This window comes from Temnothorax curvispinosus, unplaced genomic scaffold (genome assembly GCF_003070985.1).
Source record: "Temnothorax curvispinosus isolate PA1 unplaced genomic scaffold, ASM307098v1 QBEX01011098.1, whole genome shotgun sequence".
In the NCBI taxonomy this organism is placed as follows: Eukaryota; Metazoa; Arthropoda; class Insecta; order Hymenoptera; family Formicidae; genus Temnothorax; species Temnothorax curvispinosus.
In genome coordinates, this window is record NW_020220878.1 from 146,386 (window position 1) to 274,125 (window position 127,740).

A 127,740-nucleotide genomic window follows, 5' to 3' on the forward strand; every position below is an offset into this window, starting at 1 on the left:
CGACATCTATAGAGAAAATAGATACACAAAAGTTGGATACATTCTGACAAATGGATATGTTCCTTTTCCAGAATTTACATTCAAGTATGAAGTTACATACATATAAGTGAGTTATAAAAAATAAAAATTTTACCAAATTTTTCTATTCAAACACACACAGTCAATATAAGTATTTATCAAATTATTTGCCTATTAATATGTATATTATTACGAGATATTTTCTTCATTTTATAAGTCTTATTTTATATTTTTTTGTAATTTTATTACATCATAAGTAAAAATTTTAATTAAAAATTCGAACAAACCGATGCTTAATTTAAACCTACGTGAAATTTTTCATTTTTTTTTTCAAGTTGGTTGTATCTAAATAAAAGAGCTATGCACGCATGTTGGAATTAATCGTCGGCCTCTCCGTGTAAACGGCCACTGTAAAATCGGGTCTACAGAGACTACTTCCACGTGCTTGAGACAGTGCGCTCTGGGACAAGGTCAAGAAGCAGAATATAGAACTGTCGCTGGCTGGTCGCGACTTCTCTCACTGCACCGGTAGCTGCGGTCGCTGCCACTTGAGGCAGAACATGTACCAAGGACGAGCAAGAAGACGCGCCGGATTGACCCAGTGATCGCGGATTTCAAATCGCGTTTATCGATCTTTTCATGACCACCAGATAGGAGAACTGTCGATAGCGGATGTACCCATTAGCTGCAATAAGCGTTCACCGCGTGTTAAAGGGGCCCTCCTTCACAGGAAAACGTGTGTGTGATTCGTGAATTAATATTTATAATAATCAAATCTCTGATTTGCGAGGCATTTTTGAGCCTGGATAAAGACATTTGAATAATGTTGTTCGAAATATACGTTGAGGCTATAAAATTATGCCGCTCGTAAAGCATGTTTCTCACTCCACCGTCAATGTGTCGCCGTTAATGAAACGCGAATATGAATATGAATAAGTCACGCGTGATTTACATAGCCGTATCTACGTTGTTTAATTAAAATATTTATAGAAATGTGAGACGAGAGCAAGTCCAACATACTCGATCGCTCGATTTTTATACACAAGTCATATATTTACTAACGTCGGATTTAAAGGCGAATCAGTCAAGTGCGGGTCCATTAGCATTCACGGTCGTGACGGGGTTTCGTAATGCCCCAGGATCTCTCCTCCGCTGACTTCCCAGTTCCCAGGCACGTGCCACGTGACGCGTGATATGTGTACTTGACTATTTGAAAGAGACGCCGTATTATACCCTATAAGTCTAACGTAACTCTTTATGCTCTTTACGGTCCTTATGCACATCGATATACATCGCGAAACGGATGATCTTGATTGGATTTTTTTTTGCACTTTTAATATTGCATTATAGGACTCACTATAATCGTCGCAAATTGATAATGCACAAATTACAGTGACTAGCAGTGATACAATGCAGCCATGTTACAAATACAACAAGAGCAACGATCGATAAGTGCAAGTTAACATCCATTAAATAATAATCGATAGATATGGGAGCAAGTTCCATATCTATAAATTGCAACGTAATGGTACATATGATGAACGAGGCCGAATGCAGTAAAAACGACACGAACCCTCGCGGTAAAAGACAAGAACGTGTTTATTGTTTAGGATTATTTCGCGTCTACGTGTTCCTCGAGAAAAGCATTCCGCGGCGATAGCCGCGTTCCCAACGCACGTCACCTACCAAAGAAATATTCCGTAACGACTAGCGGTCATCATAGTTACTCGTCTTCTCTCATTTCTGCTTAATCGTTCTCATCCGACAGCAAATGCATTTCAAGATTCTCACGTTCGTAACAAGTTCACGCGACCTATTCGCGTTCCGTTTGGCCGCATGTATTGCGTTAGAAACATGTCTAAACAGAACGCTTCATAGCGCTAGAAGAAGAGACTAGAGAATTAAACAGATCGATTTTGCAATTACGATTGAATTGTTCGCATCACTTTAACCGCTGCAATTAATTCGCCATTAACGTTGACTTGCTTCAATAAAAACGATTACGGAAACCAACCTTCTTGTAATGTAATATTAAAATGCAACTAGAAAAGCTAATGGAAATTGCCGATTTTGTTTAATGCTTTTATATTTTATGACAATTAAAAAAAAAAGATAAGAACTAGTAATTCAAAATCTTTTACTTTCACTCCTTCAATTTTAAAATTAAAATTTCATAAAATTTATACAACCAATGTGTATAGTTTATATATCAGATACGTATTATATCAGATAATCACGTTATACTAATTTCTTAGAAACTCGTTTCTCTCTTTGTTCCGAATTTATAAGAATCTCCTACAATTTTCTCTTGAAACGGTATCTGTTCGCTCTTGATATTAAGGCAGCCTTCTGTGCCAGTGGTGCGATATATACGTATCGCAGCTGTTTTATTTCAATGGTCGCGGGTGAATGATCATCAACGCGACAAAATAAAATCGCGGCAACGAGCGCGGCTAGCCGCGCTGATTCAGGAAAACATATCTCGCCGGCTTCTCAACAGCGCGGCGCGTACGCCCTCCACGCGAATTGGGTTCTCCACACGGTGCTTTAATCCTCGTGTAATTTAATTTACGTCTTTCCTGGTACGTTTGAGCGGCGATGGCAAGTTTAATGAGCGGGCGTAACAGTTCTCGCAGGAAATGGACGATGATTAGGGGGAGTAACATAACGCGGTGCGCGCGCTTTGCGGCTCCGCGCCGTAAGGATAATTCGGTCCTTGTTCCGGTGTTGCTATGGGAAAGATTTTACAAGTTTCGAGACGGCACTCGAGAGTCTCGAGCTTTTCGCGCGGGGCATCAATTATCTGCATCGATTACCCGCGCCTTGAGCAACCATCGATCTGCGCGCACGTCGCCCGGTGATCGGCGTTCGGCGTCGTAACGCATCGGCGTACCGATGTGTCGAGGAGCGATGATGGTGCGCGAATTAGAGCAAATCGGAACGACGAGAAACGTACGTGCGCGTCTCTCTTGCTCCACACGTTAGGGCAACAGACTCGAGACTCGAGCGGCGTGGCCGACAAACCGGCGCGGCGGCCGAGCGTCGAACGCCGATCATCAACCGAATGTTTTGCCTAACGATGTACGATGTAGAAACAAGTAGGTACGACATCGCGACACGCGTTAACGCTATAGAAGCGGAATGAGGTGTCGTCCTGTCGGCGATGCGCCACGTGGGACGTGGGTGGGACGCAGTCCGGCAGGATGCGCTTCCATAATCCAAGGTCTAGGCGTCCCGTTGCACGGAGGAAGCCGAGCGAGGAACGATGGAATGGGGAGCACCGCCAGTTTGATAAAAGCGCACGAGGAGGAGACGAACGGTCGTGCCGCTCCGCACCGCACCGCACCACGCTATATTGCCGGTACCGGTCCAAGTCCATGACGATGCCGGTTGGATTCGATCCGACTTTACGCGAAAATAAGGTAGAATCTTGCGGGATCGATATCGACCGATACCGATCGCCCCGGAAGCCTCCGGTTACTTCAGAATTCGGTGTAAGATTGGGTTGGAGAGATAGATCGAATTAATTCATGAATGATCCACTTTGGGATATGTTCGAATGTATTTAAAGTGAGCCAAGTAAATCCGCTTGATCTTAGGCGGCCGCCTCATTAAAGCCTTTGGAGATGAAGAGACTTTCGGTAAGCAATGCGGAAGGTATCTGTAAACAAGCTCTGTTTGCGCTAAGAGGTGAAACTCGGTGTCGTCGCGACGATCGTAACTCAGGCAACGAATGACGGACGCGCGGAGCAAGTATTCCGGAAGTGTGACAACGGTAATGGATAACTGGAAATCGCGCGCCATCGACACTATACGGACGACGTATATATACCTATAACACGCGGTCTCGCGTGGAGATAGCCGAGAATATCTCGGCTACCGTCCCATCCGAAGTCACGTTCGACATCGTGACGGTATTTGAACGACCACTAGATAGATCATAGCAGCTGCACATAGAGATCACAGCAACCGTTTACGCTTTAACGCCTCTCGACCGCGGCTGCCCGTAATACGACTTTCCGCGGCAGACTTGATATGGACACCGCGGGATAATGCCGCGAGTTTCGATCAATTTTGTAGAAACCCGATTGAAAATAATACCAAAAATCGTTTAATGTTACTGTAATTAAATGCCGTATTTAATGGTTCGCTAATATAATTTATTAGCGGTATGTGTAACTTTGCGATATCAAATTAATTGTAACAATCGTTATAGCTATTTTCAAGGTAGCATTTATGAAACGTGTCATTAGTATTAAGCTAATTATTTCACCCTGTTAGTTTAGTGGAGAACAATTATAAACAATTATAAATACGTACATATATAAGTACATATATAAGTAATTAGTTTAATGAAAATAATTATATTTAATCTAATCAAAAATGCTTTTTTAAACCGTAGCGATACCTGGATCGCTCTCGGACCGGACTGGTCCGCTGGATTTGGAAGTCCACGAGTCCTCTCGTAATCACTTCATCCGCGCTCACTTCGAATCAACGTATCTACGTGACTCATCTCGTACCCCGCACAACGACAACCACGAGTTTCCGACGGCATGGTCGCACGGGGAAACCACCATCGTGATTCACACACACCGTGATTCACGACGTGGATCAGCGTGGACGAATTCTTCGGCGGCGCGCGAGGACCAGGGCCCGACTCAGCTCGTCATCCTGGCATAGAACCGAGCACTTAAAAAATTTAATGGTCATCAAAGATGAAATCGTGCAGGTTCAAGCGATGGTCCGACGACGTCTCGGGAATGGGATTCGACTCTTGGGTCGGTTAGGTCGGTTAAGTGGACCTCGAGATGCTCGGTCATCAGCGTTGCATCGCAACGAACCGTCATCGATCGCCTGACCGCATCGTGTTAGATTGGAAACGCACGATTCAATCGTAAAAAAAAAAAGATTCTGCGGTAACACTGAACTCCTCTAACTCCGATATCCCGACGTGAACATCCGTTGCTTCATCAGGAAACCATCATTGTTCGCTATTTAATTCCGCTTAAGTGCATTATCTCACAGCTGACGTTTCTTCAAATTACTCTCAGCGCACTCGTTAATTTAATAAATGAGTAAATAAGTAAACAGTTTCATTTTCGGTTCTTCAAGTGACGTTGAATCGCGGTGGTCTGTTTAAAAATTCAGGTTTGATCGGGCGGGAAGTGAGACACGTGCGTGTGTGACAACGGATCGACGAGTACGAGCGAATAACAAGGACAGGAAATTCGATCGTGCGCGCGATACTAGAATAGAATAGCGAGGGCACCGTCGAAACCGAACGGTCGCGAGGTTTACTCGTGACGGACGCCGGGCTAGTACTGAACGGCTTAACCGGTATACACAACCACTGACCGTCATCATCGCAGCCATCACCGGTCTCTCCCTCTCGTTCTTTCTCTCTACTCCTGTTTTTCTTTCCCTCCTCGCTGTGTTCGCCGTCTCTTCTTCCCGCCGTGCCGTCCACCGCTAACTATTATCGCCACCGTCACTCGACCTTCTTCCAGCATGCGTATCTTTCACGGCGATATCGTCTTCGGGGCGACACCGTCTTCGTACTCAAGGTTACCGGTGAAAATCGACCGCGAACGCGCGTGAAAACGCAGGGAGGATTGGATTCGGACGATAATGAGAGGCTGGTGGAAAAGCACAGATTGCGAGATCGCGAAATGTGCCAAAACCCGATACTTGGAAGGAGGAAGGATAGTAAGAGCTTCTACGTTACTTTCAGCTTCCGCTTTGCTACCGTTATGCCACCGTTGAGGGGAAAGGGATTGTTTTCGCTATTATAATAGCTACGGCCTACAGCTCGATACACCATGTACCATAGCTAAGATAGCTCAGAACGGCATGTCGCGTGACACGTTTGACTTTTCGCGACTGTTCTCTTCGAGGAGATAATGTGTCGCTACGCTGTTGTACCGTTTCTTCTGCAATCTAATAATATTATAAAAAATAAAAGTTAGGAAATGTAATAACGAGGAACGCCAATAAGATATTCCATTATTATTATTCTCGCAATCAGTATATACATTGTATATTGGAAACGAGATTGAGAAATCGAATAAGGGCGATTACACGTGTGATTGTCAATAAAAATTGTACGACAATTCGATGTTAATATATTTATCTGTGTATTTTTATACATTAATTAATTTCAACGATTCACAAAAAGGCTTCTTGGTAGAAGGCTACACGTGCCGTAGGCGCGCGTGGAACATCGTCGGGTCGCGATGTAGGAAAATACGGGCCGATTTCGGAAACGCGGACGTACGAGACACCGTTTCTCTTCGTCCCGTACGGGGACCGTAGAAACCTAAGCTGTGGCGTGGCGAGAAACGAGAATGCGGCACGAGACGCGACGAACGGTCGCGGACGCGACGACCGATGCGGCGAGAACGGTCCGGAGGAGGATAGGAAACGGAATGATGAAGAAGAAATTGAGAAAGCAAGTAAGGGCGATTACACGCGTGACCGTCAATGAAGATTGTACGATAATTCGTCGTTAATCTGTCGCTTCGGACGTACGTGCGCGGTCACGTACGCCGGTAGCGTTATCCAAGCCGGGAGGAAAGAGAGGGAGGGAGAGAGAGAGAGAGAAAGAGAGCAATAAGACTCCCGTAGAATGGGATTCGAAAATTGCCCGGCAATTTTATCAATTGCATCTATGCACCTAAAGGATTTATCTCGACGAGACGGCCTGTACTTACACTTCGGTTCCTCGGTGCGATTGGCGCGAACAGCTGTTATTACGAATATATAATGTGCAAACAATTATTTTCGTGAATTGTTATACGGTACGTGGAAGTTTAAATTGCAGAGAAGATCGTTAATCACGACCGATCGAATATTAACAGTATTCATTTGAACGAATTGAAATGCATTTAAGCAGGTCGGAGCAATTTCGGATTCGAGATGATCGATCCATATTGCTATACGTAACATTACCAAAAAGGAGAATCGGACGGCATTGAGGTTGAGCTTCCGTCAAAAAGGAGAATTGTGAAAACTTTCAGTAGCTGTTAATCTTCGGGCAACGTTCAGTACCCTCGATTACCACGTCGATTACCGGCGTCGTGGCGTAGATGGCATACCAACGGAAATTCCTTCAACTAGTGCGAGATAGGAACTGTCGTTTTATCGGAACAATATCGCCGCGTATATTTATATCTGAAGGGTCAACGCTTAGTTTGCCTCTAAATGTAATTAGCATAATTCGAGTTTATCACCTTTACCGCCAAACGCTATATTCATATGAACCTTTAGAGTAAAATTTCTCAATTGTTTTAAGCAATAAAATTTTTGCATTGTGTTCTATCAAACGTAGTTTGACACGTGGTGTATTACGATTAAATTTTACAGGCCGCGAGTCGCTATTTTAGTTAGGTCCTGTTGACGGTCACCAACGGTGTCTCGCATGGCACAAACGGAAAGTTCAGGTCACCGATGCCCGCTGTGGCATGTGTGAACGTGTTAAACAAGTTTAACTCCCTCGTGCTCCTTTTTTGTAACATGTTTCGTAACGTGCTTTCGTACAAACGCGATATATGAGCTTCTTCCCTATATATTCAAAAACCTCCAACGAACGATAATCCTCTAATCTCGTAAATTAATCTTTTTTTTTTTTTAAATTGTAATGAACGAAATTATATGAAGCGTACAAAATGAGATATTGGCAAGTAGAGAAAACGTGCTTGCGGTCGGTTAATGAGCCAATCGTAATTGTTTGAATTTTTGGTCGGCCGATACCCGTTTGTAGGCTGATCCGCTCGTGTAAGCACAGAGACAACACCAGTCGAGCGTAAGTACAGATTAGCGGTAACTCTCTCGGACGCACGGCGCGCCGTGGCGCGGTGCAATAGCCGTGTCCCATTCAGGTAAAGGCCAGTTTACACGCGGTTTCCTCACTCCTATCTGCATTAAGCGCAGACGAGCCGGAATAAGGAGGAAGAGGAGTGGAACAAGTGGCCGCGGTACTCACATTTTCTTTCGGGACAGTAAGAAACGTTGATACTCACGCTAAATCATTTCTTGGCAGGAATAAATATTTTCACGCGCGCACGACCGATTCTGCACCGAAAAATTTATATCTCAGTTTAATTAATATGGAAGAAAAGCTAATAAATTGTTCTAAGAGAGAAGTTCCGACCTAGAACAAATTGTAATTCAGTAATTGCATTTGGTAACGAAGCAGAATTAAATTCGTCATTATATTTTATTATATATTCTATATATTTTGTATATTATATTATATTTATATTATATTTTATTTTATATTATATTTATTTTATATTATATTATATTAAGTATTATATAATTTATATAATATATAAAATATTATATTATCAATAAATTATATAAAATTCATATAGTTTTTGCTACTTCTTTGGTGAAACGAAAGATAAACTGTAATAAAGTTTTCCGATTACACATAACGTTTATTTCCAGACTTTTGATTGATCATGGCCAAGAAAAATATGTAAGCATGAGATATTGGTTAATGATGGCATTATTAAGCGTGGAGTAATTTCCGTAGTGAATCGATCCGCAGCTCAATGGGGCCTAAATGACTGTAGCGAACTGCCGCTATGCCCTAGAGAAACGTACGTCTTAGTCTCGATGCCAGTCATCAATGCCAAATGCATACGTCGCGATTGAGAGAATCGGAGAACGATTCCGGGGGAAAGATGCGAGCAGGACGGAGCGATAAGATGATTAATCCCTCTTCTATCGACTGACACGAACCCAACACTCTCTAATGACACGGCCAATGTACTTTTAGTTCATTTCCCATCCTCTTGCTCCTACCTTATACGAGTACCGTACAGCTCGTGATTAGTGACTGAACCCTTTTCGAATGTATTCAATCATACGTATTACGTATAACTACAGTAATCACGCGGGGATGACCGCTAAAGGAAACATCATATTCTCTTCGGGGCGCGGAGAGCATTCTAATCTCATGGTATTAATACAGATCTGTATGCTTTTACGAATAAACGTTGGAAAAAATTTCGCATTCACGCACGCAATTCCAACGCATGTCTACGCTCACCGACGTGATCAAAATAATAATATTTTTTAAAACAATTATTGGCAAATCGGTGAATTAAAATAGAATAATTGCGACGAAATCTCTCGGTTGACCGGGATCTTCCCGGAAATTCTTGACGTACACACGCAGTAAGTTTTTATAGTGGCGACTAGCGGGAGAGCTGCGAAGGGTGGGTAAGGTAATCGATCGAAATTTCAATGAGCGGGCAAAGGCGGCCTCGTCAACGTAAACCTGTCATTAATGCTGGGCATGGAAGGGGGACCGGTCCATGCATCAATGTGTCCAAGTGTGATTACGGTCCTGGTAGCGAAAGCTGGGCGCTATCGTGAATGAAATCTTATTCTTATTATTATGTGGGCAGGGTGCGGAGCACTCTCAGCGCATTCGATAGCCTCGTTGCCCTCGCTACTTATACGGTACGAATTTTTTCAAGGGTGTGCCGTCTAATCGATTCAAAGTGATATACATATAATGGGAACCGGTCGAAATCGTTTTTCCATTAATCTTTTGCATGGTCCGGCGAGGGGAGTATTGGCGTCGTGGTTAACAAGTAATGAGACGTTTTGTGATGCTATACTTCTCAGAAATATCGTCGGTTTTCTTTTCAATGTTATCCAAGAAAACGTGCCCGATGTGTATCACGATATATCTGGAAGTGTGAGAGATTCGAGAGAAAAAAGCAGCCTCGAGAGAGTGAAGGCTCGGGTATAAATAAAATTTGACGAATTTGACTGAAATGTGTGAAATATAGTGCTTAATATAGTGCTTAATATTCATTTAATCGATTGACGGTTGTCATAAAGAAAGTAGGATAATTATGCGCGTGTAACGTTTAGGTGGTACGAGAATTTATGTGGCCTGCGGGAGTAGGCGAGGATCGAGAATGACATACTATTTGTAATATAATAGAGAACTTAATTTTTTAACCTCGACCCATGTCTGAACAGTTTGATCGCCAACTCAATTTATGCTGACAGCATTCAACCGTGTATATTACAAATTATAACATTGTTAAATGTAAACTTTGAGATTTGAAACTAAAATCCAATCCAAATTTCTTTATTAGATTGATCAAAAAAGTGCCTAAATCTTTATATTTATAATTATGTGGCCTTCTATAAATAACTGTTTACGACTCGATATAAAATCTTTGTCTATTTTGATATATATAATTGTTATCGTCGTTATTAGAGGTAAATTATTATAAATGTGAATAATTAAATTGTGTCTTTCCGTCCACAACTATTTGCGATAATCTGTGTGCAATGTGTTTATATATAATATTGCCAACCCAGTTGACATTTCGAGTGGAACGCTTAAATTCTTAAACCCATCCCAATTGGCACTCGGAGGGCAAAGGGTTAATATACTGTTAATACCGCGATGCGCGACGCGGACGTGACACGTTGCGCCTTATCCACATCTCTATCGAATTACAGTTGGCGAGAAACTTTAATTATGGAATGGGCTGTCACTATTAGTACATATACACACACCTACATTACGATACACGTTACACCGAGTGGAACGCAAAATATATTAAGGTCTTTCTTGCAAATCCAGTGCATCGATATATTTCTTTCGGTGCGCCGTAAGATGTATCTCCCGCCAATCGCGGATAATTGTAATAATATAATCTCAGCAAGCAGAATACACATATATGCACGTACATTTGTGAATGTCGATGAACTTAAACGAGCATCGATTAAAATAGTTATAATGTATACAAGTGTATTTATGTAATGACTGGAATTTTCTATCTTAATAAATAAACTATGCATAATATTGACATATTAAGCGTAATAGCTCGATAAGAAGATTATATCTCGAAGTGGAGACAAAGCGATGAGCGATCGTGACAGTGGCTTTAAGGCTTAAAACGGCTTAAAAGCACGTATCGCCCTGCTATTACAACTGGACAACTCGAGTTGCGTCACTCTCCGTCACCTTGCTCTTGGCAAAGGCGCACAGGCGCGATTCCTTCCGTGTTCGATTTTAATTAATCGTGGCATTTAATCGGAATAATTAATTAGGCGCTTTCCACGCTCAACTGCAAAAGTCGATATTAGCTCGTAGTTAAGCCGCGCGCGCGCTCGCTGGTTCTGGTAAGCCTTGGTGGCAGGCAGCTGGCTCGGAAACTGTGCCTGCTATGCGCCAGGAATACGAGCGCGGTAAGTCGTTTACCGTTACCGTTAATCGATGTCTCCGAGCATTACGTTTTACTCTTACTAATCCTCAACGAAAGTCCACGAAGAGCCGGCGGTATGCAAGGCGATATAAACGCTCGACCGTGTCGGCAATTACGGGTCCGCGTCTTTTACCGCCGAGTCAGTATTTCACGTTTCAAGAACCGCCGCACACCGCACCGGTCGCACCAACGTGTGTTACAGAGAGATGCAGTTATTGCTCGCGGACGAGCAAGGATCTATGTCACATCGGGGCAGGCTTCGAGAAAAGAGACTTCGAGGTTTTGGGCGGCTGTAAATTACACCGGCACGGCGCGGCGCGGCGCGGCGACCTCGAAGCGGATAACACGGGTCCGCACTTCGCAGTTCGCGCGGCTGTCTTTTATAGCACGGCATAAAAGATATATTTCGCTATCGTGGCAAAAATATCCGAAAATATTATAGTATATTCCGTAGAAAATTCAATATGTAAGTCGAAAGCTTTGAGGCCTTGCTCGAAAATATATTTCGATTGTCGTCGTGGTAGAATGGAAAGAGCGTGATCGATATTATCCGCGGAAAATCTTAAACGAGACGCTTATTCTTTGATAATCTGATATAACGTTCACTAAAACAAGATATAAGATAGTGTGAATAGAGAAAAGTTATCTATCTAACTTTGATATAAATTAATCTTGTGTACATATTTATGTAATTCTAAAGTGATAAACAAATAAGTTTGAGTTGTCAAATCGTACCAGTACAATTAAAAAACCTCGTAATGGTATGATTTAAGAAACATGGATAAATAAAAAATATTAATTTAATTGTAACAATAATTGTAATACGTATATGAAATAATGAGTGTAAAATATTCTACAATAAATCTCTTATAAAAACATACTGCAGAATAAAACCGCATAGATGATTATAAGATATGTAGATTGATGAAAAATTAATCAATAAAAATTATTAATTGTACGTTAATTAAACAATCGTGTATATTTCTGTTAGATTTTTATTGTCTTTTGGCCCCTCCTCCCCCAATTCTACATCAAATGCACAGTATATATTACTTTTCGATTTGATATAAACTGACCGAAAGACAATAGAAATCTTGTAGAAATATTCATAATTGAACGGTCAACATAAAAAAAACTACGACGAGGTTGAAGATTACAAAGATATCGAGGAAAACTCGACAGCGACCGTGTGTATTGATACCAAATCGACGTCGATTCGACAAATTATAATTATTTCTGGCCGCGTACGACGCCTCGGCGCACAGTTGTGTTACGCGTGGTAATACCTTGCTATCATTCGCGCCGCGGCGAACTTACACTCAAGCGAAGAAGCACGCAGCGACGCGAGCCCGGATCCGCCCCGCGTATCCGTAACATTACCTCTCGCAACACGATCGCGACAAGTGTCGGGAGGAAACACGATAATTCTCCGCGGACACTCGGCGATTATAGGAGCGCGCGGTTAATTAACTCCCGCGATTAATGCCTCGCGAGCGTATCGGAGCGACGGGCGGTCGTTTATCGAGATAGTTTATTTTCCCAGGATTTAGTCGTTACAAATGGTAATCGAGGCGACAGACGCGATGACGGGAATTGCGAATTATCGTTCCATCGCGATATTTAACGACGCTTGCTCCGCGAACGTGCGTATCTTGAGATCTTTCCGTCGATTTTGGCGATAAAATTTATCCATTTTTCAATTCGAAGCGTAGGACGGCGCGCGCGCCTTTGGAGGTGATCAAATTAACATTTATTTTCGCTGAAATCGAAGTAATTTGAAGAACGGAAAGTCACGGCGTTTTGGCTGTTTAATATATTTCCTATATTTTGCGCAAAAATTAGTGCGGCGTGTATCGCGTAAACGGAATTTCAATCGCATATTTTCGGACGAGCCAATGCGTTTAATTTGACTCGCGTGGTATCAGCGTGACGTAGGCACTACCCCCCCATTCCCCCAAACTCGGCGATCAGCCGATCACTCACACTCACACTGACGACACGTCCGCGTCGCCGGTCCGGAGCGGATCGACTCCGAGTTGTGATGCGTTTAATTAGTAAGTGTTAATTACAGCAAGCCTCGCATCTTGACGTACAACCGCGTGGCGAAAGCTTGAGGCTCGTATATCGATGACATGACTTTGGATCGCGTGTTTCGCAAGAAATCCATCCGATAGAAATCCCGTCGAGCGCGAGCGCGAGCGCGAGCGCGAGCAATGGCCATTGGCCATTGGCCCTGTCGATCGCATTTTCGCAGATGTCGCGATCCGACGTTTTCGGATATCAAAAGTCTTGTATATTACTCACATATATGTTGGAATGCGGAGCCTCGTGGAGGTGATGCTCGCTCCTGAAACGCGATCGTGCGTCGTTTGATAGCCGACGGTCGCGGCCAACGGTTACGGCGTCGGCGGCGTCGCGGCAAGTGTCGCGTGAAGTTGGCGATCTTTCGCGTCGTTCTTCGGGACTCATCTGCCGCACTGACCTCGCCCGACTTCGTGGTTAACGCGGATCGTAGCTTTCGTACCGATGTGTTGTGATTGTCGTTCCTCAATCCTCGTTAACTTCCCGTCGTCGTAACGTAATAAGGTGCGCGTCGTGCACGGTCAACATCGGGAGTGCCGTATACTCAAGGTGCCGCGCGCGATCGTCGTACCGAGATGATTACCGCGACCGTAATTAGTCGTGTTTTCGCGAGTGAATGAGTGAGTGCGCGTCGTAAAAGAGCAGTAACGAGGGAGCGAGAGAGGAGGAGGTGGCCTGGGAGGCATCGGGCAACGGCGGAGCAACCACGGGGTAAGTAGTACGTTATATTAATAAATTAAATGTTAGAATTAAATAATATAATAAATAGTAATAACAATAAGCAATAAGTGATAATAAATTAATTAAATATTATTAAATGTTTTCCTCGTAAAATTTAGTTTATTCCCGATTTATTTGAATCGTTTATTTATACGAGAATTTGAGAAGACTTTTATTAGTGGAATTTTATAAAAGTCTACACTCGGGAGATAGAGATTTTTATATAATTGTTTCATTAATAATCTCTGTTTAAGAAAGACAAACAAGAACTCAATGCGTGTGTAGTTTAACTATTTTTTGAAACATTAATTATTGTGAACGCTGTTATAATTGTGGATTTTATTGTGTTTTACAGATCGACGTTAAAAGCTCCGCTGCTGCGCGTCGTGTGTCGGTGAGTGACAAATTATTTTTAATCTGAAGTAATGGATCTCTCTGTGAAAACAACATTATTGATATAGATCCATTGCTTTTTAAAATGGATGGGCTACGCTAACTTAATGTCAATATTTTTAATCCTGGAAAATACGTGCAGCCATCGATTTCTTGTGTATATAACGACAAATATACACTTATAAGGTACATAAAATAAAACTTGATATATTACTCTACCACACAGCACCGTTTATTGATATATTTTGGTGTATGGTTGGTATATGTTTCAGTCGTCTGTACAAAATAAATATGCAAACGCGTGTAAAAAACAATGATAGAAAGTCTTACGCTAATACGCTTTTAACCAAGCGCTTTATGTATCTGCAACAATTTCAGAAAATATCAAAACATCCGGGAAAATATAAAATATCAATAATGTTATCTGGGCAGTTTTTTATTAAGTACTGGTATTGTAACTTATTAAATTTGTATGGCTTGTAAATAGCGAAAATATAGTAAAATATAAAAAATAAACGTAAAGAAACTAAAGTAATGATAGTTTTAGAATAAATATAAATCTTTTATTCTTCTTCTTCATGATGTTTTTTGATTTCATAGACAATAAAGATCAGAAAAAGGTGTTTATGTTTATTATATGTAAAAAATAAATTAATATCTTTCGATCGCGGTAGGAAAATATTATTAATATGTCAGAGTGTTTTTTTTTATTTTCTCTTTTTTCCACTTGCCGAATAATTCCTAAATAAAATTTTAATTTAGATCTACACATTAGGCTGCCCTACATCTCTCTCCTTCCAGGATTAAATATTATACAAATTGAAAGAAAACAATCAGAGATTTTGTTTTAATCCATACGTTACTAGCTGGAAGAACTATAAAAATAAAAAACAATAAATAAAAGAGAAATATATTTCACAATTGTGTAGCATATTCCAACTCCTTTATGTAGTGAACCGATGCGTAAACGGGTGGGGACCGTATAATCAGACTTGTAATGTGTTAATTTTACTCCGAATTGTTTCGTAGCCTGTCCATCTGTGTTTATTGATGAATTGACTTGAAAGGTAAATGACTTATAAACGGTCCCACATAATCCTAGAGTCCTAGACGCTCTTAAGCGACTCTAGGCGTACAGGGACTGTTCTTTTAAGAGACACACGACCACACGTTTCGTGCGTCCAACTTTCGATTTCTTTCGCATCCTACAATAGTTTTGAAAGTAAAAGGAAAATCACGGACGCAACCCTATCTAATGCGAGCGTGGCGCGTGACGTTTTACCGCTAATTTGGAGAAAGTACACCAGACATAATAGTCGTCATTATCGACGCTGAATGGACACTCTGCCGGCGTATGTTCTTACATGCACCACGCGCGTCTTATACATTGCTTTATATTAATCGACTGCGGATTAACAGTTCGCGGGCTTCGGATCAAAGTACATTAGTTGTACTTAATCCCATAATCATTAATTCTCAAAAAATTTATATAAGCGAAATTATACATATATAAATTGTATTAATTATTCTAGAAGTGTCTCTTCATAAGAATTAATTAAGATTAATTGCAATTTTATTTATTTTCTGTTCCTGTTTTAAATGTTCCTGAAGGGTACATTTAAAAAATCAGAAAATTAGTAAAATTTTAGTATGTTTACAAGATTTACGATATTTACAAAAATTTATTTCTAATAGAGATACTTAAAAACACTACAAAATTTTTTTTATATTTGAATGACAAAGCAACATTCGTAAATTTTTCTTGCTCATATGAAATGTTAAACATATAATGAAATTTCAATCCTTTTATGTCAATTAGCCATTTAACTTGATGAAAGAATTTCTCACATATAAATTAAATACGAAATTCAAGTTGTGTATTCATATAACGCGATTAGTCTAATAGAAGGATGTACCCGACACGATGTCGGATATGAAGCAATGGAAAGGATATGTATATCGATGATACACATGCTTGTTGACTCCCGTTTCTTAGACGTAACGTTAATATGGAACTTCCTTCAGCCTTATACACATGCTCGGTGATTATGGCGGTAGTGAAAGTACCGGGGGAAAGATGAGGACGCACGATGCGACGATTCGTTAGTGCGTTAATAACTCGCGAGCATCGTGTAATTGGAATGCATTAATAAACGTGAATTCCAGTGAAAACGCCGGTGCATGGGGAAGCGTGCATCAATTTTTTGTACCCTCCTCGTTGCTACTACGGCATACTTTCAATCACGCGCGCGCGCGCGCGAAGCAGCGGTAAAACTTTATTGCGGAGACCTTGCCGTCTCGCATATTTGAAAATTTTGTCGAGTCGCCGAATGATTTTTTTCATCCGAGAGAAAGCACCTCGTATACTTGGTGAAACCTTTCGACCACGCGCGGAACGACACAACGTCGCAATTCTCCTTCATCCTTATTTTCACGTTTTGTGTGTCATATCACTGTCCGTTTCGTATGGCGGCGCGATTATTTAGTGACACAGAATCCGCGAATCTCATCATTGTGTCACGGCCCGCGATTGTCACCAAGTCCCCAAGTATTCCTAGTCCTTAGTTCCGATATGACTAATTGCAATTAAAAAGCGAAAGTTTCTACACAATTCGGCGAGCGAATTGTAGACAAAGTATAAATTTCAGAAATTTATTTTAGATTTCTTTATATATCTCTATGTATATACTTTTTTTTAGATAAATCAATCACGTCGAAGAGTATTCAAGATATAAAAAAATTATACGCTATTAATTAAATGATAATATTTTCTCATGGTAGAAAAAAAATGAAGTAATATATAAAACATTGCGCATTGCTTGTATAAAATCTGTTTTATGTCTCGTAGACGCATATTTCAAGTCGAAGAATTACGTCGTAAGAATGTCGCACATGCGTTTAAAGGGGGTCATCGTCGAAAAGCGTGTTATCTACGATCTGTGATCTATCTCGTGTCATCTACCTAGACCTCACATATTTTCTTGCGCGTTGACGTAGCCGCTCTTCCCGCATTTAGATACACGTCGTCGAGTGTATCGAGATCGAGGCCGATGGAAAAGTCGACGGATCTCTCTTAAGAAGGTCGATGGGTGAACGCCATGGACTTGGGAGTAAAGAAAGAACGAAAGAGAGGAATTAATCGCATATGAGAGTAACGAGAGCCACGAGCGCACCGGCGATATGCATCGCGTGTGTACCTATATTTCGTGTATAAAACGTGCGCGCGCGCGCGCGCTCACGGGCGCATGAATACGCGCACCTGTCTGTACAGTGCACCTGTCTACGGTGCGCCGGGAGACATCGACAGTTGATATGATGATCGGCAAGATTAGATCCTGAGGCGCGCGCGCGCGCGTGCGCGTGCGATCCGTCTGTTTTGTCACGATTTAGAAATCTCGCGTCGCCATTTAGAGCAGCTTGCCCGCGTGTCGTATCCGTAAAATTGATGGCACTACCGCGGTGACTACTGGAAAGGGCGTTTCCGACGACCGGTCTCGCATCCTAATAGCGATGAAAGCACCTGACCGTCTGTCCGTGTGTAGCTCGCTATTACGCCATGACTGCACGGCCCCCCGGCCGTGGTGTTGGCTCTCGCGGATTTCCTCGACTGTACCCAAAACATCGTGGCTCACGCCACGTCGTCCACGTCCCTCCGTCCACTCCCCGTGAGAGAATCTCGCTTTACGAGCGGGCTACTTGCGCAGACAAGCGTAATTTCATTATTCGCGCTCTGCTCATTAGTCGCGGAAATAGTCGGACGAGCGCGATTACATCGGCTCTCTAGATTCGTTCGAATTGCGGGCGCACGGCTACACGCTTCTGTTATAACATTATAACATTTACAACCGAGAAGAGGACAGAGGAGACCGGACGTTCAGAATCAGTATCTCGCGTAGGTGCGTGGGACGCGTCGTATGAAAAACGTACTGTTAAAACATTAAGAAAAAAAGAACCGCGCAGCTTTTCTGGAAGAAACGTCGAAACAATAGCGCATAATGATAGTGTAGATTTCCTGCGAAATACCAATGCGATCGTTCACTGTCCATGGGCCGATGGCAGCGGCCGATCCCAATCTCTGATCGTGATCGCTTGCTACAGGGGATAAAAGTGACCTACTTTAACACCTCGTGTGTGTATCGTCGCGAGTGGCCGCGGCAACGCCGACGGATATGATTTCTCGTGGCAATAGGGTGTCCCGTGTTATATCTTGAGGAAATTTTGTCTGGTTATATTTTGTTTTATTTTACAACGCATTGAGTTGTGCAAAATTTTTATGCGATTTATTCGTTCCACGATACATTCTTTCATTCCTTATAATTGCAGCAATTGGTTTATTATGTACAGCATACGTTTATAACATTTAGTGTTATGAGAATAATATTAGGTTAATTTATCACACATATTTTTATTTATATTAATACATAGATATATCCAATATCTTAATGAACACAATATGCTTGGAAAAGCATTAAAAATTTTTCTCATGCTTTACAATAGTAAATATATTATTTCAAAATTTTCAATACGTATAATATAATAATACGAAATAATAGTATAATTATATATAACGATAATTTTTTGTGTAAAATGCACAAAACGTTGCAATTATTTTGTTTCTAAATTCTCTTGATAATATAATTGAATTGAAAATTACAATTGTAAGAAATCTTTTCTACGATTAAATAAGAAATGTAGATCTGAGTTTAATGGCAGATAAATGCTACATTAAGGCTGCTGCAGGTAAAATTTTGCGGCAAAGGCGAGGCAAATATCGAACCACCTAGAAATCGACTTTCGATCGACACACATTTCTCCAGTGCTGCTTATATATTTCGGAGATTTTAATCAAGGGTACGCTAATTATTTTCCGCATTTCGAATCCCGCGCCTTGAAATCAGTAGAAAATTCTACCGGCACAACGTACGCGTTTCCCAGATAAAACGTTTTTGCCAGATATTCCCGTTATAAATATTTTCTGAGTTTGTTGACTCTTAATATGCGATATGTTACTAAATGATATTTCCAGAAACGTGAGTAACGTCAAATTAGGATCTCGCAAATAATCATTAAAATAACCAACCCAGGTTCTGGCGTTCCGATCTTTTAATTAGCCGCGTCGTGCCGTCGAAAGAACCGTCTATTAAAATTAATGAAATGCGCTGCTATTTCTCGGTGATCGCAGTGGTAAATGTTTCCGGCCACTAAATTTTATTGCGCTCGATTTTCGTCGGGACAGAGTGGACCACCTCGAAACCGCGTTAACGAGTCGAGTTGCGCGATTGACATACATTTGTACCTTCGCGAGCATTTTACTCACCAATTAAACAGCTCGTTCGTTATCTGTCGAAAAATTAATTATCTACAATGTATAATTACACGAAAAGAAAGCTGTATACATATAAATTATGTGAAATTTTATTACAAAATCGCAAAAATTCTTATAGGAAAGAATATCTTGATTTTAATAGCATTATATCATCAAATTAGCTCTTTTGTAAACAGAACTCATTAACTTTGCGTAATATATATATTTTTTTAATTTTGAAAATAATGCAGTCGTGAAACTTGAAGATAAAATATTTGGTGTAAAGTATATTTAATTTTCGCAAAAGTCTATTAGGATATTTCTGTTAAGAAACTTTTTCTTCAATATTATTAAAAATTAACACAGTATGTTATATATTGTTACTTTAAGAATTGAAAATTATTTTCTAATTTCTTATCTTCCTGTTTTGATCAAGTAAGTATCAGAATACTTACTTGTTGCATGCATGCGCGATTTAATTGATGCTTCGGTGAAGCTTCGCCCAATCATCAGGGAGAGGGATTAATGGAACTGAGCGTTTAGCTTCTTTTGTGGAATTAGCACGGTGTAAAGCATCGACCTTTATGCATCGTTGTGCATCGTTAATGAAGAGCTTTCACGGAAGTTCCTTCCTTCGGTAACGCGCGTTAATTCCAATTTATTTATAATTACAATCGTAAAAAATTATAACCGCCATAAAGGAAAGCTTTATAGCATCGTTACATATTACACGCGACGATGCAACTAACAACGTAATGCTAACGTGGCAAATATCTGTGATGGGGTTTCCCCTCTCGTTTTCCATTATCCGCAAGTTGCTTTACAATTGCTTAGCGCGGAGATTCGTGTACCTGTCATTAATTCGGCATGGGAGAAACGGTACGTGTGGAAAGAAAGGAACAGAGATAGTCGCAGACCTACTGCTATAATAGCTTAGTACGCTGTGAAGATATCTATTGACGCAACAATGACAGTAAACGCTGCATTGTATGTCACGTTCATGGGCTTTAGGTCAAGCACACGCTGTAGACGGGTAAGACCGCGAGATAAGTAAATATATTTCGATATCTCTCGTTCAACATCGGGCTTATCAGACCCCATTCTTTTCTCGATCGCGTTATACGCGAACACCATGGACAAGTCTAAAATAGGCCGTTCAATCTCACAGGCAGAAAAGCGAGGCAACTGTACAAAAGCAATCAAGTCATCATCACGATTACATATCGTGAATTAGCTTCATCTCGTGAAAACGATAGCAATAACGTTTCGTCATTAGCGAATAACAGCAGCAGAAAGATTTCTCATAATCTGCATTCTTTCATTCCGCAGTCCGAGTGTACGTTAACGGCTTGTTAATTGACAAGCTTTCGCGCTCGCGTTTCGAGAAAGCGCATACAAATGGCACATTGTGATGTCCCATTTCATTTCCGAGACTTTCCGAGACTTTCCGAGACGATTATGCGGTTATCCCTTGATTTTTGGGTCGGGCGATATAGAGGACAAATCTTTTATGGCCCAGGGACCGTGACGGCGAAACGCTCTAACGGACTCGCTGCGAGGAGAGAGACCCAAATCCATCGCGAACAAAAGCGGTTCTAATTTGTTCCGAACCGACACGCTTGTAGTTTGAAACTAGAGCGAAATAGCAATGCGCAAGTGAATGCTTCTGCGAACCAGTAATCATAGCGCGAAACAATTGATCAAGTTTCGTTTCTAATGACACTAATCCGTCCGTGACTTTCAACGAAAACGAAATCAGGATAGTCTATTTTTAGGATTAAAATCTCGACAGCTTACAAAACAGAAATTTAAGATAATCTTTTTAGCATAATATGAAGATTTGTAAGCCATTGCGTAAGCTACTTCTTCTGTATTCTAATGTAAATGAGTCCCACTGATAATAATTGAAGCACTATTACTTGCTGAGACTCTCTACGGTTTTGTGATTTTATTTATACATATATCGGTACAACAACGAAAATGACGGAAATCTTTATAATTTTTAAATCGATTATTTTAAAAGAATAATAATATAATGTAAGAATAATTGAAAATTCTAAAATAAGTAAATCTCTCTCTCTCTCTTTTCCTTCTGGAGTTTAACCGAAGCCGATACTTACGTCGGGATTTCAATCGGAAAATGAGAAGACTAGGACACCTACGACGTGTTGAGTCGACATAAGATGGAACGTGTGTTTAGGAGGCGCGCGACTAATCAGTGAAAGTGGCGCGTTCGATCACGGCAAGTGTGGTTACGGTTATTTTAAGAAGGAATCAGCTTGACCCAATTCACACGGGGGATTCCGCCGCGGAACACGGCGGACTAATCGCCGGCGAGCGTTCACCAGATTGACTAATGCAAGCCGCGAAAATCGCCAGTGCATTCATTACGGGTTCTTCTAAGTGGATTACGTTTCTTTCGCCTTCCTTTAGAGTGGCACACTTTGCGCCAATTGATAACTATTTTATTAAGAATCGCGAATCTGCAAAGAGGACGAGGCCAATTTATATTCTTCCCTCTGTCTCTTCTACTTTCCCTTACTATATCCCAGACAAGTATCTCAAAGACGTATCTTTCAGGAATATTCCAAAGATACCCAAACTACGTCGCAACTCTTTACACGGTTCTTTTAGACTTCTGTGTTATGTAAGATGACATTTGTGAAAAGTACAATGCAGAGTCCAATGAAAAAAGATTCATAAAAAGACCTAAGTTTGTGAAAAATAACACTACCTATTGTAGTACCAAAGTAATTTACCTATTTCTATTTATACTTCAGAGAAAATTAATAAGGAAATATATCGAGTTTCACTAATTAATAAATAATATATAAATATGTTTTTATTTAACTTAATCGATTTTTAAGACTAAAGAACTTGAAAATCACTTTTCAACGAGAGTGTTTCCTTTTTGGTCTATAAGAAAATTTTAACAAAACAGCTTCTGCAGGTAGAAAAAGAGACAAACGTAATGAGAGGTATTTACACCTGGCGAATATAGGGATATCTATATTCAAAACTGCTCGATCGCATGATATTGAGACTTTCTAATAACATTAACCTCCGGCTATTGATTATATTGTTTTCGATCTAGCGCGCTCGCCTACTTCTGGAAGCAGCGATAATTCTTGTATTAGCAGTCGTGTATCGATCGTTACGATCGATCATCCATTCCGGAGACTAATTTCATCCGCGAGGATGCAAGTGTATTAACGCTTAAAATTGCTTTCGCGTCAGGCGCGGTGAGACTTTCTATCGATACCGCGAAATTAAAACTTTCTAATGTTTTAACACGTTTCATCGGATCATCGAATCATTGCGTGATTCACTGCATATGATCGCGAGTTATTTTATGATAAAACTTTTACCTTATATCACAAACGAGCAATTTATCAGTCACTTCCGAGTGTCAAGGTAAAGAAATATGTAGTAATCTCCGTCAGTTCTAATATTTTATAATAATACGTTGCCTCCGCCTAGTTTATTGCTTCATCGTTTTAAAATAAAATAGTTATTTATTAGTCATCATTAAGTATAAATATGTGTATGTGCACACGCAATATATTTACTATAATATATTTACATACATATATACATATTTGTGTGTGTGTATGATAAATCTGCTCTAAAATCCGAATTGCTGTCACATTACCATACAAGTCATTCATTCGAATTTTAATCTGCTCCGACATCTGTCAGCTCCAAATTCCCAATGACGCTCACGAAGCACCGAATACATCTCGACTCTTTCTCTATACGCAACCGGATTTGGGATACCCAGTATCTCGATGAAAAAAAATCGACTCACCAATTTCGAAGCTAGTCGTTCCTCACAGTGCCCCACCGCATGTACCGTAAGACATTCAGTCGATCGTCATACCCGGCCCATCTCTCCCGTGGATCGTTGTTACGAATACGAGACCGCATTCACACATTCGAATCTGACGGTCTGGGAATCGAAGACGCGAGCGCGAGCGGTGCACATTGCACGATCTCGATCAAACGCGGACGCGATATCTGGCCGCGACCGTTAAACACATGGATCACGAAATGAAGAAGGCTTTAGCGTTTTAAGGGAGAGAGAAATCGAGCCGGTGACCGTCTCGCCGTGATGTCCAATGTCGTCCCGCTCGTTCCCCGGGAAGCAACAGCAACGCGATCAATCGTGGTATCCTCATTCACAGTCGTCGAATCTCTCACGTTTTCGTGATTGACACTTGACTTCACGTCATTCCTGATCCCTTCGTTTTTTTTTTGTTTTCGTACTTCTTTTCGAAACGCAACTCTCGATCGCGATCGCGCGGCGGAGGAGACGCGCGACGTTCGTGACCGAGGTCCTCGCGCACTTGGTGTTCCCCGTACTCGGCGTGCACGCGGTTCGACTACCGGTCGCGCTTTGAGGATCGCCTCATTGCGTCCAGCGTGGACGAGGAAGCCGAGAAAGAGGTAGTAGGGAGCCCAGCCTCGTGCCAACCGCCACTGCAACAACCACGTGTCGTCTCCCGCCAGGATCCCCGTGAGATGGATCCCCCGGCATGGCCGCGTCGGATGCGATTGGATACGACCGAGAATCGCGCGGTACCGTGGGGGAGAAACTATGCGTTTTTCATGCACTTTTCCGTAACGCTAACAAATTTTCCGTGACAGCCGTGGCGAGTGAAGTGTCTTCTGAAGACACCGTAGCGACGGAATTTTAAATCGTGCCTAACGTTAAGTACGAATTTTGACATTCGCGGAAACCGGTCGATCGCGCCGCGGTATCTTCATTCGTAACGGTATTGTCCGACTCGAATTGATCAGATAATGGTATAAATTCAAGTTTCGTAAGAATCGAGGATATTATTACCGTGTTACCGAAGAAAGTCTCCGCGCCGCGTTCAAGTACGACCAAATTAGGCCTATAATCATTGCGCGTGAAGGGGGAATAGACGATAGGATAATGCTAATCACTCACAACGACAAGTCTGAGCAAACAAACCACTTAGACGAAAAAAAGCTAGTTTTCTAAGATAGTGCGCCTCGACCGTTTTACGTAACGAGTGAAAATGAGCTTTCCCTCCGTTCTCGACACCGTTTGGCCACCGACTCTGTCATCTTCGTGCATTTTGCATCGCACGTGGAAAATTCACTTATCGGGACACTTCCATTTCTCTCCTCGAAACGAGGTTCCTGATCGGAAAAGAACGATCTCGACGGTGCTGGTGAAACTCATCCATTAGACATTTTTCTCGATTACCGGTCGGATGGGGATAATTAGCGGGAAAAATGGCTTACGCCTCTATGGCCGAATGTAAGAGCGCGAGATAATGGAATGCTGGGAAACCTTATTTTTTTTCTCTCTCTTGATTCCAGTCCAAGTCACCGGCGCGGCGTATAAAACGTCTGGATTCCTTTCGCTCGTATGTACGTGCGCACTCATCTCTCGTCTCGCAATCAGTTCAACCAGCAATGCGAGAGAAAAGTCAATGTGACGCGCGACGTAAGGAGAAATAATGAACATATTTATGTACATACGTTCTTGTAGGTGTATGTAATTGCCAAGCAGTACCACCGTCCCTCTCGCTTTTGGACGAAGTGGGTCGTCCTCCTGAAGAGAACAGTCTGCGAGGGGCCGATGGCCGAGAGAGAGAGAAAGAGATAGAGATAAGGAGAGAGCGAGAAAGAGAGACAGAAACCACTGCCTTTTCTCTCTTAGTATCTGTCGGCTGCCACTTTACTTCCGCGTCAATCGTTTTCCGCGAGTCTCGCTGCGGGCCGCGTGAATGATCCTCTTAATTTGGCGAGGAAGATACCGGTATGAAACCGCAAAATATTTTATTGATCAGATTGCGAGGTAAAACCATTAGGTCAAGTAACCATTAAATAACGATCGTCATTCAAGCCTCGCGCGTCCGAATATTCATATACAAAATTACACATGCACATAAATTACATCGCGTGCGATAAGGAGAGCTGATAAATTTTTTTCATCAAATTAACACAATTTTGTGATAACTATAATTTTGATACCGTTGTGTCAGTCTATTTTCAAGGCTCCACTGATGAGGAATCTGATTAGATGCTTCTCTCAGAGTCGCGTAATATTATGCATTATGCAGTAAATCTTAAGCTATTTAATATATTATGTAGATAAGAAAGCTATAGAGATAAATTTCGGCCGCTAAATATCTTTCCTTGTTACTTTTTAATTTTAGATACACCGTAGCCTAGCTCCAAAGTAAATTGTTTTTTTTTTTAATTTTTACTCTAATAAAAAAATTAATCGAGCAACAAATTAGATTCCAATCCATTCGAAAAAAAACCTCAAACGAAACCCGTATGTGCTGGTTTATATGTCTATGGGTTGTCCAGAAGCACGAGATAACTGTCCTTTTACGTTTATTGCCGACGAACTAACGAGAATGTTGTTTTTATTTTGCCTTAATAATAAACGTCGTACAATTAATCAAGCTGACTTATGACAAGATTCAAAACTGCTAACAGTGCTAACAGGATAACGTGCTAATCACATTCCTCACAAGTTGGCCACCTCAACTAAAAGATCATAAAGGATTCCGATTTTTTCTACAATAAAATTATGCACTAAAATATTCTAATGCAAAATCTATGTATAAAATCTAGATTAAAATACATACACACGTCGAAATATACATAAAAAAACTACTGCATATAAAGTTATAGGTAAATGGAATTCCATTCTAAAATTTAATGCAAAGTATAGATCTAAAGTAGGCTTTAATTATTGATTTGGTTATATTTATTGGACAAGTTAAGTACTTATTTTGTATGTGTATGCAACTGAATTCGCTTTCATCGGGAAATGAGATTCAGCTTCACCGTACTTCCACGATAAGGCGAAACGGGGTCATTGGAAAGGAGTATTACGGATCAGTGATTTGGACAGTCAAAGGTTTCGGGAACGGAAGGAAAACACGGGTTCTGACGAGTAATACGGAGGCTATATTAATCAGATCAATAGAAATAAACGTAACAATCGATCGTGTAAATAAGTAATTTTCGTACATCGTGCAATGTAGTACGTGTATGTACGTGTATACTACATTAACATAAAAAAATAAATACTCTTTCATTTTGTTATTATTGTAAAAAGAGAAATAATAGTTGATAAAATAATGAAAGAGAGAGAGAGTAATATATGTATAATAGTTCACAGAGGTTGAACGAAGCAGCTTACATTAGAGGATAATAAATATAGTATAAGAAAGAAGAAAGACGAATTCTTTTATTTACTTATGTTAAATATTGACAATTCTTACAAAATAATATTAAGCATAAAAATTAAATGTTATATTAATGCTTTTATTACTATTTTTCTTATAACTAGTTTATTTATTGTCGTCTGTGGAATAGATAGTATAAAATATCTTAATTCAAACTTGAAAATACATTTCAAATATTGTTGAAGAAATAAAACGTTTATTAATTCCAATAGCCGCATAAGTAGGACGAGTAAAAAAATTTGGTCAGTAATACACTATAGGAAATTAAGAGTAAAAAACTGTAGAATATAAGGATAAAATATGTATTCAAAATATTAATTTTGAATAACGTCGGAAGAATAAAAAGTTTTTTTTAATATCAATAATTACATAGGTCGAATAGGCCAAGAAATTCTGTCAATAATAGACGATGAGAAAAAATGACAAAGCGTAGAAAGTATGGAAGAGACATAGCTGTGTTATCGCGTTGCATTGTCCGCAGAGTCATCTTTCTCTCTTTTCTCTCTCTTCTTTCTCTCTCTCTCGTCGGAAGAAAAAATCTAACAATAGAAGTACACTAGGTGATTAGTAGCTCAACTTAAAACGAAGCGTGTTTAATCGTGAGTGAAATTTACGAACTTTTTATTTTAAAGTGCCTAGAGGCGTTTGTGCGCGCCATTAATTAGTCGACAATTGTAACCGAAGTAGCTTTAACAAACGCAACGTGGACTTCCTCTCCCTGCTCACCACTGACAGTAACTCCTCTATCCGTGAAAACGCCTGCGTTAATTAGCGTGCTCGCGTGCGTACGCGTGCGTCTTTGTGTTAAATACGTCGACTAATTGCGTACGAGGCGAGCTGTGGTGTATGTATTGTTGAGCTAGATCCCGGCAACTAGCGGGAAAGGCTCGCGTATATAAAATGCTTTGCGATTCAGACTGGAAATGCATATAAATGCTTGATGAAACTGAGATTTTTTTCAGAATGTAAACGGGTTATCGGGCTGCCGCCCCATAATTACGCGGCGACACGATTAATTAAGACGGACGGTCGAGATATTGTTAACGTGGCTGTCTAGAAACGAAACAAACTATCGCCTGACGAACTATCGTTTGTCCGGAACCGCGAGATCGCTACGCTCCGAAAACTTGTTGTAAATTAGTCCGATTGTGCGCGATGATATGCATAACGGAACATAAATCGTGAAATCCAATTTGAATTCGGAACCGCACCGGCATACAATTAACGCAATACATCCACCGTAGTCCCTCCTCCTGGGCAGAAGGGATCGCTCCTCATTTCGGATGCGTCCGTTGCCCCGGAGATGCATGCGCGCATCCCCGGATGATTAGCCCCGTAGCCTGAGCTTACTACGTCGATGACTTAGAAAGGTTCCCCACTTCCCCCTCTACCCTTTTCCCCGTCCCATGCTACGCACTGATAAATGCCCAAAATTACTGGTTAGACTGGTATCGGGCTCGTTAATTGCCGCTCGTTATAAGGGCAACGTGCGCAGAAGATATAAAAAAGAAGGATTTTTAACAACGCGGCGGAATCACAACACATACCGCTAACGATATACACACCCTTACCTACCTACAAGATTTCCTGCGCCCGGGATACTTTCGACACGGCGAACGAGTAATGGCGATCGTCGACTCTGCATAATAACACGCTGTATGGGACAATCGCGCGGTTCTTTATTTTCTCGTAAAGCCAACGACTATCGAAACGGGCTCCCGTGGTCGGTAGTAACGTTACCGCCGCGCCGCGCCGTCGAAAACAACGGCAAATGTTCAACGCGTTACGCTCCTTAATTATCCGCGCGGAATATCGATGTGTATAGCGGCGTGAGATTGCTGGTACTCTTACTGGCAACTTTATAGGCGATTTTGACGGCTAAAGACGAAGGTTTCGGGTGGCCGAAACCGAGCGTTTGTCAGTTCGAAACAATACTCGCGTTTCTGGGTTTATGGATGTTTTTAAAATGCTCATCAGTGAGCTTAATGACGGTTCTGAACGCGTTTCGTCTCAAAGTTTACTTTATCACGTTGGTTTCTCTCCCATTCTTTGTTCACTTCAGCTTCCTTCATCACTAAAAATATCAGAATGTCAATAACTGATCTTGAAACATTAGCTGCGATATGCGAGATGAAAATTATCGACGCATCTTACAATTAGCTGTTAGGAACGTAATCTTGTGTTGAATAAAATTATGTTTTTCTACATCGACACTGTGAAATAAAAGGTTAATTTTTGTTGTTGTTATAAAAACGCAAATAACTAGGAATTATTTTAATTTTGGATTTAAAGCTAAATTTCATATATCAAAAAAGCTAATGTGACAAAGATTGATAACATGTATAAATTAGAATATTCAATTTATTGTGTTATGAATCATCAGACTTTAGGACAGAGTTTTATTTATAATTTTAGCACACAAAATTATAAGTAGAATTTTGTCTTAAATTCTGACACGAATTTAAGATCGTCTAAAGTGGGCTTAACACGAAACGCGAGACGAGAAACGGAGGGCAAAAAAAATTAGCACATCTCTCGCCATCCTCTCGCACTTTCATTACAATGTAAGGAACTGCTAATAACGTTTTGTACACTGCTATAATAACTGAGAATTCGACACTAAAGATACAAAGGAAAGAATAAACCTCACCTTGTTACGTTCAACAGTCACGTAAAACCAGTTGGATTGATTATATCGGGTCTTCTGGCCCATTCATCGTATTCTCGGGCTAAAGAAGTGGGTCGGTTCGCGGTATCCAGTTTGCAGGGGCAACATACGTCTTGTTACAATAACGACTTTGACTTTATTTATAACAGAATAACTGTGTATGCCTGATCGAGCTTTGTGCCGCGTTTATAATCTCCTTTTCCTCGGGTATCGAATTTAGGTACTTCCCATTTTCGTTGCGGCTTCGCAGGGAGAAAATATTAAATTACACTCGAGTGGAGAATGCCTAACCCACAATTTCTAATAGTCCATATAAATAGGAAAATTGTTGATTCAGAAAATATGGCATTAGGCCAGTTAAATAATAGAAATTGTGGGATAGGCACCTATGGCATTTAGGTTGCAACAACCGTAGTGTAAGCAAGCATCATCACGATTCTCAATTCGTCGTTTCTTTTTACAGATTATAGTTTTACTTATCTAATCTAGAGAAAGAAAGAGAATTTACTCAATCGTATTTCGAATCGCGTTAAATTGCATCATCAACGTGATTCTTAGCTAACTGAGAATGTTGACGCGCCGAAAGAAATATGTCTTCTGTAACAAGCAGCATCAAAATTATCGTCGTCATACGCATTTTCGTAGCGACGCGCTGCGGTCCGATGACGACTTTTTAGTATACGGTGCTTACGCGGCCAATTCTAAATCACTGATATCCCATCCACATATTCCATAGCCCCGCGCCGCGTCGTTTCGCTCTCGAGGCTCAATTAGAGACATACGGATATATCATCGTGCGGCCAATTAAAATGTAGGAAACGAGAGAAGCTGCCGTTCTCCGTTCCGTTCTGTAAAGCCGCAACATTGGGCCGCTCGGTACTAACTAATGTATGACATTCGGCTCTCCGCTCTTAATTCGTTCTCCCTGTCGATTTCTTTATTTTAAGAAAGCTATACATATAGTTCTCTTTCTCTCTCCCTTCTTTTCTCTCTCTCTCTTTCTTTCTCTTTCCTCCGCTGGCGAGCCGTTATTCCTCGGATTCCTTGATCCACCGTTAATGCACCGGAATTTCGGGACGCGCTAAGAGCCACAGAACACGACAAACTTTAAGGCCATTACCAGCCACTTGCTCATCCGGTCGAAAATAATTCACGTCCTTGATTATCTACTGTGCTTTAAAGAGGAAACATGGTATCCCTGAAGACTAAAATTTTTGCTACAACCGGCAATTAAATACGCGCGTCTTAAATACGGCAGTGCAAATTTACAAAGCGTCACATGTATATAAAACCGAAAAATTTATTCGTTAATAGAGAGAAAAATGGGACGCGCGAGTCTCATTTTTTTCGTCCCATGCCTTTCGCCGAAGTCAATTGGCTAGCATTAGCTAAGTGCCGTACATGGCTAACCCGCAATCTCTAAATATTTTATCTAAACAAGAAAAGCACGGGTTTGGCAAGTATGATTCTGGGTCAGTCAAATATTGAGTATAGACAGTAGGCAGCCAGCGGTTCAATCGTCAGCTGGAAGAAAAGATCCAAATCTCAATGTTTAGCGATTCGGGTCGGCGACGATCCACGCACTCGACTTTAGTGGTCTCGTAATATCTCCTCGGAATATATGCGTGATGAGGATGCTCGCCAAAGTTAAGAAGCGAAAGTCACTCGTGCCATGCACACGCGAACGCGGACGTGTTACGCAAAATTCTCGACAATAAAATCGAGAGTCCGCCGGATATGAATTTTCGTCGTTTTACGCAACGGCACTGAAGGGGCTATTAGAGTTAGCGCCTTGTCGCCACGGCAAAGCGGAAGCGACCGGTTCTATTGTTTCGCCACGGTTCACGCGCGCGGACCTACGATCGTCACGGTACGTCGCGGACGCGCGTTTACGCGCCCGCGAAAACAAGCCGGGAGGGCACTTGCGAAATAGAGGAGAGGAGATTCGCTCAGAGGAGCCGAAGAGCGATCCGGAATATCCGGATGCCGATCGTTCGCTCCGGTGCGGCCGGCGGAGTTGCGAACACCCGGACTGCCGCGCGCTATCAGATTGTCCACCATCAGTCTCTCTCTCGCGTGCAGCGATGCAATTTCGGGGATTGTAGCGCTAAGTGCTGCTCGTTGTAAAAAATACCTGCCCCGAGGGGTGAGCGGTTAACGATACTCTCGCAAATCGTTCGCCGTTTACGCGTGAGAAACGAACGAGGACGAAACGAGGCTGGGGGTGCCATGCCGTCAGGTAGACGCGAGCAAGCAGGAATTGTGGATTGACTCGCGACGGCGACGTTAATTCTAATTTCGCTGAAATCTAGAACGTGCCCCGCCAGCTCGTCACGTACGCCTCGATCGACGTACAAGCACTGAAAACTTTTACGAAAGAGCTTGATTTAATTATTAGCTGCGGCAGTCTTTTCATTAGGGAATAATTGGTCGCTGAATCGCGGATTTTTAACGACGGCGACTTATTCTGATTAATATTACCCACTTTACATGAGCGCGCCTCGCCGCAGTATTCATTTCGAAAATCAGATATTCAGGTTAACGTAGTTATAATTTGATTTTCATGCGCTCGCACATGCTGAGAGAATTGTGCATCGTGTCTGATAGATGCGTTAAATTAATATTAATGATTGAAGAGATACGTCTACGTATCTCGTGTTTCCCTCCCGAAAAGAAACGTGCCAACGTGCGTCCAGATACTCCGCGGGATATTCCGCTGATAACGAATTAATCATGCCATATTGCCCGCGAGTTTGAATGAGACGAATTGTCGCTCGCGAAACGAAAGCCGTGTCTATGCCTACGTACATAGGTACGTATGCGATGCGCATGTGAGTTAACATATAATGACAGCGACAATGGTTGGTGGTGAAAGTTGCACGCACTCAAGACGGCGCGCGAGCGAGGCATTCGTTGCACGTCTTGTGCTTGGTGAGTGCACCGTGAGAGAGAACGAGCATATTTATTTTCCTTCTACGTTTCAATATTGGCAAACCCGAGCTTCATCCTCCTGCGCACGTGCCTATTTTTCGTTAGCGTTAACAAGCGCGCCGAGGGCAACACTCCCCTCGTTTTTTAATCTGTCCATTAAAGACTGAAGCGCGGAAACGCATCGTTAATAAATGTATCATCAAAATTTGTCCTTGTTGAGAATTGAAATGACCAATTAACTGATGACCAAACTCTCTCTCTCTCTCTCTCTCTCTCTCTCTCTCTCTCTCTCTCTTTCTCTCGGTAAATCAACTTTATCAACGTGACTGCACGATGTGACAACTCCTCTATTATTGTGGCGTGGAAACGAATTGCCTTGTTTGGCTTTCTCAATTTAATAGAAACCGCACAGTTTCACGCGGATAATAGAAATAAGCCGGCAAGATCTAAACGTCCGACATAAATTGTTCCTGACACGCGCCGATTCGTCCAACAAACCCAGATTCGGTCGCAAAACGATCTCTATTTCGTGATACTCATCATGAAAATTTACACTAGCAGTTAAGAAATTTATAGAAGCAATCGGATGATGTTGATTATTACCTGAAAGTCGTTTTGAATACGGTAGCACTTTAGAGATAGCGACTACAGCATCCATAGATGACGTGAATAGCGACAGCTCTGGAGTACCCTTTACTCGAGGATCGATCGGTAATATGTAATGCTCTGTCTGAGTAGGTTAATAGATCTTACGTGGGTGTTTATATTGCGTCGCTCTTGTCATGCTGAAGGAAATAGTGCCATTTATGCGCGCGTGCGGGTCTATTAGTTTGCTAATAATAGCTCCTGTACATTGTACTATTATATTCGTGGCATCTTCGTAGCTTCGCGAACGGTGTAAGACAATTTGTAAAAGAGCGTTGGATACTACGTATATTGATGAGCACATATCGCACGTATACTAATAAATGTAATTACGAGAAGATATATACAAGAATCGTGTCGAGATTTATTACTTCGCTAAAAGTGCATGCGTGCATGTGTCAGCGTATAACGCGCAGAAGGCATCAGAAGAAGTCTGCAAACGGTCGTCTCGCGCGATTCCAATTTTATTCGCCTGACATATTCCCGGCTGTGATAAAGATCATCGTATTCGCCCCGTCCTTTTCGTGCACCTTCCCCTCGGACGACTGTTGTCATTTTCACTCGAGGTCGCATCGCGCGAATAACTTCTTCATAATCATCGTGAGTAGCAGGCGGAGATTATTAGCGGCGGGAACAGGCTAACGAAATGAGACGATGACCGTGCACATTTCAAAGATCCGTGGAAGTGGGACGGGCAAAGGGCACATTAGAGGGGTTTTTTTTTCGAAGAAGTCCGAAATGCGGCCGCTGCAAAGGACGGTAAGTAGGTAAGTAGGTGCAAGGAGATGCTACTGTTTTTTTCGTTAACGTCGTGTCGTCACACGTCGCCGGACCAGCCGCCTCCGCGATTTTGATTGCGATTTCTTCGGCGAACAATGGTACATACATCGCGAGCGTCCGTACAATAACGTGTTAATAACGCTTTCCACGATGAATTTAATCGCTCGGTTAACGTTTTACCGCGGTAACAGACGGACTGGACGATGGGCGTTAGGCCTTAATAGATACAGGTTTCACTCATTAAGGTGAGATTTTCTGTCGTATATACAGAGTTGGGCGAAACTCGATTTACGGCGTGCCGTTACGTACGCTGTTTGTGTATCTACCAGTTGCACGCGCGGGTCGAGACGATGAAGCGTGGTTACGAACTTTAATTAAGAAAAAAAGAAAAAAAATAGGAGGGAACTAATTATGTGCATTAAACTACGAAGATTGGAAATTATGATAACGTAAACGCGAGTGCACTCGGGATGTAATTATTTCGTAGAACGGTTGTTCGGAGTTTATTTACAGTCGATTAGCGCGTAGCAGCCGCGCCCAAAAATTAGTAGAACGCTACTCCGCGTGGCATTCCCCGGAAAAAGTATTACGAAACAATGCGAGGCTAAAAGCGTAAAGTTCGTCCGCGATAAATTAATCGGCGCTACTTAAAATCACCGTCGCGTTACGCGCGTGTCGCGCTAAACTTTCTCGTAGCACTCGCCGCGCATAAGTTGCCTGAGAAATTGCTGAGAAACGGGAAAGAATAAAAGCATCAGCGATTTGCTTATGAATGAATCCCAGCAATTAACAGAAACACAGCTGACGGCACGGCTTTCCTCGTCACCCAGGGGGTACCGTGCCCGGACGCGTTCCCGTTTTTTTACATGGCGGGAATCCCCAGGAGGCCTACACCATGCCACACGTTTAGAGACGTGTGGAAAATAATATAGACAGAAGAATAATAAACCCTGAAATAGGACGTTATCATTTGCGATGTAAACGTGCGACCGCGCGATCTGAAAGTTTTATTTACTTGTTGTTCGGATTCGCTGTAGTTTCAAACTGAGCTGTCAAGATAGGTAAGATTAAACCGGTGAATTCGCGGCTTCTTTGCACGTATTATGGAAACAACGAAATATTTTCCGATCAGAATTGTTTAGTTATTTCCTAAATGAAAATTTAGGAAATAACTAAACAATTTCGATCGGAATCCATCCCGAAAAGTTCTGCAATACGTGTCTTGTACACAGAACGTAGAAACGCCGTTAAACCAATAAATTCGTGACGATCCCAAATACGACCCCGTCAATTCTTAAGTTTCTTTGACTACGTTTACACCCTGCATTTAGGCCGCGGTCTATACTTCAAATTCGATCTGAATTATTTAGGTTGCCTACTCTGTAGCGAAAACAGAAGAATTATGTGTCGTACCTATTAAATTGTTATTCTATTGTCATATACGATTAACCGTGGATATGTGCAAAGCCTCGTAAGAATATTCATATTTCTGACATGTTTCTTATGTCGCTTGTAATTGATCGCTCGTGAACGATACTGGCAGACACGTATCTTTTTCGTGAAAAACTTAGTAGCAATTGCTCTCATACGATAGACTGACGTGCCCAAATTTCAATTATTAATTATATGATGATCTTAAATTCTCTAATATGATCGAATAAAAAGTGTTATATAAGATTTAAATATTTTATGTATTTACAAAAAAGATCAGAACTTAAAAGATGTTAGTTTTATAATTGTAAAAGCACGCGTTTAAAAACGAAGTTAGGCTCATGTCGCCCTGTATCGCGATAGAAGAAGAGGATCATATTTACCGTATTCCTCGCAAAAAAAAAAAAAAAATCGTGATGCCATGTTGGCGGAAATCGTGCGTGCACATGCCTTTCGACGTTAATGATCCGGCTAAACGTAATTTTGCCGAAGAGTTTATGTTCCGTTTTTTTTTTTTGCATATTGAAACACTGTTACCGAAAACGCTCACTCCGAGGTAGATACCGTCGTACATCGTGCACGCTCGATTTTTACGCTGCCGGGATCGTTCATAGCGGAACAAATGGAAAACCTTACATTACTACGACCGATAAACTCCGTGTAATATCGGTGTATCTTATATACGCTAAGCACTTATAACCCAATGGATGTAATACCTCTCCGATGCTATCTAATGTACAGACCAATATGAAACGCAGTCGCCGATAACGCGATCGAGACTAGGGGTCCGTGGTGCGCGATAAACCGATCACGTGAACTCAAGAGGTGCACAAGCTCTACCGGAACGGAGCCTTATATATCCTGGAAGTTATTGATCATCCCTTTGCTTCAGTCAGGTCAGGTCGGTCGTGCCCGGTGCACGTGCGCAGATTCTTTCCGCCGCGATGCCGAAGCGCGGAAGCGCTACCTGCGGTTGTGTCTTATTTAACGCTTTTTAAGGGGATTAATTCATCGTAGTATACAAACCAATTTTAACAAATGAGCTATTCTTAAACATTTCGTTTTAAGACTGATATTGATGTTGCCTAATATATATATAACGATTTTTATTACTTGGGCATTATTATTGAAGATATATTGCATATATATATTGAAGATTTGTCGAAGCGTATTTATATAAAAATCTCGAAAATACAGTTTATAGTTTATTAATTATTTATTGCTTTGGTTATTTCGAAATCTATGCAGAAAGTTGTCACAAACTGTTATATTGAGTCTTTGAGAGGTTAATTTTTTTGAACTCTAGTGAGTTCAATTATTGATGCTGTGATGAAGATATACTCTCTATTCGTTATGTTTTTATCGGCACTAATAAAAGTGAAAATCATACGTTTCGAGAATTAAACTCACGAAAAGTATGGTGATTTTTATCTATATTTTTAGATTTACTTTCTTTTTAAAATGTTATACGTGCTAAAAAATAATTTCACTTAGACGATAAAAAATAATGACTAAAGAAAATCTGCGGAACATCTGAAAAGCGCATAAAAGAAGATTTGTAAGATTAGGACGTCTGTTAGACGTCTGTTAAACTTTCACGTTGCTGGGAAGCGAAAACGAGTATAATTGCGGTCATCATCATCTAAAATGAATACTCAAGTTACATTGTAGATATAAAGTTCGTATCTCAGGTTCTACATAACTGAAACCGTTTTAAAACTGTCACATTGTTTCTTTCCATAATAATTAACCAATTAAAATATAACCAATGCCCTCATGAATATAACTTTATCTGACTAATGATTTTTAAAAACTTTTCTGCAATGTATGATATGATAGCATTTCTTTATATTTGCCAGTCATATCTTATATTTTCAATTGCTTTAAGAGACACAGAGAACTTCAGTATTTCATATTTTTTGCTGATTTAAGAGATATGGAGGAGAATCATGTATCTTTAATAAGCTAAAGATATTCTTCATCAATTCTTCTGCATTTTTCATTGATGTGATTGTGAAAATTTTGAAAACTGTTATTTTTTTATCTTAAAATCAGAGATAAGTAACATAACTGTATATGACTAATCTTGTATATGACTGTATATGACCAATTCTAAAATCCTAAAATATTATTACATGGAATAAAGGAAGTAGTAAATGAACGGATATAAATAATGATAGTGCATACATATTTATGTGAGTATATCTTTTTCTATTTATTAACGTAATCATTCAACGAAAATATAATCCAGAATTTTATAAAAGAATAGTCGATCGCTAAAAAATATTTGCAAATATTAATTTTGTATTTATGTTAATATTTTTGAATATTTAATTCAGAAATATTTGATTAATTTTATTATATTCCGATATACTTTTCATTGTTTGTAATCATTAATTTCTTTTTGTCTTTTTTTCTACGTTATATATAAATTTATTTGATTTCATATCATTTGGTTCAATGCGAATAGTATCAGATATTCGATGTTTGTAATTTATAATAATAAATATATTTTTAAATTAATATGACTATATATATCACATGTCGGTACTGCGGGAATATAGTAAACATTTCTCAACTCACACAATGGTTAGCACAGTGTTGCTAGATGGCAGAATACGCGACTTCCAGTTGTTAGTAGTCGACCACAGTGTCGCGGAAGGTGCTGCGCAATTTTGTGCTGTACTTAGTATTAGTCCAAGAAAAATATTACATCTGTGTAATAATTCACATATCAATAGACCATTGGATATCAAAAAGAAGATCAAACGTACTCGATATCCTGAATACAGTATCTGCACCAGCAACAGACGCCAAAAACGTTTTAATAAGTACTACGTATGTGATATTGTGTACTGATGGTGCCTGCTTTTTACAGAATATGATATTTTCAGCCACTAGGTGGCGATAGCAGAATGATAATTTAGATAATCCAGCTCTGTATCTTGTAGTACACAGTATACAGTGCACTACAGTATCTTGTAGTATATAGTATACTGTACACATTACAATATACATTGTGTAATATATAGTATAGCATATTATAATATAGCATGGTACAGAGTGTATGTAGCATACTATAGTATAGAGCTAATATGGAACTCGCTGTAGTATACTATAATAAACAGTTAGTATATTATAACAATCAAGTTATACTTACTGCTATAAATTAATAACTCTCTTTGAAGACAATATTTATTGCTTTCAGGACATTACATATCTTAACGAATTAGTACTGAAACATATGAGCGCAAAAGCAATCAACAATGTAAAGCGATAATATAACAACTAGATGATCGATAATTCTTTGGTACAATAAAATGGGGAAAATGAAGAAACTACCGAGGCCATTTATAAAAATCAAGCGTCTTTCGAGAAGGAAAAAAATGATTCTACTGAGTCACGAAATTAAGAAATATGCACACTGGAAATGGGAACAGGACAAAATGCACGCTAATTTGGAGGCCACAATAAACTTTAATATGCTAAAAATTGCGGCAGACCCGCAAATGGACATAGATTACGTAAGAAGCATGTCATTGATGTCAATTTATGATCGTAATTACAGAAACCCCATACAAGAAAACATTTTCGAAGATTCTGTGCATATCAGATTCGATGTGATGCATAACTTGAGTAATTTAAGTATCGACGACGGAAGTGAAGGCACTTGTAATGTAAATACGCCGCAGCAGGACATCGGATCAGATATTTTACAGAAAGCTTCTTTCCTTCATATAAGCGACAGTAATGAGCCAAATATATATGACAGAATAAGAAATATTGTTATGTCATAGAATGTAAACAAAATAAGGTTGTTTTAAAGGAGATTATATATTTATTATATGTATATTTAGTACAAATAAGTTATTTATATAAATAAGATACATGTAACATATAATAAATAAAATGTAATTTATATAATATATTTAAAATATATATGTACATACATAACATATATATATTTTATATATCTATAATATGCTTATATGTATTTTATAATTTTTTATAATTTTATAACACAACATTATGCGACATAATCTTATATTGTATTAACTCTGCGAAAATGATATAAATATTTATTCTAATTATTTACACTAGAAGATATATTTAATAATTACAATAAATATTATAATAAATTTTTCATTGTTTATCGAAAAGCACTCTTCCCATAATTTATATTATTCGAATTTTTTCAAAATATAATTCACTATGGTAATAAATCCATATCAAAACATGTATTTTATCGAAATTTACTTATATAGAACAACGAAAACTCAGCATAAAATAGACTTCTTTTAATGTCACTTCTAAGATATATTGGCTTTAAATGTTTTTGTTGTACAAAATACACATAGAGAATTACGCGATAAAATTTTTATCGTGACATAAAAGTGACATTAAAAAATTTTGAACTTTGCTATAAATATTCTCATAAACTAACCCATAAAAAAATCGGAAAATTTTTTCGTTTTTTTTTATGAATAAATTTTCACGTAATCACATTATTTATAAAAAGCTTATATTTAAAATTTTATGCAAATTTTAACATCTCTGATTCTCTTTAACAATCTCTTTAAGCAATTAAGTTTCATGAGGTAGATGAGCAACTTCTTCGCAAAGAAGTATATCGGGTTGCCTAGCAATACGGATTACGAACTGATGAGATACACGGCCTTGAGCTATGTGGAGCATGTTCCAATTCAACTGAAGTATGAAAATGCGGAAGGAATGTTCGATTAACCACACGCTTTGATCTATTTTTTATTTAATCTAAATAGTTCAGAATTTCGATAACTGTATCTTGATTAGTTTATCCTTAGCTCTAAAATAGCCTAGATATTTCATATATTTTTCTTTAAAAAGATTTATATTTTATTTCTTCAATTTGAACAAATTTAAAATATAATATGTCAGAAGAATTGCTGCAAATCTTATACGCTGCAGACTTCATACGTCGACAAGAATTGGATTTCTTCACTTTATGTACTCGCAGAAATTTACATAAGCAATAGTGACAGATTTTATGGCAACTTATATTGTTGATGTATTTATATTTTTTTAAAAGAAACTTTTGCACCGTGGGCTCACGCCGTGCCCACGGCCGAGGTGCTTCGATGCAACTCGATGCGCCAGAATCGATTATACAGTAAGGTTGTTATCGAGGTTTCACGTTTCGGCTTGAAGCCGTACTGCACTATAGTTATAAAGTACCGGTTTTTGGACGTTCCATACTGAATAGCACCATCATCATAAAAATCATAAATTATAATCTCGTTAGAATATAACTCGTGTGATAGGTATATATTCCGATATTTGACCCTTAATCTATTTGCTCATGGTGATTACATTTATTCTGAATATAGTGGGGTAAAAAGTGTTGTTCTGAATCAAACAAAATTGCAATATTCTTTTTTTATAAATAAATATAAGGTAAAACTAGTTATCTACTACTTTGAAACAAATTAAACACCAAATAAAAACTGCATGAAAAAAAGCTTTGAAAATTGCGATGTAAATGAAGTTAATAACTCCACGCGACTAATTACATTACACGGTTCAAACATGATTAAGATCTGAATGTACCGACAGTCCTTGCAACTCGTTGCCAATTCTTTTTTTTTTTTAATTAACGAAGAAAGAAAGCTTAATTAAGCTTGGCTTCGAGTCGACGCGATCGGTTCTATGGGCTAATTGCACTCGGCAGATCTCCGCCTCGTATGTAGAGCGGTCCAAAGAGACGCAGAGAAAGAGAGAGATAACGCGTTGAACCGGTCGGAAGAACGGCCGAACGTTGCCGCGCGCGCGCGGAGCGGAGCGGACGAGATGCAACAAAAGGCACGCTGGGGCCACGTTGGGTCGGGCTTTGGAATGGAACTGGAAACGAAAGGCCTGCAGAGGCACAGGCGGGGAGTGCTGCTTGGATGCCTGGCGCATGGTATACGTGTGTCGATGCAAGTGCGGTGACGGTACACGCCGACCGGAGCGGCCGGAGGAGTCGGTCAGTCAGTCACTCAGTCGCAGTCGGCGAGTCGCTCTCGACTGCGCTGCGCGATCGCGTGGGCGACTTGCTTCTCTCTTCTTCTTATTTTCTTTTTAATCTCCTCCTATTTTGTGCGGTGTTTTAACTTGGTGACGAGACAACTTGACCGGGAAGGTCTCGCCTTCGTCTTTCACCAACAGGATTATTCTGCTTTCGAAGCGGAATGCACTATGTCGGGTGATCTTTGAGGTCCTGAAGGGGAAAAAGTAAGAACCTTTCGTTTATCTTATTTATTATAGAAGAAACATTGTGAGAGAAGAGGATCTTGCAAGATTCGTACGTGAAATTCGCAGCCGGAGCAAGTCGAATCCGACGTTTCTGCAAGATCCGCTTCGTATACAAAATCGTGTATTTAAGATCAGGTCTTAGATCGTGTGTAGAATGAATTCACTTTACTGCGCTGCACATATTGATAATTATAAATGAGAAACATGACATTCCGGATCGTGTTCAGAAAGCAGATTCGAGGGAAACCTCACGACGGAAAATTCATGGGGCGTATCACTTTTTTTCCTTTTTTATTTTCCGTTGAGTAGACGCCGGTGTGATCCAGAACAAACGAGATAAGCACGTCCATGACGCATGTAGGAATTGTAAACTGATGGAATTCCACCGGAATACTTTACTCACCGGTAATCATTTTTACTCAAAATTGTCGTTTCTGTGTGTATAATGGGTACGCTAACGCAATAAGAGAAGAAATGTAGAAAAAATTTTATTAGTGAATTTATATTTCTAAAGTATTTTCTATTATACATGATAGGAAATAATACATGTGTATACAACGAAAGATCGGATATATGTACTTGGGTCATTTATGTACTTAGATTACTTAGAAAATACCTAGAACTAAAAAAATCAATATATCAGATAAGAAAGTAACTTTCAAGAAACAAACATATTTTATAGCTTTATAAATATAAATCGCTGAGAAATGAAGAAACAGCAATAAAAATAATTGGCAAGAGTAACGATAAAAGCAGTTAAAATTTATATTACAAGAAAAAGAATTTAAACTTTGTGAACTAAAAATATGTCATTCATGTTTGTTGAGTTTTATAAAAATACTAAACTAGAAGAATATATCTATTATCGCAAGATTAATTTGATGAGATTAATTCGATAAGATGTCTAATATCAAGTTTTGATTTAACATCATATCCTTCATCGACGTGCAGTTAACTGCACATAAAACTTATTAGAAGCGACTGATGTACAGTAAATTGTACACGTGAATGATTGATGGCCATCTTCTGAATATTCCGCGTTAGATTTTGTATTGAATATGCAAACACGCGATAAAAAGCTATGAAAGGATCTTTGAGCGTTGCCTTTTAATTTCATCGATTATTCTTGGTATTCTTCTTGGTACGTTCAATAACTTCTTTTTTAATTTGCATTGGGATCATACAGTAAGGTAGACAGAATTATTTCTGTCTTTTCTTTTGCCTACACAGAGTTTCCATATATGATATACAGAACATTTGCGTTTTCAAGACTTTACTCTTGCGTGAACAATTAATCTAAATATATTTTTTTAGCCTCTTCAGATTTCACTTCGCTCCGATTTCCCGTTTTGCAAGCATATTTTTTCACGACATACTATTACGTACCTACTGTTCGCCGTTGTGATAAAGTGGCCGGTTAATGTAACGCCACGTGATAAAACTTACAGCTTCTACTTTCGAACAAACCGCGTTCGCGCACGCGATACTCGGTGCGCACGTGCGCCTGGATTTACGCACGAATAAATCCTCAAATCGCTCTTGCGTTTAATGCCACGTTTTGCGCGGCTACCGCGTCATTGTCTCGTATACGATACGTCACGTGCGACCAAAGTCTCCCAGGGTCTCTTTTCACGAAGGACAAAAAACCGTGTACTAACGATCCGTCCACGTTATATATTCATAATTTTCTTTTCGTAATATTCCCTTTACAAAGCCTATTGTTTTATTTCTTACTTGCACTTGGATATATATTATTGAATTAAAAACATTTTTATTCTTCACTTGCAATTGAGAGTGATTCAAAGATATAAAAATAAAGAAACAACCCAGGTTTATTGTGAATCGGAATTTATCCTACGTACTCTGTCATTCACGATGACTCTTGATACGCCTTACTCATTCTTCTTCCGAACAACGCTTGAATTCTCTTTAAGCATAGCTTGCACAATGCTGAACCAAGTCATTATTACCTAATAATAATAGCTCTATTCATAACGTCTCAATTCTATCGGTTAGGATTACTTACGCGTAAGTATAGACCATGAAAGTCCACGATGTGCAAGGTGTCCCTGAAACAGATTGTTAAAGTTTGGAGAGAGAAGCCGCATCATACGAGCCTTGAGAATTAAAATAACATTATTCAATTATATCTCTTTGTACAAATATTTTTTGCCTTTTTTACGGTAGAGTTATTTTTTCTACAGCTCAAACATACTTAGAGAGAGAAATCAAAACAGAGAAACGGTTAATTTATTCTGTTTGCGTATAGTATTGCATAAAAAGTTATTTTTTACACGATAAACGCGGAACGCATAAACTTCAGCTTGACTCATTCTCCAATGGATTTTCACGTGCGCAGTGGAATCGCACAAGTCCTCATTCAGGAGATAGCAGTGCGTCATTTATCAATCTGCGGTTAATCACTTATGTTTACATGCTATTAAACGAGCTCGGAAAATCGTGTTTCCGCAAAAATTATTTCATAGCAGAGATGCAAAATAGCATTTTAACTTGTTTTATCTTCGGATTTTTCTATACCACTCGCCAGGCTCTATGACGATATCTCTCGCAATTATTCAATTCTTTGTTTGCGCGATATCTCCCGTCAATATAAGAACGATTACGCAGAATGCATTCTCGTTCAAGTTAATTTATCCACCAACAAATATTTACGCGCGCAGGCCACTCATTGAGGTTAACACACCGCGATTTGCATTTTAGATCACACACGAATATGTAAGTTTCTTACTCTCGTGATGTGTGACAGTACTTTAGCGGGTAAATTCGGAACGCACGACAGGAAAAAGCGAGCACGTAACTTGTTCGGTCTCTATTCTCTGCATTAGAAATGCGAAGAAACGTTTGCAAATTCCCAAGGTATCGACGTGCAATTGAGAACCAGTCGTGTAAACTGCAAGTGAAAGTATACACGAATAATTGCGCGCAGTGATTATGTTCGAAACCGTTTGCGTCACGTAGAAGCGCCATTGTGAAATTTTTTTGCGTCTCGATATGGAATATTACGTTAGTGTTGCACCGCGACGTCGACCAGGGTGGAATGCTAAGTCTCACGTTACCTGATAGCGCTAACGTAAGGAACATTTCTAACTCCTACATATACACATTCCGACACTCTGGACGTGCCGCAACACCATACGACTCGTTAGACTTCGTCAAAAGGCCTTGAGTTTGGTATATTAATATACGTCAGTACGATTGTTCTGTCTTTGTCTCATATCAACATAATCAAAACGGAAACGAGTCATATCTCTATCCGCAAAATCGTGAGTGTGCGGTGGATTTCGCGCGTCAGCGAAGCAAGTTTCACTTGCTTGGTGTAGAAATCATCGTTATTGAAATAGACGCTTGATGTACTTGCAGTTTAAAAGTCTTAATTCGCGGCATACTTATGGTATTATCGCGCGCGAGCACGAGGACTCCTCCATATCGTTTTACATACGAAATTAACTTCCGGATGTTAGGAGAGAGAAAAGTACATACACACCCGCGCAGTACCGTCGCAATTAGTATCGTTAAAGAAATTAATAATGCATCTGCCGCTCGCGTTTTCAGACTTTCTATATAATTAGCGCAAAATCTAAGTGGCAGTGAGAGCGGGTGATTTATGACTGAAGATAAGAGCGATCAATCGCAGAATCGACTCGTCTCTCCGCAGCGGAAGGTTTCGCGTTGCGCCAAAGGAATTCGCTTTTCCTGCTTTTACGCGCGAGGACGTATCGGGGGGGATCTTCTTTCGTTGACTTAACACTCGGGGTCCGTCGATGAAGAAATGAAAAGTGCAAGCGCCGTGGAGTTTCTCACTGCGGACTTTCAGCCGGAAGCAAAAATAAAATGCACATCCTTCCAATGCACGCCTGCACGCCCCATTGCGTCTCTTGTCGAGATTTTCTACTCATCATCGGGAAACGCCCCGGAAACCGCCGCCGTGCGTAGAAAGTTCGACGCGTTTATCATTGTTTTTATCGCAAACTCGTGTATCATGCACACTGGAGTGAATAGTGAAACCAGAAAGTAAATTTACGCGCTGATTTTGCTAACATTTACCTATTTATGTATTCATATATAGAAATCTAAACTCTTGAAACAAAATAAGATATTATGGCCACGTTGTATATGCCTTAAGAGTTTAAATCAATATATAAAATTATTTTTTGTTCTCTTCCTTGATGCAAAGAACGGTACTTAATTTTATAGTTCTCACATTTTTCTATCGCATGATTTTAACGCATGTGCAACCGTTCTAATAAGAAAAAAAATAGCTACTAGATAATATCTTTTAAGTATGGGTAAAATTTTTAATTAAATGTTTTCGCTGAGTTGTGGTATAACAGTACTCTTATATTTGAATGAGAGATAAATCTATGAATCCATTGTAATCACGTTTTAATTGGGATATTATAGCACCTTTAACATTAGCAAAAGAATTAAATGGGACGGAGAGAGACTCTCGAGCGAGCCTCTGTGGCTGCATTGTTCTTTACTGCTTGCAACTCGCTAAAGACGTGAGAGAATTTGCGCATAGTGAAGAAGAGAAGCATGTACAGTGCTTCTTCTTCTTCAATAAACGAAAGTTGGTACAATGAAGGTGTTCGTTGGAAGGTCCTGATGTTCGTTTGAAGGTTTCGACCGCGAAGAAAGACCCGCCTGTCTGGCACGAACGTAAGCGTTTATTTTCCGCGATAGTGTGCTATTACAAGAACGGGTACTTGTCGCACATATGACGCGAGAAATCATAATGACTGATTAAAATACTGTTGTCTAAATTTTCAATCCTTCAAAACGTTACAAAATTCTTTTGTTACAAAACACTGTTAATATACTTAAAAAATTAATAAATTTAAAAAATTTATTATTATTATATTTTTATATATATTCGTCTAGTTTTATCTTATAATTGATATTTAACACGTCTTTTTGTCATGACAGTCTTTTATAAATATTTAAGACGCATACATAAAGAATTTTTATAAAATAATTTCTTTTTGAAGATTCGAGTGATCGAATATTAAGAGTTTTAGATGTTTCCTTCGATCCCTCTTACATATTCTTCGCCTTACAGTTCGGTTTTACTTTATAATGAAACAATCTTGCAATGCTTTTCTCCTTGTGATGCAATACTCGGCAAGTTGTAACGCGCACCGCTAACGGTAATAGTATTCCGATTTCGCAGCTGTGCGATTAGGCGAGACGGATCATCCATTTCTCGATGATTTCAACATCGATCAACAACTTGAATCAATATTCTCTCTAAGGAGAATTGTCGGACATCATGCGCGAACAACTTCATCAAATTAATAGTTCTCTATGTTAATTGTCCAAGAAGGATGCGTGGCCGTTAGCTGTGAAAGCCAATTTAATAATTACGTAGATCGAATCAGTTTTCAGGTGGCGAAATCTTTGCTTGATCATCGCTCTCTTGTGTTATTTCGCAAGAATATAAAGCATCTTCACGCGATGCGTCTATCACCGCATCAAACTTTCAATTGGGTGTCTTGTGAGCATGTAATGCTTGTACGCTTTCCCCAATTGCAATGTCTCTCTTGAAAACAATCCTCTCAGCTCAACGATTCAGCTTATTAACTTTAAAAAGATGATTGTAAGTAGTTTTAAAAATATGGGATAAAAATGTAGATTTTTCGATATGGATAACAGAAGCTTGCAATTTCTACTGGATGGTGAGTTCCGTTTGTGATGCTGTTTTCTTAAAATTATTAGGAAAATCTTTTTCTAGTAAAAATAACGGTGCAATCATTTCGTATTAAAAATTTAATGAGAAACAATTGTTTATTATATTAATAAATTATTATTATGCGTTATATTTTTTGCGTCAGAGCAGAATTATCTCTTATAAGTTATTCGAATACTTTATAGGTTACTGCTTAAATAAAATTTCTCGGCGGCGCCGCGGCGTGACAGAGTTGTTTCACTTTTTTAAGTGTATTATCCAGATGCCAGAAATAAGCTGTGGCGTGAAACGCGAACGCGGAGCACGAAGCGATTCCCGTATGTAGGAAAGATCACGATAGACCCTTGGAGCTCAATTCTAAATTTAGCGTCCCGCCTGTTTTTATTAGATTTTTCAGCCGAACGCTTTTAAGCCACAGCGCGATGCGTTCAAAATGCACCCACACAATGATCTTCCGGTGCAACGCAAGAATAGATAAAGCAGTAACGCATTTGTTTGTTTTCAATTTGTTTGTGTACAATTTTTATTTTATTCCTAATATTAAACTAATCAACTATTCACATCGCGCAAGAGATTTTTCATAATTCCAATTAATAAATAACTATGTAAATTAAAATTACTAAAATTTGTTTCTAATCACGATACGCGAATAATTAGTCGATTGGATATTGGGAATTTAGGAGAAGAAACTCCAGATTGTGTAGCACTTTTGTTTCGAAACGCTCTCTCCCGCTTCTTCTGGGAGTAAAATGCCAGCGTTGCAGCTCAAAGGTCATCCCTATCAAGCGACACCGCTTAGCTTCACAATAGCAGGAGTATTGTCTTGCGCGATTAATCGAGAAGTTGAGTGAACGTTGGTGCTGCAATACCGAGTTTTCCGCATAAGTAAAGGAACAATCGACACATTTACTCTGCCTGATAGTGCTATAAGGAATACGGATTCGCACATATCACACAACAATAGATCACATGAATAAAAATGAGGGAAATATATCTAAAATAAAAACAAAACCGTATATACGTTCAGATGTAAAAACAGGAAGCAAACACATTTCCTGGGTATTCCGCGTGAACAATTCTATACTTTTGTAATTCCTTTGTAAATATGCAGCCCTGTTTTTATCGTGAGATGTATCGCCAACCCGATAATATAAAATTATGCAACCAATTCGACGATAAAATAAATCATTATTAAATTATTAATTTATTATTAATTTATTTATTAATCTAATTAATTAATTAATTAATTTCATATGTGATTGATGCAATTACTTATTAATTTTATAAATTAATTTGTGATAATTAATATACGCAGCAAAGTATTATACTTTTCTTCAAATATAGCTATGATGAAACACCGTTCGTTATTTCATGGTGCGTTTAACAACAGAGTATGCATTTCGAAGGAAAAATGATCGGAATCGAGAAATAACCAACGTTAAGCGTTGAATTGAAATACTACGATGTCATTTCTCTCGCGGGCATCGAATGAATACTTTCTATGCGCGATGATTGCCCAGAGACGATTATACACCCAACAGTACTAGCAATAAAGCGCAAAGAAACAGTAGACGTTAAGTAAACTATGAAAAGACAAAGAGGAGATAACGAAAAGGGTAAAGAAAATTGTTCCAGGATAGTGAAGAGGTAGCCTAACGGGATGGCGTGTGTCGAAAGCAATTATATTTTGCTTTCTCGGGAAGATGCCTCGTGGTCGTAATTCAACTCAAGAGCAAACTGTGCGTGGGTTTTATCATACATCCAAGCATTCGATACTAAATTACTTAATTTGATAAACGATTGGACAGCCAAAGAGAAGGAGACAACGCCGTGTAAAAGGAACCCCGCGAGAAAATGCTCGCAAAGGGAGACTCGTGGGAAAGCGAGTGAAAGCAGTTTTTCACCGCAGCCTCAACGTATACCCTTGTCAATTGAGCGGTGCTGTTGGAGATAACGAGCGCACGAGTACACGACGAATAAATAATTGTCCGCAGCATTATTTCCCAAATAGAAGCGTCAGTTAGCCGGAAGCACCAACGGTGTAGCACCAGTTTCCATAAAATATGTGATAACTGCAGAGAAATAAAACGAGAATACCTCCCGCGGAAAATCTTCATTACGATCGACAAATGCTTTCTTCTCGCCTTATAGTTAGAAGTCGTTCGAGAGACACAAGAGTTACTTCTAGGTGTTTATTTGTTCTCCAAAATCCCGTTCGTTTTCTGTTATACGGAATTAAGATGTGGCCAATTGTTTGTTATGAAACCCGCGTTTATTCGCGAGCCACTTTTTCTGCCCCACATAGAGGAACTTCGCGGCCGTGGCGAAATTGAGAAACGCTGCTCTATACGGGCGAGCTAATAGCGCGTGAATGCACGAAGGCGTGAATGCGCTTCCACGTTCCACGCTCTCCACACGTGTGTCGGTGTCAATGCCGCGTACACGAAAGTGGGACCTTGTCGCGGAGACCGCGCGAAATGCGCCCCGCAAGACTTTCACTTATTACGATGCCGAATAGAAGCAGATTAGCCAGCACCGTGTCTAATTAATACACGAGGGAACCGGCTTAATAAACGCGCGCCGAAAATAATCACGTTACCGAACTGTATAGCGTGTTTGGAAGATTCATTCACCTTGCCGGCGATATCGGAGTTGAATCTTTCACGCCCGAAGAGATTTTAGCGAACGAACGGTATTTTTTAAAATTATTTTTATTAGGCGTTTAAGAGTAAATATGAAGATGTAATATCTGGAGGTACAACGGAAGATGTTTCATGACTTTATGCCGAAACGAATATTCCAACGCTCGCGACGCAGCTCGGGATTCTCTCGTTTGCGTTTCTTCAACATCCAATGCCAAACGCTCTGGCACGTAGCGGAACTTTGCCCCGTACACGTACTTACTCCGGACTGCGGTCTCCGATTGCGGATTTCTTCCAGAATGTCACGTGCGTCGGCTCGCAGCATGTTTGACAAATACGAGTCCACGTTCGCAAGTGCGCGTATTCTTCCTCGTCCCACGCGACCGCGCTGAGCAATTTTATAATTTACTGGCGCATCTACCTGCTGCATCGTCATTCGTATCAAATTACGATAATACGATAACGAATAGTCTGCGAAGTTTGTAAGAAACTTTGGACGCGACACTATCAATTCTGTCTCTTGAATAACGTAGTTGTCTTATTCTACAAATTCTACTATCATGTTGCGAGGATAATATTACGAGTAAAAATAACAATTACGATTATTACAAATTGCAGTTTCTTTCTATAAATATCTATAAATATAATGTCATGTTGGCGAAAATTTTTATACATTAAAAAAATTTATATTTCATGCGTTAAAATTAAATTTATTAATTTTATTTTTGACTTTTTATGTGCTACTGACAATTTTCTAAATTGTCGAAATAAATTTTTACATGTAAGTTTAAATTCTAAATTAGATCTTCAATACTGTCAAATCTCATTAAAGCTTAAAATAACTTAATTAAAAAGCGACCAATTTTAGAAAGCATTTACTGTTTATTGACATGTCGTTTGAAGTAATTTTTAAAATGGAACTTTCTTATGTGCAACATGTAAAGTATTTCTGTGAAATGCTAAAATACACCTAGAAACTGTCTAATAGCCTAATCCATTGCGTGTCTTTTTTGCTTTCACGCACTTAGATTTGAAACGGCTGGGAGAGCAAGTTCTCTACGATGCGCGACATCCTTTTGACGGTTCATTGTCCCCCGTGACCGATATCAAAGTTCCGATATCGCTTGCGATTTCGTACCGTAGACAGCGCGATCGGAACGTTCGTGGTAAATGAACGAGAGAAAGAGGCATTGACCTCTTTGGCAGCTCGCGCTCGCACACACGCGTGTGTGTAAACACGCATGCAAGTGCCGCGAGCGTGTGGTACGCGCGCGGCGGTCTCGCCTTCCGACGCCAAATTCCGGATAGAAAGCCGCGCGCAGATCGTTGTCGAAATATTCGAGAAAGGCGTAAGAATTATTAGGTACAACTATAGTTTGCTTCTTCAGACGGAAATCTCCCGAGACAGGACAATGGAAAGATGTATAAAAAATTTTTACTGGATTTTCTAAAATACTCGGTGTAACGTTCCGTTTCGATGATCCTCGTTGAGTGGGTAATTATGAATTTTATTCGGATTAATTGAATTGAGACTCGACAGTGTGATGTCGCGATGTTTGTCACCATGTTAGCGTTACGCGTATCACAATGCAAGTCACTGTGAAAACTGTCCATTACGTTATCACAATGTAACATGGCACACCTCGCAACGTGTTTTTCTCGTGAAAATTCATTGAAATTTTAGTTCTGTATTTTATCACGATAGCATTTCCTGGAAAAACGACACGATATTTCCTGCAATGTAGATATCGCTTATGGGTGTGCCATAATACGATAAAAATACGGTCATGATGTAACGTAGGCACACATCTATGTTGAGTTGCTATTGACAGCAAATACCGCGATGTGTTAGCGCAATAAAGAAATGATTAATATTGTCTTTAGTAATGTCTGTGGAAAGTTGAAGAATGCTAAGAGGAATTTCTCTGAATGTAAATGTACTTTCAGTCCGAAAGTGTATGGTATTGTGTGCTGACTCTTCAGAAATTCAAATAGAAGTATGCAATCAATATTTCTTACTGATATCCCTCGAATTGTGTTGTTACACGTGGAATTAGGAACTTTGATAAAAAAAAGCATCAGAAAATACAGCCTGAAATGATTTACCATGTATGTTGCTCTGTATTCTGTGGTAATTAATAAGTGATATCCAATTGAATTATACTCTACGCAATTAGATGAAATACTTATTTGGTTTACATATGACACTTAGAGATTATTATTTTTACATTATTGCGATTGTGACATTGACAAAATAGTCGCTTCGTAAATTCGTCTTTATTCGGTTTCCTTCCGTCGCACGTGCACGCCTACTTAGATCTTTGATATTCGTTCTTCAGAAACGCTTTATATTCGTATTGTCATCTTCCATTCATTCACACCTACGCGAATCGCGCCTTCTCTGCGAGAATAATGCGATTTAAAAATTATTATTTTTCAGAGATGAATACACACGAGATGAAGTCACAAAGAATTATTCATCAGAACGTGACAAATTGGGATACAACATTGCAATTTTTAACTTTATCTTTTTAATATCGAAACGTATAATTAAGAATAATTCTATACAACTCTCGTGGTAGCGAGAGAATCAAGGGTACCAAAAATAACTACGAATTGACGTTGTATCGCAAGGGGGACTCGTTCTTGCCTGGGGACTCTGATATTCCTGAGAAACATTAACGACGTCCAGCTTCTTACGGCGTGTTAAAACGATGGTAACCTTTTCCGCTGAAACTTTCAAGGCTTCAAGCGAAGGCGCATATTCTGCTGATTGCTTGTACATATATGCTCTTTCGCGACATTTTGATCGTAGCCACTTCAGATTCATTTTCACGACGGTCTCGAATGACGCTTCCACAGCATAAAATGTCGCGTTGAAGAAATATCTTGAAAATTTGGGGAGTTAGAGATAAATAAATAATTGATTGATCTGATGTGAGCAAATTGAAGTAAAGCAATTGGTTTACATCAAATTTCTTTTTTTATCATGGAAACAAAAGCGTTATTGAAAGATGTTACGTTTCTCGTGGCTTTTATATGTATTATTATAATCTAATAACTGACACAGAGATTTACAAATGCCCATAATTTTTTGCATGTGAAGTGTGAAACATCTTTCTTCGTAGAAAGAACGGGATTATTTTCGAAACAGTCGACTTGACCGATCCACTAATCGTAAAGAGATGTGTGTACCAGAACGAGATTTCTACGGTACCTTCTAAGGAAGAAAATCTACCTGGCAGTCCTTGTGCCACTTTGCGGTCGTATCAGTCGATTCGTCGGCAATAACACACTGCTCGGTCACGCACAATTCATTTCCATCAACTACCGTTTGGACAATTTCTGAAGCATCCGTTTTACTTGATATCTCGCTGTAATACGCGTATCGGATTGCGTCTCATTCATATCGAAACTTCTTCATTTGCAACCAAGAAAGTTCATTACTTCTTGAATAAGACGCGGAACTAAAGAACACTTGTTGCGGAGCAGCGTATATAGAAATTGTCAAGCCATTCGCCACTTCGAGCAGTATGCAACTTCGTAATTTCTATCGCGAAGACTCACCGGACATCAGAGGTTCATCGCTCCCGGAAGCACTATAGTTCTCGCGCGGCGCGACAGGTACGTGATGTGCAGGTATATATAGGAATTGCAAGTTTAGAAATAAACGTTGCGCTAATTAATTTGCGAGACTGTTCGTTTCAAGGGATCAGAAATTACCTTATTAGTCTGTTTGAACGGTAATTAAATGCAGTCGCGAGGAAAAAGAGAAAGTCTTCAGTGCATCGGTCTTGCGTGCATCGGTCGTAATAAGGCTTGGCATTAATTATGTCATGGATCGCATCGTTTCGCGGAATGAAAATCTAATATAAAAAACTTAGGATTAGAGAGAGAGAGAGAGAGCGAGAGAGAGAGGGGGGAAGAGAAGGAGAGAAGAAAACTGAATCAAAAGAGATAAGGAGTCAATAATAGATACCACCTCAATTCACCTTAATAGATAAAATTATATACTTTTGATATCTTATCATTCTGGGGATAGGATCAGAAATAGGCAAATAGATTGGTACTTTTTCCCACGTTCAAGCGAGAGAGGAAAGGATGACGCACGTCGACCTAAAACGTATATGGAAATCGAAATACTCCGGGATAAAAATTGCGCGATGCTTTCCAGGCAGAAAGAAAAAAGAAAGTGCGCGCCATTCGATGATCCTAGAAATCGTGATGCGATACACACACGCGTCCGATTTCTTTCAAGAAACTAAGAAAACGTAGGTCCACTTGACCGAGATCGCGGTTGATCGAGGAACGAACGCATCTCTGATGATCGAAAAAAGAAATAATTGATATATAAACGATATCACGTGAATTAAGTGTTATTTTGAACAGGTCACGCATATACAACGTACTCTTTCGACGCATTCTTTTTTCTCGAAGACAACATATGGCATTTCTGTGCCATTCGGTGCCTCACCCGCGCCGTGTGTATTTTGTCGTTTCTCCCCGTTTCTCAATTATTATGAAAGAATAACTGGCTACACTTTATATACTTTTTTTTTGTTACGACACGATTGCACTTTACCTATCTCTCGTTATGTAAAACGCTTGATGTTAATCAGTTTTTTTTCTGAACTAGATATTCACAGATAGGATGTAAAAATGCAATTTTTCATACATACAACGTAATAATTTTCATGCAGCATATTGAAGTACCGGGATTTTAAATTTCCTGACACGGTAAGGTTCGCCCCACCATTAGTCTCTATGGCTGAACGTAATAATGTGCGGATACAAAGAGAAAGGGAGGAAAAGAGCACGCGCGGCTATGCTAGAAACGGTATCGCGGTAGTCGCGGGTCTAGTTTTTTTTTCCAACGGACTCCTGTGACGTAGGTTGTCTCGAGTGGGACTTGGACGATCTCGACGAACTTGTCACGTGTGTCGTAGGCTCTTAACAACGCTTCCGGATGACTGTAAGGAGCAAGACGATTATGGGAATCTACGAGAGCCCGCGAAACACACATACTTAATGTGTCTTTTTTTCTTTCTCCGTGTACGTGGAATATCGGGGACACTATCCGCTCAGCTCTTCTCTCTGCTCGCCTTCTACGAGCAATGGGAAATCTGGCACGCATCACACGAACGCGCTAATCCGACATAGCTCCGAGCACCTCGTCCAAGAACCGTCCATTAAAACCGGACATTTTATTTGCGAACTTAAAAATTCGCAAAATGTATTCATTTAATTCGACGAACATGATATTTCGCTAATTTTTATGTCTGTTATTGCGGTGTTAAATTGATATTTTATAATATACGGCGATGCAAGTGAATAATCGTAAATTAATAGAAATTTTAATTTTTTTTAGATCGATTTTTTCATACATTTTATTCCTTTACAAATTGAAATATTCTTACTCGATTGATACTTAAAACCAAACAAAATTTTTGATACTAATTCTCGTACGTTTGAAATATGCAACCACTGCATAAATTACATGATAATAACAGATCTATGCAAGACACTTAATAAATGTAAAATGACATACTATCATACATCTCTTAAATGCTTTTAATCATTGTAACGCATAATTATATGCTAAATGATGTAAAAAAAACATAATATGTCTACAAATTAAAAATACACGCAGCAACAAATCTTTATAGGATGATCGATGACTTGAAAGTTACCTGTGTGTAAATGATACAAGTTAGGTGTCCTCTTTTTTCACGCCTCCGAGTGAAACAAGAAATATCATAAACTCTATGATCTATGTTTTGGTGAGACTAAAAATGATTAATTATCGAAAATCATAAAAATATATATGTAAAATACCAAATCCAAATATGGACCACCTTCGGAAATATTGTTGACCCTCATTTTACTGAATAAAATTAAAAAAGATAATATGTGTAGGCAGATTTTAATATTCGCGTAATCGAAAAAATAACTGTGACATAATAAGTCAGACTATATGAACTAATGTAAGAGTCATATAGTCATTTATTTAGGAGGTAGAATTTTCTAAAAAGGTGCGAGCAGGCGACACATGAAAATGCATATTGGAAATTGAGCCATGTTCAGGCTAGATATCTTCTTGCTAGAAAGACAGTTTGCGATTTATGGAGCTTTACCTTATCTTATCGCGATCGGTATAAATCCTGCTTTCAGGGAAGAACGAAAAGCGCTAAGCAAGCGTTACGAATATAGAATTTATCGTTTATTATATATATGATCGTAGTGAAACGACGCCGCCGGTGGTTGAAGCGTGGAGCGAAGTGGCGATGAGCGGGATCGCAAGGTTACGCGAGGGAAAGTCCACCTCGCGCATCACCCACACAATGTCGTTTTGCGCATTCCGATTCTCAAAGTGAAAGACCGAAGCCCCGACATTAAAAACGTCATACATATGGATAAACCGTGCTCATATAAGCGCCGCGCGGATGCAATGATTGCGCACTCGCGCGGCCTCATCCAGCCCACATCTACACGCACGGTATACGCACCGCAACTGCGAAAACGCGTGGAAAGCCGGTCTCGGTGCCGCCGCGAGAAACCTGCGCGTTCTCCAGAATAACCAAGTCGGAAAGAAAGGCTAAGAAATTCAATAGCGAATTTAGAGCGTCAGGGGTTTTACGCGCGGACAAAGTACGCAAATGGTTATAAATAAGAATTAAGAACAAAATAAAAATGTTACAACAACAACATTTTTATAATAAAAACGAAAACAGGATGATTTTTTTAAAATGTAAAATTGAGGCTGATATAATTCTGTTTTAGCTAATAACGCACGGAAGAGGGAGCATTTTCTGCATTATAACTTCATACGTATAATTCTAATGACATAGAAACATAATACTAGAGCTGCATATGAAATTACATGCGAGCTATATACCGTACGTAATACGTATGTCATAACTAATAAATATCTAAAGATAAATATTGCGTTCACTCCCTCATAATTTTATGTTAAATCTATTTCATCGCAGAATGATGAAATTTTTCTAGCAAAATTTCTTTTAACATAAGAGCGTTTTATGCTGATGAAAATGCCTTTTAATTAACGTAATAAAATGATATCGGCTGTAATGCGAAGAAATATACACATTATTACGTAGCGTGAAATAGCTGACCTGACTTCGGTTTCGGAATGCCGCGGTAAAGGGTATACCTACCTCTCGTGCCCTGATCGAATCTGGGAGCAAAAGGGGATCGAATACACACGGACGCAGTCCCCAGTCTAGCTGTGGAGGAGGTGTGGTTACGATCGGAGCCGGTCGACCTCGTTTAGGACCGGTAAGAGCATAATACGAATACTCCGCGCGCGGTGTCGCGCCGTCTCGGCAAAAAGGAGCGAGCGTAAAATCGATTCTGCAACCGTTCTGCTCGTGTATACCGCAAACACGTCAAGTACGACATTTTTGTTTTGTTTTGTTACTTCTTTACCGGAGTAATATACTTCGGTCCGAGGGAGTGGACGCGGATATTCCCGTTTCGCGTCTGAGGCAAGCATTCGTTGTCACAGAGCGCTAACTTACGTTGAGAAATTCCTCACTTCTCTCCGACAAGGGACTTTTTTGACGGAGGAATGAGAATGCTGGACTACATGGTGGCTACGCCGCGCCCTTGAAATTCGAAAGCACGAGGCCAGCTGGTTAAGTTAAAAGCTAACCAGAGATAAACGTAGCGCTCCGGAATTGGTATTTTAAACAAAGGAGAAACGGGAAATATGTTTTACTTTACGAGAACGTGTGGAGTGTTACTTAAAGCATAAAATCACACCGCCGTCCTTTTGCACGACGGTTCTATATTTACTTTGCCTCTTATAAACATTCTGCACATGAGTTAAGTACTTTACGATTTGTAACGTTACAATGAAGTTTTCACGCCACGTTCAGATAATCTTTAGGAAAGTGTTTCTTTTTTTTTTTTTGCAAGGAGACCTCATTACCGCATGTATTGAAAACCAGATTTTAGTATTTTGAAATGCAAAGTGCCTCGGGAGGGTGTACATTCGAGAATAGAATGGTTCCGGATCATAAACCGGAAACCGGTTTAAGTTCGGCTCGGGTAAGAACTCCGTCACCTATGGCGTTAACAAACGCGCGTTTACACACCACGAAAAACTAGAATATGAATCCGAAATAGCATACAAATCCCCCCCGTCTTTGTGGAGCGATATTTATTTATTTGCATGGCGGGAGAGGGAAACTCACGACGCAGACGCGACACCGAAACGCGACGCTATTCGTTGCAGACATCCTGTTCTCCATTTAGCTACGCCAGGAAGTGTACAATGCGAGCGTCTATTCTCATTTTTCACGCGATTATGTGAAACGCGTGCACGTTCACGTCTCTCGCTCGAAGCTAAAAGACGACCTAAGTAAGTGAAATACTCGGGCAGATGAAGAAGTCTCGGCTGCGAGCTGAGTATAAGAAAAAGAAAAAAAATGTAGACTAGCGGCATCGAAATTGCTCAAATGCATCTAATTCGATAAACGTAACCGTGCTAAAGTGCATGGCGACGTGCATTGTCATTGATGGCACAATTGTCGCCATTTAGTATCTCTTACGCTATAGTTACATTATAAGTTACTTTTAGTAACTACTGAGAACAAGATTGAAGTAGTATTTTGTGTCACGATTTATTGAAAATTTTTAGATAATCCACGATAATTTTGGAATAACACCGTAACCTCTAGTCATAATCATGGTTTTGTAGTTTTATCAGGTTATAGAACGTGTCGAAATTGTCACCCCGTTTATAAAGAATTGCACGATAATAAAAAATGCATATTGCACAATTGTAATATCATTTTATTCGGGATGGCAGCGAGTGCCTATAAAATGCAGATTATCTGAAGCTGCCCATAAATCACGAACACCAGAGAATGAATTCAACACGATCGTCTCTATCCGTTGCAGGCGGCACGCTAATATTATAGCGTAAAAAAACGATCGTTAATCATGCGACAACGGTTTCCAACGCAAGGTTTACTGTTAGACGGGGATTACTTGGTTCGGCATGGCGCATGCAGCTCAAGTGTTCTTACAGCTGCAGCGTATTCGCTTAGAAGTTTCGTAAATTGCGCTGCGCAAAGTGAAAATTGAATTACATTTTTTGTGAAGTTATAAGTCTTTCCCATAATGTATAATTAACTTTAGTAATTTTGATAGAAACTGCCTCGTGTTCCAAAAGTGATTCAGTCTTAAAAGGAGAGAGTATTTTAAAAAGTATATATATGATAAAAATGTAAATTGTGTAAGATGAAAAGAATAATAGGACGCGTTGCCACTTTATGAGTGGAAAGTGAGCATTATGAACTACAGTAAATCGTGATAATTTCACGCTCAATTACGGTCCTGCTATCTCTAATTTAAATTTACGATAGCTCTTTTTAAAAAGCTCTTATTATTTATATTTGAATCAATTAAATTTGCCACATTGCCTAATAGAGAAATACAGATTCGTTTCTTGCAAATATTTCGTGCAAAAGACCTGAAACACGATAATCATCACCAATTGAGACGGTCTGCTGCCGAGCGACGATGTCTCATATGAAATGATGTAATCCGCGCTCTTAATGCGCGTCGAATGACTAGTACCAGCTACTTATTACCTCGCTCTTGACCCATTAAGCCTTTTGCCTCTCGAGTGCTCCCGGACGACGTACCCTGCGATCTCGAACGAACGGTCCACCCCCCTCTCCTCTGTTCCAGGTAATTCCTCGTCCGTGCCCCCGTCGAAAATTCCCAGACATCTTACGGTTGTTAGGGGCGAGTTTAATGCCCGCAATCAAGCGGCAGGCTAACAGTAATTATTGCAGTACGACGGAAAGAATGCGAGTCGCGCCATAGCGGAATCCGCGCACGGATCTCTCACTCCTGTGACCGCGGAAGTCCTTGTTGTTACTCTCTCTCTCTCCCGTTCTTTGGCGCTGGCATTTCTAGTGCGTGCCCGGCTTGTGTGTCCGTGCGAAGACACGTATATCTAACCCGAGGCTGATAATCTCGCTCGTTTCTCCTACACGTGTTGGCATTATCGTCGTTACCGTGGGAAATAACGTGAGACACAAACGTCGACAATTATTTATTTATTTCGCGACACACTAAGCACTTTTCTTCGCACGGGATGATTCACAGGGTCTCTGCTTCGCCGAACGCGTTATTACTACGTTGTCATTTCCTCGCAAAGGTAGACTAAGCAAATAGTAGATATCGCTTTTATTCGTCACTTTCAACCACTCATTGATCGAGTACTTGGATTATTCATTGACGGTTAATCATTATTCGTGGTAAAAGTGTGGCTTCTACGAATATTGGATATTTTCAAAGAAATCTGAACTTCTCGCAGATCAATATATTGATGAATTCTTAATTTAAAGTTTAATAAGTGATACTTATTTTTATACTTTCAGTCAGTTTCTTTTTTCTCGTAATCTTGAGATTATTCTGAAGCTATTTTTTGTGAGCTATAATTAAATTTCTCTCTAGACAATTTGAAACAGATAATTACATTCTAGAGACTTTATACCGCAAATAATAAAGCCTCGAGTACTTTCTGCCTTCCCGACAGCACTGCAGGGTTAAAGCCTTCGAGTGTTGCAATATGTAAAATTCATTGGCATTGAACCTCGCCTTGCTCTTCGTCCGCCCATGCCTTGGCGCGCCACGCCACGCGTCATCTCAATGGAATGAGAAGTCCCGACGAGGTCTGGCTCTGTAACTGAAGAAGAAAGGAACTTTGTAGCGACCCAGACGATTCTGTGTAAAAACATAAGGGGATTATCCCTTTTCTAGACTATGTTGCTATATAGACACGGGATTAATTTAAAATAATCTCCAAGTAGTAACCAGTTAACCACACGACGATTACTGTGTACAGCTGTGCGGTAACCGTTAATTTATTAATAATTGCAAAGTGGTATTATCATAAATCTACAGTTACTCGGAATCGTCAAATAAAAGATTTGCGCATTCTGAGTTAACGCGATTAGCCGGTTTAGAAAAATGAGAGAGAGAGAGAGAGAGAGAAAATAATATTAATTAAATTGCTTATAAATTTAATTATAGTAGACCATTTTTGCTATTTAATTATTTGCATAAAATTTATCTTGCATATTTAATTAATAACATTAATAATAACACATTTTACAAGCGACTTTATTGAAGTTCATGCATTAAATTTATTCGTTGTGATATAAAATATAAAAAAATAATTTAGCATAATTCTTTCTTTCTTTCTTTCGATTTCAGTAGTTTACATTGACAAATTAAGAATCTTACTTCCACATCAAATTATCTTCGAAAGATATACTTAAGAAAAAAAGTTATATATCTTTAACAGATCATTTTTAATCTTTTAAAATATATGATATAAAAATAATATTCTATTAATATAAATTTATACAGAAATAAAGATATGTGATTACTGCATATACAGTTGGAAAAGTTAGAAAATTAATTTTAGAAATTTGTTAAAGCGTAGAGCTACAGCACATTCTAAACACAGCACCTTTGGGTATTTGTCTACCTAAACTTCTTGAATCCCATTTCTTTAACCCATTTAAATAATCAATCACCTTAAAGTTTCTATTGCTTTGTCACGAAAATTACGCCTGCCTCGACGCTAAAGCACGAACTGCTATTCAATCTTTTTTTCTTTTCTTTTTTTCTATTTTGAAACTGGCAAAGAATTCTTTCCTAATTTTCTGAGAGTGGTGTATTGATCTCGGTATCCAGCCATGAAGCACGTTCTCGATGTTACTCCAAATTTTTACGTGGCCGCGTCGCAGACTTTTCACGTGCACGAAAGGCGCGGACGGCAACGCGAGAGACGTAACGGATCAACGAGATCGGCAACGGTACTTCGTGCCTGGTTTGCGAGTACTTACTCGTAAGTCCTGCATGCTAATAGGACATTACCGTGGACGTCGTCATGCGATGTCTTTTCATCCTCGATGATATCCTTCGTTCCGGCGTGTCGCGCACGCGATTTTCCCTGTGCGATTAAAATCTAAACGATGGGAGAGAGATGGTGGTTCTCCAGTCTCGCAACTTTTGCAATAGACTGTGAATATTTGTCAATAGGGAGAGGATGAGAAGTCCCTGCGTCGTTGCTCCCTGTGACGTTGTCTGAATGGAAACATTAACAAATCCCTTCAATTTGCGTCACGTTAACTATACAGAATAGTGTTTTATATCATATTTGAATAATATAATCTGTAAAAACAGCTGTTTCACTAACAATGCATTAATTGATACGACCAAAAGCGAACAGCTTTTCATGAAACACAATTTTAGAATAGAAACAATCTAAAGAAATGTCCAGAGCGTAAAGCGTAAAATGGAACTCTTTCATTTTTATGTCGGAAAAACTGCTCAATTTTCTCGGCTACCTTCGTGAAAATAAAAATTTGCGATGGCACAATATTCTTACGTATTACTTGCTAATGACGGGTACGGGCTAGGCCATTCGCTGTTGCAAATAAAGCCGAGACCGGAAGTGAGGCAATTACTCAGCCGGTCGGGCAGCTCCAGTCAATTGTCCCGATTGTATTCCCGCGGTAGCCGCTGATGCCGACGTTGCGGACAGGAAAATGTACTCACTCGTTTCGTTTTCGTTTTTAATGACCATCCAACGTAATCGCTCGTTGACAACCGTGCTTCGTCATTGAAGCGAATTCTATAGGGAACGGCAATCAATTGACCACCCGTAATGATGACCTTTTAACAGATATCCAATGTTCGGATGAAATATTTTGAAAAAAAAAGAGCTAAAATTCTGGACAAATTTATTTCACGCGTAAGTATATTTTCTCTAAGCGATACATAATTTCTCGCGCGCTATCACGTCCGTTCGCTGCACGTGCACGATTCACCGTTGATCGTCGCACCGGCTGTAGAATCAAATCGATTACTATTTCATCTCTTTCCTTTCAGGATGATGTAACGGGACTTTCGCTGTCGGTGTCGCGGTGAGGCAACAATGTCCACACAATGCAATCGCTTCGTGCAAAATGCCTGGAAGAAGGAGCTCTGCTCGAATTGCTTCAAACCGAAGGAGGAACATGCGCCGGCTGACGATATCTTGCGACTGAATGTCGAGAAGGCTTCCACGAATCTGAAGATTGATCATCTTCAGGTGCAGGTATTGACTTGTACGATGCATCGTATATTTGTTATAAATGTCGGTATATATTTATGCATTGCATTTAGGTGTAAGTCTCAATTTTCCGTGAATAATTAGATTAAATCAATTACATGTTTGTATACTTTGTTTATGTATCTATTAACTTATATAATTATATAATTATTATATCATTTCTATACGATTTAGATTATTTATCGTTTAGCTCAATTTATATGTATACGGCACTCGTTAATTAATATTTCATCTAAAAAATCTATACATATAATTAATATATATTAAATAATATTTTATACGAAGATAACACTATCCACTGTGTATGTCGTTAGAGTCGTATTGAAAAAAAACTTGTTTTTCAAGTTATTTACATTTCGCGTAACTACGTCCAATGAACGGAGATGATTATTACCGATTAATTACTGATTAAAACATTTCCGGTTTTGCTACGTCGCGATAGAAAGACGTCCCGTCCCGATTGGAATCAGACGATCGAATAACCTTGCAGAGTATCCTCCGTGGCAATAAGACGATTTGTCGGAAAAATCAACGAAAAAAGAACGTCGGTTTTCCCGAGTCTCTCACCGAGGTGATCGGTTACGGCGGTGATGACTTCTCTGACGGCGAGGAGGACGGGGACGGATCTCAGGTCGATTCCTCCGCGAAATCGGAGGATCTGGTGCCGGACAGCGAGGAGGAGCGCGCGTTATTCGACCTGACCCGCGCGAACACGAACTTCAACACGGTCACCGCGAACCTGACGAACGTCGAGAACAATGGTTCGCATCACGACGCGGCCAAGTCGTCGACGGCGTCACCTGCCAAGTCCTTCGCCTCGTTGATGCTGGGTAGGATACAGCGAGACGCCGATGGCAGAAAAACGACTCTTTTGGTGTCCGTAACGCCCTTCGGCGGAGAAGAGTCCGTACCCACCGCCAAGAGGCCGACCGATCGAAAGATCAACACGGTCAACTTGCAAACCAGTCCGTTCAGATTAAAAGCCGATGATGGTGGATCGTCGGATAACACTGCCAGAGTAAGTACAACGAAAGCATCACAGAATAAATGTTATCGTGAAGAATCTCTTTGTATTTAATTATTTGTTTAATTAGATACAAGTTGAGTATCTTGATCTTGATAAAGCAAAATTGAATGTATTTAATTAAATGTTAAAGGCCGTAAAAAAGCTCAATGGACCAGAGCGGAAGAAGACCGAAGAACAAGAACAAAAATCTTCCCTGGAACTAGGGAAGATCGTAGACATGCCATTGATAACTTCCGCCAATATGATTTCTATCATGCGGAGAGAGATCACGACGGATACTGCCAACGCGGATGCGGTGAAGACGGAAACAACGGTGCAGAAATACTCGCCCTTGTGTAAAGTCGATAAGAGGAACGCCACAAATGCTTCCCTTAACACCGTCTCAGCAGTAAAGAAGACTGAAATCGAGACCTCGTCGGGGATGTCTGCGCAATCCGCGCCAAGTAACGACATGGGAGAGAGCGTAAAGAGGACGACGACGAATAAAAGCGAGTGTGCGAAACAAGACGAAGGGAAGGAAGAGAGAGTCGAGGTCGCCTCGTTGACGCCTCTGAAGAACGAGGAAATACCGGAGAGCGATCGATCGATGAATGTCGGCGACAGGAGTGTTAACGGCGTCGACGACGTCAAGGAACCTCCGTCGCCGCAAGTGCGCGAAGTTGATGGAGAGTGCGAGGGCGCGGAGCGGAAGAAATTCTGTTTCGATAGCAGTCGCGAGCTCGCGGGCGAACCGGACGGCAAAGCAGACGAGGAAGTGACGGAACCACCGGCGTTGCCCACTAGTCCGCCGCCGATCATAACCACGGAACCAAGGCCCTCCTTCCTACACGGTGGTGTTAATAACGACTCGAAGGCGAAGCCCGCCGTGCCGCAGAAACCGGTGATCTTTCCCACAAAGGCGAGTCTGAACGATGGTCCGCTCGCCGTGAAGAAAATTCTCAACGGCGATTACGTGTTACCACCTCCGTCGGTCCAAACTGTCGCCAGTAGACCCGTTCAAAATTTAGGTGAGTCTCGCGATTCGTTCAAAATGCGATTTAAAAAAAACGAGAAATATTGTTTAAATTATCTGTTAATTTAATAATTTAAATGTTTGTTATATTTCATTTAATCTAAAATACTCAAAAGACGGAAATACTCAAAAGACTGCTTCTAATTATTGTGTTACGTTCTATCGAAATTTTCTGAAATTTTAAATTATTTATTTTTGAGATTTGAATTTTAATATTTGGGAACGGAGGAGGAATTATATATCATATTTTATTTTAGTTAAAATTAATTTGTTTACAAAACAGCAAGTTACAACCGTATATAGATATCGCTACAACGAAAGTATATAACATAAAAAGATTTTCTTATACCTTATTACAATTAGTCGCATCTTTTATTCATTGACTTTTCGGAAAAGTTCCCTTATGCAGCTTTAATATCATTACGATGTGTGCTACTATCTCTTTCTAGGTACGCAAGACATGAGCTCTCGGTGTTCAACGAAGAAGAACGTTACAAACGAGATTTTATCGGAGACCAATGAAATCTCGCCAACCATTACAGCCGAAAACTCGGATTCTGGAGATCAAGTAAAAACTTCACCGAAATCCGCCCTCCTGCCGTTGTTTAATTCCGTGATCGCACCGCCAGCCTCCTCGCGAAACTATTCGACGAATAACGAAGAAGTGGATGAGAATATCGTGCCAGACGAGGAGTTTCCGGAAATTACTCCGGTTTCCGTCTCCACAATGGAGCTCATACGCTCGCCAAACAAGAGAAGAATGGCACCGCGACCGCCGGAGGCCACGGAGGATCTTTTGCCGGTCTCCTCTCTATTCGCCAGGAATCCCGGGGCTAATCTGAAGTCCGATTCCCCGGTCGTTCGCGAGAAAGAGAAGCGAGAGAGATCGTCTTCGTGCAGTCCGAAGTTCCGCAAGGCGGTCTGCGATCTGCCGGATCCAACGAACGAGAGCGTCAAACTTCCGGTCGAGTCCGTGCCTAGGCGAACGATATCTCTGTCGCAGGACAGCTTGGCGACGGAGAAGGAAATGCGGGAGGAGAAGAAAAGGGGTAGAAATCGGAAAGGTTTCTCCCTGAAGAGGTTCCTGAGAATGGGCACGAGGAAGGACATGGACGTTATCACCGGTCAAACGTCGGGCGCGAAAACCGACGAGATACCGTCGACGCCGCAACCGAAACCGCGATTAGAGATAATCCATCCGTTGGAGTTGGACGGTGCCGCGGTCGAGGTAGTGGGAAATGATAGGATCATCGCCAGGATGGGCGAGGACCAGACCGATTCCTGCGGTGCTAAAAGTGACGGCTCAAGGACGACGCGGTTTTCTCCATCCGTCGCGGGTAAGCACGAGTTTCTTGTAACTTGGATGAAATTTCAAACATACGAAAAATTTGACATTTTAAATTATCAAAAGACGCGAAAGCGTATATTTGTACGTGTACATAACGTACAAACGTAACCCTATCGCACAGAGAAAGAGACGCTACGTTATTATTGCAGCGAGGCCCGGGAAACCACCACCGCCGCCGAGGAACCAATCCCTCGAGGATTGGTCGAGGCTGGATTCGGCGAATAAACCGGTCAGACCGCCGCCACCTCGCGCGGAGATCAAATTGAACCTTGCTTCCTCCAGGAACGATAAAACGTCGAAAGCCACTTGGAGGCCGGCTGCCGCGACGACCTCGGACTCGATTTACGCGAATCTGGGTAAGTTCAGGCCTATACAGTGTAACTGAGTTAATCGTCGCGATTATTCTCGATGTTAACAGCCATACTCACACGAATCCTCGCGCCAGTCGCTTTTTAAAACGGGAGAGACGTTATTTCGCTTGCGTGGGTACAGCGACCGAGCCACGTGATGATGCCTTAACTTGCATCCTCGGGGAGGATAGATGTTTTTTTTTTTAATCATTTGACGAATCGCATGCGATTAAACCTTGCGCGTCGCGCAGTTGGCCGGGTTACAAAATCGGAATTTTGAAACTAAGACGTAATGATTGAGTTCAAATTTCGGTGATTATTCCCGATGGCGAAAACACGACATTTTTTTAATAAGGTAGAGGACTTTATAAGTTCTAAAGAAACTAAAATTATATTCTTGGAAAGTCACAATATTCTGTGATATGTGTGTTACACCGATAATAATGTTTCGTAATGTTTACTGAAAGAATTTATTCCTATTCTTTTGGACGAGACTCGGTTGTCAAGCACCGGTATCGTTTCACATAACGTAATATTAAGCAATACTGATTGAAGGCTTATAGCTTTTTACTCTTGAGACACGATTGCTTTCGCAACGCCAGTTTCCGCGATAAGATTACAATATAAAGTTTGAGAATGGCTGGTAAAATAAAAACGCTATTTTTGTGCTATTTGTTATACTCGTCGACAAAGTGCTCGTTGTAAGAGTGCAAAAGGCAAGAACTCTGTAATACAGAACATTTGTATCTGCTGAATAAACGTATATTGTTTAAAAAAGAAATTAGAGAGTCTTGTTCTTTCGATCGCTTAGCTCTCCCGGTCATTCTCTCGTTCTTTTCTATCGCGCCGATTCACGTGTGCCGTAATCCCCCGATGCTGTGGCTTGTTCGTTGCACCTCCACATCTCTCTCTCTCTCTCTCTGTCTCCTCCTCCTCTCATTAACGCGAACAACGGCGACGTCCGCTGCGCCGACATACTAAGCGCGACTACTCAAGCGTAAACGGCGCGCATATCCGCGTTCACGTCTCTCTCCGTTTACTTCCTCTTCATTTTTTTCCTCTTTCCGCGGTGGTGCGTACCACCGAGCAACGTTAGACGTTAGTCGTGGACTCCTCTAACCGACGCTGGGTGCAACTAACGCCGCACGCATTGCATGCGCTGTGATCGGCATCTCGTACGGAGTCTTTTAGTTCAATTAAGAATTAAAAAAGACATAACGTACGTTTGTAAAAAAAACACTCGAGGATCTCCGCTCGCAGACACTCACGTCGATCCCGATTTATAAGTCCCAGAGAAACTGAAATTACTATTGAAAAGTCACAATATTCCGTGACATGTGTCGCGTGATGGACGTTGCTCGAAAGCTTCGTCGGCGGAAAGATACATGGTCCACGTTAGCGCCGTATATTAATGCTTGGGCGCAAAATCGGGGTCAGATCAGAGACTCAATATATCAGAGACACCGAACGTTAGAAGAAAATAATCCACGCATGTATACCGATAGCAATTAGTCCACACGTGTGGAACAATGGGTGAACTAACGTTCATTGTATGCGCCAACGTCGAATCCGACTTCGCGCGGCGTTCCTCCACTGTCCTCCAGTACTCTAGTCGCGTTAGGCGAACTAGCCAGCCCGCATAGCTAGCCCGTTTCGTTGACATGCCTTGTGTCTTGTGGTACTAACCCGTGGCGCTTGACGATGGCGGATCGTGCCTGCAGCAGCGGAGGATGTTACAGGTGAGGTGCGCAGCGCCCTGGCACCCTCGAAACCCCAAAGAACCGCCAGCATGAGGGACCGAGCGATCTCCCAACCCGTCCCGAAAAGGGCGACCGCTGAGGATCGGTACCGGGATTACGACGGTCTCGTCCCTGCGCGACTTACTTCCGACTCGCCGGTAAGAAATACTTTTTCTTAAATCCGGCTCCGAGACGCGAACGTTGACGAATGCGAATTGACTACTATTGTTGGACTGCATGCAGCATGAAAACTTTGATACGAACAATATTTACACGCTGCATTTTTTATATGCGGGCGAACGTTCCTAGATCTTGGGAAAGGTAAAGAGTGAAAATAATTTGCTGTAATTGTTATCACAATAATTTCCTGCGCGCAGTTTTTATCGTCAAGTGGGAAAAAAAGAAACGCTAGAGGAAAGTAGATCAAAGTACACTTTATTTTTTTGAATTTATATATAATATGAAATTGATAATATAGCCAACGACACATATATTTGTCAAAATATTTATCTTTTCTTTTCGTCTATTGATTGCAACATAAAAAGATACGACAAAATAATAGTTGGACAGAGTAATAGTCTCTTGAAAATTTGATAGAGAAAAAAAAATTGGCAAGAATATGTATATCTAGAAATATGTGAACATATAAGTCGTCGTATATGATACCGTTCGGAATCGCCTCGGGACTTAGCAGTACAGCGATTACTTGCATTTCAACAGACATCCAACGACAGCCATGTGTACGAATGCCTCTCGAGTTCGCCCGAGTGCGATTCGAATCTCGAGCTGCGGCACGGAAGTGGAGGCGGATTCCGCGCCGCATGCAAGAGGAAGTCCGACAGCAGTGCGGTGGTCGGTGAGTCAAAGGTTCATCATCAACCCTCGTTCGTGAGATCGATCTCGTTGCCGTATTGCGGCAGCGAGACTGAGAGCGAGCTTTACGCGCCGTATACTTTCTACACCGGTGACGAGGTACGTCATCGTGTTCTTCCGTTTTGTTTTCGACTAAATCTACCTTTCTAATCGAACGCGTGTGAAACCAGGGCGCCGAGGAGGATCAGGATTGGAAAAACACGGACGACGAGCCGAGGATGGGCCGCTTGAGGCAACGCCGGGGGCGAACCATCGTCCATCGAAGCCTCGAAGATAATTACGGCGCGGTGGTTGTGGCGAATCACGAAGCACTCGCCCAATTTCTCGAACAGGCATGTCAGCTTTGTATATTGTCATTATTTATTTGTACATCCTTGTTTGTGCACGCGTATAAAATTTTTAGGCGTAACTTGTATCTGCAGTTTTTATTACAGACTTTCGACTATAATTAATTTCCCTGAATGAAAGTTGCACGGAATATTTTGAGCTTGTTACGTGAACAATGAAATGTTATTATTATAAAATATTATTTTTTTCTGACAGTTACGAATTTTCAGGAAAATCAAACTGTCCAATTTCCGTCAAGTTTGCGTGCCCTCAAGAATGCGAATCCACGGTTGAAGCACTTCAACGTCGACACTCCGTCATCAGTCTCCATTGGTAGAAGGATATTCTGTCCGGCGACGTGGAATGATCAAAATGTCACTCTCTGCATAGCGTTTGATTTAGCTATGCCTATGCCACAAAAGGACTTCTATCTGACGCCCATTGTAGAATTCGTAGATAAAGTTCCGAAAGAAATAATCGAGAAGGTCCGACCATCCGAGAACGAAGATGTCGAAGGTAATACACGCCGGAATTCAGCAAAAAATATTTTTAAAAAATGTAAAGATATATTTAACAATAATTTCTTTGTTGTAGCGACAATTTCGGTCCTCCCGTGCCTGCATGTCACCACCATACAATCGTTCGGAGCGATGTCGAAGGACATGAACGGCGAGGGCGCGAGCAGAGAGGCGTCGTTCGTCCTTCTTCAACTGGTCAACGCTCTGAAGAGTCTTCAAGCACGCGGGATCGAGGACGCCAGCAGATCTCTAAGCGACGTTGTACTCTGCAGAGAGGACGTTTATTATCGGCTCTACCTCCTGCAAGGGTTAGTATTTTCTCGCGAGACGACAACTTGACGCGGTATAATAATCGCGCGGACCTCCGCGGTCCCGTTATTCAACGTTTAACTTCCGCTTTGTAGGAGGTTAAACATAGACCCGAGCGACGAGCCTGGCGAGGAACGAGTCTCTCTGTGCGAGTGCGCTCTAATAGCACTGCAACAGTTGCATCTGACAGGCGAGCTACCTCTCATACAAGATTTACTGATACGCGAGAAAGCGGTCACACTCTCGCAGGTAAGAACTCATTTCCATTTGATTCTAATTTCGCGGAACGCACGTACAGAGTTTGTGAATCTTTTCAATTTAACTGCAAATTTATTTTACTGTGTCTGCATTCTTTTTTAATTATTAAATTTGTATCTTTTTTTTAAGCCGAGCTTGCGCCAAAGATTGTTGCTATCAAATATCCAGTTCTTTTCATGTATCCACAATTGTTGTTATGTGTCTCATCTTTCTACTTACATTTAATTCAGTTGTCAGCAATCTATATCCTTCCGATGAAATTAACTTAATTTAATTCCTTTGACAATTAGGTAAAATCCGTGCTGGAATTTTCATTGTGGGGCCCAGCCGATGTGCCACTCGGTGGTCCGCGGGAAAGGGAAGGGGCGCTTCAAAGATGGCTCGACCTCGAGCGAGCGAACGTACTTCACGCTCTCATCAAGACAAAGGCAGCTCTGACGGTTATAGACGAATATCAATTATTATTCTTGGTACGAACCACTGCTAAAATTATGAGCGAGGCGTCGGTGCTGCTTGACGAGCAGCGTAAGCGCTTGGCGCAAAGGTGCTGATATGTTCTTTATTGTATATGACGAGTTGTATAAATACTAAATACTATCGGCGAAAGAAACTAATATTTATCGGTAAGCGAAAACGAAAATAGAAAGATATCCGAACGCAAAGATAATTTGTAACTAGTATTGTGCTACAAAATAACATAATAGCTTTTTCCTTCCACAGTTAATTTACGTTCCTCGTTATCGATGATTTTTTTTTAACAAAAGTTACATAAGAACAATTGTATTAACTTATGCTAACGTGAGATTGAATCGTACGTTTGATGAGGAGAAGAGGAGTATATATCTTTATATACGCAGGATATATTGGTATACGTATAAATAATCTCGGAACAGCTCAATGTTATATATATCTTATACGTAATTTAATATCTGACGATAAGATAAAGATATTAGGAATGTGCCAATGCTCAATCAAAGTGTGATTTTGTATGTACGACGTGCGTTTCGATGATCCGTCGTGAATCCGGAAGTTTAGAGGCAGCTGTTTCACGTTGTCTTCAGCAATGTGCGATAGTTATTTATACATATTTATAGACATTTTACACATATATTTGTAGAAATAAACGCAATAATCACAAAGTGTCTGCAAATTTCATATTTTAGCAAATCTACGATCGTAGGAGTAAACGTAATATGGACGCCGTGCGCTCCCTTGAGAAACGATTATCAGCTATACTAATGCTAAATCTATAATTCTAAAGAGAATTGACTTTCAATATTTTTTTACAGACTAGTACAAAATTCTCAGAATCTCTTAGATCCTTGCTAAATTAAGGTGGTATGAAAAATACTAATTATATTACTATTCTCTTTCATTTTTTAAATAATTGTCTTATTTATTACATTCAATTTGTGTTACGTTATCTTTTGGTTGTCATCTTTAGACACGTCGCCCAATTCCACAGTTCCGTGAACGTCGGATGCAACTTTTTCCTCGTCATTTACTTGGATTTCCGGTATGATAACACTTTGCCCGCTCGTCGGCGAGTCCCAAGAACATTCAACCACGCTTATCCTGCTTGTGAGAATCATTTATTGCGTGATTCGGCGATTTAGTAACACGATATATTTGACATTCTTAAATATGTAGTTTATTTATTTGAGGCTTGCATAGAAAAGCTTGCCACGAAATGGCAAGCACTTCCACAATCAATTATTATTATCATACCTTCTGCTAGGAGATATAACATCATTTAATGTCAAATCATCCTGTTCTTCAGCTCGTTGCTCGTTGTCGACATCGGACCATACCCGCTTCTGAGGCGAATCTTCTTCTATGTTGTTCGTCAATCGTTCATTTTCCGTTGTATCGTTCGCATTCCCAATCGTGATCTCTACGTTATCTCTTTGAACCGTCTCGGAATCTCGAGATATTCTGGTCTGTGGCAACGCCGGGAGAATTTTTTTCCATCTCGATAGCGGAGTTTCAGTCACGGTATGCCTCTTCTCCGCTATTTTGAACAATTTGCGACGTTCTTCTGTACGCTCATGTCTTAGTTGTATCTGGAAAAACGCATTTATATATGTAAGCATAAAATCAATAATAATAATAATTGAGTATAAAATATTAAACATTATACAACTTGATGAATATGTATATTCTCTTTATATGTATGTTGTTACCTTTAGATCATTATTCGCTTCTCGTAAAGATCCAGCGAGAGATGCCATGTAATAAATAATCAACGTCATGAGAACAATCAGTGGTATCACTATACCAGGCGATGCGACATAATCGAGACATCTAAACGGAGATAAAGTTTTCAAAGATTATATTGTATATTTAAGACGCATAGTTATTTTGACTGCAATCAATAAAAAAGTAATCTAAGTTTCAAATAAATTTGCATTGTAAAGGCAGTCAAATGCTACTATAACAGAGACGTACCGTTGAATCAGCTCCGGAAGCGAGTCTTTCAAACTTTGCGTCGCTAAATTATAAATCTTTGGATAACCAGAAAATGGGCCACAATGCCACGAAGGCTCGACCCAGACTATAGCGTAACCGACCGGTAACACACATAAAAACAGCATAGTCAATAACAGCGCGAAGTAGAAATTGTTAGACCTGTAATATATCAAAAGTGATCGTGGCGAACAATCGTGAATAAGTATATGAAACTAAAGGAACGATTCAAATACGATGCGCGATTTTTAATTATTTATAAAGGCGGCACTTCGATTATTTAATTTGTTGGATAAAAACTGAAAAAGTATGACATGGTTTTCGCAAATAGTGGATTTTAATCTCAATAACCTGGAGGCTCTGAAAACTACTTCGTGAGGTACGTTGCACGTCAGAACTGCCCAAGAACGTAAATACATTAGAATGCCAAGCTTGAAGAGATTCAGGGCCGTTAAACCGGGACTGAAGAACATTCCCATCCAAACCATGCCTTGATTGTTCACCAAATGGAGGATATTTTCAGCTATTTTGAAGTCGCCGTATTGCGGAAATTGCTTCTCCAGATCCCAGCACCAGCAGTTATTCATAAAACGCACGAAAACGGCGCGGAAGAAATCCATGCAGAGAGTGGCTAATATGGTGAGTATCTGATAAACAGCCGTATTTAAAAAATATATAATAAATAATTTTTATTGATCCTAATTTTTTCGTTATGTTTCCTACCAAATCCATGACAGTGAGCTTAGCGAGCTCTTGCCCAAACATAGTTTCCCAGCATGATCGGCGCAGCTTTTGTCGTGTCGTTAGATCTAGCTGTTCCAAAGACATGGCTGAAAACATAAATAAATTCATCTACTGCTAAAAACGAGTAGTACAATGAAATAAATAGATTTGATAAAAGCATTTTTACCTGAATTTTTCGGCATAGTAGTGCAAACTCTTTCGAAGCATCTATCCACATAATTGATTTTTGAAATGGGAATTACAGGTTTATTCGATTGTGCAGTAGGAAAGTTACTTTTCGGGATATACGTTGTAATTGGTGTGATATCTGCTATTGTGGATGTGACGTTAAATGTTCCAACGGATGGTGTCTGACTGTCTGAAGACGATGGAGTAATTATTGATATTTCGGTGAAATTATCAAAATCGGTCCTCGAAGAATCTGCGACGACATATGATATATTATTTGAAACTATTGTCAACTCAATGTCAATTATTACGATCATTAATTAAATATTTAAGATAGTTTAATATAGTTTCAGAAAATTGAGCTCTTCCAAACGGTTATATAAGCCAAATAATATAATATAATTATTGTAATAAATCTGCGTAATTATTAATTGGCCGCGTAAAGTACAATAGACGCAAGAAGTGCAATGCAATATACCTTCCATTGTGCTTGATTCGAACGTTGTCGCCGTGGTTTCGCTCTGGGACGAAGTAGAACTTGCATAGAAATGTTCAGTCGTCATTGAATCAGTCAGAAAATTGGCAGTTACTGTCGAGCTTGTGTCATAATGTATTTCACTATTATCCGCACTCCTGGTATCTTGTTCTTCATAATAAGGCATGGTGAAGGACTCGTCGCCGCTCTCCGTACGCGAAGTTTCGTACCGGTAATTATCGTAATCCGTATTATAATCGTTATAATCATACGTATCATTGAAATCCTTATATAAAGTATCGTTGTCCAGCAAAGGATTAAGGAAGTAGGTCTCTTGCCTGATGGACGGCAGTGCTGAGTGAAAAAAATAATCATTCCGATTAAATTTTCGAGAAATCGCGAAACAAAATATATCCGTGAAACACATTTGCTATTTCCTGAGTCCGTTAATTCGTTTTGCTGTAAAAGCAAATTTCTACTTTACAAATCATTATTCATAACCGCTTTAAAGTTCAACAAAACAAGGAGATATTACACAATGACTGAAATATTTCCTAAGATTTGCAATAAATGAGAAGAGTAGCACAATACGTCTATCGGAAATATTTTGTTTAAATAGATCATACTTGGCTCCGATATTTCTCTCTTAGCATAAGAGTGGGTGGCATTATTTATTAAAACAAGGCTCAAAGATGCCAACGTCATGATTTGTTGCGTACGCGTCGTCTTGTCGTCGCACGGTACCCATTTACGTACGCACTTGGTTGTCGGTTTAATATCGGGTTTCTGCGAAAAAAAAATACATCCATTGTGTGAGCACCATAGGATCTAAGTGTGTAAAATATTGACAAAATATAAATTCGAAAATAATGTTGCGTGTGTCATATTCTTCTTTGCGCTATTTTAATTTACGTACGATAAAACGAATTACGTACCGTAAAGCTTATCTTGCGGAACAGGGCGAATATCAGCGAGTAGAGATTCAATAGATTTAAGCCCATTATCCTGAAACGGAACCATTCACTTGGTTGCATAGTAAAGTATACTTTGTCGTGATTAATAAGCAGCTCCCTTTACCGTCCTAGTTGCATTCGGAGCTGCTTCCTGGGGTGGTAGCTCTCGAGGAAGCCGAGGATCTCGAAGAGTATCGGGAAGAGGTACGAGATCAGAGACATCACAATCGTAATCTCGTTCTGCCGCCACCAGTTCGGCAAATCGATCTTCGTAGTGCTCCGTTCAACCACCTCGATCACGGCGTACGCCGACAGCGCGAGTAACGACAGTACCGCTATATTCACGAATATCCTCATCGAGATGATTCTCCAGCTGCGAAACATAGTTATGAATATACTGCATATGCTCTATGAGATATATAACTCTAAATGCAATAAAGATCCCTTGGTCAGCTTCTTTTCTATAGAAACGTTAGGAAGATAATCTCTCCGTTAAAAATGATTGAAATTTCCGATTGGAGCAATGTGATGTAGAACCAAAAATCCGAGGAAGAAAATTGCCGCTGCATTCGTACATAACGTCTAATGTTATAATATTATTAACAGAACTCACTTTCTCTTATCCTTTTGTTTCTCCGCTTCTTCTAATAGAGCCTCCTTGAAGCTCAGTATTACGCTGGCTGTACGATTGTGAGCAGTTTCCGGATTACCGATCATGAAGTCCCATCCCGTGAGGAGTTTCCACGAGAAAACATATTCGTCTTCTTTTTCGGTCAGCTTACTCAAACGCGAGTTCTCCGCCATTCTGAAACAAAGTACCCACGTGCTTGCTTTCTACATACATTGCGAAGGTAATATATAATTTTATTTGAAATATGCTTGTGGCACATCTTCCTTCAAGAAATGATGTATATAGCAACGAACTCTTCCTAATTTCTCGCGAATTTTTGTATCAAAAGATCTTGGAGGAATGCGATTGTCAGTTCACACGGTTCGTGAAACAAGTTGTGCTGCGAGATACAACATAAAAAAAGATCCAGCCGGTACTTGCGTAGAATTGCGACGAAGCTGTACGTGTATACGACCAGATTGGTGACGAAGTACGCCAAAGGTAATTTATATTTGCTGTTCGAGTTCTGATTGGTGTACCACCCGTAGAAGAACGGGGAGTATTTTAGCACGCCCTCGAATTCCCACAAAGTTAACAGGTGCTTCGACTTGACGGCCTCTTCCTTCAGCATGATCTTCCTCTCGCCGGCGAGAGTCACGTTTGCAATCAATACCTGGCAAAGAGTTGAAAAAAAGTTATTCTGTTAGGTATCTTGTTAATACACCGGCAAAACTGGAGAAGAAAAAAAAAGTTTTACCTCTGCTGACTAAAATTATCTTACTTCAGGTATCGCAACGAACGCCGTAAGGATTGCCGCGATGACGAGATTGATCCAGAAGAGCCAACGGAGAAAAGTGAAGTAGGACGCGACAGCGGAACCGAAATGGGATTCTATCTCCATGATACGGACCTCCCAAGGTATGAGCCACGTTTGCAGATTGATCAGCTCACGTCGGAAATACTGCCATTTCTGAATAGATGAAAGAGAGCAGTTGTTGCAATTCTTTCGCTGCTGTTGATTTTTTATTTTATTAAATTTTTACAGCATAATCGATACCTTAGTTATGAAAATCGAGACGCGTGCTATGACGTCTTTGGTGCTGCGGCTTTGAGCGAGTCTTTCCTGCAGAGCGCCTTCGTGTCGTCTGATATAAGCTTTAGCTTGCCGTACGAGCTTGAGCTTACGTCGGAGAGGCCAAGGCTGCTGCTTTATGCCGCTCAGAACCTCTTTGTGCAGCTTGAGATTCTCGAAGATCTGCTCCTGATTACCGCTCTCATCCATCGAAATTATCGTGCTATTGATTTTATCATTAGCCAAGACTTTAATTAACGGTTAAGATTTAAGTATTATACTAGTCACTGTAGCAATTCGGTGATTAAGACAAAATTCCAACAAGAAATTAAAAGAAGTATTATAATGGAGTAATTACAATGAGAAAGATCCATCTAGGATCATTATCTAAAATATATGTATTTTTTATACAATATTGAAAGGAGAGCAGAGCTTCTTCATCGTTATATATAAATGATAAATAAAACCTATAATATATTTTTGTTATATAATATTTAGTGCGGAATACTCGCATCTTTCTTGCTGCAATAATGTTAGCAGCGTGAAGAGGATAACGTTAGTTTCTAGATGAAGAATTAGAGCGCGAATAAACTCCATATAATTTACAAGATCTAGATATCGTTTTATTTTAATTAGGATAAGCATACTATTTGAGTCGGTTAAAGAAAAAAATTGGATAAAAATTTTCATCTAAAAATCTTGAAAGAAGCTACAAGAATCCTTGGGGCTTGGGGGGGAGAGGGGAACAACTAAAACAAATAGAAACATTGAATCTTAATAATACAAATTAATAAATTAATGCAGAATATATATAACTGGAGATCTGTGACTTAAAAAAGCCCCTCTTTCTTCTGTATAATTAATCTTATTCCCTGCGCAATTTCTATGACGAGATCATACTTGAAACCTCACAAACAATGGACTTCGAGTCCACTCTAACTTTCCGAAAGCCGCGAATACTAACTCTCCCGAGCTCGTGGTGTAAACCGAAGATCGACGGCACGCGACGCCGTCGACGTTGTCGCCGAACGGGGACGACGGACGTCGTTTCCGTCTACTTTGCCGTCGTGTCGAGTTTCGTCGTTGCATAATCGCGCAAACTGACGCCGAGTAATCATCCTCGTTGTCGGTCTCCTCGCCGTCCGCGGTTGACTTATTCTCCATCGGCGCCGGGTTACGCGAGGTGCCGCTCGGACTCGCTCGCGAGAATGTCGCTTCTTGAATCGAAAAATGCCACAAGTTGATTATTTGAATGCGAAATAAATTTATCAAAAAGATATTGGACAGAATTCTCCATTCTCTCAATCGCATGTCACTCGAAGGGTATCGATGCGATTTCTTCGCGTCGAGAGAAAATTATCTTCACTAACCAGCGATAGAGATGCGCTGCGTGTCGTCGCGAAATCTCGTGTCCGTGCGTTCGCTTCGCGACCTTTGATCCTCCTCGACGAGATCCTTGTCCCGCTGGAACTCGACAATACCAAACGTAACCGACTGTCGACTGGCCGACGATTGCGACTGCGACGGGGATGACGACGGACCCACCTAGGAACGGTGAAAGATACCAATTACTGTCTTCGAACAGCGATCATAGATCTCCCTGAGTCACGCGAGTAATGAAGAGCTCAGCGACCCAGAGAGATCGCTGAAACTCATTTACATGAAAATCACTGCAAAAAATATCCCCTTTGCGAACGAAATCGGAAACATCTCTCATTAATTACGAGATGACATAAATCACGAGATGACATTAATTGCGAGATAAAATACTGATTAAATAAACGACTCAGTCCAAATGTGTCTTAATTCGATTTTTTTGTAATTCTTTATTTGGAAAATATGAAACTTTTTTCAACCCCCGAATTTTGCATAAATTGGATTTAATATGAGTCAAGGTTCTCTATATATACTTACGGTACAGAGAATTGAATTTGTCAAAATATTACCAATAAACCTTAGTTTCAAATTATGGATTCTATGCGATTTAGATCTCCCCTTTCTTTATCTCGGTTTCTTTTTGACGCGACTTGAATCCCTTCGCTCACGTGTCGGCAGGTAATTCTTAATTCGAGGTCACACGCGACGCGCGACACACCCCGAGACATCCTACATTGATTAACGAGGATTAACGTGTCTGCAATAGTCATGCGTATTTGGCAAAAACCACGATTCTTCATGTAATCTCTTAAAACATATATCTCATTTAAAATATTTCTATTTTATATTATTTGAGACATACATCTTGAATAAGTTTGGCATTAACGATTCCAACAGCTTCAAAGATGAATTTTCCGTTCCATAAACCAATGATTGTAACTTCTTTGATAGTGTTGACACCTTTCTTATCTTTTAAAAAAATACTTCCATATTTTTATAACAAATTATTTAATTTCTTTCATCAGTAAAAATTAAGTATAAATAAGAATCTCTCGTAATCTTAAAATTTAGCAGTATCTCGCATTTCCTGAAGAATATAGATGCATTTTAATTAAGAAGCACCGAGAAAAGCACTTTATCAGGTTAAATGAATACTTCTTGTTATTATGCAAGTGATAGGCAAAGTTTAGATAGAAACAAGCGTATCTTATTTTGTATTTAATAATTAATTTTTTCATTGCATAACAAGCCGTTATGCAATACGGAAGTTTGTCCACTCAAATCTAAATTCACATAAACAAAACACTGTTTTGCGTCTTCAATGTTGTCTCGCAATTTTAGGTAATTATTTATGCCGAAAGAAATATTCGCTATTTGTAAAAATGGCAAGAACCGAAAGAGTGTCGGGTCACGTTAATGGCCATCGTCATGCATTTTTCGCTCATTGTACGACTCCACCCTTCTGCTTCGCAGGTAATCACTTTCCTCGAGGGGGATGATTACTATCGTGTATACCGTGCTACACGCGATCCCACGAAAATCATTTCCATGCTGCGCATCGTCCGATGTAATTTTCGTTAATGTTCGCGAGCTTCGACGATCGATTTATTGTAAATTAGTTCCCACCACTCTAATTTATGAAATTGTTGAAAAACAGTGTGTGAAAAAGAGAAAGAAAGAGAATAGTGAGCAACGTGTGAAAAGTGAAAAAAATTAAGATTTTCGAGAAAAAAGTTACTTTATTTTTATTCTATTTATTTCTGAACGTTATATCTTTGAACAATTGTTACGTCCTAGCCGGCTTAATTATAAAAAATATTCTTGATATATTCTAACATTGTTTTTTTACTTATGTCTCCTCTTTTAGATTTAGAAATATTTAATAACGGCTTAAAGTCGGCTTATAAGTCAGCGCAGTTAATAAAGTCAAAGAAAAAGATAGAAATAACCGAAAGTAACAAAAGACAAAAATGAGATTCTTAGTGAAATGGAATACCTGTATAGCCGCCAATGTCCGAGGCGTGGCTCTAAACCCAGAAGAGCGTGACGTTTTGTCTAGTCTTAGAATACCAGGAATGCTCATCTGGTCCATCGACCGAGATGAGTCAACTTGCATTCCGTACGCCACAGATGATGTTTCCAATATTAATTATGTTCCCCGAGAGATATTAAACAGTATATTAATCGTTTTTTACATGCAAAATAAAAAAACGTATTGGATGTCTCGAGTGGCTAGGATAATCAGGTAATAAGATTTGAGATCGTATATCAAGTACAGAAAAATTGAGAAGCGGCTGATTCGTTTCACATCAATCAAATGTACGTTGCGCGAAATGTACGCTGATTTATAATGCGCGACAAGATAATTAAAAGATAATTAAAAGAGAAAAGGTCCGACACTCGCGATTTAATATTCCAATTTTGGAGATAATCTGATCCGTCACTTGTGAAGATCTCCCGACGTACTGTCTGCTGGAACTTGAACAGCCCCATATTCGCAATAACGAATGTTGTCATGCCATTAACGTATGCATGCTAAAAGCCACCCTAACACGCATTCCACTTTTTATCGCCTTAGGGAACGTTTTACCCGCTCGCACGCAAATTTGTTATTTTCCTCGAGAAATATTAGATCATATCACGAATGTAATTATTCGGTGTTAAGTCAAGGGCAAGGCTAACACGAAAAACAAAGAAACAATTAATAAAATTAAAAGTTCCCTTAATAGAATATTTATGTTTCAAACTTTTCTATATAGGATACCTCGAATTAATTTAATTACTCTACTCGAATAATGGCGAAATGTGCGATACTGCGATGCGCATACAAGGACGGGGATAAGAAGTAATTGCTGCAATTCTGTGATCACGCTTATCTTTATTTTTACATTACTTAAAAATATACTGAAAATAAACTCTCTTAAGACGATTGGTACTTTTGGCACAAGTTCGTCCGCTAAATGGCGACTTTCTTACACATGGGAGTACACTGTAAATGTCGCGATACGAATAAATGTATATGAATTACGTATTACAATCCATCTCTTCGGACACGCGAGACGTGCGTGAGGTATACATCCGCTAATTCGCTCGAACGCGACTACCGTTCCAATCTTTATAAACACTCCACGGACGTTACTCGTAAGATGCAAACGAATTGTACGATCTGTCGTAATCGCGATTCTCACGTTCGTCATAGGAACATCACTATACTACGATGATTTATTGACTCTGCACTGAGAGACTCCGATACTAGAGCTCTAGTAAATCTTTGTAAAAGATATTCTCAAAATTCTTATTTCTTATTGGCAACAAATTTTCACTTGACAATTCGTTCGGTTTTTCCTACAATACAGTTTTACGTATCGAAAAATCATATGTTATACGCCTTAAAAATTTCTAAATATAACGTTTGGGATTCGAGTTTGAGCGGTCGAGGAGAAAATGCAAACCCTGTCATCCGTTTAAATCAAAGATTCTCAAGTCACGCGTAACTTCCCTCATGATGACTAATAGTATATATAGTTGGACATGTGTTCTCTTCGAATTCTAACAAAATTGTCGGCTTCGTTTAGAAGGTTACGCAGATTCGCATTATTGTACTCGACAGTGTTCTGTCATTTGGTCGTGTGGCGGGCCCAGGTCGTTCGCTGCATCTCGCTCATCAGATCGTTGCGCGAGGGTAGTCGAGCGCTCGTCGTGCGGGAGGGCGGCGGACCTGAGGATCGCAGGATGGTCGCCAGACCTTTCGTACTCAGCAAATTACTCTTGTTGTCCTGCGCCCCGTGAGCCAGCGAACTTTGCTTCGTGTTCACTTTCTTGACCGTATTGTCCGCGCGTCTGCCTTGCGGTGGAGGGTCCAGAATTATCGGTGGTATCTCGGAAAGGTCCTGCGGCCGTTCTTGCTTGGCCTTAACGTCGGTCGACGGATGAGCCACGTTTCTATCGTTGGTGCACGGCAAGGGCTTTATGAAAGCGTGGTCCGAATTATCTGTCCCGTAGTTCTCGAGCTTGTGAGCCATGACCGGCGACGAGGAGAAACTGTTCGGTTGAGAGACACGCAGGGACGCGGAATTTGGGGACAGCTGGGCTGAATTCTGAAAAAGTTGCAGAGGAGACGCCTTGCGAAAATTAATGAGGCAGGATTTTAATTCGTGGCGTCAAGTGTTACGCGGAGCTTTTTCCCTTCCTCAAATAGCGTTGAAAATTTAAGCTACTTAAAATAAAGATAGTCATATTTACTAATTATTTATTATAAAAAAAAAAACTATCCCCTGATTTCTGGTCATTTGGGATATACTTTTGCGACAAAATCAAAACGCCTACGTGTAAATCGAGTCTTGTGACGAAGAATTACTCACTGTCGGCCCGCTGCACGGAGGTAGAAGTAGACTTGGGCCCATCGCATAGGGCGACGGTGTGTTATAGGGCGATCTCTGGGGCTGGAACGGGCTTAGGTTGTGCAGCCTTTCCAACAGCTGCGTTTGGAACTGCAACTGATCGGCGGTGTTATTACTCTGAATTCCCATGGCGCCGAGACCACCGGAATACAGCGATTCCGGTGGATACGTGCAGTACGGAAAGGACGGTGGATCCAGTTCCCATGGCGAACTCTGGCCCCCGGTCCGTTGGCACTACCCAGAATACGCAATTTGGGGAACATGATCTTTGACGCCCATGATATTCAAGAAATACAAAATTGTCCTTCGTCTTTTATAGCTATTATATAATCGTATGTACTTGTTCTTACAGGGGATCCTTGATTATATTCCTTAATCGAGAATCCAGAACAAGAAAGATATGTCATATCAATGTAGATCGTTTAGACTTGATATTATCTGAATTGTAATAAATTAAAAAAAGAATCAAAGTGTTTTCCCGTTGTAAAACACAGACGTTCTGATTCATAAACATACATAGACGTTTTAAAATGTTTTAAGCTCTAGATTCGATCCATAAAGCATTAAAGACATAATCAAAGATCAATCTATATGTATATTACATAATCTTGATTTTTAAATCTGGATATTTAAATATACGCAAATTTAAATTTGCAATATGAATCATCGAATTGGTTTCGTACTAGAAGATGCGAATTATCCGAAAGATTTGTACATCTAAAACACTTGACTCTGTGTATCTTTGTTCTCTTACCTCTTTCTATTCTGGGATATTTTATTGAATATTTTGGATCTGAGCCATCTTACGACGTCTGACTATGATCATTTACACCGATAGATTTTAGTAATGAGTGGTAATATTACCTAGCACTCGTTGGCAGCACGCACTCCGAAATCCCGTGTGAAGACCTGTTAGACAACACCGTCACACTGGTGCTTAATTTGTTATTAGATTAGTCGTATCTTAACATAAAATTCATTTTCATCGCAATCATGTACCTCGATGCAAATGCACGTGTAAGTGATCAAGAGACAAGGTATATAATGCAACGCACTGCGTCAAATCTCACTCGCAACGTACAAAAACTCTTTCGCCCCCCGATTATTTTTACCGGTGTTAGTACAGATTTCGTTCAGCGATCTTTCTGATTGTTGTTTTGCAATTTTTGCGCCGTGAGGGTCGAGGCGCAAATGCTCGCGCAAAAAATGCAAATAGTCGAGGCTACGGCTGTTTTCGCCGTCGACGTCTTATCGGCACCAAACGAAAACGCCTAAAACATAGTGCGTGCACCGCTAAGTCATCAGGGCGTTATAAAAAGGAACATTCCGAGGTATGCACACATTCGCCGGTATAAAATGTAAGGGGGGGGGTGGAGCGGGGTGCAAAACCAAAAATGTATACAAAACGTTTTATTACAAAGTTAAAAAAAAATAAGGAGAAATCGATACAAAAGGCGTTAACGGTATTAAAAGAGAGAAGAAGAGAGAAAAAAAGGAAGTACAAAATGCATTCTGTTAAACGTTAATTGAGATGCAACGCCGTTTCGGTCAGTCGGTGCTTCGATGCCAAACTCCACCGGAGCACTCGTGTCATGGAATTCGGTAGAGCGTTACCTGGCCGAGGCCCGACAGGTCGGAAACCGCCGCGTTCTGTTGCATGGACGCGGGCGTCGGGATTTGCGATTGCGAGGTGACGTGACCACCGGAAACACGCTCCTGTTCCCTCAGGTGGCCCACCAGCGCACTTATATGTTCTAGCAATTCCTTATTCTGCACTAGAAGTTGGTGCGTCCTCGCCTGAAACAAAACAACAATCGCTTTCGTAAAGCAGAATCCCAATACCGTTAGAACTTTTCTGTTTATCGAAATTTCGTTAATGATTGTTAATCGTGAGCGTTTCAAGCAGTTTCGCATTTTTATATGATGAAAATTCGCGGACGAAGAACACGAACACAGAAAGACAGAAAAAAAAAATTATTATCAAACGTATAAATCGTTTTGTTTCTGCTGAATTAGGTTCGCCTCGACAAATGAAGATAAATCTTCGATAAATTAGGTTCGACTGTACGGCGATAAATCGCGCGTAGGCAAGTGTTGGCGAAATATTTATGTGTTCTGGTAATTGATTCACTTATTTATACCTGAGCTTCGACGCGCGCTGCCGTTTCCGCCGCCAGCTGATCTTGAAGAAGTCGCGCATGGGCAACGGCAGCTCTGGTTTGTTGACTCTGTTGCTCCAAACGTTCTCGCAGGAGCTGTATTTCGTGCTTCAGGGCTGTTAATTCGCCTCCCACCAATAAACCTCCGCATTCGGAGGTTACCGTGCCCTGTGAAAAGGAAAAAAGGAAATAAATAAATCGAAATCTGTAAATCACATACATTATTGCAAATAAAAGGAAAAGCGCTCGAGCTACGTACGCGTAAAAGCTACTTCAAAGTGCGAAGTGAATTGTCTCGGAATCCATAAGAATACAATAAGACACATTGTTACGAAATGAGCGAAAAGATACGTCTTAGAATTTACGAGTTTTGTACCTCTCGGCAGTGCTTGAAAAGAGCGGTAAACAATACCGTAAAGCAAGAGCAAGATAACGAGCTATTTTATTTTAAGGCTTTGACTTCATCGTAGCTGCCAAAGCATTTCACAAAGTATCTTTCACTTGCGTAGTACACAGGTTCGGTTAATGACGATTTAATTTTAAAATAGCACACGCCGATTTAGTTCTATTTATACGTTTGTAATTGTCTCACCGACGGCGACTGTCTGATTGGTGAGGTAGAGGTTGTCGTCGCCGGTCCATCGTGCGATCGAAGCAGACAGGTAACGGACGTTTGCTCGGGAACAGAATCTTCAGTATCCCCCAACAATGATATGTCTGAAATGCAGGAGAAGCGACCGGCGTTATAAACAGAACAGAGCCGGAGATGAAAGTAAAAAGATCAAAGGGAAATCTTTTATAGTTGTGAGTTTGTTAAAATTATTTCTGACGTGGAATTAAAATAAATTCGAAACGGACAAAATAGATAAAGGATCAGTTACGAAACAACAAGCAGCATCATTTGACATTCACCTTTATGTACCGGCGGCGGAGAAGGCTGAGATTGCTCGTTAGGAATTTCGTCTTGGTCCTCGTAAACATCGCCGTAATTTTCACCATGATTCTCCGCGTCTTTCTCCCCTCGATCCTCCGTAGTGTTGTTTATGCTTAACTTATGGCACACCTCGAAAGCTTGCCCCACAGTTCGGACTACCCTCATCGCTTGACTCTAATTAAATCAGATTTATTTTATTTCCTCGCGAGTTCCAATTGTCTCGCGTGCTATTTCGCGAGTACGCAGAAACAACATCATTATTATATAATACAAATATATCTATTATAAAAAAAACTACAAGATTTCAGAGCAATAATATTACGAAGACATATCAGCGAGCTTCCTACGTCGGCCATTTCTCGATAACTCTATTCAATCGTTTGGAAAGCTATTTGATATTCACCTTTTCTTATATTCGATGAAGAACGAGTCGCGATTGAATAGATTTTTACCTCGAGCTCATCGAGATCCTCGTTTTCCTCCTCGAAAGGATTTTCGTCGAAGCTGAGGTCGACGCTATTCTGCGCGTGTATCATTCTCGGCCGCGTCGACGGCTTGCGGGTTTTCAAGCCGTTGAAGGTCTCCGGTTCCTTGAAGGAGAGCTTCTTGCGTGGCCTAGGTGTTTCGAAGCCCAGAGGGCTGCTGGGGCCAGGATTTGTTGGCGTTGACGGCTCGGACGAAGCCGTCGCCGTGCTTCTCAAGGAATTCCTGAGCATGGCTTATCGTCTTTCGCGTCCTCTTCGAATTTCTACGCGTTTCCAGCCGCGGATGCTGTCATCCGCGTGATATCTCTCGCGAGCTACATTTTTCTTTTCTTTTTATTTAGATAATTCGTCATCTCGCGGCACAAAGGCGAATCGTTTACTCTGAGAGTTCCTTTGAACTTATTTCAGCCTGTCGAGGCCATAAAGAACGTAAACATGTATATAAAACTTTATATACCAGGTGATCCAAGCGAGCTAATGCGTACGAGCAATTAAACGTCAAGGATCTGCTTTGTCTTCTTTGTTTTCAAGTCTGATATAGAAATCTAGAGATACCCCATTCTTTATCGTGACATTTTAATACTCCAATTCACGTAGCCTGTAATTAACATTCTATTATCTAAAGTTTGTTCGAAATTAAATGAAGAATAAAGCTTTATCGTCCGCTCTCGTGAAAGAAATTAATTCTCTTAGATTATTACTCCGAGATTATTTATGTCTTCAGACTTTTCCACGAGACTACTCATCTGTACAAATCGGATATTTATTCTTAACGTTTCATTACACTAGCAGGTCACGCTCCACATAAACTAATGATTTTTCAGAGAACTTTCGCGACTCGGAGAACGATCTGTGCGTCCGGGATATTGCATTCTTTCACATGTTTTCTTACCGGGGCGTTCTACGTGGATATAATTGTGAAAATATAATCTTTTCGTATAAAATAACACGGCGGGTCCATTAGGCGCGCGAGAACGTCAATGTATGCGAAACCGCGCGAATATTCGACGCGAATTATATTAAGTAAACATTTGCGGATGTCTAAAGTGCATTATCCCTGGCACCGACCGCTGCAGTAGTAAATAGCGTTGCACCCCGACATTGACAATTCCCGGTAGACAATCGTAACCGCTGACGCAAAAATCGCGGAACTTGATCGCTCTCGAGATTTCCGCGTGTCTGCTCTCGCAAAATCTCGCGGGCAAAAAACCCGCGCCTCATCCACGTGTCTTTTTCTCTCTCTTTCCACGTATCTATTATATTTATTTTACATCCGCGGATGCAAATCCGCGGCGTTCAAAGAATCCGCCGTTAGCCTGCATAATAACTGTCCGCGCCGGATAGTTCTCAATTATAAATAGCCGTAGAATTCAATCTGGCAAATTCCCCGCTAAATTGTGCGTAATTTGGAAACTGTCGCGGACTCACGTCGCCACTCCCCGCGAAGAGTCGCGTATTGTCGCGCATTCTCTCGACTTCAGCATAAAAGATTCCACTCAAATTTTCAAATTGAGACAAAAAAAAAAAAGAGAAAATTTGTAAGCGAAAAGCGAAGTTCGGTGCGGCTCACCACCGCATTTTTTGTTTATCTAGATATTTAAATTACATATTATCCACCATATAAAGATAAAAAAGAATAATGTTGAAGATTTAAAAATGATGTAGTTCCCAAATGTAAACTCTGTATACACATTTCACCCTCGATTCTTTTTATCATTCTGTAAACGACGCCGCAGAAAATCACGGAATAAGCGGACCAGTGATATATGATATACGAACTGAGAGATTCATTACGAGAATGCTAGCACATTATATTGACCGGGCGTTTTATGCAGAAACTAATAGCCTGCTACTTTTCACATAAGTCATTCAATGGGAACAGAATTTCGTTTATGATGTACAAAAGGTCAGAAGAGAAATAAACCACGGGGCAAAAAGTGAGGGATAAACACAATCACAATCCTATCCTATAATTATCCTATAATGAAAACTATAAATTCAATTTTAAGCTCTAACAACTTCTCGATCAACCTCGCACGATGACTTAAACCGGATGCCTCTCTAAACACGAGCGAACTAGTCACCGGTCAATAATATTCGGGCAACGAAAGACGAGCTGATACGTCGCCGGCCAGTAATGTGTCAAGTATATAAACGTGCGTTATGAAATTATTTTCCTGTAACGTTCCACACACACGTGCCCGCATCGAGGTTGCAGCTTCTCTCAACTGGGAAAGGTATGAAAATAAACTCGTCAATTCGTACGTCGTACAAGTTATCGCGTATCTCAACGCGTATCTCACTACTATTCGATCGTCAAAATCACTGGCGCACGCTCCTCCCGAGAGACGGAGAGCGCGTCTTTGTTACGCTGCGCCACGCGCGCGAATCTCTTACCGTGCCGCTGTCATGTTACGCGCGATCGCGCGTCTCGTAATCAAACAATCCTCTCTATTTCCACTCGCACGCCACTCCGCGCATCTCTCAATTCCGCGCCCGATCGTTCAATCACCAAACGTGACGCGGTGTTTAATCTCGCCGCTCGCGCAGCATCATCACACACTGCTTCCACCGTTCCACCGGGGGACCGCGGGTCAGCGGGAGACCATCCGCAAGTTTCGCCTCGGGGTGCATCGTTGCGTCAGTTTCATTTCGCGTGTCGGATATCGGGGAGGGGGGGGGGGGGGGGGGAGGGGGAGCCCACGAGATCGAGGAAGGACGCGAGGGAAAGAAAAGGAAAATGGGGGAGGGAAAAAGAGGGAAGACCGGTAATCCGCGGATTTTGTGTACGAGTCGTCGCGAACGGGTACGCGAGAGCCGAAGTTAACCGTGCGGCTTCCTACCGTGGTTTCTTGGCCGGCGGCGGCGTGCAGAGGCGCGCGAGCAACGCTCGCCCGCTCTCGTCCGCGGGGCTCCTATACCGCGCGCTTCGCTGGATTTTTCCTCCGGTTTATTTATAAGCGCATTAATATTCTCGCTTTCGGCCCGCTCAATGGCAGCTCCTCCGTCCCTCCCACTCCTCCTTCTCTCACCTCCCGTCCGTCTTCTCGAGCCAAGCGCAAGATCCTCGTTTACGGCTCATCCTAAATAATTGATCTATTTTTTTATCTTATTACGAGACACTCGTGCACATCGTCTGCTCCTTCTTTATCTTCCTTTTCCTCGTAGGCGTATAGCGATGAAGTAGCGGAGCGGAAGCTACCCCGTTGATTTACCGGAGCTCCGCTGTTCTCTTAACTGGAGTATAGCAAATGGAGTGAATAGCGGAGAGTAAATAGCCGCGAGAACTTACTTGAGGATTCTAGATTTAAATCGGTCATTTCTGATATACGAACTGCGGCCGTGGGCGATTCTGCTTCTCGCTATATCCCGTGTAGAATTGAGATATAGACAAGCGATTATTCTCGGATTAACTGCATTGTAGAAGTTGCTCGAGCAATTGCGTTCTACTATTCCATTTCTATATTCCATTTCGTGGCCGTGATTATTTTTAAAATTCAGTTTTACAATTTTTTTGCAGAAGATATCGATTTTAGAAATATCTGCATGCCTACTATTATTTCGCGTCTATTTTAATCCAGTCGTACAATTTTTATTACGTCTTCTTCTGTAACATCAAATATTAAGCGACAGCTTGTTGTCAGACAATATTCTCTGGCTTTAGCTAAATGATCTATTTCCTGATCCCTTTCTCGTCAAACCGCGTATTAATAACTTCCCCATTTATATGCTTCATCTATTCTCTTAATTACATCTGTCCGGTCCTCTCTACCGTAGCGAGATTGATGGAGATTGTCTCGACCGAAGAAGCGCGAGTGGCTCGAGACGCTTTGTACTTCTCTGTGTCTGCGTCCAAAAGTAAATCGCGAGTCGCAGGGTACGGGGCGCACGACAGACCGTGGAGAACGCGGAAAGCGACGACGAAATTCGCACGACGTACGCTATTTTACAGCCCACCCTGGCGCGGCCGCGGCGTGTCATTTAACGGTCGGCCGTTCGAGAACTCCTATATGTCTCCTGGCCGATAAATTATATATCGTCGCGTTCTCCACGGCAAATGTTCCTCCTGTGACAATTCGCAATTATCTTACGTAGCCCCGCGAAGTGCACGCCCCTACGTATCGACCAAGTGAGTGAAACAAACTCCTCTGGAAATCCTTGGAGTCTATAGGCGTAGTATGTAAAACTGTTACGTTACATTCTCGAGCGAACTGCTCAAGTTCACGGCGCGGCGCACGAAGTTCAAAGTGGAGCCGCGCCGTCAGCGCGAACGATGGATTCCAAGAGGGAATGGGCCAAAAGAGGAAATAGCTCCAAAAGTAAACGACCTCGTATTATACGCTCGAGCCCGAGTTCTTGTCTCGCGGAAAAGATAAGGCGAAAAAAAGCGGAAGTCCATTAGGCAGAGTAATCGTCGTCGAGAGTTCTCATATAGAGGTTGACGTAAACGGCAGCAAATAGGGCGACTAGCAGCGGGGAATGGGGAAAAAGCTTTTCGGAACTTTTGCCCGCATATATCGCAAGTTCAAAACTTCGGCCGACGCGGATATTTCTGCGGCATCCTAGATATATCGTCTCCTATGGTCGCCGGTTATTTCTGGATTCACCCAGATTTTCAAAGCGACCGGAATCCCCAAATAATCAACAAAGGAGAGGGACGAAAATGTCTACGTTCGCCGGTATCTATCGGGATTCTCGTATGAGAACGCTCAGAATGCGCGCGCGCATGCATGTGTATGTGCATATGTGCAACGGGTACGTGAAAAAAATTTCTCCGTTCCCCTCCGCCGTCAACGGCGGAAATCCGCGGTCCAGAAGATCTTTCTCTCTCTCGAGCGACTTTTTGTACTCGCCCGCGGAAGAATTGCGTGATGAAGAATACCGGACCCCCTAAAGGTTCCGTCGCAGGTGAAACTCCCCCCTCCCTCTCCTCCGGAGAGCATTCGACAAGTTTCCGGATTTAAGGAGCCGCGCCGGATGCTGATGGTCACCAGCAAACCGCCGATGTCGCGGAAGATCGCGCCGGCCTATACCGGACTATTTTAATAACTCGGTGCCAAACGGCACCGTGCCGCCACTGCAAATACGCGACAAAACGACAACCGACGTCCCTCCCTCGCCCTCGGTCCCGCGGTCCCGTGGTCTCGTTACCACGCTACCTCCCCGTCGCGGTTTCACCGCGGGCCATCCCTCCGCCTACGCGAAAAGGCGAAAATACACTCTCACTTCGTACAGGGATGCACAACGCGAACACACGGCGGCGTCCCACCCTCCTGCCTCCTCCGCCACGCGAAACGTCGTCGCCGTCGTCTCCGCGGACGGGGAAACGATCGGCGAAACGCGGAGGAACGGCGGGGTGCCGCCGAGGAGCCACCCGCGTTTATTTATAGGTTTACAATAACGTAACGTTGATGAAGCGCCAGGCGACGGGCGACGAGCGACGGGCGGGCTGCGTTGAATTGTCGCGGCGCGCACGTATATGTACGATCTACGCACGTGCGCGACGTGTAAATCTTACGCCGGCTGTTGCATAGCGAAATGAGTCCGCGAAAATAGAAGAAAAATGGATGAGGATTGTCTAACTGGGACTCGCGACCGAGTTTCGTGATTGCGCGTTTATCATCCTTTCCTTTTTTTTTAATTTGTAAGTAGCGGAGTACAGAAGAGTAAATCATAAAAAAATTGCGCGTGAATTCGTGTTGACTACGTCCGCGTGATTCTTTTTTAATGCACGAGATCATATCCGATACAGGAAGCTCGAAGATATGTAGATTGAAGATGCGGTTACTATTGGACGAATAAAATTGCGACTCACCTTTTTGCTAGATTTGAAGACGTTACACTTGAAAGTATTGCTGCTCCCGTCACGGGCAATGTAACTGAATATTTTTAAATCGTGGCTGTCGTGCGAGACGTAGAATATCCTGAAAAATGAAAGAAAACGTACAATTCGGTTTTTGCTTTATTCGAAAATAATTTTGTGGCAGCTCAATATCGCGCCATCGTTTTCCGAGATTTTTCACGTAACACATCATATACGTGATTGATGAACACATGTTATTACAATGGTAACATCGTTGTTTTTGCGCGATATTTTCGACCGTATTCGTTTACTGAAATTTCGATATTACGTAAAATAAATTGCAAAAGAATCTAATAAACGTAAATCGACTCGATAAAGAAACAGTTATGACGAGCAAGTGAGCGAACGCAACGAGAATCTCACCTGTATATCGGATGGTGCATCAGATATATTTTATTCTCATCCATCCATTGCTGCTGTTTCTTCTGCAAAAAAATCACGAACGGCGAGTCGATTACTTGGAGAATATTGTTAGCTAATATTGGCTGTTACCGCTATCTGTTGCCGTGTGTATGGCATCGAGAATATATAGCGCCTATGTGTATCAGGGCGAATACAACGTGGCGCTTGTCCAAAATCATTTCTCGTTATAAATTGCAACTGTTACGAAATGCGCGTCATCGAGCGTACGCGATACTTCCCCTCTTCCCCCGATATTCGCCAATGACGTTGATCTTTTTCTTACATCATGGAGATATCTTACATTCGGTGTCGTCAGGAGGAATTTTTCCGCGTGCAAGAATTGAGCGCGATGTGGCAAACGAACAACGGAATCGCGTGCAGAAGGTATATTTATCGTCGTAACATCGCGGAAAACAGAAATCAATTGAATCAGAACGCATCTCGCGAGAAAGAACAACAGAGAAACGTGAGCTTCGGCAAACACCGGGGATATTGAGCCTTTCAGAACTTTAACAGAATATTTAAATCGTTCGAATCTGTGCCACTGTGTGTGTTCTAATGCATTCCCCTCGGCTCCATTTCTTCTTCAAATTGCGCGATATACCCGCGGAGTCTAGCAGATGCACTTTATTCGCTTAATTGTGAATGCACGAGAATTAGCTTATCCGGCTTAGATAGGGGTTAATTAGATGATTTGAGATTAATAGCGAGATAAACGCGTTCAATCATATGTGCGGCTACGAGCAAAACGTATAGCGGCGTAGCTCGTTCACCAAGGATTACCTTCTTTTTCCGTAGGGTCACTTTCAGCCCGTCCACCGAGACTTCCAGCGTCACTTTCTTTTTCTTGATCCCTTTGGCTTTAAACTCGTACTGCGAATCAAACGAGTTCGGATTAAATGAAGCGATCCGCGGTTACGAAGACAGAGCTGTACCACGCTGCCTCTCTAACTGGGTTAATTAGCTATTACGCGGTATACTCACGCGGATTCTTCGCATCGCCGCCACGATCTCCACTCGGCTAGTCGGTCGCGGAACCTCCATAGAGCCGATGAACTGAAACGGAAGAAATGTAGCGGCTCGTTGAGATAACAATTACCTGAAAATTCGCTGGGTGAAGGATAAAGGTAAAAATACGACGTTCTTTCTCCTTGAGAAAACGGTATTTATTTTTTTCTCTCGATAGGGGTTCGCGGAGAGTTCGAGGCAGCATCAATCATTGATCCATGTTTCTTCTCAAAAAGTCAAGATTAATTTTCTCAAGTGTCTGAAGAGTGACCTACACAACTGGCGTGTGTTGCAATCACTCAAAACACATTCTTCGACGCCGAATTAAAGGAAACGATAGCGATCTAATAAGAGAAATTATATCAGCTCGTGAGACATGATTTTCCGTTAATCGTCTCGCTGGGACAAATGTCACAAACTTTACAACGAGCTCTCGAACGCAGATCGCCCCGCTTGGTAATTTGCAAACGTACTATACCATGTAGTTACGCTGCCATAATCATACCGCGCGGGTGGAGCACTACGGTCCGCGACGATCTGTATTTAGAATTCCCCCATTGAAAGCGATGGTCTCTCCGGCCACGTGTTCGGGGTGATTCGACGCACACGTGGTGTTCTCCCACGCACACGATTGCGACAGGAAGAGGACTGTTTCTTTGTAAATTTGCGATCGATAACCGCGGCGGCAGCGTCTCGCGCGACAACCGAGAACGAATTGAGGAGGAGCTGCTCGCGTACTTGACTGAAAAATTTCGCGTCTTCTTAACGCGCGTGTTTCTCATCGTTGATTCATGGGGAAAAACCTCCGCTTGAATCGACGTATCTCGCGTGTCGCTCGATATAAATGGATTGAAATAAATTTCATTATCGGACCGCGTTTCCCGCCGTTACAATTCCGTAAGCGATACGTACGTTACTTCGTACGTATAGATGCAATATTAATAGCAAAGTTTCTCTCTTTCTCTTTCTGCGGATCGATTTGTATTTATAGCCTAAGCGCTAAAATCTGATTCTCGAATAGCATTCTATATGCACAATATTCTCATACGAGATACATTACATTCGAGATCAAGTTAATTTTTAGCACTAAATGCAGAACACAAACACACAAAACGTAAATATAATCTGCCAGTCCTTTAATTTACTTCTTACTTCAAGATTCACTTAATTACAATTATCTATGGATATAATTAATGCAATTATCTATGGATTAGGCAAAATTGTTTTTTTTTTAGAATATAAATAACAAGATTATTGTTTTCTTTGTGCCATTAAAGGAACACTGCTTGGGAAAGAAAGGGGGTCAAAATTCTACCAGATGATCATTGAATTCGCGTAAATCGACTCGATTCGCAGGACGCTCCCCCTCAAAATTTCATTTTCGGGATTGCCTTCTCGACTGCCAAATAAACGAAGTGTCGTTTAAAGTTCTATGAACCGAGAAGGTTTGAGAAACGCTCCTTCAGAGAGTACTGTCCGCGGTTCGGGTTACCTACCTACGTAAGCGCGCGAACGTCAACGACGACGTCGAGAGCACGCGGCGTAAATCAGAGGTCGGAAATTCCCTGCGCGCGGGATTTACGAGCGCGCGAGCACACAAAAGCTTTAACCTTTCTCAGGAGAAGTGCCATACCGAAATAAACACGTGCACGATACGATGACGTCACGGAGAACGCGCGAAAGCGGGCGAACGGCGTCGTCGTCCAGAAATAAGCCGCCCCGGTATCGCGCCGGCTGTCGTCGCAATTGTTGCACCATCGACGACGACGTAAAAATATGTATATTATTATTCCGGTGCGCGATCGCCGAGTGTTTCCTAGAATCGATTTCGTTCAGCGAGACACCGCGGGAACCGATGGGTATTGTCTTGGCGCGCGTTACGTTAACTCGTTCGCCACCATCGGAGACTACAGTTTGCGTCTCCGCCTCGCGATTCAGTCCCGTTGCAAGAGGATCGCTGCGAGCTCTTTATTGCCCATTGTGAGAAATAATACCAGAAACGCGCTAAGAAAATAAGGCACCAACTGCACGTCCCCGTCCTTTTTTTTCCTCCCCTCGCCGCGAAGTTTTTCAAACTCGCGAGGCCGCGTTTCATCTCGCAGCATTATCCGAGGGTGTCCCCCGCGTAAACAACGTTTCATCCCTTTGCCCGGGTCATTAATATACTACCACGCCGATAATATACTACAATAGCTCGCGGAAACGGGACTGAGAAGGCGCGAAAATTCTTTCTTAGGCGCAACCGTGTCAAAGCAGATGCCTTCGTTCCCATCGCACGGCGGTCAGAGGAACGAAGCGTGGTTTATAGTCGACATACATTTTCCTCTGACGTGAGACGCTATCGACCGTTAGCGTTGCTATTTTCTGAAAGCGCGTGCACTCGCTCCGGCGCAAAGCGCACGAGGGAAAAACTTTTGCGATTAGAAATCGGCATCACGTTTAAACGTTATCGGAGCAATTCGGCGATATTACGTCAGTGGGAAGATCAATATCTCTCTCTCGGGCTCGGGCACGGCTGTGCTTCGAAATTTTCCATAAATTCGAGCGAGAGATCGCAGCCTAGCAGTAAAACGTTTAACGGCCACTTCCCAGCTCAATGTTTCTTAAACATTTTTTTTTATGTCTTTGGCGAGAAATCGTATTTTCAGCGTAAACCCGCGGACGCGCGCGCGCGATCGGAAATATAGAAACTGGGAAGATGGGAGAGGCTGGCGAGGCCGCAAGGTGTATAGGCTTCAGGTCGGCAAGCGTTCCGGGACGAACTCGCCCGAGAATTGAGAGAAAAACGAACGCGAGGAGAGGCCGGAGGTGCGCGTATGGACCGAAGCGGATAAGAAATCACCCCAGATTACCTTGGCGTGGAACACGATTCCGCGGTGGAACGCCTCCTCGCTGTGCAGCGGTATTCGCGTGTCGTACTCGTCATTATGTACGAGGTTGTACTGCTTCTTAGAGGGCATGCTGAGCCCAGCTGCATTCGACTACGCTCGTCCAGCCTGGCTGCAATTACAATAAACGCTCCATTAGCATTCCCATGCGTGGATAAATGTCCCACCTAACGCTCGTCTCTAACAAATAACAGGTATAAGTTGTGTCGAATTTCGAGGAAAAATTCGTACCTCGAAGCTAAATAAAAACGTGAGAAACTGACTAGTGAAATTAAATGCGGAACGCCGTAAAGCATCGATGACATTTGCATGATTTCTCGCGGCGAGAATGCCCGAATCATCGCTTTCAATCTATATATAGAAGCGGTTGCTACCAGAATCAGTAAAAAAAATATATATATTCAATTCAAGTTTAAATCTGTCCTTCCTTCCAGTCCTGCATTCAGAAGTAACGAATTATCTCATTTCAATTTTGCTTAATTCTAACCGACACAATCCCGTACTCTCCCTTCTTTGTTTCAAAAATCGAACAGTTAAATTAACAATTAGGAATACGTCTGGAATGGCGTTTTCTGAAAATCAGGAAATATATATCAGGAATCATATTTTTTATAAGAAGCCATCAATTTTATTTCTTTTTATCGGGAACGATTCCAAGTCGGCGAGGAAAATAAGTAAGCCGCGCGCGGCGCAATGAGCATGATACATGCGTGTTATTTAAACCGCGCGTTCGTGACTGCGCAGCATATATAGTCATTTTCGATGCACTTAAAAGGTACACGATAACTCGTAAGCGCTGATTTCCTATCGGTAAGCGCATAGCTGCTGTTTCATTCACGGAACACCGCGGGTATGTTTACCGTGGGCGTGTAATTCACGGATAACGACCCAATTTACGCGATTTGATATAGTGGTGTTAGAGCGCGACTGGAATCGTGAAATTTTGTGAATTCTTATGAAATATACCTTTCTCTACATTTCCATTAAAAAAAAAAAAGTTCTACGTAGATGATTAAGAGTTGTACTTGTACAGGATGTAGAGGAATGCGTATTATGCGTTCGTTTACGCAAAACTGACAAAAGTAACGATTTTGAGAGCAAACGAACGAGAAATAAGATTGTTAAGGTCGCGAACAATCTATAAAAATCACGATACTGAGAAGAAAAGATACTGTTCGGTGTACCTAATGCGTACCAGGGGATATCGACGAACAACTCTCAACGTTAAACACGCGATCGGACAAAAGTTAGTATCTTTTAAATTATTTCTCGCCATTAAAGTAGGAATTCCTCGACACTTTTAAAGTACAGGTGTCCTTGGCAAACCCTTCCTTTTTTTCCTTTTTTGAAAGAGAAACTCTTTTCAAGCACGCGAGAGAGTCGCGCGATCGCAGGCCGCGCGTTTCAGAAACTCGGGGAGCACTCGCGATACCGAAAGGGGGGAGCCGCGCCGTTTCCGCCGCGCGAGATGCCACAGCCGCGAGATGCATCGTCGAAGGAGATGCCCCTGCTTTGTGCACGCGCACCTGAGCTAAGCGGCGTTCATACCGGCGCGGCGCTCAAAGCGGCAGACAAAGAGAAAATCCGTACGCGCACTTGCACTTGCAGACGCGCGTACTTAAATGCCTGCGGAGATACGCGGCGAGCGGTGCACGTGCGGCGCATATACGAGGAAGCTGTCGGGGATCACCTGTTTGTAATGCGCGAGCATTTTCCGTGAGAACGCGCGGCGTTGCAATCCTCGAGATTTTAGATACGAGAGTCGTCGCGTAAGCGTTAAAGAAAAGGAATATGTCTCTCGATGCCTTCGGCAGAGAGTAAAATCGCTACGTAAGTGCTGGTCTACGGCCGGTATTCATAGTCTTTAAGATCGTCTTAAGTAATGTCTTAAGACACTAATACGGCTCTGTGATTGGTTCATAACATCTTAAGACGGTCTTAAATAACTATGAATACCGGCCTACAACCTTGCTTTAAAGAGTATTTAGGCTGCATTCGAGGAGCGCGCTATTAGCGCTATTGCATCATTCTGTCTTTATCCATCATCAGGTGTAAAACAAGGATAGAACAAGCAAATAGCGCTAATAGCGCGCTCCCCGAATCCAGCCTATAACTCTAAATCGTAAGAAATTGATTGACCAATCACAGTGGAATATGAGGAAAATATTCGACTGTGATTGATCAATTTCTTATGGCTTAGAGCTTAAATACCATCCAAAGCAAGGTTGTAGACCAGCACTAAATGATTGAAAAAAGCCGTGCGATGTGCGACGCTTCTGGCTGGATTCGGGGAGCGCGCTATTAGCGCTATTTGCTTATTCTATCCTTGTTTTACATCTGATGAGCGATAAAGACAGAATGATGCAATAGCGCTAATAGCGCGCTTCTCGAATGCAGCCTCTGTCGGGCAAAAAAAGCTCCGATTGCGTCTCCGCGCGTAATAATATTGACGGGGGATGGAAAACCGACTTTTTTTCGTGCGATCGTGGAAGCGTCGCGATTTTCGAGCGATTTAGCGTTCGCGCAAAATCATGGAGAGATTATTATAGCGCACGTGAAGTGAGTAAAGTCTCGGTGCAGGTTTTCGCTACAAAACGCGCGGAAAATCAATATAAATTTCACGATTATTTCACGCCGGATGCATGTCGAATGATGAATGAAGCGCTATCGCGTTTTACGTTCATAAATAAAATCCTGTCCGCGTCCAAGATCAAGAGAAGAGGCGTCCGCTGCGGGCACCACGTGCTTTCCTCCGCAAGGTGCGCAGCGCGGGTTCGACGAACCGAAAAGACTTCGTTCTCCATTCGAGGACGAGTTCCCTCGCGAGTGCCCCATCTGCAGCGACGACTCGTTCGACGAGAAGGCAATGAGGCAAAAGAAGAGAGGAAAAAAAAAAGAGCGAGAGAAAGAGAAAAGAGGGATGGGGAGAGAGAAACACACGGTCGAAAGTACCTCTCCCGGGCGGTCTCTTACCTAAAAGCTGATTGGACGATCGGCCGGCGTTGGTTCCGTTCATTAACCGCGGTAATGCGTCTGCTCGGCGCGGCACGGCCGGATGACGACGACGCGGACGGTCCCCGCGCGAAAATCGATTTCACGTGTGAACGCAGCCTTACGGTGGCGAGTAGGCCGGTCAGGCGAGAGGGGTACGTTCGCGTTCGCGCACGCATTCGGGTTCCGCTGTAATAAAGGCGGCGAGGAACCACCGACGACGAGCCATACCACGTTATATACACAGACACGCACAGAGAGAGTCCCGGTCGCTCGCTCGCTCGCCTCGGCAGGTAGAGGCCAGTCCTCTCGCTCTTTCTCTCTCTCTTTCTTTCTCCCTCTTTCTCCCCCTCTCTCTTTTCTTGGAAACAGATGACAGCGGCACGGTCACCGCGGCTCACCGGACGCTCCGTGTCCTGCGGGATTACACGGGATAACTACTACGGTCATTTTATATCGCGAGAAAAAGAGTTCACTGTACGCGAACTATACCGCGGTAATCACTCTCTCTGCGAGATTATCCAGTATTATCACACTCGAATTCGGCGGCTCGTGGAATAAGCTGGATCGAGCGTTGCGACGAGGCGCTCTCGATGAGCCGCGCGCGGCCAGCGACGAGACAATGAGGAATTCGAGAAGGGAAGGATGGGATGAGAAGGAAAAAAAAAGAGAGGAAAGAAGAAGGGAGGAGATCCGGAGCGAGAGAGAGAGAGAGGACGCTCGCGAGAGCCGCGAGAAAGAAGGGAGTGGAGAAGCTGCGGCTCGCGCGAGGCGCGAGCGACAGAACAATATTTATACTGGCATAGGCACGACGTGTTCTCTCTCGGCTTCGCGGAGTTCTCGGCGGCGGCACCTCCAACCTCCAACGTGCGCCTCGCGCCGCGCACACGGGCGCTATCCCCGCTCGATCCCCGAGGAGTCGATAGAGCGCAACAACGCGCGCGCTACCGCTCCTTACGCTCTCGCGTCGCGCCTCGCGCCGTCGGGCACGGGTCCCCGAGAGAGAGAGGGAGAGAGAAAGAAAGATGAGAGAAATAGAGAAAAAATATGTGTGTACCCCGCTTGTGCCGCGCAGCGCAGCGTAGCCACGGGACGGGAAACCGCGTACTGCAAACTGCAAGTCCGCACTCTGCAAAGAGCGCGAGGGGCGCGCGCGCGCGCGTATGTACACGTTCGACCCGGGGGGGAAGTCAGTCGCGGCAACGACGCGGACGCACCATGCGCGAGCGTTGGCGCGCGCAGGGCCCTACGAAGTACGGACTACGGACGCGGTGGTAAGTACGCGACGCGGCATTCCCACATTCCCCACCGCGAGTGGCACCCGGCGTCGCATTGACCGCGTCGACACCGCCGGCGCCGCGAGCCTGTATTCCTGTATATAGCCGGCTTGTGGCGCGCGGGCGCGCGCGCTTCTGAGGTGGCGCGCGGTCGCGTCACGTCGGTCGTCGCCGAGCGCGGCCGTGCCCGAGGTCGCGACCCACGACCGATGCGCGGAAACGGAGAGAAAACGGAGGGATTCTTCTCTCCACTCCACTCTTTCGAGTCTCGACAGTCGACAGTTTCGACTGTTCGACAGCGGACGGAGCAGACCACGTGACCGTCCGCGTCGACAGTACCGTGCTCGGACGCGGCGATGAGCGGCACCCTTGGACCTCGCGTAATTTTTTTTCTTTTTTTTTTCGTGCTGTTTATATAAGCGATATATGAAATGCATTAAACGCTACATTAAAAACATGTATTAATTTTAGATATGGACTTTGTTTGACATTGTAAATCGAAAGGATATATTTTGAGATATACTTTCCTTTAATCACTACGCCTTGCAAATTAACGACAAAATGAACGATCTTACTCTACTTTGGCGAGTCCAATATTATTCATTCCGATTTTGGAAAAGTCTAGCAAGCCTACATTTTCATAATTGTTTTCTTCAGATTGAAAAGCTCGCACAATACGAAGATTCAGAGAACATTATTTGAATTATTGAACTTTTTTGTGAATTATTCCAACATGATGTACATACATACATACGTATGTCGTACTTTTAGATAAATATGCATCATTTAATGACGTATCTTAGGATCTTTTACTTTATCAAATTTTGTATCGTTAAATAATAAATATGTGGATTTAATATAAGAGCAAAACTGAAACAAAATTTAGATATAAAAATTAAATCTTGTCCAATCGCCATCGTCGGAAATTTCTTCTGAATGATTACAGCGCTATCTAGCGCAGTAAGAGAATAACTGAAGTGCAACGGTAGGGTACCCGTGTACCGTTCTATCCCTTCGTTATACCACAGGTTATACGATGGCTGCATTCGAGAAGCGCGCTATTAGCGCTATTGCATCATTCTGTCTTTATCGCTCATCAGATGTAAAACAAGGATAGAATAAGCAAATAGCGCTAATAGCGCGCTCCCCGAATCCAGCCGATACGAGCGTTTGTAGATTTCCCCTCTCCGTAATGATCATTATACCGGCGAAAATATATATCTCTGTCCATGGGACAGCTGATGAAGTTTTCAAAACGTGATTTTTTAACATATACATTCATACATGAAGCAATATTCCATAATTTCCATATGCGTGTACGTAGGTGTGTATCATTGTAGCATAAACGTCAGAACGCTGCAAAAACTAGCGTAAAATCTGTGCTGGCGTAACGAAAACGAGCGTTAAAGCCTTAATGTGATTGGCCAAGTTTCCTTTACAGCGTACGCCGCGCCGGCCGCGCCGGTACGCCGTACACTGGATCCATGGGACTTTACTCAGCGTGACGAAACACGAAACTCCAAACTGTAAAATAATACAAGTTTAATAGGCAAATTATGAAAAAAGTTTATTGTAATTATTATGTATAATTTTTTTTATTACAATATTTCTACTTTTATTTCATGCGTTTAAGGATGATGCAAATTTTATGATGAGCATGCGCATGTGGCCGCAGGGGATGTTCAGTGTCGATTACCGAGATAATTTTTCATTTTTAAGACTAATATTAAACCAACAAACGCTAAAATTAGACCAACAATCATCAGCAAACGATTACGTATCGATTAGACCGTTTTTTAATTAAAAATGAGATTAATTTTTCCGGCTGACAACGCTAATTTTTCTTTTTTAATTAAAAAAAAATTAAGAACCAACAAACGTTGTAATTATATAGGCCGACAATCACCAACAAACGACCAACAAACGATTAAAAAAAAATTAATAAAGTCGAAGTTGACCGGCTAAGTTACCGGAGCTCGAGAGTCGGACGGTGGGGATACACACACGAAAAGGAAGCACGTTCGCAGTGTTCGCACGTGTGCGTATCTCGAGACTCGAGCTCGAGAGTCTCGAGTGGCTCTCAGCAGAGAGAAAGATGAGAGTGATCATGCCCGCGTTTTGGCTGTACCCGAATCATATCGGTATGTGCACGTTTTTGTGGTTCTCTTCTGTGCTATATAATCGTTATTTTGATTTCTCGCTTCTGATTCCATGATTTCTGCCTATACACAGTCTCGTTATATCAAAGTCTCCTTCAGTGTAAAGGATAAATATAGTGTTTGGAATGTTGTGATTTCACCCGTAATTTATCTTGCACTCGTAAGATATGAGCGTTAAGCAAAATATGACAAAATTGGTAGAATGACTATCATTCCATGCGATAAATAGGAAGGATACTGTTTATGCTGGTTTATCAAATAGAGGATTCGTCTGCACTCCGCGTACATCCACGACCGTTTGATCCGTGATGCGATAGTACTCAAACACCATGCAAGCTTTTCTAGGTCGCTACCAGCTCTGGTATCTGCGTGAGGCTGAAGCCTGCAACAAATAAACGTAGTCGTTCGATAAAATCTCGAGTGCTTTTCGAATCGCAAAATCTGTAAATATCCTGCTCTTACCTGTAAATATATATGCTGTAACGTGACCTATATACGTTCCTAATCTGTGATAAACGGGCTTTTGTCGAAACCTATTTTATACAGAATCAATAATTATTGAATTATTTTGTTAATCTTACCACATATATATGAAATTATTGATAACGTTAATAATCTCGTTGGAATACATCCTTCGCGAAACGATACTTACTCACGTAAAGAACGGCGGGAGACTATTACACTGCCACAGGTGCTACAACCACTCGACCTCTGTCATTGTTTTGGTCGTCGACTGTCGCAAGCATTTGTGAATCTGTCACGCGTCGCACGTGTGATGTCAGATTTCAGAGATATCGATGGAGAAGAAACAATTGCCATTCCGTAAATGCTTGTTTGTATATTTTATTACAAAGATATAAATTTCATCGCAAACAATTAACGAAATGTCTTGTCTTCATTACAAACAGAACTGAAAGCAACCATTGTATTTAATATTTTACATTACCGGAACCATGTGTCCTGTCATACCTATAATCGCTGTATCTACAATCCATATTATGCTCGATGCAAGACAATCGGCTCTACAAGTAGATATAATGTGTTGTTTTACATATTTTGTTGCGTATTAAATAAACACGTTGAATTAAATTTAAAGTTAATTTTAATTAAATTGAATGAAATTAAAAGTTAATTTAATACGTTCAACCGTGTTAAACGACGTAATTTCAAATGGCAACAAATGTGTAAGAGGCCGGAGTTTCGGTTAAAATAATTTGAATTTGTAGAGTGTAGTCATAATAGTTATTTGTGTAACAAGTGCTGTAAGATGAAAATTCACGGGTGCGGAGTTGACGCACGAGGCGAAGGCGAGTGCGGTCACCGCACCCGGGAATTTTCATCTTTACGCACGGCTTGCACACCCTATTTTATGTTGCAAGTGCGTGGAAAGTGGTCTATCACGCACGCGTAGCGTGCGTAATGGGCCACTTTCTGTGCACGTGTTACATAATAATATTTTACAATTTACATTACCGCATCCACGTGTCCCGTTATATTTTTATAATTGTATAATGTATAATCCATTATGCTCGACTGATGTAAGACAATTATCGACTCTACAATTAGAAAATTATAGTCATTTAGGATTTTTAAATTACTATAAATATAAGCAGTAGGCATATCGGCTAGAAATAATTTAAGACTTGAAAGAAACTACTCTATATATATTTTTTTTAAATTTAAATAATTATTTATTTATTTAAATTAAAATATTGTAAAAAGTATACGTTATATAGATGTCTTTTATCATGTATGCATACACCCTGTATACGTATACGCAGCTCCCTAGCGCAGTGGCTTGCCTGGGCTTGCCTCTAAATATTCGTGCATTCCAAAACCCATCAAAAAAAAGTGTTGCAACTTTTCCGTGAACGACGTACTGTTGAAACGAACGGGTTAACTCCTGAATTATTTATTAATTAAATCTCTTTCTTTCTTTTTTTTTGGTTCAGCGTCTCATCTAGGAAAAAAAAGATATGTAGTATGTACATATTCGCGCTTATCGAAGAAAATTCGGGAGCAAGTTTCTCATCCATCTTTACGTCTCTGTCTCTGTTCCTCGCTCGCTCTCTCTTTGTCCTCGCCGATCTATTGCGCGCGTTCGATCGACGAGAGTCCAGTCGTCCTCCCTTCCCCCCCCCCCCCCCTTCGCCGTTGTTGTTGGTCCTGGCATCGCCGTCGAGGACCCTCGATCCGCATCGCGACGTCCGCACACCGCACAATCCGCAGTAGCATATTTATATATCGGAGGCTGTTCGGCTGACCGCGCGCGGGCGAGATGTCGTTGATCAGGACGCTGTGGAAGTGCGCGTTCAGTCCGCGGCTTTTCAAGATTTACGAGGTAACGTGGATCGGTCTAGTCGACGTAAGTACGACACACTTATTCAGCGACTCAGCGTTTTCCCCCCGGAAATTTGCATAAAAAGTTGAGGTTATAATACGCGTATGCGTGTGTCCGATTTACAGAAGTCGTACGAGGCGAGGAACCTGGAGCGATGGGGCGATCATATCGTGATCTCCGTAAGTGTTCCGCGCGACAGACAGAACGGAGGTTGTGACGTTGCCGAGTGTTCGTCGCGCTTTCTTATCGCGCCGCTCCACGCGGGCGAGGATCTTCCAAATACCGGCGAACGCGAATTTCCGTCACAACTTACTAATCGTCTGAATGTATCTTATTATTGTGACTATAAGGATGTGCGAATTCATAAATTGTTCTTGCGCTGTTGCAGTTTGCGGCGATATGGTCCATGAGTCTGTACGCCGTACCGGTCATTGCCATGTTCGCCATGTACCAACGTGGCTACTCCTTGACAGATAACGTTTCTTGCTTGAGCAAATTGGCAGCTGGCGCCGGCGCGCTCCTTGTCGCCTCGTTGGCCGCACGCGGTTACTCCAGGGTTAATAATCCGGTGTACGTGAAGTTTGTGGAAACCTTGAACGAGACACAGTTGCATTATAACGCAAGCACGAAACAGGAACTTAATAAGTACGATTTTGAATTCTGGGCATGGCCTGTGGACTTTGATGTCTCGGAACTAAACAGGTTGGTCTCTATCTTTATCGATAATTAATATGTTAAAGATGTTCGAGAATCTTCAGCTTTCATTTAAGTGACAAATCTAATAAATTTTAATAAAATTGGGATGTTTGTAGCAAAAATTTTTCAAATTTTGACTCAAATGTCTTGGAAAATCAATATATATTTCAACATTTTGCTTAATTCCATCTGAAAACTTAGAAAGTAGGGCTCGCACATGAAATATTGATGTTCTAAGTTGAAACTAAGATTGGCGATTTTAAATGGCTCTAATTATATGTTTCTTGTAGTGATACTGCAGACAAGTTGACACTAGAAAAAATTGCAAAGGCTAGCGGCCGCCTCAGACGACAAAGCGGCAAAGAATTTGTATTTGCTATACCATGTAAATTGCTTTCTTATGCGATAGCACATACATTCGCGGGTAAATTGATTTATCCTGGCAGTATATCTTTCATCGGCTGGATACTCGGTAACGCATTACGATTATTATTGTATTTACGTTTTTATGGTAGGTACTAATCATTTTGCATCGCAATGTTAAAGGCTCCACGTTGGTGAAGGGAAGAGTAGATTTGATGAAACTGGGTGGAGAAAGATTCAAATTAATGACTGCTGATAAAAATCAAATTGACGCGATGTTTGTTGATCGGCGTAACAAGTAATGTAAACGATAACTTTATCGACATCTTATGTTATGCTAAAAACTGTTTTCTGATGTGCACCATATTGCAGAAGCGCTTATGGCGATGTATTGGTTGTAACTTGCGAAGGAAACTGTGGTTTTTATGAAACAGGGATTATATCCACTCCTCTAACCAAGGGCTATTCGGTGCTGGGCTGGAATCATCCGGGTTTCGCCAGCAGTACTGTAAGTATTATCGCTTGCAAAGGAGTGAGCCTCGCGTATATTTCACAATAACAATCCGACGGGAAGAATTGCTGTTACTCCGTCGTAAGACTCTTTTTATTGCAACGATAAAATTTTTGCCGATGTTGCAGTTATTGTCATTCAGACAGTAAATGTAAAGTTGGAGTAATGGCAAGCCTTCTTCTTCGAGGGCCGACTTGTATCTCGTATAACAGTAACAGTAAGTCATGACACAAAGGGTGCGCCATATCCAGAGCAAGAGGAAAACGCCATCGATTGTATAATGCGTTTTGCGATCGAGCGTCTAAAGTTTCCCGAAGAACGGATCATCGTGTACGGTTGGAGCATCGGAGGCTATCCCGCTACTTGGGCCGCTATGAATTATCCTTCTATTCGGAGCTTGGTAATATTCGGTTCAACTGATTACACACGTAAAATCGATTCTATAAATTGATGAATTAATCACCGCAGGTTTTAGATGCTACGTTCGATGATGTACTTCCATTAGCTATTAAAACAATGCCACCGTCCCTAGAAGGTTTAGTCCGCAACATAATCAGAGATTACTTCAATTTAAACATAGCAGAACAATTGAATAGGTATATTCTATGGCACATCATGATATAATAAAATTATAGTGTCCCATGTGTATCTCTATATATTGTTATCTTTTAATTTGATAGATATAACGGGACCGTATTGTTAGTGAGAAGAACAGACGACGAGATCCTCTCTATACCTCCCAACAGCTTATCTGGAAATCGCGGCAATATGTTGCTGATGAAATTACTTCTTAGACGTTATCCGCATCTATTTTCCGAAACCTCTGAATCTGGGACAGTCTTATCGAGGTTCTTATCCGCTGAAGCGTCCGACAGAAGTAAGGAATTGAGTATTAAAAGCGTTACTTAAAAAAACATATGAAAAGAAGTATATCATTATCAAATTGATTCTTTATATTTGCGACAGCGTCGATATTGGCATCGTTCCAAGTGGAGGAGAAACGTTGCCTAGAATTGATAGCGGCTAATATACGAAGCGATGATGGGGTGATAAATTATCCGTCTACTCTAGGACAGAATTGTAATACTAGGACAAAATTACAGTTGGTTCTCTTCCTTGTACGTATTACATACACAAAGATTCGTAGATTTGAAATCGAAAAACAGCAAGAAAATTGTACTTTGATTGCTATTATTCCCCATTCTATTTTCTAGGCAACAATGTATATGAAAGATCAATCATCGTCGCACTGTATCCCGTTGTCTGTTGATCTGTTTCATCCGGGTTGGGATCCAGCATCCGCCATTGCTGTGAAGTAGCTTTCACAATACTATACTTGGAATATCAGAATAAGCTTCTCGAGCTTTTCTTATTTATATTAGTACATTATGAACGAATGAAAGCGGTAATAACGGTGCAATTTCGTATTAAGTTTTACTAGCACACATACACACAGGCGTTATTTATTCCATATTAATCTATAATTACAAATTTTTGTGAAAAATTTTACATATTAGATATCATTTTTAATTCATAACAAGCATTTTAGTTGAGTTGCAATAGTCATTTGCATTTTTGAATTGATTATACGAGTCGCATATCACCAAGTACTGCTTTGTATAAAATTCATTTGTATTACAATATACATATTAAAATTTAAAAATTGATTCTTTAATATATTGACATTATTTTAAGAAATAGCTTTTACAATGGTATGTATTACATTTTATTAGTAATTTAAAACCAGATAAAAGTAATTTGCATTAAAACTCTGAAATGAGAATATATATATATACACACACATACATATACATTGTAAGATAATAACTGTATTTTTCATTTCGATATTATAACTTAATTATTACGTAATTATTATTCGTAATCATTACTCATTTTTTAATAAAAAGAAGCGACTTCGTATTGTGAAATAAAAATAACATTGCAAAAAGAAGTTTGCATTGAAAACATTTAATATTAAAAGTACAAAATTCCGCTTTAAAATTATCAAAATTTATCTGAAAGATTACTTATGTATATATTTTGCAAAATTCATATATGATGATATCTTAGTTCTAATTTTACATGAAATTTCCACTATTTTTCATACAATGTATAAAAATAAATAACTATATGTCATACCCCGATAATTTCCGGTAATTTTACGTAACTTGAATATTGTCTAGAACAGTTTTAAGAGCAGTTTTAGAATCTTGGAATGGATCGACTACATTTGCACGACTAGTCTTCATTGGTTTCTCTAGAAATACTTTCAGCATACTCCTTGTTTGCGCTAAGAAATAATCTCTCTGAGTAACTTTTTCCAAAGCCTTGAAACATCCTTCCAAATTCCAGTCAATTTTCCTACTGGCTTTGTCCTCGCCCTAAGAAACAGATCGTTAATCGTTTTACTCGCTTTCATGTATCTTCTACATGCATAAATAATAGTAATTCTTAATTTTTCTTACTTTCATTAAACCAAGATTAACTAGTAATGCATTATTCAAAATGGAGATTTGATTATTCTCTACGGCATAAGAAAACAGCTTTGCGTATAAAGCATCTGACAAGGATTCTGCTTTCATTCTCACATCCATGTAGCCACTGCCGCATAATGCCGATACTTTCATAATTATCCGTAAAAGCTCCTCTATATATTTCTGTTCTGTAGCTGTGTTACTTTGATTTGCCAAATTCTGGAATAAGAAGTAAAAATCTCGCTAGAAATATAACTAATTTTTACAGATATCTACATATTAATACGTACCGTTGCATAGTCGATAAAAGCTTGCACATTATCATCTTGCAACAGGTGCAACAGCAACAGTTGCAGCAGTTTCTCAGCTGTTGGCGATTTCAAAAAGTCCGCTACTGTTACCACCGGGCTTTCTGCAATATTATCTTGTTCCTTGTTGTCCTCTTTGTCACTTGCTTCATCCTCATCACTTTCGTTCTCTTCGCTCTGTTCATCCTCATTATCATCTTCCTCCTCCTCGTCCTCAGTATAATCCTCATCCAAAGAATGCAATGCATCAATTCTTCCCAATTTTGTGAGAATTTGTCGAAGGTTCTCGCGTCCTTCCGTTCCAAAGCAATTACCGTCCAGCTGTAGATTTGTCAGAAGAGTTTTATCATGCATGGCTTTGGCGAGAGCATTTCCAGCATCCGCGCGTAGCTCGTTATTACTCAAGTCCAGATATCTGAGGGACGTATGATTGCCGTGAATCTCTAACGCCTCCGCTAGGACTAAAGCCCCTTTAGTCTTTAGTAAACAATCACCGAGGTTCAGTTCCTCCAGACCCCGGAAAGTCGGTAAAGCTTTAGCGAGCGCTCTGGCTCCTTTCAGTCCGATCGTATTGTCATTCAAATTTAACACCCGCAAATTAGGATTGACAGATAAACCCTGTGCAATCGCCGCGATGCCCACGTGATATATGCCGTTCTGTTGCATCACAACTTCCTCTAATGTCTTTAACCTTTCAAACACGGACGCCAATGCTTGTGCACCCTCGTTCTCCAGCCGATTTCTGCCGACGATGAAAACTTTCAACGCGAGCGGCGTGCCTAGTAGAATTCAACTCGATTAAGGGGGGATCCTGGTGTAGCGAGTCAAAAAAGTTAAGGTATTTTCAGGATTTTTTTTGAAGGTATTAAAAATCTCCGACCATTTCGGCAGTGGCCCAGTATATATATATATATATTGTACCATATTTCAAGAATACAAAACGATTTTTTCTTCATTGACGGAAAGAAAACAACTTTTGAGATATATCGCCGAATGTTCGAAGGTGCAGAAAATTCGATGGGCGTAATAGCTCGGCGCAGGGTCGTCTGAAACAAAAAAATCCAGCACCGTTTTAAAGCTTAAACTTGTAGTTTTGAGGTGAACCTTTAAAATTTTGGAAAAAAATTTATTTAATTTTTTTTAGCCTAGAAGGAGCGATTTTTTCGGTAAAAATCGTACCTTCCACTTCTGAAGGCCGCCAATTTGCCAATTTCCAACTTTCCTGGAATTTTAAAGGTTCATCTCAAATCTACAATTTTAAGCTTTAAAGCGGTGCGGGAATTTTTTGTTTCAGACGACCCTGCGCCGAGCTATTACGCCCACCGAATTATCTGCACCTTCGAACATTCGGCGATATATCTCAAGAGTTGTTTTCTTTCCGCCAATGAAAAAAATCGTTTTGTATTCTTGAAATATGATACAATGTGTGTGTGTGTGTGTGTACTGGGCCACTGCCGAAATGGTCGGAGATTTTTAATACCTTCAAAAAAAAATCCTGAAAATACCTTACTTTTTGGACTTGCACACCAGGATCCTCCCTTAAGCATTAAGAATATATTTTACAATACGTATAATTGCATACACATGTTACATGTGTTAATATCTCACCTTCTTTAGAACTGTTCTCATGACACTTCTCCAATGCTTTAGCCAACATCTTTCCACCTGATATACCGAGACCATTGTTGTTCAGTTTCAACTGTTGAAGGGTATAGCACGGACTCGACGCCAACAGATTTGCTAACCCTTGAATACCGATTGGGCCGAAAGCATTGTCGCTCATGTCGAGCTCGGTTAGCTGGCTACCAGCGGTGCACAATGCCGTTCCTAGATGCTCCAACGCTTTTGGGATTTCTGTTTTCAGACGACCAGTGAACATGTCCTTCCATAGAGCCTTTTTCAACGGAGTCCCCTTCTCCTTCAACGCCTCCGCTATAGCCTCTGCAGCCGGCGTTCCCAACGTGTTTCCTTCCAAATCCAAGTACTCCAAGCACGGACATGCTTTAATCGCTTCCACCACTTGGAGAGCTGTACAACACAATAAATTCATCAAATTCTCTGATAATAAATAAATAAATAATTTAATTTATACACACACGTGTAAATATAGAATTCAAACGTTTGCAGTGAGAATTTCGCAAAGCAACAGCTGCGTTTAGAGATCGAATTAAAGAATTGAGCTCGCACAATCGTTCAATAGTTTCGTGCGCTTTATGTACGACGTGAGAAACACGAGGGGATACATCGTCGAGAAGATTCTAACAACTTACCATCATCCGCAGTGTCCAATACGAGCGACTGACCGGCGAACGAAACTCCGACCGATTTCCGGCTCACGTCCTTCAACTGCTCGCCAATCTCGCCTAGACTGAACATGTTGCGCGTTTGCGATTGTCACAGATATTTTGTAAAACGATCCTGATGGACGATCCTTCGATATAAGGCTATGAAACAGCGAAGTGTGAATAGGCGTCGACAAACTCGTCCCTTTGTTGGCTTTGTTGATATCGCTTCCCCACAGTGCGTCGTGTTTCGCGTTCCGCCAGGCCGCCAGGTGGTAGTAAACGCGACGAAATTCGTATGCGCGGGAAACCGCTGCCAACACGTGCCGAGCACTGGAAAGAAAGTCACTATTCAGTCACGAACGTAATCGCGGATCGCGGATCGCGGCCATCGTGGGGTAAGGCTGCAGGGTGATCTTCGATGAACTTTGTCCACATTTCTACTAATGCAATTTGACTTTAAATTAATTTACTTTTAATCTTTTTTTTAGTTATAAGAATTAGAAAAAGATAGAAAGTAAGTTAAACCGAGAGTAAAGTTAATTGATCTGCATTGACAGAAATAATGAATAATAATCGATGATTAATTCATCAACTAATATTTATGTAATATTAATACGTATTAGATACAATAATTTTTTTGTTTCATTCGTAAGAAAAAAGATTAGTAGAGTGAAATTTTGCTTTAAGCTATATTTTGTCGGTTGATTTATTCGCCGATTAAGTTAATTGGACTTTAGTCACAAGTCGTCCATAATGTAATTTCACGGACAAAAATTCCTTCCATGCAGGTCCGTGTAGTATACGATGATTCACATTTGCAACGACCCTGTACTCTAAAATAAGAAATGTCAAAATCCACGAACGCGCGTACAAACAATAATAAAGTAAGATCAGTATAAGGCTAATCTCGAATCGTTTTCTCCACAGAAAATTATTAGAATCAGAATTATTAATTTAATAAAATAATACATACCGATCTTTTTGGCCAGACGTGAGACACATAAAAATCAATATTAATATTGAGATAAAAGCTTCGAGTTTATTGGAATGAAAACGTATAATGCAATAAAACATTATTTGTTATAACTAATTTCACATTTCCATAGAAATCTTTTTTTTTCGCGCATTTTATGTACAAAATCAAAAAAGTATCTAGTTATATCAAAGTGTAAAAAAAAAGCCTGTTACAGTGGCTAGCTGTAACACAATTGCGGAGTTAGTTACAAAAATCGTTTCGAATATTCGAGACAGAATTATTTCATCCTTCCTTTCCTCTAAAAAAAATCCATATATTTATTGTTAATACGTGTAGAATATTAATGATGAACAATAAACATATAGGATACTCAAGTTTAATTTTTCTTTCAGGTGCTAATAAAGATGCTTTATTACACTGAATGCTGCTTTTTCATAAACTGGCCACCGTCTATGTAGATGTGTGTGTATTATGCATGTGTGTGCTTATGAACTTTATTATATTCATATATCATAAATACTTTTTTCTTCATTAATTTGATTCTTTCAGACGTGTCTAGAAATGTTTCTCAGCTTTATTCTATCTATTTAGTAAAAAGTTTATGCGCGTTTACAAGCATAGGTCATTCTCGCTATCCATATCATTAAAAAAAATGCCACCGTACACACTGCAACATATTCTAAATTTGAGAAGGGGGCACAGAATATGAAGCATCAAATCGTATCCGAGTCCACGGCAAAAAGACATGTTATGAATGAAAAAGAAATGTTTTTTTTTTTTTTCAAGACAATCTTTAGGCGAATATGAGAAGACTATGTTCTTTTTTACTGTATATAGTGGCCATTTTATATACCTTTTTCACATTATATGGTCAACATTTAATACAAAAATTAATCTATTATATCTAGTGACAATCCGAATGCGTTCGAATGTAAACGTCGATTAATGAACTCTACTGTTAAAATACTTAGAGACTAAGCATTCTCTTAAATGTACATAAATAACCCTCTTATCGATTAACTATGTTTTGCTTATGTGTCTCGAGTTAATAAATTGTCCATTTCCATTCCCTTTTTTTTTTGGCTTAAATATCGAAAGTTTAAATTAAATTTTTCAAATGTTCAATTTTTACATCGTACAAGCCAGCACTGAGCTTATACAGAAACCTAAATGTTTTAATATACTTCTTCTGTGCCTTTTGAGTTGAAGGACAGAAAGTGTGATTCTTCATAATGTGTCTCACAATGTTTCGTATGTGATGTGACTCCGATAGGTGAGAAAGTCGCGTGCCGAAGTTCGCCACGTTAAAAAGCAGATTTTGACTGAGCATTCTCGACAGTTTCTTGCGATTTTCAAATCCACGTCTAAAGTATATAGAGGTTAGAAGCCTTCCTGATACTGTTTCGAATCTAATTTCGCTTGAGTGAGCTCCAGCTGTCTCTTCGCTTCACACTGAGGAAAATTTTGTAGATCGTAATATTGCGGTGCTATCATGAGCAACCAATCAGCTGTAAAAAGATATATAAAATCTCAATAAAAAAAAAACAATTAAATTAACGGATGCTACTAATTGTAACAAATCGACGAAAAGAAAAAGTATAGTCTAGCCCGAATGTGTACCGATTGTATAATAAAATAACACGAGAATACTTACGTTTAATGTCAGTGACTGTTCTGATGTAATTTTTAGTGGTGAGCACAAATTCATTATAAATAACCCACTCTGGTTTGTGATCGAGACAACTGCTCGGATGAAGTTGTACTACCTGGTTATCTTTGATGGTCAGATAATGTCCCGTTCTCTCTAAATGCGCTACCTGCATGTTGAAATAACAATATTAAGATGCATATAAAATAAAAAAAGCATGTATATAAAGAGAAACTCAATATTTATGTTACCTGCATGAAGAAACCATTAACAAGAGCTTTCCTGATGTTAATGTAATAATCTTTTGAATTGAAGTCCGTCGAAGTGCGTTTTAATACAAATCTGTCCATTATTCTGCTCAACTGTTGTCTTACGTTGTCTCCGCTCTTCAGCGATCGATAATTCACGTAATTGTCGTAACACCATTGAACATCGTCCATATCTGTAATTAATTCATCACAGGTAGAACCGTAGAACTATCAAACTACAGGCCTGTTCGTTTTCGCTGCACTTCTGAACCAGTGCGATAAGTTAGAATGAAAGAAAATATATTTGTTTCATTCTAAGTTATTGCACTAGTTGAGAAGTGCAGCAAAAACGAACAGGCCTAATATTTCAGATTGATAGAAATAATAAGAAGCAAGTACTTACGTTGTTTGAAAGAGTGATACACATTGAGTAGTGTTAGATGATCACCATCAATGTGTGCAAATTTCATTTTTGCGTCATCCGCAGCCTTTTTCGATTCATTCGGCCTCACAAAGCACTGTGGGACTAATACCATGTCAATCATCAATATACTACCATGTCATCTTACCACAATTCTGATTCTATTACTTTACTTTTAGAACTCTTTCTTATATATTTTACGTATGATTTTCTTAATATATTAATAGTTAATAATAAATAATATAAAAAAAATAATCATTAAATTATTAGTAAACAGTTGCACGATATTATCGCGTACAGCAAACCCCAATACGTTACCTGAGAGCATAGCAGTAATGCTGAGTATCTCATTGCTGCAATTATGATTGCAAGAAGCTATAAGCATCTTCGCCAACTGTGGATCTAATGGAAACTCTGCCATTACCGCGCCAAGATCCGTCAGGTTTCCATCATCGTCAAGAGCTGCTAGATAATTCAGAAGTTCCAAAGCTCTCATAAGAGTTTCGGGCGCAGGTGGATCCATAAAGTCAAAATGTACCTGTCGTATAACATGCAATAAGTTTTACGATGTTACTTAAAAACACATGATCATATTATTATTTTAATAATATAATATTACGATAAACGCACCAGATCATCAATGCCAAGCTTCTTCAATTGCAATACGACGCTTCCAAGATTAGAACGCAAAATCTCAGGGTAGGTATTATCTTGCATCTCGTTTTTGTACGCCTTTTCTGTGTATAATCTGAAACATTTTCCGGGTCTTGTTCTGCCAGCGCGACCGGCTCTCTGTTGCGCTGAAGCCTTGCTGATAGGTGACACTAAAAGAGATTCGACACGAATCCTAGGATTGTATACCTATTAACAAAAAGCATTAGAAATTAATAACAAGATTTATTGATAGTAAAAGATTATTAATTTAAATTAATTAAATTAAAACGTCGCATTTACTTTTTGCTTGGCAAAACCAGGATCTATGACAAAGACGACCCCATCGATAGTCAACGATGTCTCCGCGATATTAGTCGAAACGACGACTTTCCGGCCGATAGCACCGTTAGCTTTGGTAGGCGGAGCAGGTTCGAATATTCTCTGTTGAAGGTTCGGCGGCAGTGTCGAATACAGTGGTATACACTTTAGTTCACCAACTTCAGGTCCCAAGTTGTCCATTTCTCGTTTAATTCTCTTGCAAGCTTCCTCAATTTCCTCCTGACCGGTCAAAAACAGCAGAAGGTCCCCGGGAATCTCTTCGCACATCTGTATCTGAATGACAGTTCTGATTGCCGCCTCCAAGTAATCCCTCTCTGGCTCTGGCGTATAAAATATCTCGACTGGATGTGTTCTACCAGGTACGTTCATGAGCGGTGCATTGTCGAAATATTGCTGAAACTTTCCAGCGTCCAAGGTAGCACTCATAATCACAAGTTTCAAGTCCGGTCTCTGCTTGATCACTTCTTTCAAAACACCCATCAGCAAGTCAGTAGCTAATGTTCTTTCATGAGCTTCATCTAGCAGTATCACTTGATAGGCATCCAACATGGGATCAGACATGCCTTCCCGAAGCAACATACCGTCAGTCATGTACTTCAGCACAGTCCTTGGCGAACTGCAATCTTCAAAACGGATGCTGTATCCTACTTCTTGACCTGTAAAAAAGTTACAGAAATTTTTTTTTTTAATTTATTACCGTTGCAGCACTGTTTCTGATAATATTACAATATTCTTTAATTTTCCAACGTAACAAATAATTATAATACGTACCTAAGGCAACGTCCATTTCCTCCGAAACTCTTTGAGCAACGCTCATAGCTGCCACTCTTCTGGGTTGAGTACAGGCGACTCCTTTGGTTCCGATACTTCTTGAATATTCTACACACCATTGCGGTATCTGGGTAGTTTTGCCGGAGCCTGTCTCTCCAACAAGAACAATGCATTGATGCTGCGACAGCAATCTCATAAAATCCGCGCGATATTCAAACACAGGCAGAGTTATCCTCTTTTTATAAAGTTCATAGTATCTCGGCGTGTATGGCAGCATGGTATATGGATTGAACTGCACTTGGCTTTTCGCCGCTGTGGGCCCTGGGATTGTTACATTGTTGGAAACGGAGCCGTCCCTGCAAAATGATCATCGTATGAAATTTTCCATTCTACATACGTATGCAACAAGCAGTACGCAAACTAGTGTCGTACACACTGAATTGAAAGCAAGTATCTCTATGCAGAACAGAGGGGCCTCGAGATATTAACACACGCATCGGCACACGTGCGAGATTAATAAAATCACGGCGATGCGTGCGAACAAGCATGTATAATAGTGCTTGCTAGAGAAAGAGCGATTATTAAAAACATAATTTTATTTTATTGCAAATGCGAAACACAGGTCAGACCCGAAGAACCGTTACGAAGCGCAGCAACGAGAGTTTTCCTCGTTGCCGGAAGTGAGGGGCTGTCGAAGTGACGAGCCCGAGACATGTCCGAGACTCGTCGTCTCCGTGGACACGACGTCGGAAAATCAGCGCGCACGTGCCAGGACGCGGAACGTCAGGACGCGCGTGATAAGCGCTGGCACTGGCACGAGGTGCTGATACCGATGCCCGCGATATTGCACATGGCAAAGGGGAACGGCTGACCGCCGCCGAGTACCCGTCGTCGCGCGTCGTCCGCGCGAACGCGGGGAACACGTATGTGCACTCACGTGGCTTTCCGTTTGACATAGGGATCCATGACCTCGATCCTGCGCTTCGACATAGCGTCCCCGTCGCTCCAGACGCGGTCAAGCAGGAGCAAAAACTGTTTACGAAATTCCAGGCGAGGCGTCAGTCAAGATGGCAAGCAGGCGCCAGCAGCGGCTTGGAGCTTCCTGCCTTTGTGGTAGAGGCAAGGGACAGCAGATGGTGTTGACGGCGGTCGCGATGTGTGTGTGTGTGTGTGTGTGTGAGAGAGAGAAAGAGAGAGAGCGAGAGAGAGAAAAAAAGGAAAAGAAGATAAAAACCCTGATAGAAATATTTTACTGAAAATATAATGAAATTTTACTGAAATTCTCTCTCAGTTTCATTATTTCATTACTTCATCAATATCTCAGTAAAATTTCAGTTTTTAGTTAGATTCAGTAAATTTTATCATACCTGGTATCATAAAAAGAATTTTTGTTATTACTTTTTAATAGTATAATTTAACTTTCCTTATATTTCACAGTATTACATTACATTTCATAAAGAAAATTATTTATTTTTAATGTATTTTAAATATATTCGAATTCAATAATTTTTCCGTAACTTTTATTTTACTTTTCATCCAGTACAGATTTCATACAGTATTTTCAGCAAGACATTTCCATCGGGGAAGAAGGATTCAAGAGGAGAAAGAAGAGAGAACAGAATGTCTTTTATAATAAAAGAATAAAAGAGAAATTAAAAATATTGGAAAATAGAATTTTCTATAAAAAATGGGCAGTCTATTGCAAATTATAATGCAAGTAGACAATTGCTTAATTAATCAAGTAGACTTTTAGTAAAGTAGTTGTTGATATAATTTCGATATAATGCTTGATAACTGAAGTAATTAGTATTAAATATTAGTGGCGTATCACCACTTTTTTTACTGAGAAAAAGTTAATTTCGCATATGCAGTACAGATGGACGACATACATTGTCGGAAAAATAATAAATGCCAATGAGTACAGAAAAGATGGCGATTTCAAGTTTATTTTAAATGTAATAAAGATATAAAAAATAAAATATATACACACTGTTAAATAAGTACATTTTTTACAATATACATAGCTTCATTGTCACATCCAAACAGCAGCGTCGATCTGTTAATGTCGATACTGTTTATCGGTTTGTGCATAGCGGCGCACAATGAAGTCACGTTAACTTTTCCATTTGTACTAATTGTATTCAACCAATGCATGTCCGTAGAATCTAATATCACAAAAAACAGAATGTTAGAATCAATCTTTAAGACGCAATTGCATCGTGTGTAGTTGAGCTCCTTATTAATTGCTTTCAAGTCACTTACCGAGTTTCAGTTTTGAACTCTGTGCATTGTTCCAATGCCACAATTCTCCGTTGACGGAACAAGTGAAAAGATTGTCGGGTCTGTCCTGATGGAATAGTATCTCGCTGACAGCTTTGGTGTGTGCATTAAGTTGAGACATTGGATAAGTATTCTGCCTTAAATCCCACACGGTTAAACTGCCGTCGTCTCCGCCGGCGATCACGATATGTCTTTGCGTAGGATGGTGCGTAATACTCGTAGCTGCTGTCTGTGAAATCATTTGTCACTTGTATAAAACTGATAAGATTTTATAAGACTTAAAAAGATTAAAGGTTTATATATATTGAAATTATAATAAAAAAATAATATAAAACACTTACTTTAACTTGATCGGAAAGCATAAAAGTAGTTGCAGGCACATCGCGATCGTTTCTCAAGTCCCAAACTTTCATATGTCCTCTCGAATTTCCGGTAAGCACCTCATTGTGTTTTAAGAAATCGGCGCAATATATGGAGCAGCTATCAGCATTTTCTGAGAATAAAAGATAACATATATTTTTAAATACAATAATCAGACTGTATATTACAAACATATATTAATATACATGTTAATGCAATATTTACCGATAATCCTAACTGGTTTCTTCTCTGCAGCCGTGAGAAGATTAAGCTTTCCGTCCTCTCCCACTGAAGCTATATCTTGTTCAAAGGTGGACAACGCGGTACAAGAGGCATAATCCGTTGTTCTGTAAAAATACATTGGTAAGAATATAATAATAATACTTAATATATTTCGACTTCAAAGCTGAGCACAATCAATTTAACCAAGTTTACTCACTTAAAACTATGTATAAACTCCCATGCCATGTGCTCCTTAAATTCAGTACAGATATCCTCATCAATTTGCAGTAGTCTTATCGAGCCTAAAGACGAGGCGGCGACAAAGAAATCTTTGCTGATAAACTGAAAATTCATGTTCCATTAATTCTTAACGCGTAAGAAAAAGATTAATTTTATCAGGAAAGAATAGTATGTTTACTACCTTCAGTTCAGTTACATCACCAAGGAATGAGTACGACGACAGGACTGCAGGGTATGGTTCCTCATCGTAATTCGTTCTAAATGTCCAATATGTTATTTTATTTATCTGAGGAAGAGAAATTTGAGATCAAGATTAAGTTCCAAGACTACTTGAATTCCTCATCATTATAGATTCTTAAATTTCTATTACTGGAATATATAAATGTACAAAGTTTCAACTAATTATTATTAATTAAAAGACAAGAGTTTTATTACATATACAAAAACACTGATAAAGTATGTACAATTATCTGGAACAAATTTATAGGTTAGGTATGCCAGAAATCCTTACCGGGTTATCCCAACTGCCGGTTAAAAAATTTTTCGCTTCCGTAAAATTTCCATGCTGCCACCTTATTTTGGAAATTTTCTCGGATACAAACGTCCCTTGTACATTCTCGCCCATTTTTCGATAAAAGTCGCTGTAGATGTAGATATATAGCCAAAAAAAGTCGAATATCACAGTAGTCCAGCTGACCGCTTCTCCCGCCTACCGCGGCTACCGCTCGAATGTTAACGATGCCGCCATTGTGCACTGTGCACGTTGCACCCATTTCATACAACAATATAAAAGATCGCTTCTTTTATTTCTATCTATACTTAATAACGTTAGTCGATAATATTTAAATCATACCAACACTCCTGCTAATAGCGCGTCTTTTTAACAAAGATAAATAACCGCTAACTTAGTAAAAAAAGATACATCAATAATTAAGTGTCATTTGATATTCATCATCGCATTGATCAACCGGTTACTAATTTATAAACGTATGCTCATAAAAAAGAGCATATACATCACTTATCAGATATACCCTGGCGGAAAAAATTTCTATAAATAACTACAAAATTTAACTAGAAATAGAAATTTGTACATTTTTGTTGAAATATTTAATTTTTTGTAGAAATGGTTATTTTTTTGTAGAAATTTCTACGAAATAGTACCACAAATTACAATGTTCTCAAATCAAGAAATTATTGCAAGTAGTATTTTATGAAAAACTACAATTTATAAAAAATAGTACACAAAGATCTACAAATTTTAAAAATTTAAGAAGAAACAAAATCTTAAAAAATTAAAACATCTGCTTACTTGTAGAATACTACAAAAATTTACAAAAGTGTTCCAATTCTAGCATTTTCATGTAGGATTTTGTAGTATTTCTTAAATTCATGTAGAATTTAATAGATTCTGGCAATTATATTTTATAGTTTTTTAAATTTTGTAGAAATATTTCCGCCAGGGTAAAGAGAAACCCCCCCCCCCCTAATTCGACCTCAAGCTATCGATCAAGCCTACTTAGAACTTGATCCGTTCACTCGTTATCGAGATCTCAACATCTCGAGTACTTGCACAATTTCTTAAGAAATAAAGAAGGTGATACTTTACAATTTGAAAACAATGATGAAATTATTGAAAATAATGAAAATGGTGCAGCATTTGCGACACACATTAGGGACTCTCTTTGCAATTATTTTATGACTCCAAATGGAATGGTCAATTGGCAGCATGATTATGTAACGAGAGGACAAAATCAAGACTTTATCTACACGTAAACATTTGATCGATTGATTACACGTGTCATATTGTGAAATGTAATATGTGTCATATTGTGTATGCTAATATGTATTTATTATGTGAATATAAAATAAATAGTACAAAATTTCTTTAATATTATTATTAATATTATTATATACTAGTACACATATATTTTATTACTAAAATTAATATCGCACAATCTTAAAACATGAGTATTATATGTACCTACGAATAAATGCAAATTATTTATTTTATCACAAAAATCATCTCGCTCACAGGTTTTTTTTTCTCCACAAAATTTGCATGATTTCTTGTTTCTTGACTTGTTTTATATCATTATCCAATTGTTTTAATTCCGCCATAACCAGATTGCAAAATAAAGTGTCTGGATCATTCTGCATTTGTGCACCATCTTTTTTAGAATTCAAATGCTCTGTAACTGCTTGATTCAAATTAATAAAAGACACTTTGAACTTATCGTTTTCAGATTCTGTATTTTTTCCGTCTTTTTTAATTGATATATTAGGATTAAATTTGCCCTTCGCATATGACGGCTTTTTGAAAGTGCCGGTAGATCTTACGCTCGTTGAAGAAAGGCGTGAAAAGTTAATCGTGTCGGATGATGACCGAGTTGACAATAATTCATGTTTGAAATCATTTGTACTACTTTCTGTCGTCGAAAGAAAAGATGCGCATGACGCATCATCAAAATTACTAATAGTGGGTGATGTTTCCGGTATTGGGCATTTTTTTATTGGTGAAAATATGTTTGCATCAATTTGTTCCAAAGAAGTTCTTTCTTTTTCCAGAGTCTGTTTGCCATGCTGCACCCAATTTGAAATTTCTTTATTTAGATTCTTGTCTTTTAAACAATCAGAAATATTATACGTTTTTTGTAACTTGATGTTGGTTATCGATCTGAAACCATATTATATTTGATTAAATTTGTGGATTAATAAAAGTGTGGTAAAACATGTCAATTAGTTCTCCTTGACAAACACAGGTAATCAAGAAAAATTTGATAAATATAATAAATCTACTTCTACAAATTATGAATTCTGATCCTATCATAAATTTAAGTAAAATCTCAATTTCTTTAAAATTATAATGTTCTACTATATATACCATCTCGCTAATAAGATCATAGAATCAAATGTAAGGAATTCTTACTTTCTAGTTTTGACAAATTTGTCAATATATTTCATAGACTCAAAGTATACAAATCCTCGTCTTTTAGAGGCTCCACTTCCACATGTCGTTTCATTTTGTCTTTTTTTCTTTTCTTTAGAGAAAGATTCTCTCAGACGAGTCCACCGATTGCAGCAAACATCCGCTGAAATATATGTTAAATACAGTTACTTGTAACGTGGTTACCGTTGCCGTTACTTTTTATAATAACCATTTGGTAATAATAACGTTACAATTTTATTTTTCATAACGTTAATAGTAACGGTATAGGGAATGTCACTTTTGAAAAGTAACTCATTACCGTTGCGCGTTACTCAATGAAAAAAACTCGTTACTTTAATCGTTACGTAACGAGTAAAAATAACGTTGTTACTAATGCATTACTTTTACTCGTTACGTAACGAATAAAGTAACAAGTTACTTTTTTCATTAAGTGTAACGCGTAATGGTAATGAGTTTCAAAAGTGGCATTCCCATCCTGGTGATACCATTAGCGTTATGAAAAATTGTTACGTTAATTGTTACCAAATGGTTATCATAAAAAAGTAACGGTTACGACGTTACAAGTAAAGTGAACAACGTAAAAATAAATTTTAAAAAATAAATAATAAATAAATAAATAAACAATGAATTGAATAGCTTATTGTTAATATTGTTAAACTTTTAAAAATAAAACTTACGAGACGTGGCCAAAATTTTAGATATCTCTAACCAAGAGTTCTCTTTTTTTATCACATCGCGATAATCTTTACAACTGCTGTCATATAGGTGTGGATATTCTTTCACAATTCTTATTAACAAATCATCAAAATTTTTATCTTCGTCGTTTAGCAACGTCACTTCTTTATTTAGATTCTTGTCTTTTAAACAATCAGAAATATTATACGTTTTTTGTAACTTGATGTTGGTTATCGATCTAAAACCATATTATATTTGATTAAATTTGTGGATTAATAAAAGTGTGATAAAACATGTCAATCAGTTCTCCTTGACAAACACAGGTAATCAAAAAAAATTTGAATATAAATATAATAAATCTACTTTTACAAATTATGAATTCTGATCCTATCATAAATTTAAGTAAAATCTCAATTTCTTTAAAATTATAATGTTCTACTATATATACCATCTCGCTAATAAGATCACAGAATCAAATGTAAGGAATTCTTACTTTCTAGTTTTGACAAATTTGTCAATATATTTCATAGACTCAAAGTATACAAATCCTCGTCTTTTAGAGGCTCCACTTCCCCTTGTCGTTTCATTTTGTCTTTTTTTCTTTTCTTTAGAGAAAGATTCTCTCAGACGAGTCCAGCGATTGCAGCAAACATCCGCTGAAATATATGTTAAATACAGTTACTTGTAACGTGGTTACCGTTACCGTTACTTTTTATAATAACCATTTGGTAATAACGTTACAATTTTATTTTTCATAACGCTAATAGTAACGGTATAGGGAATGTCACTTTTGAAAAGTAACTCATTACCATTACGCGTTACTCAATGAAAAAAATAAATCGTTACTTTAATCGTTACGTAATGAGTAAAAATAACGTTGTTACTAATGCATTACTTTTACTCGTTACGTAACGAATAAAGTAACAAGTTACTAATTTTTTCATTAAGTATAACGCGTAACGGTAATGAGTTTCAAAAGTGGCATTCCCATCCTGGTGTTACCATTAGCGTTATGAAAAATTGTTACGTTAATTGTTACCAAATGGTTATTATAAAAAAGTAACGATTACGACGTTACAAGTAAAGTGAACGACGTAAAAATAAATTTTGAAAAATAAATAATAAATAAATAAATAAATAATAAATTGAGCTTATTGTTAATATTGTTAAACTTTTAAAAATAAAACTTACGAGACGTGGCCAAAATTTTAGATATCTCTAACCAAGAGTTCTCTTTTTTTATCACATCGCGATAATCTTTACAACTGCTGTCATATAGGTGTGGATATTCTTTCACAATACTTATTAACAAATCATCAAAATTTTTATCTTCGTCGTCCAGCAACGTCACTTCAGAATTCAGGTTTTTATTTTCTTCATTTTCGGACATGTTTATATTGTGACAGTAATCCGTGTGATCGTATGCCATGAAGATCGATTCTATAAATTTAAAGCATTAAACATGAAACATACCGAAAATTATGAGAAGATGCGTTTATTTTGCAATAAATTACAATTTCTGGTGATCACCTCGAACTCGACGACGTCTCGCTATCCGTCTTCGGATCTTGCGCTGATTTGGCTTTCGACGCGTCTTGATTCGATCGAGTTTGCTTGCGTCTTGTTAGTCGCGGAGCTCTGAGCCTTCACAGTAGAAAGCAATTTGGTTACTTCGGCACTGATATCAATTTTGCTCAGGTCACCTAATTTGTCCAAAATAGCGGCCGGCTGGGGTACGTTGGACACGGATGTCGCAGGCTGGAGCTCCTCCTTGATAACGAGGTTTTGCGTCTTCTCGATAAGCTCGATTTCGTCTTTCGAACTATCCACTATAGTAAGATTACCTTCCTCGTCATCATTATCATCGTCCTCGTCATCCGAATACCAATCTTCGATAATCTGATCGGTATTTTAGGTGCATCGGACTCATTGTCTATGTTTTTCAAACTGTCTTGAGCCGCGCGTTGCTGCTGCTGTTCGGCACACAAAATCAAATTAACCTCAAAACACTATGTTTACGAAACTGAGACAATTCACACTAATAATTATATACGGTCACTGTCAGTTCGTATTTTCATTACGTTGATACATAAATAATGAGAATACTTACGAGTTAATCAATATAAATCCGTTCTTTGTTCTTAATTACTTTTCTAAAAGGACCAGCTAAAATGAGAATGTATGTGCCTATGCCCGTGGCTATGCAGTAGATTGGAAATTCAGAAGCCATGGGCAGAATACAGAAACCATAGCGCATGCGCTATGATATCTGCCATTCTGCCATAGACAGATAAAGTAATATCACAGCGCATGCGCTATGGCTTGAAATGCCATGGGCGTTCTTAATCTTTAAAAGAGGATATCTTTCAACTTTATGTGTCATATTTTGAATTGTTTCTATTTTTAGCACATATTGTGTATGGATACTTAATTTTTTTAATTGACATATTAATTTTTATTAAATATTTTCGTAAACAGTGAAATTACCAGTAATAATTCGTGAAAAAACTGTTACATGATATATATATTATAGTTCTTATAAACAAATATATTAATCGTATTATTTTGCAAACATACCTTATAATTTAAACTGAAAATAATATAATCGTATATGAAATAATATAGTCATATAAGATTATATATTATCAAATCAGAATATTGCATCTCAAAGTATCCAATAGATGGCATTCGATGTGATCTGTTTCTCGTATTTAAAATTTGACAAACAGTGTTATAAGAACGGCATCAAAAAGACACGACACTGGCCTGATGAGAGTTTATATGGTCATATATAAATTCATATATAATAAGATAGCGCCTTCTTATATGAGCATATAACACACTATAAGAGATATTTTTTATAGTCCTTATATAATCTTATACATATAATCATATATGACCATATAAGATCTTATCCGGCCAAAATTCATATATAAGCATATAAGACCGCTTCTTATATGAACATATAAGACATTATAAGGGTTTTTTTTCCCGGGATATTTATTTGCAATCTTTTAAAAATATTTTTAAAAACATTTTTCTGACATGATCTGGCGTGTGTACTGGTTGTCGCAGTTCGGGTACTGGCGCAGTGTTGGATGATAACTTGGGCCCAATACTGGCAGACAGTACTGGCCCAGCCGTTGTCTACTGGTACTGCCCCAGTACAGAATTTATGATCGGCTTAGTACTGCGCCAGTATTGGTTGCCAGATTTCTGATACCGCCCTTATAGAAATTTAATACTGTAAGTGATTTTTTTGCTAGTAATTAATTACTTATTTTGAGTATTAAAATCATTAAAAACAGTACTTTTAATACTCGAAATAAGTAATTAATCACTCTCCAAATAATCACTTACAATATTAAATTTCTGTAAGGGCGGTGCACCACCTGCCCCAGTACAGGATTTATTAACGGCTTAGTACTGCGCCAGTACTGGTGCCAAATTTCTGATACTGGTGCATCACTGGTAGCACCAACGGCTTAGTACTGGTCTCAGATTTCTGATACTGGTGCATCACTGGTAGCACCAACGGCTTAGTA

At 40.2% G+C, this 127,740-nt stretch overlaps 9 protein-coding genes and 1 long non-coding RNA gene across 24 annotated transcripts in view; 3 read left to right on the forward strand and 7 right to left on the reverse strand.

Annotated features, from left to right (window-relative positions):
• The window catches only part of LOC112461163 (serine proteinase stubble-like), a 31,006-nt gene extending 7,102 nt beyond the window's left edge, over positions 1-23,904 (reverse strand). The window contains exon 1 of one of the 3 annotated variants that reach the window (XM_025026306.1): positions 23,573-23,904. The gene's annotated coding sequence lies outside the window, so the exon portion shown is untranslated. Of the gene's footprint in view, positions 1-4,426; positions 5,330-5,376; positions 5,454-23,572 lie in introns of those variants that run through there. The other 2 variants (XM_025026308.1, XM_025026305.1) reach the window with 2 other exon arrangements.
• A 14,142-nt stretch (positions 23,905-38,046) lies between these two features.
• On the forward strand, positions 38,047-39,295 carry LOC112461117. Its single transcript, XM_025026209.1, has 2 exons — positions 38,047-38,298; positions 38,669-39,295. The coding sequence occupies exons 1-2, from the start codon at positions 38,047-38,049 to the stop codon at positions 38,738-38,740; spliced, it is 324 nt and encodes a 107-aa protein (XP_024881977.1). The 3' UTR covers positions 38,741-39,295.
• A 2,138-nt stretch (positions 39,296-41,433) lies between these two features.
• Positions 41,434-72,144, forward strand: LOC112461126. Of its 3 annotated transcripts, none has more exons than XM_025026240.1 (13): positions 41,434-41,709; positions 63,022-63,229; positions 63,687-64,262; positions 64,402-65,278; positions 65,733-66,620; positions 66,781-66,987; positions 68,703-68,878; positions 69,441-69,692; positions 69,764-69,925; positions 70,151-70,436; positions 70,515-70,746; positions 70,843-70,996; positions 71,296-72,144. In XM_025026240.1, the coding sequence occupies exons 2-13, from the start codon at positions 63,068-63,070 to the stop codon at positions 71,554-71,556; spliced, it is 4,233 nt and encodes a 1,410-aa protein (XP_024882008.1). In that variant the 5' UTR covers positions 41,434-41,709; positions 63,022-63,067; the 3' UTR covers positions 71,557-72,144. The 3 variants fall into 3 exon arrangements, with proteins under 3 accessions (XP_024882008.1, XP_024882009.1, XP_024882010.1); XM_025026241.1 differs by having other exon boundaries at positions 41,435-41,709; positions 68,721-68,878; XM_025026242.1 differs by having other exon boundaries at positions 41,435-41,709; positions 63,735-64,262.
• A 99-nt stretch (positions 72,145-72,243) lies between these two features.
• Positions 72,244-81,323, reverse strand: LOC112461127 (transmembrane channel-like protein 3). Of its 2 annotated transcripts, none has more exons than XM_025026243.1 (18): positions 80,867-81,323; positions 78,864-79,038; positions 78,458-78,710; positions 77,479-77,716; positions 77,203-77,391; positions 76,859-77,094; positions 76,425-76,616; positions 75,936-76,184; positions 75,794-75,863; positions 75,485-75,644; positions 74,862-75,212; positions 74,382-74,636; positions 74,195-74,301; positions 73,823-74,118; positions 73,454-73,633; positions 73,189-73,309; positions 72,734-73,068; positions 72,244-72,580 (listed from the first exon to the last, which is right to left on the reverse strand). In XM_025026243.1, the coding sequence occupies exons 1-18, from the start codon at positions 80,984-80,986 to the stop codon at positions 72,421-72,423; spliced, it is 3,687 nt and encodes a 1,228-aa protein (XP_024882011.1). In that variant the 5' UTR covers positions 80,987-81,323; the 3' UTR covers positions 72,244-72,420. The 2 variants fall into 2 exon arrangements, with proteins under 2 accessions (XP_024882011.1, XP_024882012.1); XM_025026244.1 differs by lacking the exon at positions 80,867-81,323 and adding an exon at positions 79,733-79,811 and having other exon boundaries at positions 72,421-72,580.
• A 405-nt stretch (positions 81,324-81,728) lies between these two features.
• LOC112461121 (carboxyl-terminal PDZ ligand of neuronal nitric oxide synthase protein-like) lies at positions 81,729-101,283 on the reverse strand. 8 transcript variants are annotated; one of them, XM_025026227.1, is made up of 13 exons: positions 101,058-101,283; positions 99,983-100,189; positions 96,974-97,121; positions 94,098-94,169; positions 93,897-93,986; positions 93,075-93,136; positions 92,664-92,772; positions 86,342-86,537; positions 86,022-86,146; positions 85,412-85,597; positions 84,885-85,067; positions 83,232-83,504; positions 81,729-82,967 (listed from the first exon to the last, which is right to left on the reverse strand). In XM_025026227.1, exons 3-13 carry the CDS (start codon positions 97,079-97,081, stop codon positions 82,488-82,490), a joined length of 1,884 nt encoding a protein of 627 aa, XP_024881995.1. In that variant the 5' UTR covers positions 97,082-97,121; positions 99,983-100,189; positions 101,058-101,283; the 3' UTR covers positions 81,729-82,487. The 8 variants fall into 8 exon arrangements, with proteins under 8 accessions (XP_024881995.1, XP_024881993.1, XP_024881994.1 ...); XM_025026225.1 differs by having other exon boundaries at positions 99,983-100,416; XM_025026226.1 differs by lacking the exon at positions 101,058-101,283 and adding an exon at positions 100,493-101,012 and having other exon boundaries at positions 99,983-100,416.
• Positions 101,284-103,466: 2,183 nt separating this feature from the next.
• LOC112461167 lies at positions 103,467-104,509 on the reverse strand. The gene is made up of 4 exons (XR_003041524.1): positions 104,089-104,509; positions 103,899-103,969; positions 103,675-103,818; positions 103,467-103,587 (listed from the first exon to the last, which is right to left on the reverse strand). It is a non-coding gene; the product is annotated as an uncharacterized LOC112461167 (long non-coding RNA).
• Positions 104,510-105,281: 772 nt separating this feature from the next.
• LOC112461145 (protein ABHD16A) lies at positions 105,282-109,037 on the forward strand. Of its 2 annotated transcripts, none has more exons than XM_025026278.1 (11): positions 105,282-105,801; positions 105,903-105,956; positions 106,166-106,479; positions 106,764-106,945; positions 107,020-107,134; positions 107,209-107,344; positions 107,583-107,747; positions 107,816-107,943; positions 108,028-108,224; positions 108,314-108,465; positions 108,562-109,037. In XM_025026278.1, exons 1-11 carry the CDS (start codon positions 105,715-105,717, stop codon positions 108,664-108,666), a joined length of 1,635 nt encoding a protein of 544 aa, XP_024882046.1. In that variant the 5' UTR covers positions 105,282-105,714; the 3' UTR covers positions 108,667-109,037. The 2 variants fall into 2 exon arrangements, with proteins under 2 accessions (XP_024882046.1, XP_024882047.1); XM_025026279.1 differs by having other exon boundaries at positions 105,282-105,777.
• A 375-nt stretch (positions 109,038-109,412) lies between these two features.
• On the reverse strand, positions 109,413-112,831 carry LOC112461144 (ran GTPase-activating protein 1). The gene is made up of 5 exons (XM_025026276.1): positions 112,400-112,831; positions 111,738-112,157; positions 110,112-110,908; positions 109,813-110,040; positions 109,413-109,728 (listed from the first exon to the last, which is right to left on the reverse strand). The coding sequence occupies exons 1-5, from the start codon at positions 112,503-112,505 to the stop codon at positions 109,507-109,509; spliced, it is 1,773 nt and encodes a 590-aa protein (XP_024882044.1). The 5' UTR covers positions 112,506-112,831; the 3' UTR covers positions 109,413-109,506.
• Positions 112,832-113,750: 919 nt separating this feature from the next.
• Positions 113,751-121,645, reverse strand: LOC112461140 (putative pre-mRNA-splicing factor ATP-dependent RNA helicase PRP1). 2 transcript variants are annotated; one of them, XM_025026273.1, is made up of 15 exons: positions 121,085-121,645; positions 120,755-120,859; positions 120,551-120,675; positions 120,337-120,458; positions 120,093-120,244; positions 119,734-119,980; positions 119,492-119,636; positions 117,472-117,827; positions 116,662-117,356; positions 116,338-116,568; positions 116,026-116,245; positions 115,690-115,812; positions 115,290-115,480; positions 115,045-115,207; positions 113,751-114,898 (listed from the first exon to the last, which is right to left on the reverse strand). In XM_025026273.1, the coding sequence occupies exons 1-15, from the start codon at positions 121,196-121,198 to the stop codon at positions 114,771-114,773; spliced, it is 3,117 nt and encodes a 1,038-aa protein (XP_024882041.1). In that variant the 5' UTR covers positions 121,199-121,645; the 3' UTR covers positions 113,751-114,770. The 2 variants fall into 2 exon arrangements, with proteins under 2 accessions (XP_024882041.1, XP_024882040.1); XM_025026272.1 differs by lacking the exons at positions 119,492-119,636; positions 119,734-119,980; positions 120,093-120,244; ... (2 more) ...; positions 120,755-120,859; positions 121,085-121,645 and adding an exon at positions 118,409-118,568.
• An 820-nt stretch (positions 121,646-122,465) lies between these two features.
• LOC112461156 lies at positions 122,466-125,819 on the reverse strand. The gene is made up of 6 exons (XM_025026298.1): positions 125,726-125,819; positions 125,387-125,635; positions 124,689-124,851; positions 124,198-124,433; positions 123,500-123,662; positions 122,466-123,247 (listed from the first exon to the last, which is right to left on the reverse strand). The coding sequence occupies exons 2-6, from the start codon at positions 125,622-125,624 to the stop codon at positions 122,602-122,604; spliced, it is 1,446 nt and encodes a 481-aa protein (XP_024882066.1). The 5' UTR covers positions 125,625-125,635; positions 125,726-125,819; the 3' UTR covers positions 122,466-122,601.
• Positions 125,820-127,740: the final 1,921 nt, after the last annotated feature.

Bases quoted from the DNA above. Each gene is read 5' to 3' on its own strand.
- LOC112461127 (XM_025026243.1), bottom strand. From the start codon at position 80,986: ATGCAAGTTGACTCATCTCGGTCGATGGACCAGATGAGCATTCCTGGT. The intron at 74,302-74,381 runs GTAAAAATGCTT...TTATGTTTTCAG, and splicing joins TACTATGCCGAAAAATTCAG to CCATGTCTTTGGAACAGCTA. The intron at 72,581-72,733 runs GTATGATAATAA...TCTCACAAGCAG, and splicing joins GTTATATCTCCTAGCAGAAG to GATAAGCGTGGTTGAATGTT.
- LOC112461126 (XM_025026240.1), top strand. From the start codon at position 63,068: ATGTCCACACAATGCAATCGCTTCGTGCAAAATGCCTGGAAGAAGGAG. The intron at 69,926-70,150 runs GCATGTCAGCTT...ACGAATTTTCAG, and splicing joins TCGCCCAATTTCTCGAACAG to GAAAATCAAACTGTCCAATT. The intron at 70,437-70,514 runs GTAATACACGCC...TCTTTGTTGTAG, and splicing joins CGAGAACGAAGATGTCGAAG to CGACAATTTCGGTCCTCCCG.
- LOC112461121 (XM_025026228.1), bottom strand. From the start codon at position 97,081: ATGCCCTCTAAGAAGCAGTACAACCTCGTACATAATGACGAGTACGAC. The intron at 94,170-96,973 runs GTAATCTGGGGT...CTTCCGTTTCAG, and splicing joins GAATCGTGTTCCACGCCAAG to TTCATCGGCTCTATGGAGGT. The intron at 85,068-85,411 runs GTATAAATAAGT...GTTTTGTTTCAG, and splicing joins CAGCGCGCGTCGAAGCTCAG to GCGAGGACGCACCAACTTCT.
- LOC112461117 (XM_025026209.1), top strand. From the start codon at position 38,047: ATGGTTAGCACAGTGTTGCTAGATGGCAGAATACGCGACTTCCAGTTG. The intron at 38,299-38,668 runs GTATGTGATATT...TATTGCTTTCAG, and splicing joins AACGTTTTAATAAGTACTAC to GACATTACATATCTTAACGA.
- LOC112461144 (XM_025026276.1), bottom strand. From the start codon at position 112,505: ATGTTCAGTCTAGGCGAGATTGGCGAGCAGTTGAAGGACGTGAGCCGG. The intron at 112,158-112,399 runs GTAAGTTGTTAG...TGTGTTGTACAG, and splicing joins ATTGGACACTGCGGATGATG to CTCTCCAAGTGGTGGAAGCG. The intron at 110,909-111,737 runs GTGAGATATTAA...GAATTCTACTAG, and splicing joins TGAGAACAGTTCTAAAGAAG to GCACGCCGCTCGCGTTGAAA.
- LOC112461140 (XM_025026273.1), bottom strand. From the start codon at position 121,198: ATGGGCGAGAATGTACAAGGGACGTTTGTATCCGAGAAAATTTCCAAA. The intron at 117,357-117,471 runs GTACGTATTATA...ACTTTTTTACAG, and splicing joins GGAAATGGACGTTGCCTTAG to GTCAAGAAGTAGGATACAGC. The intron at 114,899-115,044 runs GTAAGTATTCTC...ATCTTTTTACAG, and splicing joins AACAGTCACTGACATTAAAC to CTGATTGGTTGCTCATGATA.
- LOC112461145 (XM_025026278.1), top strand. From the start codon at position 105,715: ATGTCGTTGATCAGGACGCTGTGGAAGTGCGCGTTCAGTCCGCGGCTT. The intron at 106,946-107,019 runs GTAACGCATTAC...GCAATGTTAAAG, and splicing joins TTTCATCGGCTGGATACTCG to GCTCCACGTTGGTGAAGGGA. The intron at 108,466-108,561 runs GTACGTATTACA...TCTATTTTCTAG, and splicing joins TACAGTTGGTTCTCTTCCTT to GCAACAATGTATATGAAAGA.
- LOC112461156 (XM_025026298.1), bottom strand. From the start codon at position 125,624: ATGGCATACGATCACACGGATTACTGTCACAATATAAACATGTCCGAA. The intron at 123,663-124,197 runs GTAAGTTTTATT...CATATATTTCAG, and splicing joins TAAAATTTTGGCCACGTCTC to CGGATGTTTGCTGCAATCGG. The intron at 123,248-123,499 runs GTAAGAATTCCT...ATATGGTTTCAG, and splicing joins AAATTTGTCAAAACTAGAAA to ATCGATAACCAACATCAAGT.